General features: G+C 37.1%; 5 protein-coding genes and 1 non-coding gene across 11 annotated transcripts in view; 4 read left to right on the forward strand and 2 right to left on the reverse strand.

The window, feature by feature from the left end:
* Positions 1 to 5134: 5134 nt before the first annotated feature.
* On the forward strand, positions 5135 to 39703 carry emilin1b (elastin microfibril interfacer 1b). Its single transcript, XM_048190887.1, has 8 exons — positions 5135 to 5739; positions 28100 to 28222; positions 33568 to 33782; positions 34050 to 36200; positions 36912 to 37028; positions 37323 to 37340; positions 37705 to 37839; positions 37927 to 39703. The coding sequence occupies exons 1-8, from the start codon at positions 5588 to 5590 to the stop codon at positions 38247 to 38249; spliced, it is 3234 nt and encodes a 1077-aa protein (XP_048046844.1). The 5' UTR covers positions 5135 to 5587; the 3' UTR covers positions 38250 to 39703.
* A 4121-nt stretch (positions 39704 to 43824) lies between these two features.
* khk (ketohexokinase) lies at positions 43825 to 48782 on the reverse strand. 3 transcript variants are annotated; one of them, XM_048190891.1, is made up of 8 exons: positions 48549 to 48782; positions 48262 to 48378; positions 47853 to 47987; positions 45808 to 45880; positions 45523 to 45669; positions 44546 to 44634; positions 44246 to 44403; positions 43825 to 44150 (listed from the first exon to the last, which is right to left on the reverse strand). In XM_048190891.1, the coding sequence occupies exons 1-8, from the start codon at positions 48638 to 48640 to the stop codon at positions 44062 to 44064; spliced, it is 900 nt and encodes a 299-aa protein (XP_048046848.1). In that variant the 5' UTR covers positions 48641 to 48782; the 3' UTR covers positions 43825 to 44061. The 3 variants fall into 3 exon arrangements, with proteins under 3 accessions (XP_048046848.1, XP_048046847.1, XP_048046849.1); XM_048190890.1 differs by lacking the exon at positions 47853 to 47987 and adding an exon at positions 47479 to 47613 and having other exon boundaries at positions 48549 to 48777; XM_048190892.1 differs by lacking the exon at positions 47853 to 47987 and having other exon boundaries at positions 48549 to 48779.
* A 128-nt stretch (positions 48783 to 48910) lies between these two features.
* Positions 48911 to 68399, forward strand: ankef1b (ankyrin repeat and EF-hand domain containing 1b). Of its 3 annotated transcripts, none has more exons than XR_007184931.1 (11): positions 48911 to 49060; positions 49444 to 49837; positions 50558 to 50757; positions 51621 to 51770; positions 51857 to 51980; positions 53108 to 53942; positions 54052 to 54278; positions 60562 to 60722; positions 60801 to 60926; positions 61096 to 61619; positions 67720 to 68399. XR_007184931.1 is itself a non-coding variant. In XM_048190888.1 (10 exons), the coding sequence occupies exons 2-10, from the start codon at positions 49474 to 49476 to the stop codon at positions 61156 to 61158; spliced, it is 2250 nt and encodes a 749-aa protein (XP_048046845.1). In that variant the 5' UTR covers positions 48911 to 49060; positions 49444 to 49473; the 3' UTR covers positions 61159 to 62831. The 3 variants fall into 3 exon arrangements, 1 of the variants encoding a protein (XP_048046845.1); XR_007184932.1 differs by having other exon boundaries at positions 49054 to 49130; XM_048190888.1 differs by lacking the exon at positions 67720 to 68399 and having other exon boundaries at positions 61096 to 62831.
* A 6109-nt stretch (positions 68400 to 74508) lies between these two features.
* On the forward strand, positions 74509 to 133866 carry snap25b (synaptosome associated protein 25b). Of its 2 annotated transcripts, none has more exons than XM_048190894.1 (8): positions 74509 to 74655; positions 102499 to 102629; positions 105574 to 105615; positions 109188 to 109236; positions 122272 to 122386; positions 128658 to 128774; positions 130918 to 131062; positions 132989 to 133866. In XM_048190894.1, the coding sequence occupies exons 2-8, from the start codon at positions 102558 to 102560 to the stop codon at positions 133055 to 133057; spliced, it is 609 nt and encodes a 202-aa protein (XP_048046851.1). In that variant the 5' UTR covers positions 74509 to 74655; positions 102499 to 102557; the 3' UTR covers positions 133058 to 133866. The 2 variants fall into 2 exon arrangements, with proteins under 2 accessions (XP_048046851.1, XP_048046850.1); XM_048190893.1 differs by lacking the exon at positions 122272 to 122386 and adding an exon at positions 122585 to 122702.
* trnal-uaa lies at positions 112054 to 112136 on the reverse strand. Its single transcript has one exon. It is a non-coding gene; the product is annotated as a tRNA-Leu (tRNA).
* A 5383-nt stretch (positions 133867 to 139249) lies between the features above and the next one.
* The window catches only part of ahctf1 (AT hook containing transcription factor 1), a 20503-nt gene continuing 15573 nt past the window's right edge, over positions 139250 to 144179 (forward strand). The window contains exon 1 of the mRNA XM_048190895.1: positions 139250 to 139512. The gene's annotated coding sequence lies outside the window, so the exon portion shown is untranslated. The remainder of the gene's footprint in view (positions 139513 to 144179) is intronic.

The following is a 144179-nucleotide window of genomic DNA, read 5'->3' on the forward strand; positions in this document are numbered from 1 at the left end:
AAATAAAACCTCAGATGATATATCATGCCGTATCATTATTTATTTAACAAAAATAAAGCCAAGATGGAAAAGCCATGGGTGACAAACTAAGCACAACCTATGATTCAGTTGCTTATAGATCTACTTTTAGCAGCAATAACTTGAAGTAATAATTTTCTGTATGACTTTATCAGTCTCTCACATCGCTCTGGAGGAATTTTGGCCCGCTCTTCTTTACAGCATTTCTCCAGTTTATTGAGGTTTGTGAGCATTTGTCTATGCACAGGTCTCGCCACAGCTTTTCAGTCAGGGTGAGGTCTGGACTTGACTGGGCCATTGCAACACCATTATTCTTTTCTTTTTGAGCCAGTCTGTTGTAGATTTGCTGGTGATCTTCAGATCATTCTCCAGTTGCATTTCCCAATTTTGGCCACATTTAACTCTAGAATACTTTGGTATACAGAGGAGTTGATGGTTGACTTAATGACTGTGAGATGCCCAGAGCCCGTGGCTACAAAACAAGCCCAAAATCATTACGCCTCCACCAGCATGCTTGACTTTTAGTATGAGGTGTTTGTGCTGATATGCTGTGTTTAGTTTTTACCAAACCTGGTGCTGTGCATCATGGCCAAACATCTTTGGTCTTGTCTGTTCAAAGGACTTTGCTCCAGAAGGTTCGTTTAGATGCAACTTTGCAAACCTAAGCCATGCTGCCATGTTCGTTTTAGCGAGAAGAGGCTTTCTCCTGGAAACCCTTCCAAACACGCCTCATTTGTCCTGTCTTTTTCTAATTGTACTGTCATGAACTTTATCATCTAACATGTTAACTGAGGCCTGTAGAGTCTGAGGTGTAGTTCTTGGGTTGTCTGCAATTTCTCTGAGCATTACATGGTCCGACCTTGGGGTGAATTTGCTGGGACGTCCACTCCTGGGAAGATTGGCAGCTGTCTTGAATGTCTTCCACTTGTAAATAATCTTCCTCCCTGTAGAATTATGGACTTCAAATTGTTTGGAAATGGCTGTAAATATAGGTCGTAATAAGGTGCTTGAAAAACGTCCTATAGGGTCGTTTTTTTTTTTTTTGGAGGACAGTCTGAAATTCTACCATGTAAATAGCGAATCCGCAATGGCACAAGTGCAACTGGCTTTTAAAGGGAATGGAAGATGAGACTCTGATTGGTTTATTGCACATTATGCCCAAAACACACCCATTATTCATTAAGAGAACAGGGACAACACTTTTAGAACATGCGGACACGTCCTAAGTGCATCTGCACCATGTGCTTTAGACCATGTGCTTAGATCGTTGAAATAAGGCCCTAAGGGTGTCCTTAGTTTGTCACACATGGATTTTTCCCTTTTAATGATACGGTGTTGTTGATACGGTTTTATTTTCCAAATTTTAGGACCTGCCAAGGACCAGATGATTTTTTTATGATGTCCTGATATGGAAAAACATGGAATTCAATAGGGTGTCCTAACTATATAACTATATATATTTATGTATGTATGTATGTATGTATATATATATATATACAGTACAGTCCAAAAGTTTGGAACCACTAAGATTTTTAATGTTTTTAAAAGAAGTTTCGTCTGCTCACCAAGGCTACATTTATTTAATTAAAAATACAGTAAAAAACAGTAATATTGTGAAATATTATTACAATTTAAAATAACTGTGTACTATTTAAATATATTTGACAAAGTAATTTATTCCTGTGATGCAAAGCTGAATTTTCAGCATCGTTACTCCAGTCTTCAGTGTCACATGATCCTTCAGAAATCATTCTAATATGCTGATTTGCTGCTCAATAAACATTTATGATTATTTTCAATGTTGAAAACAGTTGTGTACTTTTTTTTTTCAGGATTCCTTGATGAATAGAAAGTTCAAAAGAACAGCATTTATCTGAAATACAAAGCTTCTGTAGCATTATACACTACCGTTCAAAAGTTTGGGGTCAGTAAGAATTTTTATTTTTATTTTTTTGAAAAGAAATTAAAGAAATGAATACTTTTATTCAGCAAGGATGCATTAAATCAATCAAAAGTGGCAGTAAAGACATTTATAATGTTACAAAAGGTTAGATTTCAGATAAACACTGTTCTTTTGAACTTTCTATTCATCAAATAATCCTGAAAAAAAATATTGTACACAAATATTTTGTACAATTGTACACATTAAATGTTTCTTGAGCAGCAGATCAGCATATTAGAATGATTTCTGAAGGATCATGTGACACTGAAGACTGGAGTAATGATGCTGAAAATTCAGCTTTGCCATCACAGGAATAAATTACTTTGTGAAATATATTCAAATAGAAAACAGTTATTTTAAATTGTAATAATATTTCACAATATTACTGTTTTTACTGTATTTTTAATTAAATAAATGTAGCCTTGGTGAGCAGACGAAACTTCTTTTAAAAACATTAAAAATCTTAGTGGTTCCAAACTTTTGGACTGTACTGTATATATATATATAGTGGGAAATATTAATATTTACCATTATTATTAGTAGCATTATTAGTATTATTACGCATTTTTGCATATAAATTTAATAATTATGTATAATATAATTTTATTTAGATTACATTTTTATTTAAATTGACTATATTTGTACTTGCATTTTAAAGTTATATACTATTATATATTTATTTATTTATTACATGTTATACATGTCATTTTATTTTATTTGCATAAGAATATTTTTATTGTCATTATAAATTTCAGTAGTGCTACTGGATCAAGGTATTTATTTTTTAATTGAAAAGCCACACAATTGTATACTTTTATTGGGAAAATAAAAGAGCTCAGCAAGTATAATTTTGCTCTTTAAGAAACATGTGTTTCTGCTTAATGATTACAGTGTTTAACTGTGAGCTGCCACCACACAGCATCTCTCGCTCACCAGAGCTCCCTGACTAAGTTTAACCGGCTGTATCATCAGCTGAGCCTTTCCTCACTGACACTTCAATGACCCTCTGCCACGCTGCTGCTACCCGGCCTGAGGCAGGGCTTCTTTCTTTTTTTTTTATTATTGGTGAAAAGCCTGTCGAATTATTCTGACAGATGAGCACAAAAGACTGACTGTGGATTCACGCTGAAGTGGATGTAACGCTGGTACAAAGACAGTCAGGGTTTCCTAAATGCATTTTAAACTTCATTTATTTATCTAATAAGTCTAGATCTATTAGCACTGCATGCATGAACATGCATGACTGAACTGGGAGGTGGTAAATTAGACGAGTCGGGGGTCTGTTTGGTGCCTGAGGTCAAACCAGGGCACCGTTACAGGTGGTTGTGGCGGAACAGAGAGCATTACTGAAATGCTTCACATCTCCGCCTTATACTGTCTGCACAATCTCTGTGAGTGACAGCAGAAAAGCTCTGCTTACAGCCTGCTGCGCTGCCCCTCTCCTCTGTCTGTATGTCTTTTTCTTTCACACATACGTTTACAGACGTTATAGTTCACTCCTCTGTGTGGGTATATTCAGTTTCATCCTTTTTAATGCAGTTTACCATTGTCTACAAAACCACAGATGTTTGGTTTACATTCCTCTATTGAAGAACAGCAGGCTTTTTTCGCCCCAAAGCCATCCCACTTTTGGAAAGTGTAACAAATAGTTTTTCACAGCTGTAGGGCTTCAAAGGAATGGAAAAGATAGATCTTTCAGAGATAAACCAGTGAGAAACATTCTTTAAACATTCATCTGAGATCTGTTTTAAAATAGAGGCCATTAACATTTTTTAAAATAGCACACGGTTGGCTGACATTTACGGCAAATGAGAACTATTTTTGATTTGTCTATGCAAATCCTCTAATCTGCATAAACATTACAGATAAGACAAAAAAGGGGGGTAAAATAGGTTTAAAAAAATAAATAAATAAAAACGCCACTTTTCCACATAGTCTTTCTTAAAACTTAGAGAGCAAATGGAAGAATCTAATTTCACGCTACAAAAAAAACCCATAATATTTTAGTTTAAGAAAATAGTGTTTTTTGTTTTTCGTAGCAATATTGTAATATATATTTTCATGACTATTTTTTTCAACAAATTCTCATTGTTTAATGTTAAGTTGTTTTTTGTAATACCCATGATTCTCAGTAGCATTCCTTATTGGTGTAATTCAATATTTTACTAATTTTTAATCAGCATAAATTACAGTATAATAGTTTACCATTTAAATGTTTTACAGTAATGAGAAAGGGTTATTTTCCTTCAATTCAGTCCTATGTTCATAATAAAAAATCTGTTTAAATGTCCGATGTATTATCTTGTCCTTTTAACAGTTAAGGGGTTTTCCCGTGACTGACAGCACTAGTCAAAGCATTTGTCAGTTGTGTCTTGTTCCGTGTTCAAAACAATTCAGTCTTTTCAATATAAAAGTCTTCGCTACAGTCAGTAGACTCACACTCACACTCATAAAGACAGTCTTTGCTGTCATCTAATTGCGTAATAATGTAACTTCTGTTGCTGTTCACGGTCAGGGACTATTTTTTTCTGGCGTAAGGAAGGCTTTTAGTCAAAGTTTACTTCATGAAAGTTGCTTTGATACATATTTTTGGCTTTAATATTTGTATTGTGTGTTAACTGTTTTATAAAAGCAATAAGGTACTCGAGGTTAGTGCTGTATCGTGAATAAGTCACGGCTGAAGGGCGTTGTTAGGCACGACGCAAAGCGGACTCTCGTACCTTATTGCTTACTTAAAAACATAAATAAAATACACAAAATAACTGAATGAAAATATAATTTCTTATTTTTATTTCTTTTAACTTTTGGGTGAAATATCACATGGTAATGATCCTGACAGATTTTGTGAGATTCACTCATGTAATCTAACCGAACTTCAATAAAACTAAGAATTATCACTAGAACAAACTACACAAAGAAGTTAAACTTTCTGAAGTGGGCTCTCAAAAGCACAAAAGCTGCTCTCTTCACCTAAAGTAACCACAATAAAGATCAGATGTGGGACATCAGCCATTCTATCAAGAGGCCATATGGTTTCAATCACTGCTGTTCACCAGTGTATGTGAGATTTCATAATCATCCAGTATTCACACACGTGGTCCTGTTGGTTTTTTAAGCATACTTTGCTGTGATTCTGTCATCAGTGCACTGGAGGGAGGGTTTCAAGAAGGGAGGGAGATGAAGAGAGAGAGAGAGAGAGAGAGAGAGAGTGTGTGTATTGGGGACGTTGGAGTGCGTCAGAGCGCACTGGCTCCCCTCAATCCAAACTCACTGCATCTCCTTTCCAAGAAAACTCCTCCAGATTTCAGGAAGCCTCCGGATTGCTTTGTTTGGATGTACCGACAAATATTACAAACCATTCAAAAGAAGGATAGAGGGAGTTTAGGTTGTTTTATCAGCGCGAAAGGAGGGAAAGCGCCGTTACGCGTCGATTTGAGAGATTTATCCGACACTACTGGAAGCAGCGCTCAAGACGCGCGTAATGGATCGATAGTACGAACTTCTGGGAGTGTAAAGAAGCTCCTCTAGACACCGCGAAAGCGCTGTTTTTGGTGGAATAAAAGTTAATTTGAGAGAATTCGTTAGTTATATAGTGTTAGACATTGTTACAGACCGACGTGCGCTGTGATGGATGGAGCAGTTCTTTTGATATCGATGCTGGTGTTGTTTTTTTCTGGAGATGTTTGGAGCGCGTCGTATCCTCAGCGGTATAACCTGTACGCAGGGACCCAGACTCAGACTCAGCCTTTAAACGGGGCGAGGGCAGCAAGCAGACACAGGTAATGACACTTTCATTTCATACACTAATATGATGAAAGAATTGAAAGAAACAAATAGTGAAAAAGTGTCTCTCTCTGTGTGTGTGTGATATATTTATGTATTTATATATATATATATATATATATATATATATATATATATATATATATATATATATATACAAATGCTGTATATAGCCATAGTATTACCTTATGATGATTCTATCATACCATTAAGATCATCAACATTTAGAAAGATGGATCAAATCTAACAAAATCATTTTTTTGTAAAATTAGACATGACATTTTCAGACTAATCAAACTTTGCGGGACCTTACTCTGAGGGAATGACAGTTGATAGACAGACAAAAAGACAGACTAAAGTTTTATAAGTCCCGTCAGGACAGTTACAGATGTTATGCATTTTTCTGTAATCCATTTATTGAGGGAAACATAACCTGAGGGGACTTTAAAAAGCAAATGTGCTTTTAAATGTGTGGCACAGATGACTACATGAAAGGAAAAGCCTCCCTTTATCCTACAGTGAAACGACAGGAGGTGCATTGCTCTCCATCCAAACAGCTAATTATCACTTACCTAATGCAAGGCTCTGCTTAAAAAAGAACTGTTGTGGGACCCCTGTGATTTCCAAAGCTTTTCAGAATATGGTTATACTTGTCGCCACCTTAATAATTACGCTAAAAGCACCTTCCTTTATCTGTCAATCAGGTGGTTTTACAAGGCATTGCTCACTCTCAGCCACACACACCCACTCTGACATTGTTGTTTTGTCTGTGATTGTTGGGGTGTGAACGGGAGAGGTTGTCCCAGCACTGACGTGCAGACCGGGGCTTCCCCCTTCATCTGACGCAATGCTTTCTTAAGGGTGGACGGACACGCAGGCCAGATGGTGATGGTCAGAGCCTGGAGTCATGAATTGTGGCCTTATATCTGTGTAATAAAGTAGTAAATAAAGATCAGTCATAGAAATGATTAGCTATTTTAGCCCGTCTGGACTTATGAATAGCTCTCAAATATAATGCATTCCCCTTCACGGTCAGTGTAGTGAGGTAGTGAAGGGTGATGTCTAGATGTGAGAACCCCTCAGTGCCAGCGGTATGAAGTATGTAGTGAAGTATGTACTGCCTGCTTGAGAAATCTGAGGCGAGTTACTGGGGATTAGCAGTCTGTTTGAACTTTTAGTTACAACAGATGTAAAAAGTATTCCTTTTGTATATTTATTTTATGGAAAAGTGAAAAAGTGACTGAAATCAAGGGAAGAAGTTGTTCTTTTTCTCTCAATGTGGAGAACTCATCTTCTCTCTTGTGGCTTTTTCTCCTTTAAGTCTTCTAAATTAACTGATTGATAGATTTTGACTCGTGTTGCTTGCATCAAATGTGTATTTCCAGGGAAAACCGCAACCCCTAATCAAATTTATTAAGGAATGTGTGCCTCAAATTTAGCAGCAATTTTATGCTAAAAGATTCTGAAAGATGAACTTTGCAAGAATTGGATATGCAGCTGCCAAATATGCGAACACCTAAATCACCTCTTTACTCTAAATTGAAGGCATTTGGTAAGGAACGCTGCCAGGATTTTGCGTGTTGGAATACATGTCCTAATATAAGAGGATACAGCGTCCATGAAAATCTAGCAAAATATGTGGAATTAGTGATTGTCATATGAAAAGGAAATTCTGGTTCATGTTCAGAAAATAGGGTACTGATATGCTCCAGTAAGTTTAATGTGTCAAATTTAATTGGAACTATGGATTAGCTCACCTTTTCAGTAAAGTTTTGGTCTGGATCTGGGCCTTGAGGGATCTAGTTTTGTTCTGGATCTTGGAGGGTGCGGTCTTGACTCTAACTATGGTCTTCAGGTGATCTTGTATAGTTATTTTTATCCAATGTGGATTTTATCATGCCTGATTTATGTGTACATCATTCTTTTGGGCGTACCATTAGCTGTTTAGCCTGCTAGCTTAGCTAAAACGGCCACTGGATACTTACAATTATCTTATAATGTGTTAAATTTTCTGCTTATTTCTGAAGTTGTAGTTTCACAGAAATCAGTTTCAAAAACGTGTCATATTTTGAAATTAAACTCACTCACAGAATCCAGCTTTGTTCAGACTTGAACTTTGCACTGCATCTAAAACGGGAAAGGTAGAAGCTAATCAGCTTTGAAAGTAATCTCATTTTCGACTCATATTTTGCATACTAACATTTAAGTGGCATATACTTTGTATTATCTTTCATCAAATCTCACATTTTACGTCCAGGTCTCTTTTTTAAGTGTGAGAATGTCGCCTTGCAGTGCTGAATGTACTCTATAGTGTACAGTATTGTGAGACATGAACTTGAACCAACCTGTGAGCTTATTGAATTATTACACCTTTTTATTATATACACAAGTATTACTTGTGTAAGAAGATGCAATGTGTCTGTAGTAGAGATATAAAATGGTTTGGGTTGTGCTGTGTTGTCACAGTGTTTTAGAAATGAACTATGCTGATTTGCACATATACAGCCATAAAATTGGGCCCTTTGCTGCCAAACCAGAAGTCAAAAGTCCAAGCCTGAATGTTGTGTCCACTGCTATTCAGGAAATCATGCTGGACAAGCTTTGATGAATGCCCTGAAGACTGTACGCCCATGTTCATGTTTGCCATCTTTCATTTATTTCTTGAAAACATTTATGCTGACAGACAAACAGCCAGTGCTGGCATGCAGCTCTTCAGAGGGTGACTATTAAACTGCATGGTGTCTGAATAATAAAACATGGCACAGTCTTGGATTGGCTCCATTATATGTGACTTATTAGGAATAGTTTAACTCTACTGAGGGTAAGGTCCAGTGAATGGTAATTCCTCAATAGAAGGCCCTCACGCAAACTGTGCCCACAGAACTTGGCAGAAAAGTCTGCAAATTTTCGCAAAATTGGACCAGCCATCATTCATAAATTTCTACACCCTCGGCAGGTTCATTTAGAGTATTCTACTTATAAAAGGGTGAATCTTACGATAGTCACCCCAAAATCAAAAAGGGAAAAAAGGGCTATGAAAAATGAAGATTAAATACATTTTATTTTATTTTATTTTATTTTATTTTATTTTATTTTTTTTTATTTTATTTTATTTTATTTTATTTTATTTTATTTTATTTTATTTTATTTTATTTTATTTTATTTTATTTTATTTTATTTTTTTATTTTATTTATTTTATTTTATTTTATTTTATTTTATTTTATTTTATTTTATTTTATTTTATTTTATTTTATTTTATTTTATTTTATTTTATTTTATTTTATTTTATTTTATAGCTTTGCATTAAAGGGTTAGTTTACCCAAAAATGAAAATTTTGTCATTAATTACTCACCCTCATGTTGTTCCACAGCCGTAAGACCTTCATTCATCTTCGGAACACAAATTAAGATATTTTTGATGAAATCCTAGAGGTATATGACTCATAGACAGCAATATAATTAACACTTCCAAGGTCCATAAAGATACTAAAGACATCGTTAAAACAGTCGACAGTGGTTCAACCTTAATGTTATGAAGCTACGAGAATACTTTTTCTGCGCAAAAACAAAACAATAGTGAGTCGGCGTTCTGAACTACAACCTGAAAGCACTGGATGTAAAAAACGTATGATAATGACACAGAAGAGAAGATATTGTAGAAAAATGTCGTTATTTTTGTTTTGTTTTTGCGCACAAAAAGTTTTCTCGTCACTTCATAAAATTAAGGAATAGTCCACTTTCAAATAAAAAATTCCTGTTAATTTACTCACCCCCATGTCATTCAAGATGTCCATGTCCTTCTTTCTTCAGTCGAAAAGAAATTAAGGTTTTTGATGAAAACATTCCAGGATTATTCTCCTTATAGTGGACTTCAATTGGCCCCAAACGGTTGAAGGTCAAAATTACAGTTTCAGTGCAGCTTCAAAGGGCTTTAAACGATACCAGACGAGGAATAAGGGTCTTATCTAGCAAAACAATCGGTCCTTTTCTTAAAAAAACACCTTCCCTATTCAACTTACGGAAACAACGGAACTGGCGGCGCTTTCATTCCATAAGTTGAATAGGGAAGGCGTAGGACATACAGCGTAAGCTTTTTGAAGAATACGGAATCGCGGTCTGGTGGAAGCACATGTGATGCGATCATTTGTGTCTATAAAGCATATACATTTTCATTTTTTTTTAAGAAAATGACCGATCGTTTCATTAGATAAGGCCTTTGGCTTGCTTAGTCGGGGACACTTGACATTTGACTTGACATATGATATTCAACAGTATTCTTGACATTTATTCAACAGTGCTTTGATCTGCCTGCATTGACATTATTCTCTAAGAGCTGCTGTGCAGCCAAAATTATGTACCAGTTATCAATGTAAAGTTGCTTTGACACAATCTGCATTGTAAAAAGCGCTATATAAATAAAGGTGACTTGACTTGACTTGACCTTTGAAGCTACACTGAAACTGTAATTTTGACCTTCAACCATTTGGGGCCAATTGAAGTCCACTATAAGGAGAATAATCCTGGAATGTTTTCATCAAATTAATTTATTTTCGATTGAAGAAAGAAAGACATAAACATCTTGGATGACATGGGGGTGAGTAAATTATCAGAAAATTTTTATTTGAAAGTGGACTATTCCTTTAAGGTTGAACCACTGCAGTCACGTTGAATGTTTTAACGATGTCTTTAGTACCTTTCTGGACCTTGAAAGTGTTGATTATATTGCTGTCTATTGATAAGTCATGTACCTCTCAGATTTCATCAAAAATATCTTAATTTGTGTTCTGATGATGAACGAAGGTCTACGGTTGTGGAACAATATGACGGTGAGTACTTAATGACAGAATTTTAATTTTTGGGTGAACTAACCCTTTAATAAGAATTTGGAGGAGGAAATGTGCTTTATTAACTATAATAAAAATGTCAATGCAAAAAGATGTAATCGTTTTAAAAATAAGTTTTGTTTTCTTTATACAAAATGTAATTTCTTAACCTGGACATTTCTCATATTTCTCACCCAAAAGCCTGTGCACACTATCTACAGGAAGATGCAAGAATCCAGCCAATTAGATAGCGATTAGCACTGCTGATATTTTTTACCATGCAGTCTACATCAGACAGTCTGTGGGCGTCCAGTCTAAAGATTGTATTGCGGTCGGTCAGTCAGGTCCAGGTTTGCAGTTATCAGTTTGCCCTCTGTAAGGAGACAGTGTTCAAAGCTCTGTTTGTTTCATATGCCCCAAAGGCTGATTAGATACAGACAGAAGTAAAGAGCCCTCTTAACAGGATAATGGAAAAGAGGTTTTTGTTTGATCTATTTTTGCAATATAGCAGACTAATGGGGTCTTTAAATAAAATACTGTTCATTAGCCATTTTATGAGTTTTAACATTTGGGCTTAATTTGTAAGATCTAATTTAACTTTGCCACCAATCTTCATTTCAGAAGCATTTCTCCTGTAACCCAATTGCCTTTGAATGTGTTCATAGTCAAAATTCAGACCCATCTAATGTCTTTGTCATCTGTAAATCTCACTCATGCATCCATGCTCAAGTGCCCATCGTTTTTCTCTTTTTATTCTGTCAGGTCTTATTTGATGCTGTTTCATCATTTGTATTTTGTAGCCATTTCTTTTTGCCTTTTGTCCTGGTTTGTCAAGAGGATTTAAGCAAAGCCCTCTGTGAAAGGAAAGCTCTTGGCCCTTGACCTGGGCTTTTTGAAGATGTGGCAGTGGTTGTGAAGCCAAGAGCTGCTTGTGATGGTGCCTGTCAGTCTCGGGCCTCATCCAGACCACCCCACGCCATCACACACTGACAGGAAGCCCTCGGTCATACAGCGGCCCCTTCACACCAAGAGGAACTTCCTGTAGTGGATGATCAGGACTCTGGCCTCGTTCTGAAAAACACCTCTCATATGCAAAGTGCTTCCTGTGAACAAGTTTGTGTTCGACAAGGGAAGCAGTTAGTGAATATTAATGGATGTTCAGACATGCCAAAATGTCTGTCATGAATGATTGTTTCTGGAAGATAAGCTTGAATGGGATTGTATCATATCCTTTAGCTTTGCTTGCTGTGAGTGGTTAGGTTTAAAGCAGTGATTCAGCAGTGATTCAGTTATCTTTATTACCATCTTGCTTCTTATTAATATGTCATCTAACACAAAAATGTTCTAAGAATGTTTTGCTAAACATTATTACCAGAAAACTTTGAACAAACATTCTATTATTGTTACTGTAGGAACATTTATTCATAACTATGAGAGAACCTTCTCAGAACGTTAGCCAATATTCTGAGAACAGTCCCTGTTAGGTGGAATGATAGAGAAGTACTTGTATAAATACATAGGTTATCTAAACACTATTTAATAGCTTATTATAGCTGGAATTGTGATTACAGCAGCTTAAGACAAGCAATATCAGACATACACTCTTTTGTATGGGTGTTATGGGTAGTTACCAGGCCGTTGCTGTGCAGTTTCGATCGGTTATTAGCATGTTACACTGCAGTGTTTGTGCCATGGACATGCTTGGTGGTTGCTTACTTACCCAAGTCAAAAGAGCCCACCTACATCTATGGCCTGGTTTCACAGACAGGGCTTAGATTAAGCCAGGAGAAGGCTTTAGTAAAAGGTGCAGTTGGTGATCTGGAAAATGCTAACGCTAGCCTGCTAGCATTGAAAGCATATGATCCCACCCTCTCTGCAAATCAGCATCCAAAGCCACGCTTCCTCCAAAACACACGAAGGAGACACACTCACAGCTGCTCTCGGCAAAGCATCATGGCGTCAAACTACCTCATATCTCAAAACACATAACATTACAATAAAAACGAACATAAACAACTTAGAGAGCTTGTACCGTACTGCTGCAGATTAATTTCGTTGTTGATACTGTTGACATGGAAATGCATAATTGACCCTTCTCCAGGAGTTTGATTGACAGGCGATCTAACCAATCATAACGCCGAATCCGCCATTTTGTCCGACAGAGCAGTCAGAGGAGTTAGCAAATTAACGTAGGTGGACTTGAACTTGAAAAATGGCGTGTACGGACATCTTTCCGCGATTGAAACAACATTCCTTATGATGTTCATTCATGTTTATTTGATGCTATAAATGAACTATTCACGAGCCGCTTGAACTGAGGTGCTACAGCGATCTGTCACAACACATTAAAGAGCCACAATACGGTATTTATTGTTTACATTTCTTTAAAAATGATAAAAATTGAAATTTGAGACTTTGTTTCATATCAAAAGTAACCTGCTCTGTCTTGTCTGTCGACACTTTGTCAGTGTCCTCTTTGCTCCACAATGTATTTTTCACTGTGTAAGAACATGATGTGTGGCGAGAGATCAGCATGGCTTGTCGGACATAGCAACAGTAGCTAAAGGGGGCGGGTATTTGCGAACGGTCGATTCCGAGTCTGACTGAACAGAACTTCACAGGTTGCCATCTCTTAATTACGGTAGTTATGGGGTGAACACATCAGCTTGTTGTTTTGATTCGGTAGGAACTGTAAAAGGTGGCTGCTGTTTGTTTGTGGTGCTCCGTGACTGAGGTCTGTCTACATAAACTCTTCATAGCATGAAACACACTGATAACGTATGGTGTCTGCGTGAAAAGGGTGCATGTAAAAACATATGTTGACAGGCAGGTAGGACATCGTATTATTTATAAAAATACATTTAGACCGTTTAACATAGTGATTGCTATCAAGATATGAGGAGACTTTCAACCAGTATAACAAAAAATGTTTCTATAGAGAATTGCCTATTGCACCTTTAAATTAGGACATTTTAGTAGCTTTTATAAATGTGCTTAGAAAAAAAAAAAACATTACTAGTGTGCATCTTGAGACAAAACAATGGCATTAACTTATTTTAAGATATGTCAGTGAAAGTTGCTTTCAGTTAAAACAGCTTAAACATGCTTTAAGTGTTAGTTCACCCAAAAATGAAATTTCTGTCATTAATTACTCACCCTCATTTTGTTCAAAACCTGTAGCACCTTCGCTCATCTTCAGAACACAAATTAAGATACTTTTGATGAAATCCAAAAGGCTTTGCCATCACAGGAATAAATTACATTTTAAAATATAAAGTAAAATAGAAAACTATTATTTTAAATTATTTCAAAATATTACTGTTTTTAGTGTATTTTTGATTAAATAAATTCAGCCTTGGTGAGCAGAAGAGAATTCCAACAAAAACATTTTAAAAATCTTACGGACCCCAAACCAATCAATGTATATTCTCTGAAAAGTCTTAACATTTTCTGCAGTTCTGCTTCTCGAGCAAATTTACATTTTGTTTAAAGGACTAGTCAACAACAAGTCAAAAAATACTAATTAAAACCTCAAAAAGTCTCAAGAAATTTCTGCAGTATAGAGGTAAAATGTATCTAAAATGGGAGTAAATTCCATGCTGATTTTTAGCAGATTTGGTTAATCTGATATCATGTATATTCCCAAGAAATCACACAGATAAGTGTTTTTATGGTGATAATGTGAAGATTGATGTTAAATTCATTCATATCCTCAGTGGAGCATTCTAACTGAAAAGACAATTATGACAAAGAAGAATGAAAGGTGAAACTTGCTGTTTGAAAACATTGAGTACAATAAGATCTTAAATGTGAAGTGTGTCAATAATGATGGAGTTAGTTTAGCTAGCCCTGAAATGTGAATGTATCTCATAGGGATGAGTGTCCAGAGGATAGATTCAATCCAAGAATGGCATGAATGTCTAAATGTCTTTAGAGAAGACTTCTCTCCTGGCTTGTGTAAGCCACATCTGTGGTACGTCTGCTCATAAGGCATGTTCCTTCTCCTTTTGCTTTAGTGGAGTTCCAAGCTGAGACGCCACAGATGTGCCGCTGCGGTCAAACCCCTGCAGAAACCGCTTTCCTGTAACAGGAGCAAGTTACAGTATAACCACAAGGAAACATTTTTCCCACGAGCTTGCCCTTCCAGCATCAAATATGTGGCTCGTTCGGTAAAAGAGTGCCCTGACATTTACTAGTGCATTACTTATAAGGGTAATCATAACAGTGCGGCTTATCTGGAAATCAGAATGAGAAATAAAATTGGATGTGAACACCAAGAATATCTAAATATTGTCCTGAGCAGATAAGAGTGGGGTTAATAGGACATCTGTTAGTGGTGGTGTTGGATGTTGTGGAGGCTGAAGTCTCGTTGCTTATTCTGGCACAGTGTGTGATTTTTCCTACCTCTGCTTTATTTAAGGAGGTCATGAAAAAAGCGTTTAGCTCCAGATATTTAATATATTCTGGAAGATTTGAGTCGCAAAGGGGTCTTGTAGACATCAGTCTTCTTTGTGTACTCCGGATCAAATAAAGCCTGACTTTTGCTTTCCTTCCTATAGCACACGATTATGGCTATTATAGCTGTTTCATAAAGATAAAGTGCTTTTTGTTGCTTCTCATGCTTTCGTTTATCCCAGTTTAATGTGTAGAGACAATTAAGCTCTTTCAAGGTTGATTTCCCTCAAAAGTGGCACTGTCATGTGACCTACTGTACAAGCCGCCTCAGTGTTATGCGCTATAGTATATTTAAATCTTATCTTGGGACTTAGCTTTTATTATTTTGATGTGTACACTATTATTCATAAGTTTGGGGTCAGTAAGATTTTTTTTTTTTTAAAGAAATTAATACTTTTATTCAGCATGGACATTAAAAGTTATAGTAAAGCAAAAATTTATAGTAAAATTTATACACTCTAAAAAATGCTGTGTTGAAAACAACCCAAGCAACAAATTTGGTTGTTTTAACCAAGCAAATGGGTTATTTTAACCCAGCAGATGGGTTAAATGTTTGCCCAACCTGCTGGGAATTTTTATTTAACTCAACTATTGTTTAAAAATTACTGTATTGCTTGCTTAAAATGAACCCAAAATATGTTGGAAATTAACATTTATTAATATGTTTAATAAATGAACATTTACTAATATGTTTAATGAATAATAATTAAACCATAAACATTGCTTATTAATAAATGTTCACCTTTTGATTATTATTGTTGCCTCTAGTAATTATGTGTCTGATTTTTAATTTCCAACCTATTTTGGGTTCATTTTAAACCAGTCATATAGTCATTTTTAAACAATAGTTGGGTTAAATTAAATCTGCTCAGCATGTTGGCCAAACATTTAACCCAGTCGCTGGGTTTTTCCATTTTTAACCCAACTTGTACAATATTACAATATTGTATAATGTACAATATTAAGCAGCACAACCAGTTTAAACATTGGTAAAAGTTTAAAATGTTTCTTGAGCAGCAAATCAGCATATTAGAATGATTCCTGAAGGATCATGTGACACTGAAGACTGGAGTAATGATGCTGAAAAAAAAAAAAAAAAAAAAAAAAAAAAAAATATATATATATATATATATATATATATATATATATATATATACTTCCAAGAAAGTATATTATAGTATAAGAAACATATTTTTTAGTTTTTAATGTTGCATAAGTGTAGTGTTTGCTAACAGATGAGTGTTTGCGTGCAGGCAGCAGTCTAATCTTAAATGGCTGTGTTGGAAAGAAATGCCTCACCATTTGCAAAAACAGCCATAATGAGGGCTGTTTCCACATGATACGGCATGATTGCATTTTGGTAATGTTTGTAAACGGAGATGGAAACCATTGGCAACAACTACATGGTGCAAATTCATGCCATGCCTAACAATATCCGTATTGTGCTTGCGGGTCAGTTTTGATATTGTATCTCTGTATCAGGGTTTTAGTGTGGACACAGTTGGGGTGGAACTGGGAGTGGACATGCGTTTCAGCCCGGTGCCCTCTTGGACAGTCAGACAAGCATGTGTCCCCTCCTAGGGAGATACAAATAAGCAAGGCTGTAAAAACAAGCTGCCCGTGCAGCCACAGCTGCTTTGACCACTTCCTGTTGCATAGGTCAAAGGTCACGGTGTGCGGTGCACTGCCCGGGCAGCATGCAGGGTCGCTCGGAGGGGAAGATGTGTGGGTAGAGACAGAAAAGAAAGAAGAACTGAAGAAAAGCAAAGCGCATGATGATTGAGCCTTTGTGTGAAGCGCTGAAGCACAGGAAGTGAAAATGGCCAGGCTATTAAGTAAAACAAGAGGGAGTTTTATGTCATTGTGTGTTTTTATGGAGTTCAATATCAAAAGAATTTCTTCACTGAGAATCGTATTTTCTCGTTCATCTGTGTTCACTCTGTCGCACATACACTGTCTCTTTCTTTATTTGTGTAACTTGATAGTGTGTTTCATTATGCATTCAATCTCAAGTATGCAGAGGTAGGTTACTGATGGATGTGTAATTGCATTGTATAATCTCCAAAACCACAATTATCATTTCTTAAAGGAGTAGTTCACCCACAGATAAAAATTCTGTAATCCTTTACTCACACTCATGTCATTTTAACTCATATGACAGTTCATAGTGTCTGGTGAGCTCCAAAAATACACTATAAATATAGTTTATATGACTTGTGTGCTATATACTGTATCATCTTCTGAAGTCATATCATAGCTTTGTTTGAAAAACAGATGGAAATTTAAGTTGTTTTTTACTGAAAATCTCCCATCTGCTTTTTATTCTGAATACAGACACAAATGATTTCTATGGAAGCTTGTTTCCACCACTGAATAAAAAATAAAAAAGGTAATTGCAACTTTTTATCTCACAATTCCGACTTTTTTTCTCGCAATTACAGCTTTTTTTTGCTCATGATATAAACTTGCAGTTGCGTGTTTTAAAGGGGTGGTTCACTGTTTTTTTCTAGGCTTGATTGTGTTTATGGGGCGCAGTCTTAATGCTTGGTTTTTGAAAAAACGCTGTATTTTTCATATATTTTACCTTTATTCTACACCGCTGTTTCCATTGTCATTTGAACGGCTGGTTTGACTTCCTGATTCTATGATACCACTCCCTCCGAAATTCGCAATGGGCTCAGATTGATTAGCTGGCCCAGTGTATTGTGATTCGCTGAAGCGTCCGGAAAGGCCACGCCCCTTACCATTAGTTGTTACATGTGCTTCAGTGGAAATGTAAATAATGGCATCTATATTTCCTTATCAAATTGAGCCCGAATCAGACCCAGATAGCAGTAATGATGAAGAGGGTCAAGCAGAACCTGTGCAAGCATGGTTTTTAAAGGACGTTTCTGAATAGCAAGTATTTCCTTTTGTAATTGTGTGTCAAAGTGTTTAGATATGTCGTCACTTGTAAATGTTACTGCTGTTTGTTAGCATTAGCTGTAGCTGAATACATGACTGAGTAGCATTTTTGTAAAGGTATCGTTTAATTTATAGCATGAACAACTGTCTGTCTATGAACATAGAAGTTTGTTGGTGTTTGTTGCCGTTTGTTGGAGAAGTATGCAATAGAATTTAGCTAACTGGTTAGTAAAGCAAAAACACGTTGTTCTTTGTTTACTTCCTTGATGCAACCAAAAAATAGCAACATAATACATTTAAAAGACATGTACAAACAATAAAACGTGCTTACAGTTAAGGGCCCATAAACAGCAGCTTCTGCTTCTAAAGCGGGAACAATATCTCCATTTGCATTGAACTTTCAGCGCTGTAACTTTGCAGATACTGTTTATGCTCAAGCAGCAGCATTACACACTAACTAAAGTTAAAAAAGTGAAATCGCAATGAACCACCCCTTTAAAGTCAGAATTGCGAGTCAGTTCTGACTTTTTTTCTCAGAGTTGTGAGTTTATATCTCACAATTTCGACTTTATATCACGCAATTCTGACTTTATAATTATAGATATAAACTTGCAATTTCGAGAAAAAATCAGAATTGCAAGAAAATATGTCAGAATCACGAGAAAAAAGTCAGAATTAAGAAAAAAGTTTGAATTGCGAGACATAAACTCACAACTGCGAGAAAAAAGTCATAATTGCGATCTATTTAGTTTATATCACACAATTCTAATATTATAACTCACAATTCTGACTTTATAACTCACAATTGCGAGTTTAGTTCATGCAATTTTGACTATATAACTCGCATTTGCAAATTTATATCTCACAATTCTGACTTTATAACTCGCAATTGCGAGTTTATATCGCAATTCTGAGAAAAAAAAAGTCAGAATTGTGACATAAAAAGCAATTACCTTTTTTATTTTTTATTCAGTGGTGAAAACAAGCTTCCATAGATTTCAAAACCCAACCCCGGTTCACTGAAAAAATGTGCCTTTGGCAACATTTTTGCAAAATTGCATTGCTTCTTGTACACGTATGAAAATAATGTACCACCAACCCTTAACCACAAACATGCCATTTTTGCTTGCTTTGAGCTCTTTTATTGTGACTCATATTTCACGGGACACCACGTCAAAAATGTAATGCTGTACCAGGTGAGTTACTGAGCAAGTTTACTGCATCAGGAAAGCCACACATATGAAGCTGATTATGTAATCAAATGTATTAGTTTACAAATCTTGCACTTGTAAAAGTGTTTGAGATCATAATATAGAATTGTGCAAGGAACCTCATGAAAATAAGTCTTTATTATTCAAAAATCTATCCTCGTATTTATCATTTGTGTGAAAGGAATAAAAGCTGTTGGTGTTTTACTGCCACTAGTATTCATTTCAGCTACAGTCAAGCCAAAAATTATTCAGACATTTTTGATATTTTTGATATATTTTTACTAGTGGGTGCAGGACACTATAGCAAAATAAAGTAAACTGTGACGTATTATACCCAAAAATTCTTCATACAGTGGACTACCAGTAAAATTGATCAAAATTTGTAACCAAAAATTATTCAGCCACTTTGACCTGACCATGTTTTGCTTAAGTGTTATCTGACATAATTAGATTATTTTTTTCTGACACAGTTTAACTCTGAGATCTTGTCATTTTATTACCATTTTTTTAAACTATAGTGAATAAACTGCATTAATGAATGAAATGTTAAAGGTGTGTGAATAAATTTTGGTTTGACTGTATAAACCGCAGTGGATTAAGATGTACAGTTTTTTGGAGTTTTGCAAAAAATATAGGTAGAGACACATTTTTCCAGTGAGCCTATGTTGAAAAAACTGCTTCTGTGAGGTCTGGTCCTCACACAAAGCTAGCATGCAGCATAAGAAGACATTAAATATTGCACATAAGCTGTATGGGCTGCTTTTAGGTTTTTTTTTTTGTTGTTTGTTTGTTTGTTTTGTCCCTTTTTTGGACCTTAACATAAGCAGTCACTAAACTGTTTGTGTATTAAAAAGAGCTATTTTAAGATTCTTCAGCATTTTTCACCTTGTGTTTTCCTCACACTAGAAATCAAACAGGTTTGGATCAACATGAGAGTGAGTAAATTACAATATTTTAATTTTGGGGTAAACTACATCTTTAAACTTGGAGTCTCATGAAAAGACTGTTACTATAGGCCATTGTTGTTGTTCTTGTGACTTTTCCATTACTTTTCCATACATATTCCAAGCATGTGAGGACAATCAGAAGCTGAAGTCATTCCTAAAAGCATGAGGCAGCTAATTTTGCATGATGTCACCTACTGCATCTCAAACACCATGGGAATAAGAACCGTCCAGCCTCTGCTAGTAGCCACTAGCCTCTACATGTGTTAATCATTGGCACTTTGCTCTATGACTCTGTGTAAACATATCAGTATCAATCAGTAGGCCGGGTGGGAGAGGAGGCCTCATGGTTACTAAATGAGTGGGGGACATCGTCTTGGCGCTAGATCCAGGATTACAGTTCATATAAGAACCGCTAAGATCCCGAATTGAGAAATATCTAAGGTGACATGAATATATAAGACTTTCCAAGAAACAGGCCAAAGCTGAAGGTGATCATATAGAGAAGCACTCATAGAGAGTTTGAAAAGTTATAGCATACTAGTATACACTACTGTTCAAAAGTTTGGGATCAGTAAGATTTGTTAAATAAATTATTTATTCTACAAGGATGAGTTACATTGATCACAAGTGAGAATAAACCTTCTATTTAAAATAAATGCTGTACTTTCGAACTTTCTATTCATCAAAGAATCCTGAAAAAATGTATCTCTGTTTCTAGAAAAATATTAGGCAGAACTGTTTTAATAATAAAAAATGTTTCTTGATCACCAAATTAGCATATTAGAATTATTTCTGAAGGATCATGTGACACTGAAGACTGGAGTAATGATGCTGACAATTCAACTTTACTGTCACAGGAATAAATTATGTTTTAACATATATTCAAATAGAAAAGTACGGAAGAGGATTAGGGCCAAGCAATAATAAAAAAATAAAACCATCTCGAGATTAAAGTTGTTAAATTTCGAGAAAAAAACTTGTTAAATTTCGAGAAAAAAGTCGAGATAAAATGTTGAGAATAAACTTGTTAAATTACGAGAAAAAACTTGTTAAATTTTTTTTCTTTTTTCTCGTAATTTAACGACTTTTTTCACGTAATTTAATGACTTTATTCTCATAATTTAATGAGTTTATTCTCAACATTTTATCTCGACTTTTTTTCTCGAAATTTAACGACATTTTTCTCATAATTTAACGAATTTGTTCTCGTAATTTAACAACTTTTTTCACGTAATTTAATGACTTTATTCTCATAATTTAATGACTTTATTCTCAACATTTTATCTCGACTTTTTTCTCGAAATTTAATGACTTTATTCTCAACATTTTATCTCGACTTTTTTCTCGAAATTTAACGAGTTTTTTTCTCGTAATTTAACGAGTTTATTCTCAACATTTTATCTCGACTTTTTTTCTCGTAATTTTAACAACATTTTTCTCATAATTTAACGAATTTGTTCTCGTAATTTAACGACTTTATTCTCAACATTTTATCTCGACTTTTTTTCTCGTAATTTTAACAACATTTTTCTCATAATTTAACGAATTTGTTCTCGTAATTTAACGACTTTATTCTCAACATTTTATCTCGACTTTTTTCTCGAAATTTAACAAGTTTTTTTCTCGTAATTTAACGAGTTTATTCTCAACATTTTATCTCGACTTTTTTCTCGAAATTTAACAAGTTTTTTTCTCGTAATTTAACGAGTTTATTCTCAACATTTTATCTCGACTTTTTTTCTCGAAATTTAACTACATTTTTCTCATAATTTAACGAATTTGTTCTCGTAATTTAACGACTTTATTCTCAACATTTTATCTCGACTTTTTTCTCGAAATTTAACAAGTTTTTTTCTCGTAATTTAACGAGTTTATTCTCAACATTTTATCTCGACTTTTTTTCTCGAAATTTAACTACATTTTTCTCATAATTTAACGAATTTGTTCTCGTAATTTAACGACTTTTTCCTCATAATTTAATGACTTTATTCTCAACATTTTATCTCGACTTTTTTCTCGTAATTTAATGAGTTTATTCTCAACATTTTATTTCGACTTTTTCTCTCGAAATTTAACGAGTTTTTTCTTGTAATTTAACAAGTTTATTGTCAACATTTTATCTTGACTTTTTTCTTGAAATTTAACGAGTTTTTTCTCGTAATTTAATGAGTTTATTCTCAACATTTCATTTCGACTTTTTTTCTCGAAATTTAACAACTTTAATCTCGAGATGGTTTTATTTTTTTATTATTGCTTGGCCCTAATCCTCTTCCGTAGAAAAGTTATTTTAAATTGTAAAAATATTTCACAATATTACTATTAATAAAGTAAAGAGACTTCTTTCAAAAACATAAAAAAAAAATCTTATAGACCCCAAACTTTTGAACAATATAGTGTAATCATTTAGCTTTGTCACAGTCAGCATAAAGTGTCAGTTTATGAACAAACGTTATTGACAAAGACATGGAAAAGATATCCATCAGTGAACAATGCAAGATCTATATGATCATACATGTATGAAAATACTGCTTGGTTTTGGAACAGTTAAATACATTTTAAATGACTTAAATTAGTTTCTTCCTGGTTAAATTGCTCCCTAGATAATGGAAAATTTCTGCAATCCGTTCTGCTCCATTGTTGTAGGTTTACTGGAGAAGGTCCAGGAAATGATATCATTGGATTGGATTATGGAGCCTGTTGCACATGTATATTCATGTACTCATATATTTAAGTCATATTTTTAACACATAGATGATGTGGCCATGGTTAAACGTGCCAAATGTGCCAAATTTGGTTGAACGTTCCTTCAAAACGTTACATTCGTCTGATGTAATTTCTGTCCTGGGAGAAGCAATTACGGCCTTTATTGAGGGAATGGTCGGAGAGGACTGTTTTCAGCAGTGCTGAGGAACAAAGAGATGACTGTATCTTTATGCCAGACACCCTACATTAGATTATGTCATTTTTATGACAGATAATTAAGAGAATGGTGTGTGTGTGTGTCAGAGAGACAGGGACAGAGAGTTAGTAAATTCAAAATGGCATTTATACCATTGAAGGGCTCTGCAAGAAGAGAGTGATATTCATAAGTTTTTACGTTTACTTTAACGCATTTGGCAGACACAAAGTGACTTGCATTGCATTTAAAACATACACATTTCATCCGTTCCTGTAAACCATGGGAATCAAAGTCATGACCAGGGCATTGCTTAACAGAAAACTGTGGGATTTAAGGGAGTCATTTTGCCATTTGTTATCATGTGATGGGAAGACCTTACATGGTCCTTATTTTTTAATGCTTTTTAACCAAACATCACACAGAGAGACAGTAACCAATGTGAATTAAACAACACAATCAATGCTAACATCATGTGCAACAATGTATTGCAGAATGGGTCCATTATCTTCTTTAAGATTTCTTCACAGTCTTATATTTGACTTTTGAGTCTTTCACTGTGCTGCAATGAGTTTTTAGATCCAAGTAGGTGACATAATCATAACATCAGGATAACATTACTTTCTTACTCTGAAATGTGCTTCTGTTTTAGCATATTTCATTTATTTTGTCACGCTTTTGATCTCAAGCGATTACACAGACAGTTTTTAAGTCATGACGTTTCTACATGACTACATTTTTATTTTACTCTTACTAAACCCATTCATTTGCGTCACTTATGACTGTAAAGTCGTTTATTTTGGAAACCAAAAATGATGTAATGGAAAAATATGAAAACATCCTCATAATATCACTTTTTGGGTACTGGAATAATCTCTCGTCGGTTCAAAGGGAGGCTACACACACTGAGATACATGTAAAGCTGCCAAATGCACTTTATTTTGTCCGCTTTTTTCTGTATTCTCTCATATTTTCCATTCTTTTTGGAGCTGAAACATGTTGAGAGTCTCTGTAAAGTCATGAGATGCATGAGTGTTCGATGAAAGCGAGCCTGAAATGAAAATTCTGCATGACAAATCTGCTAAGAATGTGGATCATTCACGGCTGGCTGTAGAGGACTGGAAACACTGTGGTCGGGTTCACTCCAATCAACAGTTGAAAAACAAATACTAGTGGGCTGAAGCAGCCTGATAACTTTGCAAAATCTTTAAACCTAGAAAGTTCCTCGCAAAAACAGCTAGCATTACATGTGGTATTATTATGCTCCATATTAAGTAATGGATTGCCCAACTTAACGCCATGAATTAGATACGGGTCAGTGAACCTTGTCATGTTACAATTAAGGATGGATTTTTTTTAATAGTTGTGGAGGATATTAACAGTAATGGAGATATAAAAGCTAGCATTTCTGTTGAAACTCCCTGTTGAAACGTTAAAGGGTTAGTTCACCCAAAAATGGAAATTCTGTCATTAATTACTCACCCTAATGTTGTTTTACACCCGTAAGACCTTCGTTCATCTTCGGAACACAAATTAAGATATTTTTGATTAAATCTGATGGCTCATTGAGGCCTCTATAGAGCTTTGGAGGTTGACTTCACACAATCTAAACTCCCCCATTTTGGCGAAAATACGAAATAATTTTATCGTATTCCTAAGGATCCTGATAAACGACTGAAATGGTTCACTGCAATAAAATGTGCCAACCAACAAAAACCCCAAAATAACGACTTTTCAACAATATCTAGTGATAGGCGATTTCAAAACACTGCTTCGAAGCTTTACAAATCTTTTGTTTGTTTCGAATCAGTTGTTCGGAGCACCAAAGTCACATGATTTCAGCAGTTTGATACGCGATCCGAATCACTGATTTGAAACAAAAGATTCGTAAAGCTTTGAAGCACTGTTTCGAAGCAATACCATCACTAGATATTGTTGAAAAGTTGTTATTTTGGGGGGTTTTTTGGCGCACAAAAATATTCTCATCGCTTTATAATATTAAGGTAGAACCATTGAACTCACATGAATCTCTTGAACTGTTTTTAATATATTTTTAGTACCTTTCTGGATCTTGAGAGGTTCAGTGACATTGGCCTCACTGAGCCATCGGATTTCATCAAAAATATTTTAATTTGTGTTCTGAAGATGAACGAAGGTCTTACGGGTGTGGAACGACATGAGGGTGAGTAATTACTGACAGAATTGTCATTTTTGGGTGAACTAACCCTTTAAGTGTGGCTGGGACATATTAAAGGGATCTTTCCTTTTAAAAAAGCCAATAGGCTTTTAGTATTAGTTACTTCCTTGTTATTTGCACATGCTATTAGGGGAGGAGCTTTCTTATTCTAGAAAGCATTTGATTGGACAAAAATCTGTGTAGTTCATCATGAGTCATGAATATTTTTGATCAGTTTTCCTTGTGTATATCTATTAAAAGTTCATTTTGTCAAGTTTCGGAGCACACTATCATATATAGATGACCTCAAAGCTAACAGATATGGACTAAAGGCTACAAAACTCTCATTTTGTTCTTTAAAATGTGATTCTGATTTGTCAAAACACTGCATTTTCTCTTATAATTCATTATAAACCTCCTTTCATTTAGCCAGCATGGATTATATTGTGATGTCATTACTCTGATCTAGCAACATCTGTGTTTAATATCGAAGGTCAAAACATGAAATTGTGCTGGCAATATGTGCGAGTGTCCCGAGCAGCTGTGGAGGCAGGAAATCCACCATAGGTCACCGATGAACCATGCGCAATCAAAGCAGGAGTCAGGTGGTAATGGTCAAATGTGTCCACGTGTCTTGGGAAAATTAAGCGTTTTTTCCATGACAAGCCATTTATTGGGTAACTTCCTTTTATTATTACGAAATGCATTTGCAAACAGAATGGGTCATCTGTTGATTACTGCTTTGAAAAGACCTGTTAGGAACAACTGACAAACTGCTAAAGAATAGGATATATATATATATATATATATATATATATATATATATATATATATATATATATATATATATATATATATATAAATATATAAAAATATAAAATGGTTTGTTCCTGTCCTTGATTCTGATTGGTCAATAGCTGTGTTTTATTCATGATAAAACACGGCTATGACCGCTTCACCCAATGGTTCTGTGTATCACTACACAACACCCTTAGCAACCACTCTTAGCAATGTAAACTGTATGTTCTCAATTGATATTGTTCACTGAAGTGTATTATGTAGAAGAGTATTATGAGAAAGAGATCAAGTGAACGAGTTTATTACCTGCATTCAGATTTAGCATTTTCCTTCAGGTCAGTCCTATGTTCATAATAAAAAAATCTGTTTAAATGTCCAATGTATTATCTTGTCCTTTTAACAGTTAAGGGGTTTTCCCGTGACTGACAGCACTAGTCAAAGCATTTGTCAGTTGCATCTTGTTCCGTGTTCACAACAATTCAGTCTTTTCAATATAAAAGTCTTCGCTACTGACTGACACACTCATAAAGACAGTCTTTGCCGCCATCTAATGGTGTAATAATGTAACTTCTGTTGCTGTTCACGGTCAGGGACTATTTTTTATGGCAGAAGGAAGCCTTTTAGTGACAGTTTACTTCATGAAAGTTGCATTGATACATATTTTTGGCTTTAATATTTGTATTATGTGGTAACCATTTTATAAAAGCAATATATACAGTGGTGTGAATAAGTGTTTACCCCCTTCCTGATTTTTTATTTTTTTGCATGTTTGTCACACTTTAATGTTTCAGATCATCAAACAAATTTAAATATTAATCAAAGACAACACAAGTAAACACAGCATGCAGTTTTTAAATGAAGGTTTTTATTATGAAGGGAATGCAAAATCTAAACCCACATGGCCCTGTGTGAGAAACTTTTATTAGGGGGCAAACACTTTTTCACACCACTATATATATATATATATATATATATATATATATATATAGATGCAGTGTCCTCACCAGACACATTTGTATCTGTAGTTGTTTGTCCACATAAAACACAAAACTTCTGTGTGACGTGAAACAGCCATTAAAAAAGATAGTTGATATTTGATGCATGTATTTTTGACGTTGAAGATATTCAATGCATTATTATATTGATATTATTTAAGGACTAATTAATTTATATTTTTTGAAAGTTTTTTCTTTCTTTTTATTAATTTCCATCTATTTTTTAAATTACTCTTATTATTATTTAAAAGAATATATTTGTGAACTAATGAGATTTGGGTAACTCCTTTGAAATAGAAACCAAGTGATAGACACAATATCACAACATTAATGAACATTATGAAAATGAAATGAAACTTTTGCATGGGGCCATTTGTGGGAATCCATGCTGAGTTTAATCCTAATGAGAAGAAATGATATTCATTGACTTTTTTGCAGCTGCACTCATGGTTGTCTGGTTTAACACGATTGTGTCGATGCATTAGAAATCATGTTTAGTTGGCCTCTGAAAAGAAAATCTTTTTTTTTTTTCTTTCTGAAGAGACACAGCATGAGTCCGATGTGCACTGATAGCAATATTTATTGCAACAGTCTGAGGTGTAACCTAAACTTAATTCATGAGGGCTTAGCGAATAACCACAAAAGACAAACTGCTTCTGCATTACACACAGCAGACAATCACGTAGTTTGTTGCCCTTACTAGTAGACTAAAACAAAACTGGGATGAAACCAAAGATAAGTGATGCAACCAACATGCTTTTACTGCAGTCAGCGTGGAGCCCAACAGATGTTTGAATTCCCATTGCATGCAGCAGAGAGATTGTATCAGCTTGATTCCTGAGCTTGTTGACATTGGTGTGAGGGACAGTGTCCACTAAGAGTAGCGAGAGACTATTTATTTGCAGATTTCTACAAATTTATGAGGCCAGAGGACATAAAGATCACTCAGACTGGGGGGAATCACTGTAAATCTAACACAGGCGCTAGCTTGAGGCCACATAAGGGGAGATGCGCTTTAAATTCGCTACTTTGGAGACCTCCATTAGTTCATGTTTTAAATGGAGTACGGCTGTGAGTCGCAGTTGTGGAATTTTTCATATTTCATTTTTAAAGATCCATTCCTACAAGAACTATATTTTTTTTCTTACAGAAACTGGTGTGCATATGTGGTGACCAAGACAGTGAGCTGTGTGGTGGAAGATGGAGTGGAGACTTATGTGAAGCCTGACTATCAGCCATGTTCATGGGGCATTCAGTGCGCCCGTGTTGTAGTGTAAGTACATGTCCTTTTCTCAAGTATAGCTTGTTTTGGTTTCATTTTGTCTGTGTTCTGTTTCTGTTTGTCTGCCTGATTTGGGAGTTAGGCAACATCCACACGAAGACAGAGCTTTCCCTAACCGTTTTTTTTTCCTCGTTCTAAATAAAAAATGTCTCAAGAAATATCCGTGTACACATGAAACCACTGAAACCGACTCAAAACGATGTAGTATACATGCCAGACCAGTATGTGGCGCTGTATTTCTTCCACAGAGATACACTAAAAACTGAGAAGAAGACTAAACCTTGCGCGCTGTATACAAACTTTAGTAAAGCTTAGTAATAAAGCTTTACTTCAGTAAAGCTAATAGGCTCAGTACCTTCTGCAGCATGAACACAAGCATGTAGTCCGCGATTGTTGTTGTTGTTGCTGTTATATGACGTAGCGGTGTCTGACTAGGGATCGAGACGTGGGATGATGACGTTTCATAAAATACACAAAAATGCAAGGGTGTCATTTTCAGATTTATCCACTCCGCTTCACTTGGTTTAAAAAAATAACGGTTTCAGGCTCCCAAAAATCCAGATCCGTCTGGAACAAACGCCGATATGATACAAAAATTTTACATATATGGCTAAATGCGTCTCCGTGTGTACGGGCTCTTAGTTTCCATGGTTGTTAATTATTTAAAACCCATTTTAGCCCACCGGCAGTGTATGGTTGTCATTTTTCTTTTGTAAGTATTTTTCTAGATGTTTTCCATGTTTTATGTCTCAATGACATGCAAAAAAACATCCAAATAAAGGATTTCAAGAACAAAAAAAAGGTATTCACTTCCTTCCTGTGACATGAGGCTGTCAGTTTCCAACCCCTACTTCCAGGAAGCATATTGAAGGCAAACCCTCCCAAAGAAAAGTCATTTTCATGTTAATATTAAGATTTTTTTGTTGACATATATATATCTATGTAATCATGAGGGACTCTAGAATCATCCAAACAGGGTCAATTTTATTAAATTAAGATTTATACATCATCTGAAAGCTGAATATATATAAGCTTTTCATTGATGTATGGTTTGTTAAGATAGGACATTTGGCCGAGATACAACTATTTGAAAATCTGGAATCTGAAGGTACAAAAAAATTTAAATATTGAGAAAATCACCTTAAATTTGACCAAATGAAGTCCATAACAATGTATATCCACTCACAAAAAGAATTTGTTATATATTTATGGTAGAACATTTACAAAATATCTTCATGGAACATGATCTTTACTTAATATCCTAATGATTTTTGGCATTAAAGAAAAAATTTTGACCCAAACAATGTATTGTTGCTAATAGCTACAAATATACCCGTGTGAATTATGACTGGGTTTGTGGTCCAGGGTCACATATAGATGTAATTTTTTCTAATGAACAATGTAATTTAACATTTTGATTCACAACGCTCTGTTGGAGCAACTAAACAGCTGCACTTTGTTCTTCACGATGTTCCACCACTTTAAGACTAATGGATTTGTTGTTTGTTTTGTTTTCATATTCAAGAGATTATAAGCTAGATGCAGCTTTTTTGTGTTCGCTTCGAATGTTCTTCAACTTTGATTGGTCTGTTGATCTGTTGAAAGCAGTTATTTTGAGTTAGATGCATAAATGTTATCCTCCTATTCAAATTTTACATTGAGAGGAGCATACAACATATTTGCCCACCGGCAACTATAGTTGCCGCACATTCAAACACGTTTTTTAAGAAAAAAAAAAGAAGGAAAAAACCTGGGGAAAATAAATGCAGAACATTTTCACATAGGACACTATTAACTATATGCATGAAACCATTCAGAAAAATTTGGGCACAAATGGGTTAACACCTGTTCTGTTTCAGATAATCATCCCCAGTGTATTTAAGCCCTCAGTTCCTTGTGTTCCATTGTCTGATCTCGTTGATATTAAGTAGTTGTTTTAAATTATTTCTCCTGTGAAGTCCTGCGTTTTCTGTTGTTGGATTAAAAAACACTGTTTTATCTGTATTGGACCTTTTTCGTCTCGTCCAAAATTATAATTAGTTAGTAAAAGCTGGTACACCATGTGAAAATGTTGTCTCTATGCTTCATGCTTCACCTCTGGCTCGTTTCACCAGCTGTGCATAAGTTACAACTACTTAGTAAAGTAACTCTATGTATAAACTATATATTTACAGAAGCCTTTTACCAGGAGTAACGAATGAAATTAAACAGAAGATTGACTGAATTGCATCAATATACTTTCTTCACTGTCTTCTCTAGTGCAGCTTTTTTGTGTATTCCCATGGGCGGGGATTATTTAAATGAGTAACACTGTGACTTCACAAAACCCGGAAAAAACACATCGTAGTCCAAACGAGTCATTCATTGTAGTTCTTGGAATGTGGATTCTGTTAAATAAAATATATCCCTTTGGAGTGGACTTTGAGCTTTGTAACCTTGCAGATGTTTTTCAAGTTAAAACAGCAAAATTACACACTAACTAAACTTGAAAAAATGAAAAAGCATAATAGGACCCCTTTAATAATGCACCTCCATAAGCATGTAATAAATAAAATCAATCATAATGAATAAATGTCATTCCTTATGTTGTTGTTTTTTGTATCAGTATTTATGTATTGTTTCTTATTAATTTCAAATACAGTTTCAGAATGTTATTCATCTATAAAAATACTTGTGTTATTTCATGATTAAGTATCGTATTTCAGTGGAAACTTATTTTTTAGTTATGTGAGGCAAAATAAGTTAGAATCAACCTTAAATTGAATGATTGATTATGATGTAATGTTGCTGTTTGAGCATAAACAACATCTGCAAAGTTCAATGAAAAGGGAGATATTTTCTTTTAAAGAATTCTCTGTTTAAGGACTACAACAAACGGCTTGTAGGGACTACAACGAGCTTCTTCCCAGGTTAGTGACATCACTAACCCTAAAATGTACATAAACCCTGCCCCCGAGAACATGCAACAAAGGGGGTGAGGCCATGTTGAGCTGCTTTAGAGAAGAGGAAGAGTTGTTGTAGAAGAGTGTTGTTACCATGCCGTCATTTTACGCCGGACTGCTTCACAAATGAGGGTCAATTTAATGCTGGATTTGCACAAAAGATTAACATAACTGCACATGCTAGTCGATTAGTTGATTCAACTCCACATCAACTACATAAATTTATCCACTAAGCGTTCAGAAACGTCCATTTGCATTCTAAAAGTTGTAACTTCTTCCTGAGCTCCTCCATCAGTGTCCGGTTTGAATAAATGTAAGGTTGAACACCGTTACTGATAATCATCATTTTGGCTGTGTGAGATTCTCCAGTGTTGTTGTTGTTGAGTATCTGAGGCACGAGCTGTTAAAGCTCCGCTCTCTTTTAGAAAGCGGGCTGGGAACAGCAGCTCATTTGCATCTAAAGGGACACACAAAAATGACGGCATGGTAACAACACTCTTCTACAACTAGCTAGTAGTTACTAAGGCTCTAGTGTGGACTCTATGTTCTAATTTAAGTAAGAATTTACGAACAGCAGTTGCAACCCTATTTAAGGATTAATCACACAGTATGAATGATGTAACTTGCTAATGTAGACGGCAATAAATAGTCTGCTTTTGCGTGTGCCATGAAACAGACCCAAAACTACTACTACTTCTACTGTTTTTTGAATGTCATTTAGCTTAATGCTAGTCGTATATTACTTTACCATGTCACTATAGCACATCCGTGTTATGAATCAATTTGATTATATAAACATGCACCTATCGGACTTCAAATCAGTCAGAGCATTTAAAGTGAAAGCAAGCCTGTTTTTCTGGCCTTTATTTGGTACACTTTAAGTAAGTGGAACCATTATATACTACATCAGCTAACTTCAGACAGGAAACAGATGTTGAAAGTTATCACATCATCATAACATTCATAGACACCAGCATATATACCACATCACATTTTACTGGAAATCTGACTCATTAAAACATAAGAAACACTAAAAACATTGTGTTTACATAGTAAAGCTAATGTAAACAAATGGAGAGATAAACAGAATGTGGTTTGAGGACACCAGCATTAGAAAGTTTGTGCAGTTGCGAGGTGGTTTCCAGTTGTTGGCAACATACTGAACTCCAGCTGGAAAAGCTTAATCCTACCCCTTTAGATTCAACACACACACACAGACACACACTATGTATGGAATGAGGTGGCATGTCATTCCAAACTCTACAACCAGTGCACCACAGGAATTAGGCTTAAAACCTACTAGAATACCACCACTTATTTTTGCACTCACACTGTAGAGTAGGGTGACCCCTTTTTCTCCTCTTTTTCTTCTCATGGGGGTCATGGAACAAACAGAGCGTGGAGACAAGAATTCAGCGGCTTAAGAACTATAACCAAAAGTCCTGGGAAAAAAAGAAATGCTGAAATTGTTTCCTATTTCACCTTTTTATGGTGCTGATGTACGTGTTTAAGGCTAACCATAATGTTTTCCTCGATATTTTAGTTTGAATGACACAGTGAACTTCAGACCTAGACAACTGGTCAGAATCATGATGTAAATAAAATGGCTATGATGAAATGGTCTTATACCACAATTCTCTATTAGAAATGTTTTTAAAAAACCCTAACCATAAGTATTACACTTCCACAAGTAGATTTATGTTTTCTGGATGATAAAACATACAAAAAGATCACATAGCTTAAAGGAGTGGTCCATGCCATATCTAAAGATGCACACTGGTTCTCCCATTGCTACTCACCCAGCCCTTTATTGAACAAGACGTTTGTACAGCTGGCCAGCATATGTCTGTGCATAAACTAGCTGAAGTCATATGAATGTGCGGAGATGTAATTTTGAAACATATATGGTATGTCTTCCTCCATTCTTAGGCCAAAAATTGTATGCAATTCGATTTTTGCATATTGCAATGCAATATGTAATTTTTCAAGTGTTTCTATGTGTGGGTCTCGCTGAAACAGCAATGGGCAGAAACTAATTTGTTGAGTAGAAAGTGTTGCAATATAACATCCCAGAAGGGATCGGTTTGTTTAAAGTGAGAGGTCTGTTTATGTGGAATATATTAAACAATATACAGAATGGTGACTGGTAAGGTAATGTGTGTACTAGGCCTGGATAGTTTTTGTTGTTTTAGATTGTATTGATTGTATTCTTTCTTTGTAGTTCATATTAGCATATAATTTGTCTTGTTTGTTTCTTTCTCAGTCCCATGTATTTCACAATTCAAACTAAACATTGCAAGTTGAAATACTGAGACATGGCTAAATTGTTTTAAAACAGTGTCCAAACTAGAAAATTTCAAGGTTTTATTTATATGTTTTTTATGTGTCTTACAGGTACAGGACATACATGAGGCCCAGATACAAGGTGGCTTACAAAATGGTAACAGAAATGGAGTGGAAGTGTTGCCATGGATACAGTGGAGAAGACTGTAATGATGGACCAAACGGAGGATCTGATACTCAGATCTCTACAAGCAGACCTTGGCCTAGACCTTCACAGCCAGGACAAACTGGAACTGGCACTGGTCATGGACAAAGTGGAGGGAATGGTAAGTCAATGTTTACTCTTTGATATTCTCATTACTTTTGTATCTGCATCTTCTGCATCTTTCAAACACTTGATAATATTCAAATATAACTGAGGCTTTATAGAAATCATCTGACACATTAAAACTGGCCACTAGAGCAGAGGAAAACTTTATTAGAGCAATGTTTTCATTGTCGGAGTTGACAGAACTGTGAATTCTAGGTCTGACAAACTATCTGATTAACTACTTACTGTCCAAAAAAAATAATTGTGTTTGATCTTTGCCTAGGGAGAGGTGACAATGACAAGATGAAACAACTCGAAGACAAAATCCAGAGGTTGACCAAAGACCTAAATGACCTGCAGTCAACTCTGCGTGGAATGAATGAGAAATTCCAGGAGGAAATGCGCAAACCCGGTTTTAATAGCGGCAAAACACCAGCTGATGCAGCCCCGCCTGAAATGAAGGAGACCATCTATAATATTCAGGCCAAGCTTGATCAGTTGGACAACCGTACTCAAGCTCATGACAAGACTCTAGTCAGCATCAATAACCACCTTGTGAACGGGAAAGGAGGAAGCAATGATCTAGACATTGGGGGAGTAGGAGGAAACAAGTTCAACACCATGAAGGAGGAAATCCTCAGAGAGCTTGAACGTCGAGTGACGCTTTCTTGTTCTGCCTGTCAGTCTGGAGTGGAAGACCTGAGACGGCAACAGCAACAAGATCGGGAGAGGATCTTGGCTCTGGAAAAGCAAATTAATGCCATGGATCAGCGTCACCGCCAGACTCTTGATGGTTTGCGTCGAGACCTCAGCCGGTCTCAAGGCTGCTGTGACATCGTAACGGACCTCAGAGGACGACTTAATGACATGGACAGGAAGACAAGCTCCACATTGGAAGCCTTTGACAAGCTTCTGAACAGGAAACTAGGAGGAACTGGAGGTGGTGGAACTGGAGGAGGAACTGGAGGAGGAACAGGTGGACCGGGACAAGTTCCTATAATGCCAGAAGATCTTTTCACTGATAATCTAAAAGACCTGGAGAGAAGGCTCAACAACACTGTCCAGAGGGCAGAAGAAAACTGTGCTTATATGGAGACTAACATACAGGACTCGTTCCAGCAGGAACTCAGAAATCTTCGCAATGAATTCAATAACCGTATTCTTGACCAGGACTACAGAATTAATGACATGGACCTCGATATTGGAATTGTTAAAGAAACTGTATTTGATCTTGATAAGCGTCTGTCTCGACTCGAGAATACAACATTGTTTATAGACAGGAGGTTAAGCGAATGCTCTGGGTGCTCAGGCTCAAGTTCTGGTTCAAGTCCAGGCAGTGGTAGTTCAAGCCCTGGTGACACGGTGAAGTCTTTGGAGTGGAGAGTCGTTGCAAATGAAGATGAGATCAAGAGGTTTGACACACGACTCAAGGATATCTCTGTGTCTGGTGACTCGCTTGAGGATAAGGTCATCAACCTCAGCCATGATGTTCGCAAGATCAAAGCTCTAACTGGAGACAATGGGGAACACTTCAACAGGATTGTTATGGAGATTGAGAACTGTGATGTGTGCAGCACAGTGGAAGATGATCTGAAGAAACTCAAGAATATCACAAGCCATGCCATGGACAGATGGCAGAAGGAAATGAACTACATTAAAGGGAAATTTGACTCTGGTCAGACGGGTTGTGTGGATGTGTGTTCCGGTTTACAGGATGAGATGGATCAGTTGAGAGAAGAGGTACAGAAATGCAGTGGTCAATGCAAGATCACCCTGAATACTCCTACAGGAACGGAATCAGGAACAGGTCCTCTAGATGACCCACAAAAACCACTGGATGGACACAGTGTCATCAGCAGTAATACCGGTGACCTCAGGTCAATCCAAGGAGAGCTGTCTGAGGTCATCTTAACCTTCAGCTCCATCAATGACACACTAAAAGGTCTGGAGCATGTGGTCCAGAAACATGACAGCGTTATCACCGACCTTGGAAACACCAAAGACAAAATCATCTCTGAAATAGACAAGATCCAGCAGGAAATGACCGAACATATAGAAGATAGTAGGGTGCGCATTGATAACATTGATCAGGATGTACGCCGCTTTGGGAACAACTTTGTGGTTGAGATGGGTGACTGCAAGAGGACTGGTGATGGTCTGGATAAGAGGCTCTCTAAACTTGAAGTGGTTTGTAGCCGGTTTGACTCGGTCTCAGACAATATCCAGAAGATCAAAGAAGGCCTGAACAAACACGTGTCTAGCCTGTGGAACTGTGTCAGTGGGCTAAACAACACAGTCATTTCACATAGCGAGTTCATTGAGATCTTCCAGAACACACATCTGGATGATATCCACGGCAAGATCAAGAGACTCAATTCCTCAATGGTCCATGTCCTCAATGAGTTCCAGAGCTTAACTGAGAATGACTTAACAGGTCTGACTTTAAGTGCTTTTATTTTATTTTTATTTTCTAACATCTTAAAAGTCAATTTGACAGCATCTAAGAACATATTCTAAATTTCCAGCACCAGTAACTGACACAGCTCCTGTATTTTAATGGATATTAGGGTTGTGCATTTATTTGAGCTTGCATTTATTTTCAATAAGAATGAAAATAATTTTCTAAACGTGGAAATAAACTGCTAACGCGTGTTTAATAATATTAAATGTGTTTATTGGGTAGGGTTAGGGAAAGGTGTAGGGAGGGTTTTTATTCTCCCAATAAGGCAGCATCCATTTTATAATTTTAATAAATATAATCATTTACACAATATTATTGCATCCTGTTAATGTACAAAAATACTGAGGTGCAAATAGTATCTGCCAATATAAAGTATAGATAGAATCTAAGTACTATTTACTCTTATTGCAAAGAACTATACTTTTACATGGTGCAAATAGAATCTATCGCTATTTTCACATAGTGTAAATAACATATCGCTAAGAAAATGATGCTATTGTCACTAATTGTAAATAGATTATATTGCTATTTTCACTTAGTGTAAATAGCATCTACAGCTATTTTCATTTAGTGTAAATAGCATCTAATTGCTATTTACAGTTAGTAAATAGCCATTATTGAATTCTGCACAACCCTGATTCATATGGAAAGTGGAATAAATCTGTAAATTACTTCTGATTGTAGGTTTACCTGGACCACCAGGTTCCCAGGGAGAAAGAGGGCTCCCTGGTCCACAGGGCCCTCCAGGTAATGATGGACCACCAGGTATTCAAGGATTACCAGGGCCAAAAGGACCACCTGGTGAGAAATCTTTATTTTTTGTCCATTCATTTGTGTCATGTTGGTAATAACACACACAAAAAAATTATCATCATTTATTTACTTATGTGGAAGTCAGTTGTATACTGTATTTTTCTTATATGGAAAGCAGAACATCAGATTTTATGCATGGTATCTTTTGTTTATAAGATTGGAATGACATGAGGATGAGTACATTTCAAAATGCCATTTTTTTTATATTTCTGGGTGAACTACACACATTTCATATTATGTGACAATTGCATGTGACTCACATTTTACTTTCTCCTATTTTAGGTCTCAGAGGAGAGCGAGGTATGTATTCATTATTTTTGTAGTAGCCATATCTTAATCAAACACTGAGGTTATTTTGATGCATGTCTGGAATGAAGGCAAGAATTTACTGAGATGTGTGTAAAGTGTCTGTTTCTATGAGAGTCAGTGATTTTTTTTCCTGTCTTGAGTGTTGCAGCATGTGTTCAGTTGTTATTGTCAGTACTGGGTCAGTAGTTGAGCCAAAGGTCAGCAGCTGATCACTAAAACTGGTTGTGTAAAGCATGTCTATATTAAACTAAAAATATAGGGATACGTTTAGGGTTAGAAATCATTGATGTCAACAATTTGAAAATGCAGTTTATGGCTTCCTTTTAAAAATATACTGTTGTTATCTTCATTTCAGGTATGGCCGGTGCTGATGCCAACATACCACGTCTTTCTTTCTCAGCAGCTCTCACAAATCCCATGGTTACATCTGGAACGATCATTTTTGATAAGATCTTTGTAAATAAAGGAGACTTTTATAGTCCACGAACAGGTAATCTCGGCACTGCCTATAAACATTTACAATTTTGCATGCATCAAAAACAATGTATAATATATCTCTTTCTTCTCTTAAAAACAGGTATCTTTACTGCACCACTGGATGGACACTACTTCTTTAGTGCTATCCTGACGGGCCACAAAAATGAGAAGATCGAAGCTGTGCTGTCCAAGTCTAACTATGGCATGGCTCGGGTAGACTCGGCGGGTTACCAACCAGAAGGGTTGGAAAACAAACCAATGGCTGAAGCCAAACCAACACCAGGTTCTCTGGCTGTCTTTAACATAATCCTGCCCCTTCAGGTGGGCGACACAGTCTGCATAGACCTGGTCATGGGCAAACTGGCCCATTCAGTGGAGCCTCTAACTATCTTCAGTGGTATGCTTCTATATGAAGATGTGTAGAGGTCTTTTAGCACTGAGATTAATCAGACTCAAAGAACCAGCAAAACGACGGGGCTAGAAAAAGACACTCTAAATGACTTTATCCGCCTGGGATGGATGATTTTCCTTCGGTATTGTTTCCAATATTGTTAGACCTCTTATGAACTCCTTGAACAGAGAATATAGTTTTAAATGGAGGAACTGTTGCCCTTGATATGTAATCTTAACCCGAAGTGTTGTAACAAATACTACTGCAGGTTTGTGCGACCGCTGTTGACAATGTTCTTATTGAGATATTTCCATGTTATATGAATCACAGACATGAGTTATGAATAATTTCTCATGCACCGAAGATGACCGTGAGGTCTGTTCGACTTCCCATGTATGCAAGTGCACAGTAAGTACTCTTCTGCCAAAGAGCTTGACTCACAGTCAGGGTTAAAGGTTAGGCTGATGGGTGTGGAATTTGGGAGATTTGATGAAAGGAATTCATATTTTTGCTGTGAATGTTTAAATCCTGTGCTCCTTTTTTCTGCGTAGAGTCAAGGGATGATTTTTAAATCTACAGAACGTGACTCAATTTTAATTCTTTCTGTTTTGCTATATTGCAAGTGCCAAGTTTTCCAGGAATAACATCCTGCTTTTACCAAAGATGCTTTTAATTAATTAAATATGTGGTTTGTAGTTAATGATTTCAGGAATCATGCAATGTTATCCAACCTGACAATCAGTGATGTATATCATTGCTTTCCATGCAAACTCTCCAAATGCCTCTGGAAAACTGCAGAAGAGATGAATGCAATGAACTCTTCGATCCTCAGGCACACGGTTTCTTCAGTGGTTTCTAATCAACAAGAAACAGGCTTTTTGAACATGCATTGTTACGCATTTTGTGATCCTGTTGAAGCGTTTACAAAAACATCAGTTCTACTGGAGTGGTGGACCGTTGCATTTCGCTCCATATTCATATTTCCATCTCACAGCCTGAGCTTTCAATGGAGATTATTATCAAACAGAGTCTGTCCTTAATGTGGTTCAACAAAGTGCCTTTGAAGAATAACAACGCTGAGGATTCATCAACCAATTCTGTCTGTGTGGTCTCGCTTGTTTACTGTAAAACAGCCCAAAGAATTTTGCTTTTTCTTGTTTGACACATGCTTGTGCAATTTCACAGATCATTGGGAGCAAAGATCTCTGTGTAACACTATGAATTTTCAGACTTCGTATGGTCAAGAATGTCGAAAATTAAGGCTGCTATCTTTTATGTGCTATGTTTCATTTATTATTTTTAGTTCTAAAAAGAATCCCCAGCTCATAAAATGGACGTTACGGCAGCAACATAAGCATTAAAACATCTATTTACATATAAAAGAGACCAGATCTAAGATTTTATAGTTCCCTCTCATGGTTTAACCTGTTACCTTGAATGTGTACATTGGCAACACGTGTGTTTCAAATAAAGATATTTAATTTTACACATTTTAATCTCTGCTGAGCTTAGTATTACAAGGGTCTGTCAGGTATATTGAATTACTAGAAGACGTTCCATTTAATTTAGCACCAGCATTGTGTAAAGCTCTAAGCAAACTACTGTTCATTGTCTCAAACACAATGGAGAGCGTTCTGGTACTCAAGAACTGTGATTCTGTTGAATAGAATTCCAGTCAGAGATTGATGGTGCAGGTTTTGTCACTGTCTGTGACTTTTTCTATTCAACATGGAAAATACCTATATTTGGCTCATTTGTCAAAGCAAAATGTGATTGAAAACATGTTCTCAAATAGAAAAGACCCACTGTTTCTGTTTCTAAAAATTATTTTTAGAGTCATGTGCAAAGAAACAGTGAGAATAAGGAAAGGAGTGCACAATGCATTTAATTTTCCACGTTGCAAGCCAGAGAAGTCGTTTGGACTGTGATTTAATGGAAAGAAAAACATTTCTAGGTGTCCATCCGTAGACATACTGGGATGTAGTTTACGATGAATAATACCTTGCGTTTGTCAAGTCACTGGTGTCTAGACAAAGTGCTGGTAAGTGAACCTCATGCCCTCTCTCTGATATGTGCCACTATGGGGAGTTTCCATGTTTTTCCATTTCTTCATAATATTGTATTTCTGTATTGTTTTTAATACTTTAACAACTCTAAATCCAGGCTGTACTGAAGGCCAAACATGTCTTTTTTTCCCTTTCTCTGTCAAAGTCAACATAAAACGGCATTCACAACCCATATTACTTATGTAATGTAACATATTTCCGAATGAAACAGAATATTCAAATGTAGGATAAAACATGAGGAATTGCATCATCCAAAGTACAGAATGGAGATAAAGCTGAATGTGAATTGTGAATGTGGATGAAACATTAATAGAAGCTTTTTGACCAGGACATGCACTGTAAAAAAGAATAGTTGGTTTAACTTAAAGTAAGTTACCTGGTTGCATTGAGTTCATTGAAATTAAAAAATTGAGTTAATACAATGAAGGTGATTGATTTAATCAACAGAAACTCATAATATTATGTTATCTGAACTACATTAATTATCTAAGTTGAATTGACAAAAGAAAAAACGTTGTGATAAATCATGAAAATAATTTTTTACAGTGTGAAGACTAAAGCTTAACTTCACCATTGAGAGCATCTTGACATATCCAAATGGCAATACTTTTTTTTTTTTTTTTTTTTTAATCTATAGTATTTTACTGGACTAACAACTGTCAACATAAATAGATGCATTACTTTCAACAACTATATAGCCTTTTGCTATTTAGCTATTGGTTATTTTTGTCTACTCAGCTCATATTTATGTTTGCGGTGAAGTCAAAACGGAAAGTTGGTTCAAAGGCAGAGTAAGTTATTACATTCTGATGAAATATTATAAAGACATTTTTTTTTCTTTGGAATACTGTGCATGTGCACTGATGAATCTTTGCTAATGGGGTCAATGTTGAGGCTGGATAAGTAAGAACTATTATACAACAATCAAATTATTTACACATGACTATGTCAGTGATTGCTAGTTTTCTAGGCATATGATACAGTAAATATTTCCACAGAGCCCCTAAAGGGACATGGTGGTGGAAAAAATGAGGGATAGGAGGAAAAAATATATTTTTTTAAAGCTTTTGCATTCTCCCGCAAAACTTTTGTGTTCCCCCAAGAAACTTTTAAAGGTGCCGTAGAACGTCTTTTCAAAAGATGTAATGTAAGTCTAAGGTGTCCCCTGAATGTGTCTGTGAAGTTTCAGCTCAAAATACCCCATAGATTTTTTTTTATTAATTTTTTTAACTGCCTATTTTGGGGCATCATTAAATATGCACTGATTCAGACTGCGCGGCCCCTTTAAATCTCTCGCTCCCTGCCCTCCCGAGCTCTCGACTATACGTGCAGTTATAGACCTTATTTTCCAGAGAAACATGCGCGCCGCCATCTTTAGAATACTGTCTTTGAACGTTTTCGCGGTAGCCCTGTATATTTCTATGGCATCGCTGTTGAAGAATAATTAGCTGGTGAAGTGGATTTACGTGTTGTAGAGTTAACAAAAGTTATCATGAACATTGTAATGTTTAAAGCGGGTGTCTTACCAAATGTCAGTAGAACGGCAAGATTTAAAAATGAGCAGTTCATTCATAAATACATAAGATCGCTGTGGAAATACAAGCCGGAAGTCAAAAGACAACGAGCGCAGCGCTGAAAAGGGGCGGGGCTACATAAGGTCTATACAGTGCATAAACAAAGTTCACACAGCTAATATAACCCTCAAAATGGATCTTTACAAAGTGTTCGTCATGCATACTGCATGCATGCGTCGGATTATGTGAGTATTGCATTTATTTGGATGTTTACATTTGATTCTGAATGAGTTTGAGGCTGTGCTCCGTGGCTAACAGGCTAATGCTACACTGTTGGAGAGATTTACAAAGAATGAAGTTGTGTTTATGAATTATACAGACTGCAAGTGTTTAAAAATGAAAATAGCAACGGCTCTTGTCTCCGCGAATACAGTAATAAACGATGGTAACTTTAACCACATTTAACAGTACATTAGCATGGCTGACATATGCAAATATTGGGGTCATACATATTAATGATCCCGACTGTTACGTAACAGTCGGTGTTATGTTGAGATTCGCCTGTTCTTCGGAGGTCTTTTAAACAAATGAGATTTATATAAGAAGGAGGAAACAATGGAGTTTGAAACTTAACGTATGTCTTTTCCATGTACTGAACTCTTGTTATTCAACTAAGCCGAGGTAAATTCAATTTTTGATTCTAGGGCACCTTTAAAATTTTATGAATACATTAAATACATTTTATATGCAAAGAATTTAAAGAAGTATTTTTATGCAGGAATGAAAAAAAGTTTTGTTTGTGTAATTTTTTCCTATAACTTTCAGACAGATAGTGTCTGACAGACAGGGTGTCATTATTGCATATTGGGTGTGGTAAAAGAATCTGTGTAGTGCTGGCCAGCTGTGTCTAAATGGGATTGGGTGGGAAAATGTCACGTATCCTGTTTGTCTTTCATCTTTGTGCACTTATATTCAGCTGTCTTCCTCCTCCTCTTGTTCTCTGCATACAGTGCAAACACACAGGCCTGTGCTCCCTACTGCTGCAGAGATGCTTGCCAACTCTTCAATATCAATCAGGGGAACAATATCCCTGAATTCCTCATAACTTAAGCATTATCAAAGCATTGCTGGATAGTATACTCACTCTTCAATACAGAACATTTGTAGTGATTTGATCGTTCTAAATCGCCTGCATAAATTGCTTATTTGGTTCAAAGTATTTGAAATTAAGTTCAACTGGTTCAAATTATACCAGTCAAAAGTTCGGAATAATTAAATAATAATAATAATAATAATAATATAGTAGTCTCTTAAGGCTGCCTTTATTTGATCAAAAATAAAGTAAAAACGGTAATAAATATTGTAAAACAGTAAATATTATTGATTTGGCTTTGATATTGATTTAGTACTCCATTATCAATTATTATTGGTGCTAAATTATTAATAATGGTTTTTATTATCAATGTTACTTATTTAAAAGTTACATAATTATCAAATAAATTTTTTCAGAATTCTTTAATTAATAGAAAGTTTTGTAGCATTATAAATATTTGCTGTTACTTTTGATACATTTTATGCATCCTTTCTGAATATAAGTATTAAAAATAATTCTTAACTTACCCTAAACTTTTGAATGCTAGCATATCAAAGTTTCAACAAAAATATTAAGCAACAAAAACGGTTTTCAAAATCGATAATAATACGAAATGTTTCTTGAGCAGCAAATTTGCATACTAGAAAGATCATGTGACACTGAAGACTGGAGTAATGATGCTGAAAATTCAGCTTTGACATCACAGGAATAAATTACTATTTAAAATATATTAAAATAGAACAGTTATTTTAAATTGTAATAATATTTCACAATATTACTGTATTTACTGTATTTTTATCTTGGTCTTGGTGAGCATAAGAGACTCCTTTCAAAAATATAAAAAAAAAAAAAATCATACTTATTATTTTCTTTCTGATATCACATTATTATTTTCTGTTTGTTTGTTTGAAAGCATCAGTGAAAAGTTGTAAAACAAGTTTAAAACTCCTTCAATTTATTTAATCATGCTAATACAGAGGAATCAGTACACTATAGCAACATTATTAGTCTTATCCTTTGCATTTACATTAGTCTTTTCTATGTGAAGCAACACTATTCAGTACTATCATCATGCCTTGACAAGGACTAGTGGCTTACAACACTAGGTAAGTTTCAGCAGAGCACGCTTCACGTCTGTACTACATTCCAGCTGTGCACCTTTCCGCCATGTTCAGTGTAAAATTCCATCATATCCATGGACACCGCATTTTTTGCCTGCAATCTGGCAGCCAAATGTGAGAGCATCCTGTAGGCTGCCCCCTGCAGAAAAGAGAATCAAACCGACTTGAACTGATTTACACAACTTACAATAACCCATTAAGCCTTTGTGTTTCACAGTTAGACCTCATCCTTACCGTTCGAAAGGGAATAGATCACAGAAGCATTGAACGTGTCCCCTGCTCCAAGTGTGTCCACAAGCTTCTCAGGTGGGAATGCATCTGAATGGATGACTACGCCGTCGGGACCCATGGCATCCGCTCCCTTTTCCGCCCAGGCACAAATTAGGGTAGCTCTAGACACACAACCAAACTCACCTAAACACATGAAATGGCTAATATTTGAAAAGAACATACCCTTAGGCAGTTGTTATGAATATATATGGTCAGTCAGCAGTTTTTGGGAGACTAGTGACATCTAGTGGTTGTTTTACTCACCCCTTCCTCAGACGACTGCTGAAACCCTTTAATGCAGCAGAGGCTGAGTCAAACCCAAAGTGCTGTGCCACATCCTTACTTACAAAGACCTGAGTGAAAGCGGTAACAAATAAACAGGTTGTGTAGTATTCAAACATGTCTCAAAGCTTACAATTAGTCGATACACTCAGATTTCCACTGAATTTAAATGCAATGCTTCTTTAACTCTTATGCTCCTTGCATGTTCATTAAATAAATATTTTGTCTATATATGTATATATATATATATATATATATATATATATATATATATATATATATATATATATATATATATATATATATATATATATATATATATATATATATATATATATTATACATTTTGACTTCAGCTCCCAGTAACAGTGCAGTATTTTCAGCTCTGTTTAACTGAAGATTTTTCACAATCACTGCCTAAAATATGTAGTAACCTATTTGTACAAGAGAGAAAAAAAAAGACATATATTTTTACATTTTAAAATACACTAAATAGTTTATCCTATATATAATTTAAAATTTCATTATAAACTCTAACGTTCAAAAATTGGTGTTGGTAAGATTTTATATGATTAAAAATACATTAAAAACAGTAATACTGTGAAATATTATTACAATTTAAAAGAACAGTTTTCTATTTTAATATATTTTATAATTTAATTTATTCCTGTGACAGTGAAGCTGAATTTTCAGCATCATTACTCCAGTCTTCAGTGTCACATGATCCTTCAGAAATCATTCTTATTTTGGTGATTTGATGCTCAAGATACATTTCTTATTATTATCAATATTGAAAACAGTTGTGCTGATTAATATTTTTTTGGAGACTGTGATACATTATTTTTACATAATTTTTTTATATTTTAAGTTATCTGAAAACAATTCTACAATGAGCACTTGACTGTAGTTTAACCAAGATCATATAATGCATTTTATTTAGTCCAGTTGTGAAATCATACCAAATCACCAAGAGGGAAAAGCTGGTAGAGTGGTTCCCTGGTCTTCTCGATTTCCACAGAGATGGTTATTCTGTTCTTCCCTTCCTGTTTGCTGTTATACTCTCTCACCCTCTCGATCATCTTCACTTGTTCGTCAGCATTACGGCCCTGACAATGCATTCATAAAACAATCAGCTCTCTACTTGTGGAATAACACAGATCAGAAGGAACTAAATAGGGTGTCTAGTCTGAACTTGGGACTGTTACTATGAAGAAATTCAAAGATATTTTGGCAGACACTCTCACCTCCCAGTGGACCCACTTGTACTGGCTCAGGTCCACCTTTGAAAAGTCTTCTACAGAAACATCTGGCAAGTTTCTGATTAAACAAAGAAAATTGCTGATGAAAGTTCTCTTGTATGTTGGACTACAACAATCAGTGTTCAAAGAAAGATCAGTAAATAATAAGTAATGACTGTACTTTGTGTACATGATAAGTCACTATTACTATCAATTATTGTGACATGATCTGCTGTAATCATATAATACAAAACTGTTTACAGTCACAAACTGAATCATTGAAGGTCTTTATAATGGAAAAACCTTAGATTATTCCCTTAGACCGGATGTCTGTCAGTTTGTATAGAGTAAAACATTTGATAACAGTCATCAGCACAGAGAAATAGTCAGCTTTGGGCTGTTATTATAAGATTATTATGATTATAAACCAAAGTCTGTTTCTCAGCATAGAAGGAAAAGATTTTGAAAGTTCTCAAAACAAGTTTTAGAGACAAGAAATATCATTCAAGGCCAAGATGAAAATACATTTTTTATATATTAGTTTGCTACAAACAAAGCAAATACAAGTAAATGATAATGTACAGTCAACCAGTCTTAACCACAAATATAAACCAATCAGGACCTTGAAGTGAAGTGGAGAGGTTTTGTATCATTCTGCAGGGGTTTATTTTGTGATAATGAATAGATGATTGAACATTATCTCACTTATTACACGGCTACTTGGCAAATAAATACATGAATAGATATGTACAAAATACATAAATAGATACAAATACATATTGATTTGAGCTGAAATTATTTTTATTTTGTGTAGTATATAGTATGTTATGCTATGCTATGCTATGTAGTAAAATCAGTTGCCAGGGACAATGGCCAGATCATTTAGAGGTCATTATACACAAATATTTGGCCATACAATGTGGAAACTGATCAATCAGAATCAAGTATTTCAGAGAGCCGTGGAATAAGTTAGCTAGTTACCTAGTAAGCTTTGACATTGTGTGCTGTTGTGTGTTGTTTAAAACAATTGATGAAAATAATCTTGGCCAAAACAGACATCTAATAGGAAAATAAATTAATGACAATAACAAATCCCCGAAAAAATAATCACTCAAATTAATGCATGCAATGTCGAATTGTCATGATTTGTTAATAGAATCTACTTTAAGACTAAGGGTACGTTTACACGACAACAATGTACTAAAAACGGAAACGTTTTTCCATTGGGTTTTTCAAGTGCAAACGACAACGTTGTCAATTCGATCGCCATTCACACAGATCTGCGAAACAAACTAAAAACACTGTATTATTCATGCCAGGCCTGTAGTTGGCGATGTCACTTTGTCAAGAAAAATTCAGACTGAACATGTAATAGGCTTATGCATGCGCATGGCGTCACCGTTTTCACAATTTTTGTAGCTTACATGGGGACAATATCGGTATCGTTTTAAAAAAAATGCATTTTCAGGCCCCCAAAATGCCATTATCGGGTAAATGAATGGCCAAAACGCATAAAAAGTTTTCAGTTTTTAGTTGAAAATGCTGTTGTGTAAACGGCCCCTAAATTACTGTTAATTACGGCAGTGCCACTGCAGAAAGACTTTATCAGATTATGTTTGAGAATAGGAAGAACTTTGACTATGTTATGATTACTGTGACTTTGGATGCTACTCTTACGTGTCCGAGAGCACGACAGTGCGAGAGCCATTGGTAGGACACACCACACAACAGGCACACGGGGTCTCACCCCACTGCTGCCAAGCCACACCAGATATGTCCACCCCACGCCGTGCAAAATCCCCCGCGATGAAACTAGTACAGCAAACAGAGAGGTATTGCAGTGACCCTTATGCACTACAGACTAATTTGAGCAGGAAACATTTAGCCGGCTCACAATGCTTGCCAGCCTCACACCATGCACCTTCAGTGCACCCCTTAAAACAGAAAAAGCAGTAGTGTATTTTCACTTGTTGTTTTGCGTCAGGAATATGTCAGCTGTCCTGTGAGGAAAGAGCTTCGTAATACTTACACATATACTCTCACACACAAACCTGTTCATATGCAGAATTGTACGGCTTCCTGTCGTCACACTGCTGATTACTACAGAGGCTGGAAAAGAGCATTCGGCATGCTCGAGAAGAAGAGAGATGTCAATCTTGTACATTTGAAAATCATTTAAGATGAAGCTAGAAAAACAAATTAGCAAGGAAAAGTATGCATATAGAACTTAAGTGTGCTGCTAATGTAAACTAAGACAAGATGTGACTTTGGGAAGATGTGTAAGGGATAGGGTATATAAAAACTTGCAGGAGTACATCCAGCGTACAAATATCAGTATATCTTGGCATGTTTTATACGTTATAAATGTATTACACACACACACTGTCATTCTTTATATATTCTGATTTGTATCAGATAACTAAAAATGTTGTTGCATAATAGTAGGTAGAAAACACTTACTCAGCTACTGGTCCAGGAGCCAAAGATCCCATAAATGCACAAGGGGCCCCAAGTAGAGACAAAACAGTGCACGTGTTTGATGCGTTTCCTCCCCTCTGCCATCTCTGAGACAAACACCTACGAACCACTTATTTTATGACTTATTTTATGACACCTGTGATGTAACATTAACTGCAGGGTATAGCAGCAGGATACTCTATATGTTATGCTTTTGAAATGCTAACACAAACGTGCATCGTGTGCATCAATACAGTTGTAATTTGTAGAATGTTATCAGAATTTCCTACCTGGTATCAGTATCTTCTTCCGGGTATTTATCCACAACATTTATGATATCCAGACACACCAAACCAATGCTGAGTATCTTTTTGTCTCCCATATTTTTCCTGCAGAAAGAAATCCTGGACTATGGACTTTGGATGAAAGGTCATAACGTCACAATATTCCGAAGAGGAGCGGGAGAGCGTTTATCTTTCAAATTGAATGGGACGCGGTAAACATGAACACGAAGTCTTACGGCTTTTGCCGAGTGTGGCCGAATGTGAGCGAGCGGACACGACGATTCCCGACTTTTATCGAGAGCAGCCGAACGCTTTCCGTTATGTTTTTGTTCTAAAATGCATTTTGCTATTTAAAAAACACAGAAATTACATATCCTTTGGTTAATAATCATTTTAATCTTTATTAATATATTAATATATAACTGCATTTTAGTAGCTAATTGTTCCAAAAGTAAGATAAAACTGCTCATAATCTCAGTAGGCCATTACCTCAGAGCGGTTGCTAAGTGACAAGAAAGGTTCGTTTATTTACTAACGTTACCTGTTGACTTTCTTCCAGTTATATTTCAGTGCAGCTATTTGTGTAATGTATGAATATTTCTTTTAATACATATATACGGTCATGAAACAGATACTTAATACTTTTCTTTGAAAGAGAATTTGATTGTTTGGCCTATTAGCCATACTCTACGTGTGTTTGTATGCGCAATATTGTACTCCAAAATACTTCTCTTTTAATTATAAAGGCTATTAACATTATTACATTTATAGACTATTACGTTTATAATGCTCATAAGGCTATATTCAAATATTAATGAAAGTTTCATGACATTTCTTAATATTTGAATGTACACATGATCTTTCAGTTGTCTTATTGCATGTTTTTAATGTTATTTATAAGTCCTAAGACCAGGAAAACACAGATGAGAGAATGGAGATAACTTCAAAAAGTGTGGTGGCAAAAGGCAACGTGGAGGTCCTCCAGATCTATAAACTCCTGCAATATGTGCTGGAAAAGAACAAACCACAGATAAAAAAGATGGTCCAAATGGGTGTGTCCGACCTGATAAATATGACTGAGCCCAAACAGGGACTGGGTGCCTTGTATCAGGTGACTGTGGACCATGATGAAGACCTCGTACAGTTCCTTCTGTCCCTGAAAGCCCATCCTGACATACAGGACAAGAAGGGCTGCACACCAGTGATGCTGGCTGCACAGCTGGGCTACTACAAGATTCTGTACCTTCTGATCAAACATCATGCAGATGTGACTCTCACAGATGAAGAGGGAAAAGGTAAGAACATTGTTTTAGAAATGTATATAGCTTACTTTACAATTTTAATAGATCTTACACTTAATTTTGTCTTTATGCACCATTGAAGTGCCAAAATATCACTTGTAAAAAAGAAATGCTCTTAATTGTATTAAATGCGCACTTGATTCAAATCTTAAAAGTATGTTTAAACTTGCAAATAAAATAATATTAATGAAATATGGCCACTTAAGTGTACATGTAAATTATGTATAACACATGTAAAAAATGGACTTTGTCATGTCAAATTAAACATTTTACTTTAGAGTACATTTTAAATCATGTTTTAATAATGAGCTTTTGTCATGCTTTAAAGTACACTTAATTTGATGTGCTGACTAACAAAAGGACTAACAAAAGTTAAAATTTGATTATAATTTTAACTATAGTGTGTTATTTTACATTACAATTAAAGGTAAAATATTTTAAATGTACTAAATTGCACATTCAAAATTACAAAAACGTAATTGCAAACGTATTTAAATGCATGACTTCAGTAAATTAAAGTCTATAATTAAAGTGAATTTTAAACAGTTGAAGTAATTCTGAAATTGCATATACAGATGTGCTTCAAACAATACATTTAAAATAATCATAATACATTTAATATACATTTAAACAATATATTTAAAGTATTACATTCAGTTAGATACAACATATGTTTCATAGAAACTCCAGTGACTTCTGTTGTTTCATTTGTAGGGGTGCTGTTCTACTGTATCTCTCCATCTAAAGAACATGCTCTCTGCCTGCAGATGGTGCTCAGCAGCAATGCAAATGTCAACAATGTTTCTAACTCAGGGAAGCCACTGCTTGTGTTCGCATGTGAAAATGCAAAGGACTGTGAAGACTTATGCATAAACATATTGGAGAAAGGAGCTGATCCAAATGCAGCAGATCAGGTCTCAGATCTGTCCTCAGATCACAGTTCAAATGAATGTTCCCTGCCAACCCCCCACCCCCAGCTCTCTCGTTGAGCTCTCTCGGCACACCGTACACTTTTAAAATGGAACAGTTTATTGAAACTTTAGACAAAATAATTGATACATCAGACATTTATGCCTCATATAGTGTATGATACATTTTATTCAAAGGCCCAAACTGAGCAAAATGTGCAATTTGGAGCAGTTGCTGATATTTATATGGCCCAAAAGTAAAATGACATTCTGAAGCTATTAATGTAAATCAATGAGATCTTAATAACAGTATAGCAGACTACTTACATAAAAGGCATATCAGTTGTCTCTCGATATCTCCCAATAATGTCTTAGTAAGATGATGTTTAAATGCTTATATATGATCAAAGCTCTATTATTTATTGTGGGGGTTAAAACGTATAATGCAATGCATTATGCATTATTATAAAATAATTGAGAAATGATTGAGAGCTTGTTTTATATTTGATACTCACATGATTTTAAAATATTTCTAACAATACAAAAGTACTTTACTTTAAAAAATCAGTAAAGATTTCACAACAAAAAGGCATGTGTGCCACAACCTAAAGAGGGACATATTTAGAATTATACTAAAAGGCTTTTTACATGCTAAAAACATATAAACTATCAATCAGATGACAGAAGGCATGTCATAGATTGTGTACTGTACAACAGGTTTTTCCGCAAATTTTTGATCATATTGATAATTTAGAGGCCTTCGAAATTTGTGTATTCAGTATGCTTTATAGGATAAATAGGTCAGCAAGAAAATGTGGATTTTGATGGAGTTGAATCAGTATAATTTGTCATGTTTTGGCTCCCCAAAGGTGACACAATGCTCTGCGCTCATGGAGGCCTCTAAGGCTGGTGCTGTGAAGCTTGTCAGAGCCATTTTACAAAAAGGGGGGAATCCTAACTTGCTTGATAAAGAAGGACTGTGTGCTGCCCACTTTGCTGCAGAAGGAGGTTTCCTTGAGGTGATGCCATGGCATTCTGAATAGCGCAAAATTTGCCATTGTTTAACTATCTTGTATCTTGTTTTTACTATCTCGGCTTTATACAGGTTTTACAGGTGCTGTCTGCATACTCCGCTGACATGGGTATCAGCACAACAAAGGGTAACACACCATTGCACTTTGCTGCTGCTGGCGGCTTCAATGAGTGCTGTAGATTCCTGGCCCAAAGAGGTAAGCTGGATCTAATGTCTTTCTATTATTCACAAGAACAAGTACTGCCTTCATTAAAGGGGTCATGAAATTTAACTCCCCAGTTTAAAATATAAATATTTGTTTTCCAAACTTCTGAAGTGCCAGGATTTGAAATTGCATGTTAACATACCCTTCAAAAGAAAATCTATTAGAATTGAGCGATTAAAAAATGTTTTTGCATATAGTTTTGCAAAATGTCATTTCACACTGGACAGTTTTCTTAATTATTCTGTTGTTGAAATCTACAGCACTGGCAAATATTAAATAATAATAACTTAATAAAACTATTAAGTTTGCATTATATATTAAAGGTCCCGTTCTTCGTGATCCCATGTTTCAAACTTTAGTTAGTGTGTAATGTTGTTGTTAGAGTATAAATAAAATCTGTAAAATTTTAAAGCTCAAAGTTCAATGCCAAGCGAGATATTTTATTTAACAGAAGTCGCCTACATCGAACGGCCAGTTTGGACTACATCCCTCTACTTCCTTCTTTAATGACGTCACTAAAACAGTTTTTTGACTAACCTCCGCCCACAGGAATACGCAAGAGTTGCGTTTGTAGAGTGTGTTTGTCGCCATGTCGTCGAAACGCTGTTATTTTCATCCCGCAGTCCAATCACCGGGTCTGATTCCGGCTCAAATTGATAGGGTAAAATTAAAGACATGTTTACAATAACACTGAGCGCATGCATCTCCACGTTATGGTAAGAGGCGTGACCTTTCCGGGCAAGGTTCGCTCAGAGCCATAGAGAGACGCTAAGCTGCTGTCGAATCACAACACAGGAACCGCTGGCACAGTCAGAACTCGTTACGTATTTCTGAAGGAGGGACTTCATAGAACAAGGAAGTCATCAGCCCGTTTTTATGACAGTGGAAACAGCGGTATACAGATAAGTAAATTATGTGAAAAATACTGTGTTTTTTTACACGCGAAACATGAACACATGTTATATTGCACACTATAAACACAATCAAAGCTTCAAAAAAACACGAAAAACGGGACCTTTAAATTAAACATCAGTTCAAATTAAACTGCTCCTTTATTCAGAATACTAAAAATACTTTGCTGCCTTATTCATAGAAGTACTCTTTCTTATCTGTAACAGGATGCAATCCCAAACTGAAGAATCTGGAAGGTCTTCTTCCAAGCCAGGTCGCCAAAAACAGTGGCCAGAAAGCTGCACTGAAGGAGCTCAAGAAAGCAGAGAAAATGCATGTGAAGCTTTCTGCGCCTGATGCCGTAAACCCCAATGAACTCTGTGCCGTCACCCTTCACGACTGGTCCTGTGAACATGAGGCAACCTTGCGCAGAGCCTTTGAAATCGCTGAAGGACAGGATAAACCTGTTGAAAAAGTTTCTCTGGAAACATTTGTGTCTTTACTGCAGGTGCATCGAGCTCCTGTTAGTAAAGAGAACCTGCAAAGGATCATCAAGGAACATGACAAAAACCATGAAAGTGTCATCAATGTAAATGAGTTTTTCAAAGGCCTCAAGTACCTCCAGAAGGCATTTGTCATCTCATCCTACGCTCCTAAGCCAGCTAAGAAGGAAAAGGGTGGCAAGGGAAAAAAGAGTGGCAAATTTGCCACGCCATTGCCCATATGCACAATGCCACCTGAGCTGATTTGCAGAAGAGAGGACAGTGGACTGCCTTACTACATGATCGAGAGCTACCAGCCGTTCGCTGACACCAAACGTTTCAACCGAGACCGGCCACCAGTTCACCCCATTGAGAATGACTCTGCTTGGTATATTGATGATCCTGAAAAGATCTATACCAACATCAATTACTGTGTGAAAACTGGAGATTTAGATTCTCTTAGCCTGGCATTTACCCAACAAGTGCCTGTTGATATCAAAGATCAGTTCTTTAAGACACCACTCATGACAGCATGCAGCTGTGGCAACTACCAAGTAGCTAAATTCCTCATTTCACTGAGGTAATGCTACTAAGAAAAAATAAAGAAATATCTTCTTTTGTTCACACATTTAATGTAACTAGATGATAGACTGTCATTTTAGGAACATTTTGTTTCTGTGACTCTATAGGGCTGATGTCAATGCAGTTGACCAGTTTAACTGGACGCCCCTCCACCATGCTTGCCATGCAGGTCATGTAGACATTATCAAGATGCTGGTGCAATCTGGAGCCATGGTGGATGCAGTGGCAATGAATGGAGCAACTCCACTCATGAGAGCTATTGAAAGCTGTCGTTTCAGCTGTGTAGAGTATCTCATCAAAGCTGGAGCCAAAGTCATGGCAGAAAACAAGAGAGGTACTGGTTCTGATATTAAAATATGTCTGTCTCTACACTACAGTTTAGTGAAAAGTTTTTTTAAAATGTTTTGTCACTTTCAAATGAAAATTACCCCAAGCTTTACTCACCCTCAAGCCATCCTAGGTGTATATGACTTTCTTTTTTCTGATGAATACAATCAGAGATATATTAATAAATATTCTGATGTATCCAAGCTTTATTAATGCAGTGAGCAATATCAACGAGTATGAGCTGAAGAAAGTGCCTCCATCCACATCGATCAATCATAAACATACTTCACACGGCTCCGGGGGGTTAATGAAGTCCTTCTGAAGCGAAGCGATGTGTTTGTGCTTTCCCTATTCAACTTACGGAAAAAGTGTAACTGACGTGACTCCAGTTTACACTTTTTCCATGAGTTGAATATGGAAGGCGGTCTGACGGAAGCTAGATATTTTACTTCATAACTTGTTAAATATGGATTTTTTTTTTTCAACAAATGCATCGCCTCACTTTATTAGGGCCCAAGCGAAAATTCGCGCAGGGCCCTCTTGTTCTTCTAAGGATTATTATTATTTTTTTTTTTTTTTTTTTTTTTTTTTTTTTCCGTCTTCCGGGGCTTTTTGGGGGCCTTAACATGCTCAAAAACTCTTGAAAATTGGCACACACATTGGAATCCGCGGCCATTAGGACGCCGGAGAGGCTGGTACCCGGGCGTGGCAGGGGGGCTCGACAGCGCCCCCTTGAAAAAAGTCTGAAAATTTGGTCCATATATTAAACACGCTTGCACGTATTAGTATGAAACTCAGTACACATATAGACCTCATCGGGCCGAACAACTTTCGTGCTCTAAGTTAAACACCACGCCAACAGGAAGTCAGCTATTAAGGGTTGTTTGAAAAACGCATGCTCTGGAATTTGATATACTCCTCCTAGACGATTAATCCGATCGCCACCAAACTCGGTCAGCATGAAGTCAAGACACTGATGATTAAAAATTGCCAGGGGATTTTTGATATCTCGAACGGTTTGGCCGTGGCGAGGCAACGAATTTATGGCGAGAAAAAGGAAACAGGAAATGTGTTATAACGTCTGCATACATATATTGATCTTTATGAAACTTCACGAGTGTGTTCGTTATAGGAGTCTGATCACATGGATGTGACTATTGTGAGTCAAAGTTATAGCGCCACCAACTGGCAGCAGGAAGTGTATCACTTTTTGAAATGTTTTGAGATCACCCTCTTATTTTTACCTGATTTGCTTCAAACTTCATCAGTGTAATGTCAATACACAGCAGATGTAGACCTATGACAGGATTTTTGATATTTGAAATATTGTTGCCATGGCAACAGGTCAAACTGTAATAATATTCTTGAGTGTTTTTGAGGCTCTTAACATGCTTCAAATTGCATGAAACTCGACACACACATCAATATTGTCAACCAGTAGACATGGACAAAGCCATAGAAATGGGCGTGGTGGAGGGGCTCAGTAGCGCCACCTTTTGACAAAAGTGGGGGGGTTAGTTTTTCCTACAATCACCAAACTCGGTACACATATTGTTCTCATCAAGCCGGACAATTTTCTAATTTACATTCATTAGCTCCGACCAACAGGAAGTCAGCTATTTTGGTTTGAATGTTAATTTTTTGAAAAAACAGGCTATGAATTTTATACTACTGCTCCTACAGGGTTTATCCAATTTACACCAAACTTTTTTAACTTGTTGCTAACACATTGAAGTTGTTTAATTGCAAACGGATTTTGGATATCTCAAACGGTTTGGCCGTGGCGAGGCAACGAATTTATGGCAAGAAAAGGGAAACAAAGTGTTATAACTTCTGCATACATTAATTGATTTTGATGAAACTTCGGCTTAGTCTTCGTTGTACAAGGCTGATCACATGGATGTGACTATTGTGATTCAAAGTAATAGCGCCACCAACTGGAAGCAGAAAATGTGTCACTTTCAGCATACATTGAGATCACCCTCTTATTTTTACCTGATTTGCTTCAAAATTCATCAGAATAATGTTAAAACTTGGCACATGTAATCCTTTGAAAATGGGCAGGGAGGAGGGGCTCTATAGTGGCACCTTGTAGTGCAGTAAATGTGGAGTGAATTTGACATAGTCCTTTGATGTTTAACCGTTTTAAGTGCCTATTGCCCGCTGTGCACAGTTGCCCTGAAGCCACCGGGGTGGCGGTGCCACCGGGCTTGGGCCCGCCATCGCTGCTCGCAGCTATATTTAGGGCCCAAGCGAAAATTCGCGCAGGGCCCTCTTGTTCTTCTAAGGATTATTATTATTTTTTTTTTTTTTTTTTTTTTTTTTTTTTCCGTCTTCCGGGGCTTTTTGGGGGCCTTAACATGCTCAAAAACTCTTGAAAATTGGCACACACATTGGAATCCGCGGCCATTAGGACGCCGGAGAGGCTGGTACCCGGGCGTGGCAGGGGGCTCGACAGCGCCCCCTTGAAAAAAGTCTGAAAATTTGGTCCATATATTAAACACGCTTGCACGTATTAGTATGAAACTCAGTACACATATAGACCTCATCGGGCCGAACAACTTTCGTGCTCTAAGTTAAACACCACGCCAACAGGAAGTCAGCTATTAAGGGTTGTTTGAAAAACGCATGCTCTGGAATTTGATATACTCCTCCTAGACGATTAATCCGATCGCCACCAAACTCGGTCAGCATGAAGTCAAGACACTGATGATTAAAAATTGCCAGGGGATTTTTGATATCTCGAACGGTTTGGCCGTGGCGAGGCAACGAATTTATGGCGAGAAAAAGGAAACAGGAAATGTGTTATAACGTCTGCATACATATATTGATCTTTATGAAACTTCACGAGTGTGTTCGTTATAGGAGTCTGATCACATGGATGTGACTATTGTGAGTCAAAGTTATAGCGCCACCAACTGGCAGCAGGAAGTGTATCACTTTTTGAAATGTTTTGAGATCACCCTCTTATTTTTACCTGATTTGCTTCAAACTTCATCAGTGTAATGTCAATACACAGCAGATGTAGACCTATGACAGGATTTTTGATATTTGAAATATTGTTGCCATGGCAACAGGTCAAACTGTAATAATATTCTTGAGTGTTTTTGAGGCTCTTAACATGCTTCAAATTGCATGAAACTCGACACACACATCAATATTGTCAACCAGTAGACATGGACAAAGCCATAGAAATGGGCGTGGTGGAGGGGCTCAGTAGCGCCACCTTTTGACAAAAGTGGGGGGGTTAGTTTTTCCTACAATCACCAAACTCGGTACACATATTGTTCTCATCAAGCCGGACAATTTTCTAATTTACATTCATTAGCTCCGACCAACAGGAAGTCAGCTATTTGGTTTGAATGTTAATTTTTTGAAAAAACAGGCTATGAATTTTATACTACTGCTCCTACAGGGTTTATCCAATTTACACCAAACTTTTTTTAACTTGTTGCTAACACATTGAAGTTGTTTAATTGCAAACGGATTTTGGATATCTCAAACGGTTTGGCCGTGGCGAGGCAACGAATTTATGGCAAGAAAAGGGAAACAAAGTGTTATAACTTCTGCATACATTAATTGATTTTGATGAAACTTCGGCTTAGTCTTCGTTGTACAAGGCTGATCACATGGATGTGACTATTGTGATTCAAAGTAATAGCGCCACCAACTGGAAGCAGAAAATGTGTCACTTTCAGCATACATTGAGATCACCCTCTTATTTTTACCTGATTTGCTTCAAAATTCATCAGAATAATGTTAAAACTTGGCACATGTAATCCTTTGAAAATGGGCAGGGAGGAGGGGCTCTATAGTGGCACCTTGTAGTGCAGTAAATGTGGAGTGAATTTGACATAGTCCTTTGATGTTTAACCGTTTTAAGTGCCTATTGCCCGCTGTGCACAGTTGCCCTGAAGCCACCGGGGTGGCGGTGCCACCGGGCTTGGGCCCGCCATCGCTGCTCGCAGCTATATTTAACTTTATTAACCCCTGGAGCCGTGTGGAGTACGTTTATGATGGATGGATGTGGATGGAAGCATTTTCTTCAGCTCATACTCATTGCCCCTGTTCACTGCCATTATAAAGCTTGGATGCGTCAGGATATTTAGGGCCCGAGCACCGATGGTGTGAGGACCCTATTGTAATTGCTCAGCCAATTATTCTTCTTCTCCAAAATGAATCGCATTTTTGAGGGCCTAAACATTCTCAAAAACTCATGAAACTTTGCACACGCGTCAGAAGTGGTGATATTTACATCTGATATGGGTTTCAGAATTAGGTGTGGCAAAATGGCTCGATAGCGCCACCTACAAAATTTCAATTAAGCGCCCTTCGTGCTACGTTTCACGTACAGTTATGAAATTCGGTAGACAGATGTAACAGCCTAATACCTACAAAAAAGCCCTGGGTGCAAAGTTTGTAAACCCAACAGGAAGTGAGATATTTTGAATTTTCTCTACAAAATTTTGGCAGTTTTTGCCATTTCCAGATGTTATACTTTAACGAACTCCTCCTAGAGCTTTAATCAGATCAACATCATATTTGGTCTATCTAATCTAAAGGCCTTTGAGACGTTAAATTGCGAAGATCTAGAGTTTTTGCTGAAGGGCGTGTCCGTGGCGGCCTGGCAAAGTTCGATGTTTCGCCATGAAACAGGAAGTTGTTGTAACTCGGGCATACAATGTCTGATCTGCCACAAACTTCACATGTTTTATTGGAGTCCTGACCTGAACACATCTATATGACAATATTCAGTTACAGTCATAGCGCCACCTGGGGGCAACAGGAAATGACATGTTTTACACTGTGATTAACTCCTCAAAGACATTTAATAATAACAACATCATATGTGGTCAGTCTAATCTTAAGGCCTTAGCGACATTTAATTGCAAAGATCTTGAGTTTTCGTTGAAGGGCGTGTCTGTGGCAGCCTGACAAATTCTGATGTTTCGCCATGAATGATGAAGCTGTTGTAACTCAAGCATACAATGTCTGATCTGCCCCAAACTTCACATGTTTTATTAGAGTCCTGACCTGAACACATCTATATGACAATATTCAGTTACAGTCATAGCGCCACCTGTGGCCAACAGGAAATTACATGTTTTACACTGTGATTAACTCCTCATAGAGATTAAACCAGAAGCACATCATATATGGCCAGTCTAATCTTAAGGCCTTTGAGATGTTAAATATCAAAGATCTTGAGTTTACGTTGAAGGGCATTTCCGTGGTGGCCTGACAAATTCTGATGTTTTGCCATGAATGATGAAGCTGTTGTAACTCAGGCATACTATGTCTGATCTGCTCCAAACTTCACATGTGTGATAAGCGTCCTGGCCTAAAGACATCTATATTCCAATATTCAGTTAGTCATAGCGCCACCTGCTGCCAACAGGTAATGGTATGCTTTACACTTTAGTTCACTCTCAGAAAAACATTTTAATATGCCATGATGTACCAAACATACTAGAAATATGTTAAATCATGAAACACTTGACTAAGTGCTAATGTTTGCGATTAAAGCCAAGAAACAGGAATTTCTAGTAACTCAGGCATGCAATGTCCGATCTGCTCCAAACTTCACATGTTTGATAATAGTCCTGGCCTGAGGACATCTACATGGCAATATTCGGTTACGGTCAAAGCGCCACCTGTTGGCAGCAGGAAGTGTGGCACTTTGAAATGACTTGGCTATATTTCTCCTGTATTTTCTCGCTTACATCCATGTCACCCACTGTTCACTGTTTTCCTGATGCCAACGGGTGGCGGTTAGCCTGGGTGCGAGGGCCCTTTCATCGCTGCTTGCAGCTTTAATTATTAATATATCTCAGATTGTGTTCATCAGAAGAAAATCATATACACCTAGGATGGCTTGAGGGTGAGTAAAGCTTGGGGTAATTTTCATTTGAAAGTGAACTAATCCTTTAATGTTGCGTTTATTTGCTCAAAAATACATTAAAAACAATATTGTGAAATATAGTTTTTTACAATCGTTATAGGAATATTTTTTCAATACTTGGGTCACCTTTTTTCAAAACTCTTCACACAGTGTGCATAACAGTGCGCTATGTAACAGAACCTGATTTCACCAAGTGCAACATGTTCCTGGATCAACATCTTTGTTTTTATCTTAATACATCCTTGCTGAATAAAAAATATTATTATTATTTTTTTAAATAAAATCTTATTTACCCCAAACTTTTGAACAGTACTGTATATGTACATTTACTTTATTGTACAAAATTTCCATTTATATGGACAGCAATGCATTATTTTTGTGCTCACAGGGCAAAATTGCTTGGACGTTGCTATATATTATGGTGATGCTAGAATCATTGCATTGGTCCTTGCCAAATCCAACATTCTTCCAAAAAATAAAGACAGTGGTAAAGGAAATGAAAAGAAACCACAACCAGCTTCAAAACCAGCTTCTTCGGTACAAGAAAAGGTGAAAGAAAAAAAATGCATTTCTTCCTATATTTAGGTATAGTTGAAATGTTTAATGAGTTGTCTTTGTCTTATGTAGAAGGATGTTCGATCAGTTTCAGCAGCTGTGAAAACAGAGCTGAGAGACAATATCATAGTTAAGAATCCAAAGTTCACCATACAAAGTGGCACCAACAAGACTGACATCAGCTTTGTCCCCAAAACCGTAAGACAATAAAACTCTTTGATAGATAGATAGATAGATAGATAGATAGATAGATAGATAGATAGATAGATAGATAGATAGATAGATAGATAGATAGATAGATAGATAGATAGATAGATAGATGGTTTTCTATGTGGGTTTTTCATTTCTGATGTTTTCTGCATTATAGCTTTGGGGAAAACAGATCACCAACAGTCCACAGCACAATGAGAAAGAGAAGGGAACACTTTGAGGAAATTATGACTCTCAAGGACTTTAACAAGAGCATCCCAGACCTGAAAGGGATGGGGCAGTCGGAAGAGAAGGGAATAAACTAAATGTCTCGGCGCAATAGCTGATTTCCATTCAGAGCTATTGTCTGTCTTTCGTTTCTGACAAATTAGTCTTTCCCAGACTTGTTTGACTTTTGTCATTTGAGCAAAAATGAAAGATAGCTACAGAAGGACCACAGAAAAACCCTATAAATCCCCCTTTTTTTGACACTGGATAAAAATAACCTTTCATAGTCAGTCATTGAGATGCACAGTGGTCACCTTACTGTGCTGCCATTTGGATTATTGCTATACAAACCCCTGACCGAGAGCACCACCTGCTCTATAAGCCATTTTCCTTTACGCTTCTCCTGTGACTTTGGCTTTAATCACCAACCCCCACTGAACACAGGAAAAGGAGATGACAGTCATACATTTTAAGGTAACACATTAATCAGTGTAGGTGATTGTGTAATTTGAATATACACATGCATGTTTTAAATATCAAACTGGCCAGTAGGGGGTGGTCAGACACAATAATATAATTATATAATACAGTTTTTCACAATTGCTAAGACACTAAACCTTATTCTCTGAAACAAAAGGCCTAAACCTATTTGTCGAAAAACAAAAATCACTCACTAAAACACATTTTGGTTCTATTTTCACAAGTAAGGTGTATATTTTCAAAGCTCTTGGTACAAAAATACAAACTGATCACACACAGCTAGTCATTCTTTCAAAACCTGATCCTATGCTTTCATTACAGTTATACACAGTTTTTAGTCCACATAATTATTATAATATGTAAAGAGAACATTTGGTTTAATCACCGAAACACAAGAGTATGATCTTCTTTCTGAAAGTTCATTTAAAAGCAAACATTGTAATATACATGTTTCAAATCACCCTTGTTGCTGAAATAATTACAGTAACACAGGCTACAGATGTCACATTAGCAAATACACTTACCTAACTTACATAACATAAAATCCATAATGTTTGTAATAATATCTATTCAGAAACTGCAAAGTATCTATAGAATCTGTATCTATATAAATCTATGTACTGTACCAAATGATTAATTGATTAACCATTAAAATCATTTGGATTAAATACAAATGTATTAAACTGAATGATAAGTGATGCAAATCAAAAGTTTGATATTGATAACATTATGAAAGGCAGTTATGTGAATGAAAAGTTTATATAGATGAAAAACATTGTGTTGTGATAAGGATACTTTGTGATTTTGTATATTGCACTAACACAATGAAAAACATGCTGAAATGTTTGAAAAAAGTGAATTTTTGATTATCTATTTTGAGAGTAGTTCTGAAAATGTACCACTTGCTTGTGAAAACTGCACCAAACCAATTAAAAAAAAAAAAAAAAAAGCAAACTACTGGAAGAATCCATTTTATTTTTATTTATTTTTTGTATTTATTTATTTTTTTGTTTTGTGCTCAGTGGGAATTTAGCCAAGCATGCTAAAATGTAAATGGAGAAATTAAAAGACTGTCTGGGCCTAGTGTAATGAGGATGTGATCCTGTTAGTGGTGCTTGAATTGCTTGCTATTGCCTAAAAGACCCTAGAAAACAAACAGGACACACTCTCTCTTTCTCTCTCTCTCTCTCTCTTTCTCTCTCTCGCTCTCTCTCTCTATATATATATACAACCCAAATTCCAGAAATGTTGGAACGTTTTTTAAATTTGAATAAAATGAAAACTAAAAGACACATGACATGAGCCAATATTTTATTCACAATAGAATATAGATAACAACAAATGTTTAAACTGAGAAATTTTACAATTTTATGCACAAGATGAGCTCATTTCAAATTTGATGTCTGCTGCAGGTCTCAAAATAGTTGGGACAGGGGCATGTTTACCATGGTGTAGCCTCTCCTCTTCTTTTCAAAACAGTTTGAAGACATCTGGGCATCGAGGTTATGAGTTTCTGGAGTTTTGGTGTTGAAATTTAGTCCCATTCATGATGCCTGATATATGTTTCCAGCTGATGAAGAGTTTGTGGTCGTCTTTGATGTATTTTTCTCTATAGCTGAAAGATCTGGACTGCAGGCAGGCCAATTCAGCACCCGGACTCATCTACGACAAAGCCATGCTGTTGAAATAGCTGCAGTATGTGGTTTTGCATTGTCCTGCTGAAATACACAAGGCCTTCCCTGTGTCAGCATTCATAGTGCCTTCCAAAACATGCAAGCTACCCATACCGAATGCACTTATGCACCCCCATACCATCAGAGATGCTGGTTTGAACTGAGCACTGATGACACGCTGGAAGGTCTCCCTCCTCTCCAGCCCGGAGGACATGGTATCCGTGATTTCCAAAAATAATGTCAAATTTGGACTCGTCTGACCATTGAACACTTTTCCACTTTGAAACTGTCCATTTTAATTGAGCCTTGGCCCACAGGACACAACGGCACTTCTAGACCATGTTCACATATGGCTTCCTTTTTGCATGATAGAGCTTTAGTTGGCATCTGCAGATGGCACGGTGGATTGTGTTTACCGACTGTTTCTGGAAGTATTCCTGGGCCCATTTAGTAATGTAATTGACACAATCATGCCGATGAGTGATGCAGTGTCGTCTGAGGGCCCGAAGACCACGGGCATCAAATAAAGGTCTTCGGCCTTGTCCCTTACGCACAGAGATTTCTCCAGTTTCTCTGAATCTTTTGATGATGTTATGCACTGTAGATGATGAGATTTGCAAAGCCTTTGCAATTTGACATTGAGGAACATTGTTTTTAAAGTATTCCACAATCTTTTCACACACTCTTTCACAGATTGGAGAGCCTCTGGCCATCTTTACTTCTGAGATACTCTGCCTCTCTAAGACATCCTTTTTATAGCTAATCATTTTACAGACCTGATATCAATTTACTTAATCACTTGCTAAATGTTCTCCCAGCTGAATCTTTTCAAAATTTCTTGCCCCCGTGACAACTTTTTTGAGACCTGTAGCAGGCATGAAATTTGAAATGAGCTCATTTAGTGGATAAAAGTGTAAAATTTCTCCGTTTAAACATTTGTTATGTTATCTGTGTTCTATTGTGAATAAAATATTGGCTCATGTGATTTGAAAGTCTTTTAGTTTTCATTTTATTCAAATTAAAAAAATGTCCCAACATTACTGGAATTCGGGTTGTATATATTTCTGTCATGACAACTCTCAGAGTGTTTGGCATGGTAATGGATATGACAATGTAGATATTTGGAGGAATAGATCTGCTACACTGCTGCTGCTTTATTGCTGCTGCTGCTGTTGATTATTGCTGCTAGTACGGGACTTGCTACTGCCAATACATACACGACACGCTGCTGTGAGCAAGTAAGACATGCTGCTGCTGCACAATATAGTGTACATGAATAACCGTAGCAGATCTATACAGGTGGAGCTGGGGAAGGTGGAGGGTTTCTGAAGCACGCTGCACTGCCAAGCAGGGCTTAAAAACGGAAAAAAAATTCAATCGTTCCACTCCGAGCAGAATCGGTATTTTAACGTTTCTGTTCCAGCGTTCCTTCCTATTATAAACGTTCCGAAACCGGTTTGATAAGAAAAAATAACGGTTAATAACGTTATTTTTATTTATTTTATTTTTTTCTGCGTGTAGCCTACTTAATAATAATAATAATACGTAGGCTACTGCATTTTATTTATTAAAAAACAAAGATAGTGTAGGCTATTTGCCGTCGTAGGCCTACAATTATCTTTTATAACAAGATTCTGTCCAAATGTAAACCTATTAAACGAAAGGAAAAACAATGGTTTATAAATTAAAGTATTTTTTCAAGATGTTTTAATGTTTAAAATGTTGCTGGTTTAATGTTTAATGTTGCTGGTTATAAATACCGACGCTATTCCTGAGAGGAAAAAAGTTGCATAGGCCGCATTTTATTATATTACATTAGCCTACACCTTTGTTTATAATGTTTGTAAACATAAATTATGAACAAAACTGCCCTATATTATTTATGTACTCCACAACAAAACCTCTAAAATTAACAGTTGGACTATTCAGGCTAGGCTATATAAAAGTCAAGCAAAAACAAATTAACAACAAAAAAATTATATTTACTTTTTTAACGCCATTCCAGCTTCTATTGCTATATTCAAGGCGAGAAACAGGTTTATTTATTGGAAATAAAACTAAATATGATGCAAAACGAATTAATTTAAAGTGAATGTAGCCTACCTTTCTCATTCGGCATGAATCCAACTGTTTTCATTTTCGAGACGAATGCTAAACTATTATTTATTAGATGAGCTTTGTACTTCACTCACATTATCGATGTAAAATATCATTCTTCACATATAACAGCACAGTCAGGCGGTGGTCACGGGTGCTAAACGGCAGATTATATTACAGAATTGAATTGAGCAGTGTAACGTTTGGTTGATTATTTTATTTTAATATTCAACAGCTGCGATATCAAGTAAGCAATGCAAAAATTAGTTTGCGCGCGCGTGAGGCGCCGGCGCGAGCACTGGATTTGTTTTCCTTTTGGTTGACTGCCAAATCAAAATATTAAACGGAACGATAAAATAACGTTATTAACCGGTTAATGGGCATTTCAAATTACCGTTTCTGTTCAGAACGATTAAATTTGATTTCGTTTCCGTTTCTGGTTACGTTCCGGTCAAAATTTCGTTCGTTTCCGGTTTTCGTTTTCGTTCCTTAAACCGGTTCAGAGCCATGCTGCCAAGCAATGCTAACTCATGTATTAAAAGATTAAGCATGTAAGCTCACTGGCTACTAATACAACAGGAACCAATCATCTGTGACCTATAGATAATGATGTGATAATTAGCAGGTTGTGTTAAAGGACCTATTAGCCTGCCCATTAGAGTTTCATGCCAGAACTTTGTATATATATATATATATACACTCACCTAAAGGATTATTAGGAACACCATACTAATACTGTGTTTGACCCCATTTTGCCTTCAGAACTGCCTTAATTCTACGTGGCATTGATTCAACAAGGTGCTGAAAGCATTCTTCAGAAATGTTGGCCCATATTGATAGGATAGCATCTTGCAGTTGATGGAGATGCAGGGCACGAAGCTCCCGTTCCACCACATCCCAAAGATGCTCTATTGGGTTGAGATCTGGTGACTGTGGGGGCCATTTTAGTACAGTGAACTCATTGTCACGTTCAAGAAACCAATTTGAAATGATTCGAGCTTTGTGACATGGTGCATTATCCTGCTGGAAGTAGCCATCAGAGGATGGGTACATGGTGGTCATAAAGGGATGGACATGGTCAGAAACAATGCTCAGGTAGGCCGTGGCATTTAAACGATGCCCAATTGGCACTAAGGGGCCTAAAGTGTGCCAAGAAAACATCCCCCACACCATTACACCACCACCAGCAGCCTGCACAGTGGTAACAAGGCATGATGGATCCATGTTCTCACTCTGTTTACGCCAAATTCTGACTCTACCATCTGAATGTCTCAACAGAAATCGAGACTCATCAGACCAGGCAACATTTTTCCAGTCTTCAACTGTCCAATTTTGGTGAGCTCGTGCAAATTGTAGCCTCTTTTTCCTATTTGTAGTGGAGATGAGTGGTACCCGGTGGGGTCTTCTGCTGTTGTAGCCCATCCGCCTCAAGGTTGTGCGTGTTGTGGCTTCACAAATGCTTTGCTGCATACCTCGGTTGTAACGAGTGGTTATTTCAGTCAAAGTTGCTCTTCTATCAGCTTGAATCAGTCGGGCCATTCTCCTCTGACCTCTAGCATCAACAAGGCATTTTCGCCCACAGGACTGCCGCATACTGGATGTTTTTCCCTTTTCACACCATTCTTTGTAAACCCTAGAAATGGTTGTGCGTGAAAATCCCAGTAACTGAGCAGATTGTGAAATACTCAGACCGGCCCGTCTGGCACCAACAACCATGCCACGCTCAAAATTGCTTAAATCACCTTTCTTTCCCATTCTTTGGAGTTCAGGAGATTGTCTTGACCAGGACCACACCCCTAAATGCATTGAAGCAACTGCCATGTGATTGGTTGATTAGATAATTGCATTAATGAGAAATTGAACAGGTGTTCCTAATAATCCTTTAGGTGAGTGTATATATATATATATATATATATATATATATATATATATATATATATATAAATAACTATTTGTTGATGTCTTGATCTGGATGCAGTCATATTCAAATGTATTTGCCCGTGTGACATCACAGGTCACCCAATATCAAAACAAGCTATTTTTAGTGCTTGATTAAATAAATGCTTTGTTTATAATGAGGAGGATGTTTTTAGCTATGAAACTTGCATGTTTTCATGGTACAAAGATCTCGTATATGTCAAAAGATCAAGGCCAATTTTGATTTCTAATGTCTTGACTTCTTTAAAAAACACACCGACAACTGCATAGCAAGTTGGTCATACGCTTTGCATAAGAAATAGTTTTAAATGTTGTTCATCTCACATGAATGTAAGTTCTGCAAACCTCAATAGAAATTCAGAACACCTGCTCATTGTTATTCCCAGGCTCTGACTCGGCACATTCACATGAAAGGAGACACAGCGGAGTCAGCTGGAACTCTATCTGTCATTCCATACCGTGCAACCGGGTGTGATGATAATTCAAGTGGCTGTTGAAGAAAGGACAAGACATTGAAAATATCAATTCTTCTGAGCTACAGACAGAAGCACGACAATCAATGAACAGGTTGATTTTCATATGAAATAGACTCAGTCATACACTGGGACTGCTTGATGAAAACAATGCCTTAAAAGGATGAGGAAATGATAATCGGCTCCAGTACAAGAGGTAATTGCCTTGATGATGTGGCAGTCACAGACACACTGACCTCATCTCCTAATCTTTAGCTCCAAAGGAAAAAGGAAGAGGAGGGGATTTGGAGAAAGGTGTGCCACAAATGAGGGATGAATATGTAGAGAAGCAGAAGAAGGTTAATCAAGAAAAGAAGGTGAAACAAGTATCATTAAATTCAGAAAATAAATGTGATTTCTCATCTTATAAATCAACTGTTTCTTATTTTCACTGGAATGTCCCTTAGCTGTTGAGGACTAGTGCATCTTTAAGCCTGCATTCAGTACGAGTAAAATACTTAGGTACTGTTAAAATCAGATACTCTAAGACTTGTAATGGAGTAATTTTCACTGTAAGGTGTCTGTACTTTTACTCAAGTATGGTTTTCAGGTACTCTTTACACCTCTGACTAACACTCTAATGACTTGTACTTGACATGCAGATGCAAAGTTACTTACTGTAAAGCTGAACAGTGAAATTCATTCAATGAAATGAGTTCGTTTCACTCAAATAATAATGAAAGTTCATTGTACTTAATAGAAAAAAGTTGCATGAACTAAAATTTGATTGTAGTAAGCTGAACTTAATACGATTGAGTTGCAACAGATTTCTAATTCCCATCATGCTTTGTGTCAGACTGTTTAAGGAAAATAAATGCTGAAATTTTGTGTGTTTTTGCACAAGATTAACATAGGGAGACAAGTTAGTGTTTAATGTTGTGTTATGTTGGTATTTACAGGGGGTTCTGTTATGTTAGTTTTGAGGGTTACCATTGGAGTGAAGAGTAGAGCCTGTAGTTAGGTTGAGGATGGGCTGCAAAATGTTTAAGACCATATACAGGTGCTGGTCATATACTTAGAATATTGTGAAAAAGTTCATTTTTTTATTGTAAATTATTTTTAAAAATGAAACTTTCATATATTCTAGATTCCCTACATGTAAAGTAAAACATTTCAAAAGTTTTTTTTTTTTTTTTTTTATTTTGATGATTAGAGCGTACAGCTCATGAAAGTACAAAATCCAGTATCTCAAAATATTAGAATATTTACATTTGAGTTTCATTAAATGACCATCCCTACAGTATAAATTCTGGGTATCTCTTGTTCTTTGAAACCACACTAATGGGGAAGACTGCTGACTTGGCAATGGTCCAGGAGACAATCATTGACACCCTCCACAAAGAGAGTAAGTCACAGATGGTCATTACTGAATGTGGTGGCTGTTTACAGAGTGATGTATCAAAGCATATTAAATGCAAAGTTGACTAGAAGGAAGAAATTGGGTAGGCAAAGGTGCACAAGCAACAGGGATGACCACAAGCTTGAGAATACTGTCAAGTAAAGCCGATTCAAACACTTGGGAGAGCTTCACAATGAGTAGAATGAAGCCGGAGTCAGCGCATCAAGAGTCACCATACTCTGACATCTTCAGGAAAAGGACTATCAAGCCACTTCTGAAACAGAAACATCGTCAGAAGCATCTTACCTGGGCTAAGGAGAAAAAGAACTGGACAGTGAACAATGGTCAAAAGTCCTCTTTTCAGACAAAAGTAAATTTTGCATTTCATGTTGAAATCATGGTCCCAGAGTCTGAAGAGGCACAGAATCCAAGCTGCTTGAAGTCTAGTGGGAAGTTTCTGAAGTTAGTAATGATTTGGGGGGCTGTGACGTCTGCTGGTGTTGGTCCATTGTGTTTTATCAAGTGCAAAGTCAATGCAGCCATCTTCCAGGAGATTTTGGAGCACTTTATGCTTCCATCTGCTGACAAGCTTTATGGAGATGCTGATTTCCTTTTCCAGCAGGACTTTAGCACCTGCCCACAGTGCAAAAACCACTTCCAAGTGGTTTGCTGACCATGATATTACTGTGCTTTATTGGCCAGTCAACATGCCTGACCCCTGAATCTATGGGATATTTTCAAGAGAAAGATGAGAAACAGTCGATCCAACAATAAACAGATGATCTGAAGGCTCAATAGTGCCTCAGCAGTGCCACAGGCTGATCACTTCCATGCCACACTTCACTGATGCTGTAATTTGTGCTAGAGCAAGTCATTTGCTGTAATATGTGCTACCGACCAAGTATTGAGTGTACAAATGAACATACTTTAAAGAATTTGAACTTTTCTGTTTTGAAAATCCATTTTTTGATTGATCTTAGGAAATATTCTAATATTTTGAGATACTGGATTTTGGACTTTCATGAGCTGTACGCTCTAATCATCAAAATTTAAAAAAAAAAAAAACACTTTTGAAATTTTTTACTTTACATGTAGGGAATCTAGAATATATGAAAGATGAAATAATTTACAATAAAAAAAATGAACTTTTTCACGATATTCTAATTATATAACCAGCACCTGTACAGTATAATGTATACTGTTTGATTATATACATGCAAGTATATGATAAAAGTATCTTTAATAGTTACATAGCATGTGTTATTTGCTATCTAACATTTATATCTGAATGTGATATTTATGTAAATGAACTTTATGTAATTAACATTATGATGAGTTGGGTGAGGCTGAGAACTGTGGAAGCAAAGGGATGCTGGTGTTATGATTGTTAATGAGAGACACTTGTGCACCACTCTGGCCTTGCTCCACCCCACTTGTCCCAAAAATTTTAAGTTCTACTAACTTAAAACAATTGAGTTACTTAAATGTTTTGAAGTAATAAGTATTCTGAACTTATTGAGTTTTACAGAATATCTAAAGGTGACTATCGAAATAAAGTGTTACAAATTTATTATGAAATAATGCATATCAAATCACTTAGTAGTAGTAAAAATAGCAATTGGATGCCATAGTAGATGCCGATTTCTGAGTAAAAAAAAAAAATAATAATAATTGCACTCTATTTCTCACAGTTTACAAAAAAGTTTAACTTTCTATCTCACAATTTGATTTTCTTTTATTGTATTTTACAACTTACCTTCTTTTATTTTTACTCTTGTACCTTTTTGGTTAGCCATATTTTGGTCAAAAATACAAAATAAATAATGCTTAACCAATCATTTACCATTGTTACCTTAATTTGCATATTAAAATGAGCTGATCCTATTTGACATCTTCAGGTACCTTCCTGCTTTAAAACAATCTGTATTGTCAAAAGCACTATATAAATAAAGGTGACTTGACTTGACCTGACTTGATAGTGAGTCTTTAAATCCTTTAAAAGCTCTGATATTCCAAGCTGCAGTAATGTGCTGGATGTCATATCTACATGAATTATTAAGATGCACACATGATATTTAGGGAGGTGGCTCTTAAGCCTACACAAAGATGGAGATATTGTTTCCGCTGCTTATTCACAGTTCACCATGCAATCATCGATGGTAAGCAAATGATGAGGTTAATGACAGATTTCCCACCTTTTTTACCATGAACCACATAGGATAAGGGCTCTTTTTGACGTGCTATGGGGGTGGGTTCTGGCAGTGCTAATTGACGAGAAAGACTGAAAGGAATCTGGCTCAAATAAATGAGCTTTAATTGGTAACAGTGTGGGTCCTGTAAATGTGCGCTTGTATCAAAGAATTCAGGATTAATCAGCACTTGCACTGCTGGTGCAAACAGAAAGAGCTGCAATGCTATGTAATTCACATCTCATAATAAAAATTAAATTCACAACCTAATCTGAATTTAAATGTCATCAAGACATCACTATCCCAAACAAAATGAGCAAATAACTTCATTATGGATGACAGCAGCATCTTCAGACGGTATAAACGAGACTTGGGTGCTAAAGACATGGATTTTTTTAGCCATAATAATCTTGTAAGTGGAAATCAATACATTTAGCAGGGTTTCCTGTGTGTTGGTTGTTGCACTAACTAGAATTACTGTCTCATTTGTATGTGCTGAGTCAATATCGGCACCCTCTAGCAGTTCTTTTCTCCTCTGCTGTCTTACAGGGTGTGTGTGATTTGTTGTATTTGTTGTAAGCAAGTTAGTTGAACTGCTGTTTGGACAGTATTTTATCTCTGAAGAATCCTGACCTTCATCTGTCCTGCTGAATTAAGTATCCAGATTTTATGTCTTGATGTTTCTTAATGTATTGAAGCACTTTTTGCCAGATTGTTTTCTACTACTAGTGTAGTCTTTCAGGTCCTCCTTCGCCAAAGTCAAACACAGTAACCTTGTCGAACACATTCTCCTCTATACAGAAAGAACAGTAAGCAACAAACCTTTATGAGTCAAAAGCCATTAAATAATCAAATAAGTGCTATTGATTCTTGTCCCTTATCTGAATCTCCAAGTCTCTATATGGCTAAAGCGCTTTTATCTGATCTTGCTCCTATTAGGAGATCAGGGAGGCTTGATGCTTGGGGCAAGAAACAAACAAGTGATTTTTTTCTATCTCTTTTAAAGATATTGGAAATACAAACAAGGCATTCATTTCAGAACCCACTGATGTCACTGTTTGTAAATGTAATTCGCCTTTACAAACAGTAACATGAAGATACAGGGACTTCGGCAAACTACTGATCCACTACATATGTTATTCTGAGAGCATTTTGTATAGATTAACAATAAAATAGGCTAACATTTCTTAATTTTCTCTACAAATAAAGGCTCTTCATTGGCATCAGTGGTTCCATGGAGATCCTTTAAAGGGTACATAACACACACAGTTTCTGCCAATCTCATGTTAATCTTGAGTACCCATAGAGAAGTAAAGCATCCTTCATATCTCCGAACAGTCTTTGGTTTTATCATATTTATAAAAGACACAGATACGCTGTACCAAGTCTTTCCGAAAACAGCCAAGCGCGTGGAGGCGTGCCGTGTGAGAGGAGCTAAAGAGTCACGAGCATGCGCAGCTTTTGTGTAGCGATCGTCTGCAAGCTATCGATGGTCAGCTAAACAAATGTATCGCATTATCCCTTGATAACTTTTGAATCACAATAATGATGAATAATGAATTCACTACGTTCGTGTTGTTTGCATTATATGCACTTACGCGCCTATTGCCAACAAAACAGACATTTGAAGCAGTTTTACTCACCACCTGTGGTTTCGACTTATGACCAGGATCATTACAGCTGTGACTGCTCCATCTTTCAGTTTCAAACGGTCTGTAAATCCAGCGTAGAATTGGGCCTTGTTTATGAAACCATAAGTACCAATCATGAGGGCTCGAGCAGCCACGGAAAACGAGATATTCTCCATTCATTTTAACCAATAAAAAATTGATTGCAACTTTCAGACACGACTTTATCCGTATTTTTAAGTTAGTTTAAGGCAGTTTCTATGGTTATTTTAATGACCAGTGTAGTGCGTGAGCACACATCTCTCAGCTCCACTTAACGCTGGGTTCTTTGGGAAGCAAGGTTATCTTTCCCTCACAACCAAAAACACACTACTTTGGTAACATTGTTGATTTCGTAGTCTAAAAACAAAGTGACCAATTTTTCTCGAGCAAGTCCTGTGCAGTGATGCCGATGACTTCCGTAACCCGATTGAAGCACGTTGATGGGCGTGCTCTTGCTCTCTCGCTCTGGTTGATGTGTGTGTGCGTTCTTCCCGGAGAAGTGCCCATACAAGGAATTCCACCCTTTATGACGTCATACAGGGTCATGCTTGAAAAAAAACTCTCAGAAACTTGTAGGAAATCTGAAGGAGTATATTTGGCACAGAAATACTCCATCATTCATCCAACTCGTTTTTTGAAACTGGCCATGTTTAGCAAGAGAATCCAACTCTTTAGCAGTGTAAATAAGTTAATATCAGTGGAACCTTCCCATTATGGTTCTTTATAATGTAAAAGGTTATTTAGATTATTAAAATGTTCTTCACACTAAGAAAAAAATGGTTCTTTTCAGAACTATTCACAGAAATGTTCTTTATACGGAACCCAAAATGGTTCTTCTATTGCATCGCTATGAAAACCCCTTTTGGAACCTGTGTTTTTCAGATTGTATGCATACTTATAGTATGCAAAATGCAGTTGTTAGCAAAGCCATGGGAACTGACAAACTTGTCAAATACAAACAAAATGGACACATTTGTAATCCGCCTTCTCAACAATTGTCATTCTTATTAAAGAACAAACAGTTCCTGAAATATCTGGAATGACGAAATAACTCGCAATTATTTATTTTAATCTATCGATGCTCTTATGTTTCAGGTTTCCTTTGAATATTGTCTTGAACAGTGGGTGACTTTGGAGTCAAAAGTGTTGATAACCACTGCTCTGAGGACACAATCTATTAGGTGATCCCAAAGGTCATTTACTAGAATGTTAAATGAAAAGGAAAATGCTTAATTTCACAATCCCAATAAATTATATGGAGCTAAAGAATCAAGCCCAAGCACTCCAATTGAACATACAGCAGGGATCAATGAGTGCTAAATCCCTAGCAGCCTCGCCCTAGTGCTAAGGGTTATTATGACGATAGAGAGGCTCGTCATCCTGGATGAGGGCGGGGTTATTAACACTTACTCCGGGGCTGTATGGGCACGCCCTAGTGTTGAGGGTCATTATGACGTCAGGGGGGGCACGCCATCTTTGATGAGGGATGAGGTTTTTTCACTCACTCACTCACTCACTCCAGAGCTGTGTGCACACGCATTAGGTGACCCAAATCAGTGCTGAAGGAGGCAAGGCGATAGTAACATCCCCAACGTGGTTCATCGAGTGCGAGGTAGGTGTTTTCCTTTTTTTTTCTTTTTTGCACGAGCTTTTGCTGTAGACGCTTAACTCCCACAGGTTTACTTTGTTAATTTTTGTTATAGTGTAATTTGCGTTTTTATGTTCGAAGAAGTTTCGGGGATATATATATCAGAGCTGGGATTGAGCGGTTGAAAGCGTCGGGTCGTGCTCATGCCTGTTTTTCAGAATTTCAGAACCATGGAGAGCGCGCGTTAAGAGACGCGCGCCAAAACAGTAAAATAGGCTGAACAAGCACTAAACTAGTTATTTTAACACCGAATTAATTATTTTGTGGAAGTCAAGCCTCCATAGTACAAAGAAACTGTCTTCTTTCGAATTAATCATAGATGTGTCCTAGTTTTTGAGCAGATTGAAATCATGAGAATGTCCGTTTGCGTTATGAAATGAATGTTTACTCAAACAACAAGTACGGCTATTCTGAACTGTATTTGCAACTGTAGGGGGAAAAAAAGAAAAGATTTTTCCAAATAATGCTAGAGTGTGCCTTGAAGTCATGCTATAGTAAAAACCTCTTAATTGGTTAAATATAGTTTAACAAACAAACAAATAAATAAATGAGAAAAACGTACAAATCACCATTTAATTTATGGCAAAAGGTAATTTCCTGTGTGAAGCATCACATTATATGAATTTTATTTAAAATGTTAATTTAATCTCTTTTTTATACTTTATTTGTTTTTCAGTTTATGTGAATTGTATTGTTTTGTATTGCATTTATTTTATGTATATATTATTTATAGCATTATTCTGTGATTTTAATGAAGGTGCTTATTATTTGTGTTGTTAACACTGTGCTCTGTTATAATTGTCCACAACTGATGGAGAGGCCAGTTTTGATTAACCTTTAAGTCATTAAGTTGCATTTTACAGTAAAAACTGATTTTAGTGGCTCATATATATTAGCATTACACTATTTAATGACATACAGTCAGAAAAATGCCATACCATAATGCCTGTAACATCGTCGCTGTCAATCAAGATTATTATTTTTTTTATATATATACATTTTTAAATAAGCTTACCCTCCATGCTGTTGTTTTCGAGGCTGTAACCTCATAAAGCAATACTACAATTATTGGTATAATATATGATTTTATAAGTTTGCTGATAGATGATAAACATGATTGAAGTCACAAATCATGCAATAAAATACAAACATGTAACCAAATACATCTTTTTGGGGGGGATTTACAGGTTTAGCTGTTCTCTATATCAATCAACGCTGCCAAAAGTTTATCACACCTCTCCGTGTGCAGTGAGCCAACAGACATCAATTGTTCAAGCAGAGCCTTGGGACTTGTAATGTTGGCACTGTTCTTCTGTTTTGGGGGGAAGTAGCCAGTACAGATTGCATAACTGTTTATCTAGGCCAGGGTGTGTTTTCTTCGTCATCAGGTCTGTTTACAGCTTTATATCTTCCAACAGGATGTTGGCACCGAATTGTTCCCTCAGAGAGGCTGGTGACACTGAACAGAAAGACACTTTGTTTTAGGGTTCATGTGTGGATGTTTGAAGAAATGTGTCAGATTGTTGCTTTATTTTTAGTTTAGTGACAGTATGATCCAGTTTTAGAAAATAACTGAAGCAGGTGCAAGTGAAATTTTGATGGCACACTCTACCTGTATGCATTCTCTTCCAAGGGACAACACAGCATGAAGTCTAGCACTGCTTTCCTAACACAAGGTGTTTCAAAAGATGTGATGTATTTCTCTAGAAATGATTTGGAGCGTTATATACAACCTTGAAAGGGAAAATTAACTGCTGTTTACCTAATGTTTCAAGATGAAATTTCTCTAAATCACTTTATATTGTGTGGTTGAGCACCGATGTTACATTGTGACTTGTACAGACACATCACATCAGTCAGAGATTATGATATAACACGTTCCTTAGGCTGCATATGACTTTATTGGCCGCGTGGAAGGCGCCGTATGTCAAACAGTCAGCATACAAATTGTCTGTTCGCTGTAATGTTCTCTTCCCTTGATGACTTTCATGATGACTAATGCCATCCATGCTGTGCATACGGGCTGTGCACATGACAGGCTCATGTTCTGCTCTAGGCGTGCAATGCTAACATGTTCAGACTCCTCTGTAGGGTCAGAGAGATAGTTAGCAGTCCACATAAATGACTGTGGCTGGTGGCTTTAATGGATGGCTTCATACAAGCTACCTCCGCTCCATCAGATTAGTACACTGGGCTTTATCCCTTCCTGAATGGGACACTCACTTTGGTTTTAAAGCTGTAATCCCCTCTGGTAAAGATGATTGCTTTGAACCTCACGAACGCTGCTGCACTACACAGCCAACGCTCTGACACAAATATGACAATTATATAATCGTGAAGTTTTCGAATAATCATTCCATACTTTAATTTTTATTTTTTTTGGTAGCATCTTTCAGCAGGTTTTGTAGCGTGCTTTTGGGTCGCGTCACTTGTCTGTGTGCAATCTTTGGCATTTACCCAGAATAGCAACATTTTCTAAGGGCAGACTTTCATCTTTTTTTCTTCTTTTCAAAAAAAGGATGTGGTCTTTGATAACATAGGACATTTCACGGTTTGTTCTTTGTAACCGTATCATATCTGCTGTGCCTCTTATGCTCGTCACGGGGCAAAACATGGGTTGCATCCTTTAAACATATGTTCAACCTGCTTTTAATGTTTTTGCTCCTTCTGCATGTCACGTTGTGTTGTCATTGCAGGCTGGCCTTAAAGGGATAGTTCACCCACAAATTACAATTTTGTCATTACTTACTCACCCTCAAGTTGTTCCAAACCTGTATGAATTTCTTTCTTCCGTTGAACACAAAAGAAGATATTTTAAAGAATGCTGGTAACCAAACAGTTTATTAGGGGCTTTTGCACTGGAGGAATCTTTTCATAGTTCCTAGAACTATTGGCTGAAGTATCCAGAGTTTGCTGTGTTCGAACCACAGGAACTAGGAACGATTTTAGTTCTAGGAACTCCTTTTGGGGGAACTATATCAGCTCCTGCTTCAGAGTAGGGTCTAAACCAGCACTATAGGAACTATCAGTGACGTGAGTGTACTAGTGTTGTCACGATACCAAAATTTTGACTTCGATACGGTACCTAACTTAAATATCACGATACCGATACTTAAACGATACTACGGCAAAAAACTAAAACAGCAGGAAAAGTAAATAAATAACACATATGACAGAACTTCTTTCTTGATACTTCTGGATTTGAGCTTCATTGCTGTGAAGTTAGTGTTAGATTTAATATCATTTTTAATGTTTATTATTTTCATGCTCAAAATTGTAAATTATTTGCTGTTAGGCTATGCTTTTTTGCTGTTTTTTTATACATGTAGGTGTTTTTGACAGTAAGATTATTGTAAAAATTAGATTACTGTAAATACTTAGAGCAATGTTATTAAAGCATAAATTGGTTTAAAATAACCGTATATACCCTTCACATATTTATGTATTTTTAAATTAATTTTATTTTTGCAACCAGATATCACTTATTAAAGTTAGACTCAATAATACACCTCAGGTCTGCTTGCACGAGTAAAATAAATAAAAAACACTCATTTAATGTTTGAGAGCATAAAAACATAATGCTGGTAATCACATTCACTAACCTGTCGCTCTTTAAATTCTTTGTACAAATCGGGATGTTTGATGGCAAGATGCTTTTGACTCCCTTCGCTTGCGTTATTTTGTAACATCTTTTGCAGACGGGCTTTGTGGTGTCCGTGGGCTTGCCCTGACTGTCGGCAATGTAAGCAAAATAATGCCATATTTCGCTTTGTGCATCTGCTTTCTCAACAATTTGTGGATGGTCTGCAAGAGCACCTGTATTTGCAACCATACCTCTCGTTGAGAGGAATAAACGCGCTCAATTTGCCTTAGAAGCAGCGCGCTGCACGCACACTGCCCCCTGCTGTCGCACATTAGGAAATACAGCAGGCACTCAAAGTACCGGTACTAATAAAATGAAGAACCGGACCGTTTTTAAAAGCAGGGTATCGCGATACCTTTCTAGTACCGGTATATCGTGCAACACTAGAGTGTACGTTGATTGGTCAAACGCATGTCAAACACCGGCAACCGGCATTTTTAAAAAGCCGTGTAAACATATTTACTTCACGAACATGGGAAACAGCTATAACGGTATTTACCTGTTGTCTGCAGGGTTGTGTTCTTTTCTCTGACTCGATGATATGTAATACTTAAAGTTGGTATAGGAGATTTCATCTCTTAACCCCACTTTTTGCTCTTTTAGTTGTGTAAATTGTGTGTTTACATTATCACGAAACCCACGACACACAACAAACACAGCGTCTTCCGTTCACCGGTTTTTAGCGTTTGTAAATGCCGTGTCTAAAGACGCTGCTGTCAGAGTTCAGAGTTCCTATTCCTGGTGTGAATGCAACCAGGAACATGGCCCAAATTAGTTCCTATAACTGAGTTCCTAGAAATATTCGGTGCGAAAGCCCCTATTGACTTCCAGAGTATTTTTTTTCTTACTATGGAAGTCAATTGGTGCCGATAACTGTCTGGTTACCAACTTTCTTTAAAATATCTTCTATTGTGTTCAGTGGAAGAAAGAAGCTCATACAGGTTTGGAACAAGCTGAGGGTGAGTAAGTAATGACAAAATTTAAATTTTTGGTTAAACTATCACTTTAAAGTCGAGAACAAGTCTTAGGAGGTCATTGTTTGTCAAATTTTCTCAATTTCTTTTAGTGCCTTTCACAATTACTTTGCACATTTTTATGCTTTTAATGTCATCCGCAACCCGTTTTATTTCAGTATTTTTGAATGAAATATGACTTCTCATTTATATGAGAAGAAATGTAGATTGAGACTTTATTTCGTCCCTTGGGAATTGTTGAATTTGGCTTGTGAAAAATATACTATTTGGAGCTGAGCAGTTGGAGGGGAGAGGTTTCAAAAGTAAGACAGATTCATGATAATAGGTGAAAAGGAATATAGTTGCAGAGGCAGAACAGGATATTAGTTTTTGATTAAAGATTACAAAGACAAGCATTTTATTTTATTTCAAATAACATGTACTGATGCTTTGTGCATACCAAGACTAGGAATGTGCACTGAGAAAGTAAATAGAGTTGTTCTACATTACAATTTTACTATTTCATAGTTTTAATAGTGATCTACATATGTTGTTTATAATGGCATATGGTCTGTGGCTTCTTATGGTACAGTGTTTTTTGGCCTAGTTTTTTTGCTGCTGCATGTTTTATTCACCCTTTCTTCAGCTTTAAAATTCCTGCCATGGATTGTACACGGTCTCACGGACTCTAACAGATTTTGCATTGATATTGCTGTAGAGTTTTATATATTGAGCCCCAGTCACACTCTGGATATTGTTAAGTATGTGTTGTCGCTCCTCTTAAAAGCTTAAAAGGTGAGAAGTTCATATCTTAGAGGAAATATAATGCATTGGTATACAGTTTATCAAAACGGTGTGCGTTTGAATGGTTATACAGATCCTTTGTTGCAATTTGAGCTTTATTCATGACTTCCATGCACAAAGCCTTTAAGAAAATTAATTGTTCTTCTCCTGAGAATACCTCCTCTGGCACACTAAAAGTGTTCCCTCCTTTTATTAAAGCTATTTGATACATAGTCAAGAAAGCAGATAACATAATGTGTAATAAAAAACAGGAATTACCGAACACAAATAACTCTGCCTGTGTCAGAAATGAATTCCACCTTTCTGCATCACCTTTGGTTGCCGTCCCCATACTTGCCTTTGGCAAGGAGAGAGAAAATAGACTCATAGCACAAATATGTCCCTAGGTTAAACTCTCCATTTTTCCACTGATTTAGGACCAATTCCCCTCCCACGGATTCTGTCTGCAAACATAACGAGAAAAATGCAAATCCAATGTCAGATTTTGTTTACAGACACAATATCTCCAAAGCAACACGTAGGAGCATGCTGGTTTGGAGCTCTCTGATGAAGAAAGTTTCTCAGTGGAGGGCCAGCCACTGCTTCAGGGACTCTCCTTGATCCTGGGATCAGGGTTTTAATGGAGATAAGCCTGTGGTGTGTTAGAGGCATTGCCCGGGGTTTTAAGGGTCATATGTGACCAGATGGTCCCTTGCGAACTGAGCAGAATGAAGCCATGCATCTGAGCATGGGAAATCGTGGGATGGTATTGGAGGGTGGGACCGGGTCAGGTTAAATATGTTTGACATGGACATTTTGGTCACAGGGGTCACCGTAGAGCTTTAGAATTACATTCCGTTTGCTTTCTCTGGTGTTTGTTTTGTATATGTAGCTGTGTATTTTAATAGATTTAATTTTGCATGCAACATATCGTCGCTGTCCGATGAAAACCACGTATGTCCATTTTGCCGATTTTGAGATTTTTCGACGGATTGAATGTCCAGGTTCATTTCCGTATACAGTATGCTTCACATATCTAAATGGCCAATGAAAAGTTGTGAAATCATGTCATCTGATTTTCACGTATATCCATTTGGTGTCAAAGCTGTCAATCCACGCAGCGTATCTCCCGCCCTGTGGAAGCATCTCGCCGGTCTCGTGAAGTTTCATCGAAGCTCAGCACTGGATAGCCGAATAACACTGTGAAGTAAAGTATCAGCAAACGTTTGTTTTTGACAACTGTTCTCAAGTAAACGTTTCCCCCCTGACGCCAGACGTACGTCTAGGAGTGACAAAATTACGGTAGGACTGTGCAAACAAAGTATCTGTCTAGCATTACCATGTCAGTGTATTGATTCATTGTCCCTTCATAGTTTGCAAGAGACATTTAATAAATTTATAATTAATATTAAATAAACTAAGCGTATTTAATAAACTACGACGTAGGCTATTTAATAAACTGAGCGTATTCATCTGTCAATATGAAACGCGACTTGGCCATTCTAATTAATGATCGGAAGAACGCGTATCGACCACCGTTACTGTAAAATATGCACGTATGTCCATTTAAACTAAATTTTGGTCAATTGTGGATTATATCACTACACTGGCAAGAATATGGTTACATGTAAAGATGCCGTACCAAGTATGACAACGCTACATTCAACTGCTTTTGAAATACGGTGTTTTTTTCACTTCCTGAAAAGTAACCGTTTTGGACATACGTGAGTTTCATCGGGCAGCGACGATATACTTTGTAAAGAGTTACTTATATTATAGGAGATGTTTTTTCCCGTGCTGATATTCTTGAAGGGCTCTTAAAAGCATGAAATGGGGCTTATATTTTTTCCCCTATCTGCTGCCTTTGATGTCACAGCTCAGGATAGTCACTTGTGAAGGGTTTGAGACTGTCTTTGAATGAATAGACTAACGGATAGCTCTCTCGAGGTATTATCAGTGTCCTTGGTTGAAACATATTAATGAAATGTGAAAAACATCCCTGTCAACAAAATGACGGTCACCTCATCATCTTTAAAAGATAAAGTCATAAAATATGATATATAAGTATTCAGACACCTTGAACATTTCATTCATTAATTCAGTTTATTCACTATAGTTTAAAAAAATGGTAATAAAATATGACAAGATCTCAGAGGTAAACTGTGTCAGAAAAAAAATTATCTTAATTATGTCAGATAACACTTAAGCAAAACATGGTCAGGTCAAATGTTTCTGAATAATTTTTGGTTTAATTTTTTTTAATCAATTTTACTGGTAGTCCACTGTATGAAGAATTTGTGGGTATAATATGTCACAGTTTACTTTATTTTGCTATCCTCACTTTCATAAATGAACTATAGTGTCCTGCAACCACTAGTAAAAAATATATAAAAAATATCAAAAATGTCTGAATAATTTTTGGTTTGACTATATATATATATATATATATATATATATATATATATATATATATATATATATATATATATATATATATATATATATATATAATGTATTATATTATGTATTACATAGTTGATTGTAATATAATATTATTATATTAAATATAATTTTTTTAAGAATATCTTGGCCACTATTTTTACTATTTACAATATACTGAAAGTGAAGGAATACTGGGACTGTCAAACTCCAAAATTACAAAAAATACAGACTTTTGAAGCAATAAAAGCTTTTGTTTGAGAAAATTAAGCCATTATTCAATGAAAAATCAAACTTATTCATTCAAGCTTGAAATCCCCAGCTGTCATTCATTTTAATTGCATGGAAAAAAAGTATGTGTGTGTTCCAGAGAGAAAGCCATGTTAAAATAGCTTTGAATGTATAAACAGAATTTAGAGTCTAAACTAATTGTGTGATTAATATTTAGATATAAAATCATGTATAATATTACATACCACTACATAATCTGGTGCTGTTTATTCCTAGTGCACTATAAGAGCCATGTTCATGTTCAGCCCAGTGTCTCCACACAAAAACAGTGTTACATTAATAATCTTGACCTCATAGTTCTCAGTGAATAATGTATGTCTGTAGTGCACTGTGAAGGCAGAGACAGATGTGACAGTGTATAGCACTGACATTTCCACTGTCCTTGACATAGAAACAGCTGCATCTGAAGACCCACAATGCACTTCCGAAGACTTCACCACCCTTTTAATGCTACAAGCTATTTGTCTTTAAAGAATTTAAAGTATAATTTTAAATTCAGCGAAATTAGAAACTGGAGGCCATTGTGATGTTAATGATGGAAAACATCAAAATAATGGGAAATGTTATAATATCCAAGCTTTCTTTTATTGCAAATCTTTTTTATAAGAGCGTGGGGAATATCATATGGGAAAACGTATTGTTGGAATAACGGTTTTAATGCATTTTACTGAAACAAAGAGGAGCAGCTATACGTGACATCCTCTCCATCACAGGGCTGAGATCATGATCGTGCCCTACTTTCAGAGTCGACTACGCCTCTCAACGCCGAGCGTGATTAATGTGTTTCTCTGTGTTTTCCAAATGGAGGTATTATATCAGCCTTAACTGAAATTCTGTTGACATTAGGAAATTAACACTGCCAATTCACTTCCTGCTAACATACCTCCTCTGGAGTTACAGGATTCAATTCTCCTGACATTTTCGTAATTTTAGACGTGTACGTTTGGGGACTGGTTATAGCCGATCGGCGTAAACGCCAAAACAGCGGTCTGAGGAATGGAAACTATCGACTTCGTGACAGCTACATTCAAATATTTAATCACACACTTCGCAGACGGCTGACTCATGCTAACTACCCTACTTCTCAGGTTTTTTATCACACCTTGGAGAACTGTTGTCTTCTGGAAGGTGTCGGAACGGCTGATTAGGTTTGATGAGCTGTGTTTTTGTAATGAGCAGGATTTAATAGTTGATTATTAGAGAGAACAGAGCTCTCAGGGGGTTCAATGGTGTTGATTTTTGCTTCTTCTGACCATTTTCCATGGTGCAATTGAGGCAATCTATTTTTAAAGGGATAGTTCACCCAAAAAAAAAAGAAAATTATGGCATCATTTACTAACCCTCCTGTCATTCCAAATGAGCATGACATATTTTTTCCATGGGATACAAAGGCAGATGTTTTAATGGAGTTTTTGATTATGATTTCACTTTTTTAACTTTAGTTAGTGTGTAATGTTGCTGTTAGAGCATATACAACATCTGCAAAGTTACAATACTCAAAGTTCAATGCAGAGGGAGATATTTTCTTTTAAAGAATTCTCTGTTTAAGGACTACAACAAATGGCTGGTAGGGACTACACCGAGCTTCTTCCCGGGTCCAGATGCATTGTAACTTCTTCCTGAGTCTCTCCATCAGTGTCCGACTCCGGTTTGAACAATGTAAGGCTGAACACCGTTACTGACAATCGTCATTTTGGCTGTGTGAGATTCCCCAGCTTTGTTGTTGTTGAGCAACTGAAGCACGAGCTGTTAAAGCTCCGCCCTCTTCTGGAAAGGGGGCTGGGAGCAGCAGCTCATTTGCATTTAAAGGGACTTGGGAAAAGCGGCGTGTTTTTTCTCACACCCAAATACGGGGAAATTCGACAAGCTATAGTAAATGATCTGTGGGGTATTTTGAGCTGAAACTTCACAGACACATTCTGGGGACACCAGAGACTTATATTACATCTTGTAAAAGGGGCATTATAGGTCCCCTTTAAAGAACATTCACACTGTTAGTTTCTATACTGTATAAAATAAAGGTTCTTGATTGGCATTTATGGTTCCATGAAGAACCTTTAACATCCATGGAAACGTTCAATTGCACAAAAGGTTCTTTATAGCAGAAAAATAGATAAAATGTTCTTTACACACACACACAAAATGGTTCTTTTAAGAACTGTTCACTGAAAGCTTCTTTGGGAAACCAAAAATGGTTCTTCAATGGCATCTCTGTGGAAACCCCCCTTTAGGACCTTTATATCTCTTATCTCGATGTGAAACAAGATGGATAGATTGGAATGGAGAGAAATCTGTTTTCTAGGGTTGGATGGTTCTTCAGGTTGCTTGGTAACTTGCAAATTACCCTATACTTGTCTGTGCTGTTTGGATGTCCCACAATTTTCTCTTTCTCTCCCTATATATTTTTTGCCCTTCACTGTGCCTTATTGTTATTTTGAGTTGGTTTGCGAATTCAACATTTAGATATGTCTTATTTGAAACCTTGTTTGTAAAAGTTTGGTTTTGATTTCCATTGTTTCTCCTCTCGTTCCCCCCCTCTCTTTCCTGGTTGTCATGGTTATCAATCTTCAAACTGAATGGGATTTGCAATCTAATGGCTGTCTAGGGAATGTGAGATCAGGTAATGGGAGAAGAGTGGAAAAACCTTTGCTTTTACTGACATACAGGGAAGTATCAGCTTCAGGATGGGAGGTCACAGCTGGAATATCCTGTGATGCGGTTTTGCGTGGAATTTGATCTGATTATGCTGCATATTAAGGGAACATTTGGTGTGGCATGAGACTAAATCATGCATAAAGGCACTTCTGCAAGAGTAAACATCACATACGACTATAATTAGTCCCGTGTCTGTGCCAGATAACACGGTGCTGGATGTGTGGAGCAAAATCTTTAAAAGTTTCGCCTTGGGTCACAGCCAGTTCCTGTAATGCCAAGCGAGATGATCTCAAATGTTTTTACAGAGCATATATACATTAACGGCTGTATTATATAAAATATTTATGTAGAAATACACTAAATTATTATGTATTATACACAATCTTTATTCTTTATACAAATTTTTTATCTGGTCTAACCATAAATATATATATGTGAAGACTTCAGATGCAAAAACCTCTAAGTCTGCCTGACATTTTTCTTTTAAATGAGCATTTTTATCAGGCAAGTTCAGTAATTTCCCTTTAATGGCAATGAAAATGTTATTAGTCAGTTATTTAAATGCCATATTTTAAAAAATGCCACTGATAAGAGTAAAATTAAAATCATAAGAATACTCATTTAAAGGAAAAAATGTCAGACGGACTTAGAGGTTTTTGCATCTTAAGTCTTCACACACATGTATGTATGTATATATATATATATATATATATATATATATATATATATACACAAACACACACACACACACATAAATACACACACTGTTATATATATTCAGTAACATTAAAATCAAACCTACACAAAAAACATGAAAGATAGTACTTGAATGTACAGATCAGAAGGCACAATATTGTAAATTGTCATGATTTTTATTTTTATTTAATTTATTAAATTCATTTTATTTAAAAATGAATAATAGTTACAATAAATAGTTATAAAAAAGAATCACAATTGATTGAGAACCACGCTAGTGTTAGCACCAACACATTTATTCATTTACATTTACATTTATTCATTTTGCAGACGCTTTTATCCAAAGCGACTCACAAGTGAGGAATACAACTATGACACAACTATAATACTTGAATGTGGGTAAGTTTGATTTAAAAAAAAAAAAAAAAAGCAAAACGCTGAAAAAATCATGTTACAGCATGCATAAGCAATGCTTTTATCATTTGCTTCTGCTTCTTTTTTGCCTGTGTTTTGATCCTGAGATTCTCTACTTTTTCAATAGATGCATAATAGCGCCCCCTACCATATAAGAGCGAAAACATGGAAAGCCTGAAAATTCCAAGTAGGGCTCGCTTTCATTGAAAGAAATCTCTCATTCATATACATGCACTTGGACTGTCAATTAAACACATTAATTCTTTCCCCAACATTGACGGAATTTACAAGAAGCTTCTTGCTGCAAACTGCGGTGGACATCCAACCCGGCCCACATGCAAGTGTGACGTCAGAAGCCACGCTCATGCCCAATACGTCACCTCGTGACTCCCCACTAAACCACCTCACCAGAAATCCTGCCCTGCGGGTAATTTCATTGGTTACAGTGATGGGTAGGTTTAGGGATCAGTGTTTGGTGTAGGCAATCAGTACTGTGATTGACATGCAGGGTTGCAGGGTGTCATTGGCCTAGCTTCTGAAGTCACACCTGGATGTGGGGTTTGGGGTTGGATGTCCACCGCAGGCTGCAGCGAGACGCTTCTCGAAAATTCTGTAAATGGCGGGAAAAGAGTTAAAGGTGCCCAAGAATGCTTTTTCACAAGATGTAATATAAGTCTAAGGTGTCTCCTGAATTTGTCTGTGAAGTTTCAGCTCAAAATACCCCATAGATTTTTTTAAATTAATTTTTTTAACTGCCTATTTTGGGGCATCATTAACTATACACTGATTTTTTCAGCGCGCCGCCCCTTTAAATCGCGTGCTCCCTGCCACACGAGCTCTCGACTATATTACAGCGCATTTACAAAGTTCACACAGCTAATATAACCCTCAAATGGATCTTTACAAGATGTTCGTCATGCATGCTGCATGCATGCTTCGAGTTATGTGAGTAAAGTATTTATTTTGATGTTTACATTTGATTCTCTATGAGTTTGTGGCTATGCTCTGTGGCTAACGGCTAATGCTACACTGTTGGAGAGATTTATAAAGAATGAAGTTGTGTTTATGAATTATACAGACTGCAAGTGTTTAAAAATGAAAATAGCGACGGCTCTTGTCTCTGTGAATACAGTAAGAAACGATGGTAACTTTAACCTCATTTAACAGTACATTAGCAACATGCTAACGAAACATTTAGAAAGACAATTTACAAATATCACTAAAAATATCATGCTATCATGGATCATGTCAGTTATTATTGCTCCATCTGCCATTTTTCGCTATTGTTCTTGCTTGCTTACCTTGTCTGTGCACAGATCCAGACGTTAATACAGCCTTTCCTTGTCTAATGCTCAAACATGGGCTGGCATATATGCAAATATTGGGATCGTACATATTAATGATCCCGACTGTTACGTAACAGTCGGTGTTATGTTGAGATCCGCGTGTTTTCTGGAGGTCTTTTAAACAAATGAGATTTACATAAGAAAGAGGAAGCAATGGGGTTTGAAACTCAATGTATGTCATTTCTATGTACTGAACTCTTGTTATTCAACTATGCCAAGATAAATTCAATTTTTCATTCGAGGGCACCTTTAATGTGTTTAATTGACAGTCCATGTATATGAATGAGAGGTTTCTTTCAATGAATCTCATAAGGTGTTCTAAGTGAATTCAACAGAAGGGGCGGGAGTCAGGATGACACAGTACACTTGGAGTAAAGAGAGCCAATAGACCATAAATCCTCTTTGAGTGGTGGGTTTAATCTGTGGCCCTCTGTCATCTGGCATGGCCGATGTGACGCAGCCTGACGGGTTTAATACACATCAGGCAGCAGGTCTCTGGAGGGGACGGCAGTTCGATCTTCTTTGGAGGATACACTGAGATGTTGAGTGACAGGCTCTGTTTAACTCACTGATCTCTAACATCCATTTCTTTTTGTGGACTCTCATTACCTCACATCGTGTTGAATGCTCAATGAACAATTTGCCCTTCATCAAGCCGTCTTTTTTTATTGTATATTTCATCATTGCAAGCTATTCTTAACTGTGCAGGGTGACACATCCTGCCGAGCAATGTGCCTTTGGGATTTGTACTGGGATGTGTTAAAAAGAAGCACCTGGTCTTTTCTTTGTCAGCACTTACCTTATAATGCTTGCAACAAGATTTAAGATTTACTTAAAAATGTGCTCATTTGAGGTTAATCTGTCATCACAACGAGCTCCAAAAAATACATGAATCTTACATTAATTTCATTAGTATTCTCAATACTTATACACTGTACTCTCTCTCTCTCTGTATATATATATATATATATATATATATATATATATATATATATATATATACAGTATATCAGATTCTGTTGCTTTATTTTTGGGTATGATTTTTTTTTCTATTTTATAGATGCATTAATATCTCAAAGTCAGACTCAGTTGGATGCTGTTTATCACATGTTGTAAATGTTCTGTGAAAATGTCAGATCACTCTGAGTACTCAGTGTTAATTATTCTGCTTATTTTATATTCATAATAGCAGATGAGTCATTAATGTGGTTTTGGTCTGCCGTTAACATTAAGCATCACATTTCGAGGGTCGTTTTTGCATCAGCTCTTATCAAAGGTGTCTGTGAAAAATCTGCTAAAACGTTGAACTGACTGTTGTTTGATGCAGAAATGAAATTATGTGTCCTTTTCAGTCGAGATGGATTTGATGCCTGCATCAATATATTTCAAAACCAAGCCTTTTGAACCATGTTTTTGTTCAGTGCTAGTTCAGGTCTTTATTTATAATAATCATCAAGATTCATCACCATCACAGTGAATACAAATGGAGAAGGCAAATGTTGTTTAGAGACAACAGCATGACAACAGCCATATGCAGAGACACTAAAGGTTTTTTTTCTCTCTCAATGAAATGGATGTATAGTTTTTGTAATTTGTGCAACATAATGGTATGCTTTCATTAATGAATATAAAAATGCAATTTCCTCCAAAATAATAATAATAAGACACATGGTATATAATAGAGTGGTGTTGCTGATTTCTATGTGGCCAAAGTTCAACAAACCTATTTCTCAATGTCAAGGTTGCAGTATATATCAACCTTGTACTTGCCCTTCACGTCAGAGGTGGTTTGCACAACACAACACAACACAACACTTGCCAAAGGGCTAAATGAAGTGACCTTTTGCATGCAATGTGCAGGCCCTTAAATTGGTATATTTGTGTGGTTTGGTTAATACAAATGTTTTCATTAAACCTTCATTCTTGGTTTTCACTCAGAAATCGAAAAAGATTAAGATTCATGCCCATGAAGGTTTGCAAAGTCTCAAATGGGAAAGTATCACTATGTTTAACATTTTAACTGCTATAAAATGCACTGTAGTTGAGTAAAAATTGGCCAAAATTGATTCTGAAACAACAGTCCACGTCTGTTTTCCTGTCTGGATTACAGGAAAAGCAAAGTACGCAGTTGCCAAGTTTGGGTGGCGATGTAGTTTTTCTCTCGGGGTGTGGATTAGCTGGTTTGGCGGATAAGCCACGTCCTTGAAGAACAATGATTTACAAGATGGCCTGTGCATCCATGGCATTGTAGAGACAAGGCTGGAAGAAAATGCTCGCCAATGAGAAAGCCATTGCTCTTGTTCGCTATCAGACACATCATCCATTATTAATGGAATACTGAATTAGGATGGCTCAGGAGAGATAGTAATGGAGTGAGAGATGGAGAGAAAGCACATTGATGCGACTGACACTGTATACAGTGTAACAGGACCTCTAATTTCTTGTTTATCACCTGGAGAAGATGCAGTTTCCATTGCACCCTTTGAGAAAAATGTTCCTTCTCAAAGACCATACAAGCTCACTTCTGTTGGATGTTGCTTTAAGAATTAATATTTTAGGTGCACGTATGCTTATATTTGCACTTTCAACCTTGTTTTTGCATAACTGTAAGTTGTGTATTTAAAGGAATATGTCTTTTGTGATGCTTGTAAAGATTTAAAGCAATATGAATCCAAATAAAATAAATGCTTTGGGGTCGGTACGCTCTATTACACTCATCAAGGCGTTATTTATTTGCTCAAAAATACAGTAAAAACTAGGGATGCACCAATACCATTCTTTAAAGACAGAGTATGAGTACCGATATTTTTTTTCTGGTACTCGCCGATACCGATGCCTATACATTTATATATATATATATATATATATATATATATATATATATATATATATATATATATATATATGCTAATGAATGTAGGACAGCTTCTTATTATTACTCCAATGAAAAAAGTTCTAATTTTTATGTGCTTGTCACAAACTTAAAGCACAAATTTCACAGTGTCCAATAACCTTCAAAGGGCATAATTACCAAAGTCATAATAAAAAACAAAAACAAACATCAAGTCTTTTTTAACCTTTAATATACTGACACATATCCTTTTTTCACCCACCTGTTTACATCCACTAAAGCCAAAGGACTGTTTTTACGTGAGATACTCCACACAATGTACATTTTGACAACTATTTGTGCATTTGACCATTCAGGCACAAGGAGAACTGATCGCACGCTGTCCGAGAGAACTGGGATCGCGCGCAAGAATGAGAGAGGGAGTGTGTGCGAGAGAGAGAGCGCTTCTGGTCTGTGTCATTCAGCGCGATTTGCATGCAGTTCGCAATGTGTGGGTTGTCATCATTAATTTTGAAGTATTTCCACACCCCTGAGGCTGACATTGTTTCTGCTGCTGCCGCCGGTGTCTCTGTGTATGGAAAATTCTGTCAGTTACGTCACGTGAGGTATCGGTCTTTGGTATCGGGGGTATTTTTACGAGTACGAGTACAAGTACATGAGCTTGGTATTGGGCCCGAAACAATGGCCCGTGTATCCCTAGTAAAAACTATTGTGAAATATTATTGCACTTTAAAAATAAGTTGTTTTCTATTTTAATATATTTTAAAAGATCATTTATTTCTGCGATGGCAAAGCTTCCTTCAGAAATCATTCTAATGTGCTGATTTTGGTGCTTAAAGGGAGGTTTCACACAGTTTCTGCCAATCTCATGTTAATCTTAAGTACCTATAGAGTAGTATAGCATCCTTCATATCACCGAAAAGTCTTTAGTTTTATCATATTTATAAAAGATACATATGCTGTACCGAGTCTTTCCAAAGCAGAGCTTTTGTATAGAGATTGTCTGCAAGCTATCAATGGTCAGCTAAACAAATATATTTAAACACACGCAATACACCATCGCATTATCCATGGATAACTTTTGAATCACTATAATAAATATATAGCATATAGTGAATGATGAATAATGAATTTATGAATTCACTACGTTCGTATTGTTTAAATTATATGCGCTTAGGCACCTATTACCAGCAAAACAGACATTTGAAGCAGTTTTACTCACGACCTGCAGTTCCGACTCATGACCCCCTTTAAGAAACATTTCTTCTTATTATCTGTTGAACACAGCTGTGCTGCTTAATATTTTTGTGGAAACCATGATACAATTTTTCCGAATTCTTCAATGGATAGAATTTTCAAAAAGATATACAAATTCTGTCATGAATCTCTAGATGGCACAGACTGATAGGTCCTTAAGTCACCTGCTTGCAATCACATTATTCTCTATAGGGCACAGCTGATTGGTTCCTGCTGTGTCATAAGCTAATGAGCTTGTGTGCTCAACCTTCAAATAATTGGTCAGCATTTGCTGTAGCAGTTGCAGTGCACTTTCAGAAACCCTCCACCTTCCCCAGCTCCACCTGTATAGATCTGCTACAGGTAATTAATGTATGCTATATTGTACAGCAGCAGCATGTTTTAGCACATGTAGTTTAAAATATTCTGACTGACCCCCCCCAGCGTGAGTTTTTCAAGGCGACTGTTATTTAGAACACATCGCTTTATTGTTTCCCTGGTGAGGCGTCATTGCTTGTCATGTGACATGCCGCAGCCACAATAGCGCTGTATGACTGATGATCTGCTTTTATTTAATTTTTCCTTTTTTATTCAAATATTCTCAAATTTGTTAACTATAGCATGAAATATTCCAATATTCTGATTGTCAAATATGTGGAAGTGGATGTGCTTTGTTGTTTAAACACCTTTATAATGATCGCATTAGATCGCAAATGCGCGATGGGCGCCGCCATGTTAGTTTGCGCAGCGGCTCCGAGAATCGGATCTGTAGAATAGAATAGAGCAAAGAATAGATCAAACTTTAAAGATGCTTAAAACGAGTCGGGACTGTTATTGCTGCTTCCATAGACATCAGAGTGTATTTTACAAACTCTAAATGTATTGTTTTGTTAGTACTTATGTGTATTTAAATGTCTGAACCCCAAAATAAACATTATGTGGTTGAAAACACTGCATATTTGTGAAATATGAAAGGCACTGAGCGCGTCCGTCTCTGGCTCAGCGACAGCCACCGTGCGAAAAGCACATTTGAATTTAGCAGTCGATCACGTGATGCACTGATGTTTTAATCATGATCGTAAGCTCTATTAACCAGCCTAGACTGATTACACCAATGTGATTGTACATATCACAGGGTTTATATATAAAGTGACATCAAATAAAAATGGTCATGCTGCATTATTCACCCAGTTTTGTCAGTACAGTCATATTTCTGAGTGCATTATAAGTCAAGAAAGAGATGCATAACGTGATCCATGTATTCTGTGCATACAGAAAATGTGCATATTGTGTGCAGTATAATCCAGAAACAGCAAGAGATTCTGTACACAGCCCATGTCAATGATGTGTTTGGACAAGGTCATCTGTGACCTTCAAATTGAACCGTTACTAGTCGTAAATGTCAAGTTCAACAAGAGTGCTTTAAATAACCATCAAGTACTGTTGTTCTCTCCAGGGAGTACAGGGATGGACAACAAATCATCTGATATAGGTCACAGATGACTATAAAATTTCATTGGTTCATCAACTTTTTAAAAATTTGGTTTTACTAAGCTAAGGCGTTCGACAGAAAGAACAGCACACACCATGGCACACTCTCTAGGGAGTGTGTAATTATTTTTGCCTCAGTTTCTGAAAAATATTTCATTATTTTGTGTTAGATGGTGATGGATCCATCTACACCCCAGCAATTATTTTCAGACACCATTTACTACACTCACAAAAGAACAAAATAAAAGCATAATTCATTTTTCATGCGCTGCACTCTATGCTGTTTTATGGCCATGAAACATTAAATATCTGGCGAGTCATGAAGCAAAAATAGTTCTGATCCCACTGCTCGTACCCGATGGTAGATTTCAGCCTCTGCCACATAGAAATCAGTCTGCGTAGCACAGCATGGGCTTGACCTTAGCATCCTCACACATTATGAAATCACAATGACAAACTTTGCTGTAGGCTCCTGGGGTGCTTTTAGATTCATTTCTGAGCCATCAATTTCATCATGAATATCTGTCAGTACATCTTTATTTACTGTTGTAAGCTCATTTTAAGTTAAGATTTGCTTAGAAATTTCTTTACCCCCTTAAGATGAGGCTCTTTCTGAATGCAATTGGCACTTGAGGAGTCTTGATGATTACTTTTGAGGCGTTACATTTCCAGTGTGATAGTGAAAGTGTGAGACATGGCAGTTTGAGGTTTCCTCACAAATGATTCTTTTATAACAGCTTCTATAGAAAGAACTGGAATGAAAAAAGAGCTATTGAGGATGGCACAGGGAGTGGGAATCTTAATACCATATGTGCTCCATATAGACTGACCTATTTCCACTTTAATAGATTTGTATGTTTTCTTGCAATGCTGCATATATGCATATATTAACATGCTTTTGAGTTCATCCAGTCTCAAGAAAGATAAATATATACTCTGATCTATTAAAAATGATCTATTCCCTATAGATAACTTTGTATAGTAACTTTGAATAGTTTGATTCTGTTCACCAAAAACATTCATTCAGATTTGTTTGCTGATTAATTCTGTGATCATTACAACATAAGGTGGCGACAAGTGAGCGTCTGAGTGTTCTGAATGAGTCACTCTACAGATTCATAGCAGCACTAATATAAAATACATATTTTAAAAGGACAGCAGCTTAACGAAAAGTTTATTCAATTCCACTAGTGCTCCATCAGAGGAGACAGCTGAGAAAAGAGTCAGGCGGCAATTGGTAAAGTCACCGCATCACTACAGAAGCTCCGGTTGATATAGAAACAGTCAGTGTTCTGACATTCGCATTGGCTGATTCAGCCTGAAAAATGCATTTTTTTTTTTTTTTGGTCATGATTTGAGCATTTAGAAACAAAATTTATGAGACAGTTGTTGTGAAATTTCATTGGTGATTTCAAATAAGAAATTTAATCATATGCTTGGTGAACAGCTTTGGAGAATTTGATGTTTCCCCATTCAAAGATATAGGAGCTGCACTTGCATGTCTGAAATAGCTGTCTGAGAGGTATTTCAAAAATGGCCGCTGAGTGAAATAACTTGCCTTACAGGGACTTTGGTTTTAATCGTTGCACAAATCTTAGAAAGCTAAAGGTTGACAGCTTAAAAACTGCTTATATGATTAACTGACCAATCAGAGCAGATATTCAAATGAATCAAACTAAACTTGCATAATCAGTAATTGTCAGAGGTTACCATTCAAGCCAATCAGCTTTCAGTATCACATTAGTGTGTCATTTAACTCATGTGTGTTCAGTTAAAGGTGCCCTAGATTCAAAAATTGAATTTACCTCGGCATAGTTGAATAACAAGAGTTCAGTACATGGAAAAGACATACATTGAGTCTCACACTCCATTGTTTCCTCCTTCTTATATAAATCTCATTTGTTTAAACGACCTCTGAAGAACAGGCGAATCTCAACATAACACTGACTGTTACGTAACAGTCGGGGTGTACGCCCCCAATATTTGCATATGCCAGCCCATGATTGAGTCATTACACAAGGGCAGCCAGTATTAACGTCTGGATGAAAGGCATTAGACAAGGGCAGAACGTCTGGATGTGCACAGCTGAATCAACAGACTAGGTAAGCAAGCAAGAACAATAGCCAAAAATGGCAGATGGAGCAATAATAACTGACATGATTCATGATAACATGATATTTTTAGTGATATTTGTAAATTGTCTTTCTAAATGTTTTGTTAGCATGTTGCTAATGTACTGTTAAATGTGGTTAAAGTTACCATCGTTTCTTACTGTATTCACGGAGACAAGAGCCGTCGCTATTTTCATTATTAAACACTTGCAGTCTGTATAATGCATAAACACAACTTCATTCTTTATAAATCTCTCCAACAGTGTAGCATTAGCCGTTAGCCACGGAGCATAGCCTCAAACTCATTCAGAATCAATGTAAACATCAAAATAAAGACTGTACTTACGCGATTAGACATGCTGCATGACGAACACTTTGTAATGATCCATTTTGAGGGTTATATTAGCTGTTTGAACTTTTTTTATGTTGTTTAAGGCAAGCGCGAGCTTATGGGGAGTTGAGCACGGGCTCATTCCTAATTATGCCCCAAAATAGGCAGTTAAAAAAATGAATAAAAAAAAATCTATGGGGTATTTTGAGCTGAAACTTCACAGACACATTCAGGGGACACCTTAGACTTATATTACATCTTTTAAAAAAAGTTCTAGGGCACCTTTAAGACAACGGGTGAAGAGAAATTTTGAAATTAAGTCAAGATATTGATGAAGTCCAAATTAATAAATATAAATCTGCCCTAATGAAGGATGTGTTACGGTATGGTGGTGTAGAGATGAGGCAGATACGGATTTCCACAGTTATAGACAATACTTTAATCAACACGGGCAAGGAGTAACCAAACATACACTTAACATAAACAGAGAACGGACAAGGAGTGCAGGGAGTGAGTGCATTATAAAGGGAGTGCAGATGATTAAGTCCAGGTGCAGGTGATGAGTGCTGATGAGGAGCTGACGAGGGAAGTGAGTGCAGGTGTAGAAACAGGAGGATTATGGGAAATAGAGTCCAGGGGAACAAGGGATCTGTGACATTACCCCCCCCTCCCGGTAGGCGCGTCCTCGCGCCGTAGATGAAACAACCGGGAGGGGGGGCGGGCGCCCTGGAGACCTCAAGCTGGTGCAGGGGGAGGAGCAGACTGGAGTGGAGGTCTCCAGGGCAGGTTCAAAAGCCATGGCGGGTCAGGGGCTGAAGGCAGCCATGGCAGGTCAGGGGCCGAAGGCAGCCATGGCGGGTCAGGTGCAGCGGGCAGCCATGGCGGGTCAGGATCCGAAGCCTTCGAGACGTTGAGCCCAGTCGGCGCAGAAGGACCGGCGGGAGATGGCGGAACCAAAGGCTCTGCCGACCGAAGCGCAGCCGGGACTCCAGAAGGCCGCAGTGGAAGCAGTAGGACAGCCAACAAAAAGAACACCGGGGGGAGTGAGGAAGCCAACTGAAACTGAGGGACGGAGTGACGGAGCGGAGACGGAGGAGTGTAGTCCAGAGGGAAGGGCAGGCTGACGAGTGCACAAGGTGTGAGTGGAGGCAGGATGGATACTGGTGACGCTGGTGGACTGATGGGTAACGGTGGAGCAGAGGGAGGTTGGAGCCGGGGAGTAGGTAATCGCCCAGAGGTCCGAGGTGGAGATCTGGGCGAGGGGGCTTGAGGTGGAGGTTCAGTGTAAACATAAATGGATGGAGGTGGGAGAGGGAGGCAGGGAGGGAAAACAGTCTTAGAGCTGGCGGGTTCAGAAACACAGTTCATAGGGCAGTAAGCTCGGCGGCGGCTGGAGCGGCTGGCTCGTAGGCGGCGGCTGGAGCGGCTGGCTCGTAGGCGGCGGCTGGAGCGGCTGGCTCGGCGGCGGCGGCTGGAGCGGCTGGCTCGGCGGCGGCGGCTGGAGCTGCTGGCTCGGCGGCGGCGGCTGGAGCTGCTGGCTCGGCGGCGGCGGCTGGAGCTGCTGGCTCGGCGGCGGCGGCTGGAGCTGCTGGCTCGGCGGCGGCGGCTGGAGCTGAGGGCTCGGCGGCGGCGGCTGGAGCTGAGGGCTCGGCGGCGGCGGCTGGAGCAGAGGGCTCGTAGGCGGCGGCTGGAGCAGAGGGCTCGTAGGCGGCGGCTGGAGCAGAGGGCTCGTAGGCGGCGGCTGGAGCTGAGGGCTCGTTCATCCCCTCAAATCCAATTAAAATCCCCACAGGCACTGGAGCTGGCTCTGTGGGGACTGGAGCGGGCTCTGGAGAGACTGGAGCGGGCTCTGGAGAGACTGGAGAGGGCTCGTTCATCCCCTCAAATACAATTAAAATCCCCACAGGCACTGGAGCTGGCTCTGTGGGGACTGGAGAGGGCTCTGGAGAGACTGGAGCGGGCTCTGGAGAGAATGGAGCGGGCTCTGGAGAGAATGGAGCGGGCTCTGGAGACACTGGAGAGGGCTCTGGAGAGAATGGAGCGGGCTCTGGAGAGATTGGAGCGGGCTCTGGAGAGACTGGAGAGGGCTCTGGAGAGACTGGAGAGGGCTCTGGAGAGACTGGAGAGGGCTCGTTCATCCCCTCAAATACAATTAAAATCCCCACAGGCACTGGAGCTGGCTCTGTGGGGACTGGAGAGGGCTCTGGAGAGACTGGAGCGGGCTCTGGAGACACTGGAGCGGGCTCTGGAGACACTGGAGCGGGCTCTGGAGACACTGGAGCGGGCTCTGGAGACACTGGAGCGGGCTCTGGAGATACTGGAGCGGGCTCTGGAGATACTGGAGCGGGCTCTGGAGATACTGGAGCCGCTTTCTTCCTCCTTCTCCGCTTACTGGGCCCAGTAGAGGCATGTGGGTCCAGCATGGGGCAGGCAGGGAGTTTGCTGGAGGGGTATGCGGAGGAAGACGGAGGTTGACTGACTGGCCCGGCCAACCGTGTTTCTGGATGGACTAGAGACAGACACCCATCCAGAACCCAATCGACAAAAAATTTGGAGTCATTTAACCAAAAAATGGAATTTATAGTTTCGCTTAGGGAGAAACGATAATCGGGTTCACCAAAACGGATGGTGTCATCATCTAGTCCATCCAGAAACAGAGAGATCAAACATGCTTCAGGCCAGTCAGACAAAGAAGCAAGCTCAACGAACTCCTCCACATACCTCTCCAGCGAACGACCTACCTGCAGGAGCCCGATTAGGCGATCGCCAGATGACAGGGTGAGAGGCGTTGGAGGAGCTGGAGCCAGGGAGCCGGGGAAAGTCTCCATATTGTTCCTTTCTTTTTTTTTTTCCTGTGGAAATCCAGTCGTTATTGGTCCGTTCTTCTGTTACGGTATGGTGGTGTAGAGATGAGGCAGATACGGATTTCCACAGTTATAGACAATACTTTAATCAACACGGGCAAGGAGTAACCAAACATACACTTAACATAAACAGAGAACGGACAAGGAGTGCAGGGAGTGAGTGCATTATAAAGGGAGTGCAGATGATTAAGTCCAGGTGCAGGTGATGAGTGCTGATGAGGAGCTGACGAGGGAAGTGAGTGCAGGTGTAGAAACAGGAGGATTATGGGAAATAGAGTCCAGGGGAACAAGGGATCTGTGACAGGATGAAGTTCCTCTACTATGCTTATGTGAGTAGATGTTGGAAGAAATGGGGCTCACCATTCATTTATATATAAATGTTTTTATACAGATCATAGACTGTATATGACACTGCAATATTTTTTGGAGAGATTATAATATGTTATTTATTATCAAGACTATTTTAAAATGTCATGGGGTTATAATCCGTTTACGGGAGAATAATTATCATAACATATATAAAACCTGCTGCAATCATTTTCAGCCTGCCCAAAAATTCCCTTACAGGCCACATTTTTTGTTGGTTTATGTATTTGATAATATTTATCTTGATAATAACAATCATAATAGTATAAATTATACTTTATAGAACACTGGTCTTTAAAAACCCTTATTTCACTTATCAAGAAAATTAGCCTGTTATCGAAGAATCACATCCATCAATTCCGAATCAGAATTGGAATCAGTTCCAGAAAGTCTGGAATTGAACAGGATAACACTTTATTTTGATGGTCCCCTTTAGACATTCTGTTGACTATAAGTAACATTGCAACTAGATGTCAACTCTCATTAGAGTATTAGTAGACTGTCTGCTTAACATCTGCTAACACTTTATTTTGATGGTTCCCAACAGAGATTCTACTGACTATAAGGGTGCTTTCACACCTGCCTCATTTAGTTTGGTTGAATCGCACAAGAGTTCGTTGTCTCCCTTGGTGTGGTTCGTTTGGGCAGGTGTGAATGCAGCATTTGCACTCGGGTGCACACCAAAAGTGGACCAAACAAGCTTACCGAGACCTCCTTGAAGAGGTGCCTCTGTACGTTTTCAAACGAACTCTGGAGCGGTTTGGTTGAGGTGTGAAATCAATCCAACCCAGCGGACGAACGAACCAAACAATATCATAATTCATAACGGGAAATGTGTTATATAAAAAGCAGTAGTGTCTGATTCTGTGAGTGAGCACATTAATTACCGTAGTTGAAAACCAAGGAGCACCTCTTAATCTTAAAATGTTGCATAATTGTGCTTCTCTGTGCAAGAATGCTGTTCCAACGAAGCCTCGATTCCCGCTCTATCCGCATTATAACATTCATATCGACACAGTTAGCCTACTAGACAATGCTGGGAGATCCAGAGAGAGCATGTTTGAATTTGCTGCAGTGTTATGTGTTATGTAGTATATAATTTAACAGCGGGAATGATGGCTACATTCATATAGTGTTTGTGTGTGGTGACAGTTACAAATAAAGCCACAATAAGCTCATGGAGCTAACTTGTCAGTCATTTTGATGGATGATGCTGAGAAAAATCTGACTAATAAGGGACAGTTGTACTCACTTGTGACTTGCATAAACACATTTTGGTACGCTTTAAAATGTTACCTTGAGAAAGCGAACCGAACCAAGAAGAAAATGCAACATTGTAACATATTTAGTCCCTGTTTTGGAACAAAACAAATGACCCATAGGTGTGAAAATGCCCTTACTTTCAAACTACATGTCATGTTAATTTACTAACCCTATCCCCAACGGTCTACTAATACTCTACTAATATTCTACTGAGAGTTTACAAGGCTGTTAATAGTTCAGCTAGTTCATTTGTAAAACTAAAGAGGGACATTACAACAGAATAATAAAAAGCAAGAAGCCACAAGCGCCAGCCTAATGCTACAGATCAGCAGGCTTTCGGCTTGACACTCTGTATAAATGCGATTCTTTAGTTAATCTAATTGTCTTATAATACAGAAGAGAGTAAGTTAATTACTCATTTTTCTCTGGACCTCTCACCACTGAAGCGGAGAGAGAAATATATAGAGCAGCCAGGGAGAAGATGGAGTATCAGAGGTCTGCTGCCTTTTCCAGTTGGCACAGGACGAATGCCTAATGACAGAGAGCACCGGCAGCAGTTCCAGCAGATTTCTGGTGATATATTTACATGACTTGATGCCAACTTGCACTTCATTAAAGTAACATTGCATGGACTGGTGGTCATGAATTCTTGGCACCAACCAAGCAGACAAAAAAAGTGTTGACTGTTGTTACTGTAGCTCAACTGGCATGATGCTAACAATGCAAAGGTCATGAAATTACTCATTTTAAAGCATTGTAAGTGGTTTTGGATAGATATGTGTGTTGAATGCATAAATAAAATGTAATCTATTGGCTGTTTAAAGCATGAAACCAAAGTTGTGTTTTCCTTATTGTAATCTATTGGCTGTTTAAGGCATGAAACCAAAGTTGTGTTTTCCTTATTGGGATGAAACGGCTTCTCGAACAAGAAAGAATATTTAGGGTGGGACTTGATTTTGTCCATTGTGAATTGATTAGATAGTTGGATAGTTGTGGTTTGCCATTGGTCAATCTCATGTGAGTGACAGGTTATCGTTAGTCATCCATTTTGATTTCATGGTGACTTTAATGAGACACATTGTATATTACTTAAGTGGTAGATCTTGACAAAATCTTTGAATGATAATGAACAGTAGGCAGATCAAGCATCTTCTGTGCCAGGAGATGAGGAATATCAGGGAAACATGCCAGTGCCAGGATGCCAAGATGATGCTGTAGCCAACATTACACACTTGTATCCAATGCTTTTCTACATTTAAACTAGATAATAAAGCATATTATATGTTTGTGCAAGCCTGAGTTTCAGTGAAAAGAATAAATTATCTCAAGGTACATGAGACACACTGTGGCATTTATGAAAGCATTCAAGACCCTTAACACAGACGGTTGTGACATATGTATAATTTCAGTGAACACTCTTTAAAATGACCCTGTGGTCATTCTAGATAGAGCATTTGTCTTTCAAGTCAACATTAAAAGGTATTAATGACCCATTTTATCTGTTTTATCTGTTGTCAGATGTATTTTTGACTATGTAGGGTGCTTAATTTTATCCATCATAATTTGACATCAGCCAAAGAGAAAGTTGTTTCATATGCGTCTTTTTTCTTCTTTAAAATAATAAATTGTGCACAATAAGATCAGGAATGTGTATTTAGAAAATTAATATGGTCAGTTTTGATTTTATGTCGACTGGACTGCAGTATTTTCTGTAGTAGCAATGATTCATAATGTAATTCTCAGAATATCTCTATCTTTCTCTCTCTCTTTTGTAAGCTTTGAGAAACCTGAGTCCTTGAATTGATGAGTCAGTTTCTGAGAACGAGTCTGAATATATTGACTGCCACACAATACTTGCCCGATCATTGTCTTCAGTGAAAAATTAAATAAAATGTGATGCACATTCATGTGATGCACAGCTCTTTGTGAGTCACTTATAAATTCTGATTGTTCATTCAACAATAGGTTATTGAACTTTTCAGCACACTGCTGTACCAGATCTCTCTGGAGTACTCGTTTCGGTGTGTCTTTGTTGACATAGCCTAACACGAAGCATTTTTCATCTCTTTTCCAGCCTTTAAGTAAGAGCTACACTTCCCGTTTAGAGGCGAGTACCTCATCCCTCCAACAGCCATGGCAGATGATTCGGACATGCGCAATGAGCTGACGGACATGCAGGCCAAAGCTGATCAGCTGGCTGATGAGGTAAGTACACCTTCAACCTCCATGGGCGGCACAAGTCTAAAAATAAAACCTAAATACGACAGCATCTGTATATAAATAGACCCGTCCCAGCATGAAGGAGAATGAACACACCGTGACTTCCAGACGTGCAGTAGAAGACAGAACCACTCTAAAGAGCATCTCTGAATTAATAAAATCCGTTTTATGCAAAAAGAAGCAGCTCTATATTAAGGCTGCTCATCCATTTGTCATGGTGCAGGGGAGGCTGCTTAGTTACCAGGCAGAAGCAGTGGCGATCAGTGAGAGGTTCTCCACACGCACTCGTTTCAGACAGAAACAGCCCTTCCTCACAGCACCTGCCCAGTGGGGGTTCTGCACTAGCTTTGATAGACCTGTAATCACACTGGTCCCCTGCTGAACAATCAGAACTTTGACACACAACTCCATGTGGGAGGGTTAACACAGGTGATTGACCATGTCATCAAAATTTTAGTGCACATGGGATTATTATTAACATGGCCAGTGCACATAGGTCCTTGATTATTTTACTATGTTATATTGACACAAAAAGACTTTAGAGTCTACCCAGAAATAAAACTCACACCCTCATATCATTCCAAACCTGCATGCAACAAATGAAGATATTTTCAAGAATATATTGTCCATAAAATGAAAGTAAATGAAGCACAAAACAACACTGGACCCCATTACCTTTCATTGTATGAACGTTTTTCTTCAAAATATCTTTTTCTGTGTTCACAGAGGAAATAAAGTGATATGGGTTTGGGACAAACTTGAGGTTGAATGAGTTTTTTTTGGGGTGAACTATCCTTATAAGAAAAGCACTTTTTATCTCAATCAGTCCAAAATTAATATAATTTTTGTTTTACCACTAAGTCCATCATGTTCTTGGATCAACATCTTTGTTGATCCTGGAACAACATTCCAATCAACCAATCAATTTTGAGGAACAAGTTTACAGTTTATGTTGAGTTTAGGCTTACAACAAAGGTTAAGGGGTTCTGCACCATTCTTATTCACCTATCTTTGCCCTCTGATTAAACGTAGGGTTCGGTTTAAGGGTTAGAACTAAATATTCAGAAAGGAATGTTGTTCCAGGATCAACAAAATATGTTGATTCAGGAACATGTCTTACTTGGCAAAATCACAGTGACTTAAAAAGTTGCTAACTACAAGTAGCGACACTACTAACTTAACTATAATTTTCAGTAGCTTGACAGTAGCTCAGTTGATTTTAAAAAAGTGTAGCTTTTCCAGTAGCTAATATATTGTTATATCATGGCTCTTGCGGCTTTACGGTTCACTGAGAAGAAATCGTGTGATGATTACGTAAAGGACCAGTGGGTTGATATTTCACCTGAATTGACTGGTAAAGGTTACACTTTTGTATGTAATCTATGCAAACCAAAGATAAAACACTATCTGCATCGAAGTCTTCAAGCACTAATTTTAGGACACACATACAGGAGAGTAATAGAATAATTGTCATGCTTTATTGCACTCTATATCCAATGTGTATTTCTGTTTTAATTACATTAATGAATCAGTATTTCTTATAGACTAAACTGTCTCTCCGCAATTTTGTAATGAACCTAAAAGATCACTTACGTTGTGTTTTGCCGCATGCATTGCTTTGGCAAAGCATCTGTCAATAGAACAAAAAACGAATTTGTGATATGGCTTAGTATGCATTTATCATACGACAAAGGCTATGATTTATTTAAATATGTAGATAGTTTAGTATGTTGTGCGTCTCAGAGCAGCTCTGTTTATGTTGCATGCATTTTGTTATTGCAATGATCTTACATTTGTTGCAGTTTTGCTCTTTGACTTTGACAGTCAGTTTAAGATATATATTTTTGTGTATTGTGTATGTCTTTGGATAGTTTACAAGATAAAACAATACAAGTGTATTGCATTACATTGTTTTAACCCCAAATCTTTAACTTAAAACATTCTTCATTAACAATTATTCAGTTATTTGTAATATACAATCTTGTATCTTGTAGGGTAGCTAACTACTTTTTCGTAGAAGGGTAGCTTGACTGTATCTTGACTACTTTGACTTATGAGTTGCTTGTAGCTTGTCATACTACAGTTTCAGAGTAGCTTCCCCAACTGCTGCTTGAAGGTTAAGTATGCAATGTATGCACCACTAGAGGCACTAAAACGAATTATAAAATATAATTGTTTCCAGACATGTGTCCAAAACACTCAGCTAATACATTTGAAATTAAGTGAATGTGATTTTGCATACACAATAAGCATGAGTTCTGAAATGGTCTGGGAGTGGGTTAATTTGAAGCCAAAATGTAAGAGAGACGCCCCCACAGTGAAGGAGATATGCATGTGACGAGTTATTACTTGCTAGTCGACTATTTTTCTGGAGGACCTGATGATGAGTTAGAATGACTTCTAGTTGTAAAAATAGCATAGGAAACGGTATTAACATTGAAAAAATTACACACTTCACCTTCAAGGCCTCACAATGTCTAGGTGGTGTATGGTTCCATATGATATATGGTATGGCGTTTGATGATAGCTTTCTAAAAAGAAAATCAAGATCACAATAATGATCTTTAATCCCAGCCTGCTATTGAGCGTCCTGTGGCGCTGCACAGTCATATTTCTTCAGCTCAGATATATACACTAGACTGGAATGGGAGAGCTTTAAATATTCATGAGTGGATAATACTATCTTGAGCTTTCTTTGAAGGAACAGGAAGGAAGGGAGGGGAAAGAGAAATGGCTGTACATTCAGCTCAGTCTGAACTTGGCAGCCATTAGTAACATGCTGTCAGAACTGATATTATGAACATTATGGCCTTGTACCAACTGTAGTGCTGAACACATAGCATTCAAATAACAATATGAAAAACAAGCAGGATCACATTAGCTGTTGTGGTTATTGTGAGTAATAATAAGTATATTTTTCTTTCTACAGTCTTTGGAGAGTACTCGCCGCATGCTGCAGCTGGTTGAAGAGGTAAGATATTAACTTAACTGAGTAATAGTGGAAAACTGGAAATTATACACTAGGACATATTCGAACTCAGTTTGGCTGTATATGAAAGTTGTATGTGGAGGTCGTTTTTACAAAGAGGTTGTTTCACTGCTTGTTTTCATGGCCTCTGAAGGTCAGAAATCGAGACAGTGAAATAGCACCAAATTTCCGCTCTGTGATAAAAATCAATAATGATTTCAGAGAAACTCCATATATGTGTTACTGATAGGGCAGTGGTGAGACGCAGGAGAGAAAACGAGTCTTTCTAGTGTCTAATAGGGATCAAAAACTCCTGACCCCACATGTGGAGATACTGTTCAGAAAAGATTGTGGTTGGTTTGGCATTATAAAGACCAGAAAACTGACCTAGACCTGAAATTTTAGTTTCAGTGTGATAGAAAATATTTAAATTATATGGTTTCTTTTTTTATTATTTTAAAGTTCAACAAGAAGAGGAGCTTGCACACATAATAGTAGAAGATACTTTATTTAGAGGCCAAATGCAAAGACAAAATGTTTTCGATCCACATCGTCATCAGTGTTGTAAGTAAGGGATAATGTACATCCAGCCGGTTGTTATGTGGAGATAACAACCGGCTGAATTATCCCGCTTATTATATGGCTCCTTGCCACATAAATAAATAATTAGACACGAAATATTGATCTGAGTCAAAATATTTTATTAGCTCTTTAAACGCAAAGCTTCCGCAGAGAGAGCAGTTGCTAGCAAGCGGCAAGTTCAAACTAGAAGCGCATTTAAGAGATACGGTACACTCATACCACATATTACACGGCATTTCACCACATAAATAAGTATGGGGATAAGACATATTGATCTGAGATTAAACTGATTTAAAATCGTACCTGTTTGTTATCTTACAGTGAACAAAACAATAGTCACAAAATGGCAGCAGCTGCATTTGTATGAAAAGAGAGCGAGTCTGCAATGCTATTAAATTAAATAACTGTACACAAAATATTGATTTGAAATATATATATAGCTAAAATATAGCTCAATAGCTAAAAACGTGTATACACTAACATTCATAAGACTGTGCAAAAAAAAAAACAATTACACACAATTATAAAACAATGTACAAAAATTATGCAGAAATTATACACAAATAGCTTTTTTTACATTTATACAAGTTGCATTTGGCCTCTGAATAAAGTATTTTTGTAAGAAATCTATTGTGCAAGCTGCTTTTTGAACATGCATCTAAGTATTTGCATCTAAGTATTTTTTATTTGCTAACTTTTTAAGTATTTGGTGTGGAGGTTATACAGCTTTTCAGCTGTTTTTGGTCTTTTTTTCAAGGTTTTCTGAGGGATGTTAAATTATATCAGAATATATTCTGATAATATTTGTTCAAATGATGTAACTGATGTTCAAAATCAATAAGATTTTGTAATGATTTTGAAAGAAGTCTCTTATGCTCAACAAGGCTGCATTTATTTGATCAGAAATACAGTAAAAACAGTAATATTGTGAAATATTATTATAATAACTTTAAAAACACTTTAAACATTAACATAAATTTAAAATAACTGTTCTGTATTTTAATATATTTTTAAAAAATAAAGTATTCCTATGATGGCAAAGCTGAATTTTCAGTATCATTACTCCAGTCTTCGGTGTCACATGATCCTTCAGAAATGAGTCTAATAGACCAATTTGGTGTTTGCAAACAGCGATGACGTTTTTTGTGGGCGGAGCCTAGCTGGTTGCAGAAAATGACAGTTGAGCAGTAGAAGTCTATGGAAGCCACGAAATAAAAGAATAAAAAAAGTTAATTTCGAGTTTATATCTCACAATTCTGACTTTTATTTCTCGCAAATCTGAGTTTACATCTCACATTTCTTACAAAGAAAAACAGAATTGTCAGATATACTCGTTATTCTGTCTTTTCTGAATTGCAAATCCCGCAATTCTGACTTTTTCCCCCTCAGAATTGTGAAATAAACTCACAATTGCGAGTTATAAAGTCCGAACTGGGAGTAATAAACACGCAAATGCAAGAAAAAAAAGTCAGAATTGTGAAATAAAAATTATTATGTTTAAAAGTTATCTATGTAAAATACTATAGGTTTAAATTATTTTAATTATAATTATTTCATGATGTAACTGCTATGTATGTATGTCCTCTGAACTGCATATGTGAATATTATGTACACTTACTGTTTACATCAAATTCCTGCTTTAATAGTAGACTAATCCTTGCAGGTGTCATCAGTCCAGTCTGTGAAACGTCTCTGTTTATCTTCAAAGGACGTTTTTAACGATGGTTTTCTTTAAAAATGAAGACTATATTTTTTGCATTCCGATTCCAACATCCAGAGGCACAACAAAACATTTTTCTCTTTTTCTGTGGATTTTGCACATTTTCCTTCAATTGCTACCGCTATTATTCTGCAACCAGTATGCGCGCGCAGCTGCAAGTGACGTAATTGTGACGTCTGCTCCAAAGTGGTCTATATGCTGATTTGGTGAAACATTTATTAGTATTATGAATGTTGAAAACAGTTGTGCAGCTTAATTTTTTTTCTGTTCTTTTGTTGAATAGAAATAACAAATATTATTTGAAATATTTTTTGCGAAGTGTTTACAAAGACTTTATTGTATTTTTTGATCAATTTAATGCATTCTTGCTGAATAAAAGTATTCATTTCTTTTAAACAAACAAAACAAATTACTGACTATATATCTGGTGATGGTTACTGAAAACAGTACCAGATGAAATAATTTACATCTTGAAATTGGTTATTCAAAGTTGTGAACAAATCATTCCCCCGCTCCATTTTAGCCGTTGTTGGAAGAAAATTGCACACTTGGGTTGCTAATGAACTTCAAAGTTGTTCTGCTGAACAAATATAATGTTCCCATCTGGTACTTGCATCTGATTTCATATAAGGCACTTCCAGTTTCCATTATGCCATGTCAATTTAAATGCTGAGTAAATGCATATACCTGTTATTATTAGTATAAAATGAGTTGATACACCTGATAATTGGGGATGTTTGACTAAATTAAGTCAATTTTTGTTTCATTTCATAAAAGGAGATTCCTATACGTACTTGGTGCTATGATAACATACCACAGCAGCGCTTGATCATCTAGTTAAAATAATGAGGTGTTGTGGGATTCGGAGTAAGATAATCAGCTGTTTTATTTAGGTCAATAGAAGCTACATGTGCCTCAGAGAACAGCTCACCATATTGCACACACATCCTCTAGTACCTTCAGAGTTCAATCCAATGCTCTGTTTACAATCCTGAACTAATTTTAGCTCCATACTGTCTGCCACCTCGTAGCCTTCTTTTAATTACCTGCCAAATGAGAAAAGAAAAAAAAAACGCTTATGAAGATTCAAATAGTTGTGATAATACTGCGTGCTACAGTCTGTCCTCTACCGAGATACTCTTTTATTCCCTGCTGTTCTTTTCTCTTCTTATATGTGACCTGAATATGTGTGAATGTCATCTTCACCTGTAGGCTTCTCTCATTTGTTTGTTATTTCCTCTTTTTTCTTGCTTTGCCATTCTTGATGGATTAGAGTAAAGATGCTGGTATCAGAACTTTGGTTATGCTGGATGAACAGGGAGGTAAGTTACGGCGAAAAACAAACTGTGGAATCATTTAATAAGGTTGTGCAGTAAGTCATTTTTATTTGCTTATTTTAACTTAAAGGTTACGCATAATGCTTTTCCAGATTATCTATTTTGCAGATTAAAGAAATTATGCATAAGGACGATTTAGACATAATTTAAGATCATAAACATCAGGCCGTCTTGTCAAAAGTGAAGCTTTGAGAGTCATGTAAGAGGTAAACTGAACGATCGATGTTGCTGGTAATGACAAACAGCTCTCCTCTTCACCAGATGAAATATATCTGTGTACAATCCCTGGGGTGAAAGACTTTTCAGTTAACACTCATTGCTATTTTAGGATAATTATGCAAACATACTCAATTCCACAAACGGCATAGGCATTTTAATGAAAAATAAAACAATAATTGATTTATCAATTATGTGACTCGGTTTAATAGAAGCAGTCACATTTCTATGATAAATTAAGCCCTTAAAATGCTTGAGGCTTTATTCAGTTTTATGTGGATAATAAGAAGTGTATAGCTCCTTTCCACATGGAAGAGAAATTTTAATTAGTCTGTCAAAACAACATACAGCCCTTCCTCTTATTGTGTTAAATTATAAATGTTGTGTTCCTCAGACTGCCTCAGGACAATCCATTTCCTACCTTAAATGATCCCGCCACCTTTCAGCCTCCAGTTTTAGAGCAGAACAACAGCACGTCCCATATGTAAAGTTGTGCTCTGATTGCTGAATGCAATAGTCTCCTAGAGCTCAGGAGGCTTCCAGTTAGCAGTTCACTAGACATATAAAGGGAGCAATCAAAACTGTCTTTAAAAAACAACAACAACAAAAACAAAAACAAAAAAGTAAATGCCCATTTCTGCTGTAACAACCTGAAGTCAGTCTAACTCAAGGCCACAGTAGTAGTGGCTCATTAATCACATTTTCAGCCTACAACCTCTGGGTACCAGCCTACGTTTTTAACCATCCCAAAGGAGCACTATTCCTTCTGTTTTATTTACAGGTAGCTGTTTGTTACCAGGAGTGGGGTTTGAAGCCACGAGGGCATTCGTCCATTGGATCTTAAGTCCAACGCCTTAACCACTCGGCCATCCTCGTCGCTTTTGATAGGTTGTAGATGTCGAAATTGGTCCTGTAATATACATTCAAAATTCTGTTTTCTTTATAATGCAAAGCAGATTTCCCAAACTAAATCATGCCAGAATAGATGTTTGTTACCAGGAGTGGGGTTTGAACCCACGAGGACATTCGTCCATTGGATCTTAAGTCCAACGCCTTAACCACTCGGCCATCCTGGTCGCGTTTGATAGGTTGTAGACGTCGAAATTGCTCCTGTAATATACATTCAAAATTCTGTTTTCTTTATAATGCAAAGCAGAATTCCTGAACTAATTAACATTAGAACAGATATTTGCTACCAGGAGTGGGGTTTGAACCCACGTGGACATTCGTCCATTGGATCTTAAGACCAACGCCTTAACCACTCGGCCATCCTGGTCACGTTTGAAAGGTTGTAGATGTCGAAATTGCTCCTTTGATATACATTCAAAATTCTGTTTTCTTTATAATGCAAAATTCCTGAACTAATGAAAATTAGAAGAGATTTGTTACCAGGAGTGGGGTTTGAAGCCACGAGGACATTCGTCCATTGGATCTTAAGTCCAACGCCATAAGTACTCAGCCATCCTGGTCGCCTTTGATAGGTTGTAGATGTCGAAATTGCTCCTTTCATATATATTCAAAATTCTGTTTTCTTTATAATGCAAAGCAGAATTCCTGCACTAATTAATATTAGATCAGACATTTGTTACCAGGAGTGGGGTTTGAACCCACGAGGACATTCGTCCATTGGACCTTAAGTCCAACGCCTTAACCACTCGGCCATCCTGGTCGCTTTAGGTAGGTTGTAGATGTCGAAATTGCTCCTTTGATATACATTCAAAATTCTGTTTTCTTTATAATGCAAAGCAGAATTCCTGAACTAATTAACATTAGAATAGACATTTGCTACCAGGAGTGGGGTTTGAACCCACGAGGACATTCGTCCATTGGATCTTAAGTCCAACGCCTTAACCACTCGGCCATCCTGGTCGCGTTTGATAGGTTGTAGACGTCGAAATTGCTCCTGTAATATACATTCAAAATTCTGTTTTCTTTATAATGCAAAGCAGAATTCCTGAACTAATTAACATTAGAACAGATATTTGCTACCAGGAGTGGGGTTTGAACCCACGAGGACATTCGTCCACTGGAACTTAAGTCCAACGCCTTAACCACTTGGCCATCCTGGTCACATTTGTGAGGTTGTAGATGTCGAAATTGCTCCTTTCATATATATTCAAAATTCTGTTTTCTTTATAATGCAAAGCAGAATTCCTGCACTAATTAATATTAGAATAGACATTTGCTACCAGGAGTGGGGTTTGAACCCACGAGGACATTCGTCCATTGGATCTTAAGTCCAACGCCTTAACCACTCGGCCATCCTGGTCACATTTGTTAGGTTGTAGATGTCTAAATTGCTCCTTTCATATATATTCAAAATTCTGTTTTCTTTATAATGCAAAGCAGATTTCCCAAACTAAATCATGCCAGAATAGATGTTTGTTACCAGGAGCGGGGTTTGAACCCACGAGAACATTCGTCCATTGGATCTTAAGTCCAACTCCTTAACCACTCGGCCATCCTGGTCACATTTGTCAGGTTGTAGATGTCGAAATTGCTCCTTTCATATATATTCAAAATTCTGTTTTCTTTATAATGCAAAGCAGAATTCCTGAACTAATTAACATTAGAACAGATATTTGCTACCAGGAGTGGGGTTTGAACCCACGAGGACATTTGTCCATTGGATCTTAAGTCCAACGCCTTAACCACTCGGCCATCCTGGTCACATTTGTGAGGTTGTAGATGTCGAAATTGCTCCTTTCATATATATTCAAAATTCTGTTTTCTTTATAATGCAAAGCAGATTTCCCAAACTAAATCATGCCAGAATAGATGTTTGTTACCAGGAGCGGGGTTTGAACCCACGAGGACATTCGTCCATTGGATCTTAAGTCCAACTCCTTAACCACTCGGCCATCCTGGTCACATTTGTCAGGTTGTAGATGTCGAAATTGCTCCTTTCATATATATTCAAAATTCTGTTTTCTTTATAATGCAAAGCAGAATTCCTGAACTAATTAACATTAGAACAGATATTTGCTACCAGGAGTGGGGTTTGAACCCACGTGGACATTCATCCATTGGATCTTAAGACCAACGCCTTAACCACTCGGCCATCCTGGTCACGTTTGAAAGGTTGTAGATGTCGAAATTGCTCCTTTGATATACATTCAAAATTCTGTTTTCTTTATAATGCAAAATTCCTGAACTAATGAAAATTAGAAGAGATGTTTGTTACCAGGAGTGGGGTTTGAAGCCACGAGGACATTCGTCCATTGGATCTTAAGTCCAACGCCATAAGTACTCAGCCATCCTGGTCGCCTTTGATAGGTTGTAGATGTCGAAATTGCTCCTTTCATATATATTCAAAATTCTGTTTTCTTTATAATGCAAAGCAGAATTCCTGCACTAATTAATATTAGATCAGACATTTGTTACCAGGAGTGGGGTTTGAACCCACGAGGACATTCGTCCATTGGACCTTAAGTCCAACGCCTTAACCACTCGGCCATCCTGGTCGCTTTAGGTAGGTTGTAGATGTCGAAATTGCTCCTTTGATATACATTCAAAATTCTGTTTTCTTTATAATGCAAAGCAGAATTCCTGAACTAATTAACATTAGAATAGACATTTGCTACCAGGAGTGGGGTTTGAACCCACGAGGACATTCGTCCATTAGGATCTTAAGTCCAACGCCTTAACCACTCGGCCATCCTGGTCGCGTTTGATAGGTTGTAGACGTCGAAATTGCTCCTGTAATATACATTCAAAATTCTGTTTTCTTTATAATGCAAAGCAGAATTCCTGAACTAATTAACATTAGAACAGATATTTGCTACCAGGAGTGGGGTTTGAACCCACGAGGACATTCGTCCACTGGAACTTAAGTCCAACGCCTTAACCACTTGGCCATCCTGGTCACATTTGTGAGGTTGTAGATGTCGAAATTGCTCCTTTCATATATATTCAAAATTCTGTTTTCTTTATAATGCAAAGCAGAATTCCTGCACTAATTAATATTAGAATAGACATTTGCTACCAGGAGTGGGGTTTGAACCCACGAGGACATTCGTCCATTGGATCTTAAGTCCAACGCCTTAACCACTCGGCCATCCTGGTCACATTTGTTAGGTTGTAGATGTCTAAATTGCTCCTTTCATATATATTCAAAATTCTGTTTTCTTTATAATGCAAAGCAGATTCCCAAACTAAATCATGCCAGAATAGATGTTTGTTACCAGGAGCGGGGTTTGAACCCACGAGGACATTCGTCCATTGGATCTTAAGTCCAACTCCTTAATCACTCGGCCATCCTGGTCACATTTGTCAGGTTGTAGATGTCGAAATTGCTCCTTTCATATATATTCAAAATTCTGTTTTCTTTATAATGCAAAGCAGAATTCCTGAACTAATTAACATTAGAACAGATATTTGCTACCAGGAGTGGGGTTTGAACCCACGAGGACATTCGTCCATTGGATCTTAAGTCCAACGCCTTAACCACTCGGCCATCCTGGTCACATTTGTGAGGTTGTAGATGTCGAAATTGCTCCTTTCATATATATTCAAAATTCTGTTTTCTTTATAATGCAAAGCAGATTTCCCAAACTAAATCATGCCAGAATAGATGTTTGTTACCAGGAGTGGGGTTTGAACCCACGAGGACATTCGTCCATTGGATCTTAAGTCCAACTCCTTAACCACTCGGCCATCCTGGTCACATTTGTCAGTTTGTAGATGTCGAAATTGCTCCTTTCATATATATTCAAAATTCTGTTTTCTTTATAATGCAAAGCAGAATTCCTGAACTAATTAACATTAGAACAGATATTTGCTACCAGGAGTGGGGTTTGAACCCATGAGGACATTCGTCCATTGGATCTTAAGTCCAACGCCATAAGTACTCAGCCATCCTGGTCGCCTTTGATAGGTTGTAGATGTCGAAATTGCTCCTTTCATATATATTCAAAATTCTGTTTTCTTTATAATGCAAAGCAGAATTCCTGCACTAATTAATATTAGATCAGACATTTGTTACCAGGAGTGGGGTTTGAACCCACGAGGACGTTCGTCCATTGGATCTTAAGTCCAACGCCTAAACCACTCTGCCATCCTGGTCGCGTTTGATAGGTTGTAGACGTCGAAATTGCTCCTGTAATATACATTCAAAATTCTGTTTTCTTTATAATGCAAAGCAGAATTCCTGAACTAATTAACATTAGAACAGATATTTGCTACCAGGAGTGGGGTTTGAACCCACGAGGACATTCGTCCATTGGATCTTAAGTCCAACGCCTTAACCACTCGGCCATCCTGGTCACATTTGTTAGGTTGTAGATGTCGAAATTGCTCCTTTCATATATATTCAAAATTCTGTTTTCTTTATAATGCAAAATTCCTGAACTAATGAATATTAGAAGAGATGTTTGTTACCAGGAGTGGGGTTTGAACCAACGAGGACATTCGTCCATTAGGATCTTAAGTCCAACGCCTTAACCACTCGGCCATCCTGGTCGCGTTTGATAGGTTGTAGACGTCGAAATTGCTCCTCTAATATACATTCAAAATTCTGTTTTCTTTATAATGCAAAGCAGAATTCCTGCACTAATTAATATTAGATCAGACATTTGTTACCAGGAGTGGGGTTTGAACCCACGAGGACATTCGTCCATTGGACCTTAAGTCCAACGCCTTAACCACTCGGCCATCCTGGTCGCTTTGTAGGTTGTAGATGTCGAAATTGCTCCTTTGATATACATTCAAAATTCTGTTTTCTTTATAATGCAAAGCAGAATTCCTGAACTAATTAATATTAGAATAGACATTTGCTACCAGGAGTGGGGTTTGAACCCACGAGGACATTCGTCCATTGGATCTTAAGTCCAACGCCTTAACCACTCGGCCATCCTGGTCGCATTTGATAGGTTGTAGACGTCGAAATTGCCCCTTTAATATACATTCAAAATTCTGTTTTCTTTATAATGCAAAGCAGATTCCCAAACTAAATCATGCCAGAAGAGATGTTTGTTACCAGGAGTGGGGTTTGAACCCACGAGGACATTCGTCCATTGGATCTTAAGTCCAACGCCTTAACCACTCGGCCATCCTGGTGGCTTTCGATAGGTTGTAGATGTCGAAATTGCTCCTGTAATATATATTAAAAATTCTGTTTTCTTTATAATGCAAAGCAGAATTCCTGAACTAATTAACATTAGAATAGACATTTGCTACCAGGAGTGGGGTTTGAACCCACGAGGACATTCGTCCATTGGACCTTAAGTCCAACGCCTTAACCACTCGGCCATCCTGGTCACGTTTGAAAGGTTGCATATGTCGAAATTGCTCCTTTGATATACATTCAAAATTCTGTTTTCTTTATAATGCAAAATTCCTGAACTAATGAATATTAGAAGAGATGTTTGTTACCAGGAGTGGGGTTTGAAGCCACGAGGACATTCGTCCATTGGACCTTAAGTCCAACGCCGTAACCACTCGGCCATCCTGGTCGCTTTAGGTAGGTTGTAGATGTCGAAATTGCTCCTTTGATATACATTCAAAATTCTGTTTTCTTTATAATGCAAAGCAGAATTCCTGAACTAATAAACATTAGAATAGACATTTGCTACCAGGAGTGGGGTTTGAATCCATGAGGACATTTGTCCATTGGATCTTAAGTCCAACGCCTTAACCACTCGGCCATCCTGGTCATGTTTGAAAGGTTGTAGATGTCGAAATTGCTCCTGTAATATATATTCAAAATTCTGTTTTCTTTATAATGCAAAGCAGAATTCCTGAACTAATTAACATTAGAATAGACATTTGCTACCAGGAGTGGGGTTTGAACCCACGAGGACATTCGTCCATTGGATCTTAAGTCCAACGCCTTAACCACTCGGCCATCCTGGTCACGTTTGTTAGGTTGTAGATGTCGAAATTGCTCCTTTCATATATATTCAAAATTCTGTTTTCTTTATAATGCAAAGCAGAATTCCTGAACTAATTAACGTTAGAATAGACATTTGCTACCAGGAGTGGGGTTTGAACCCACGAGGACATTCGTCCATTGGATCTTAAGTCCAACGCCTTAACCACTCGGCCATCCTGGTCACGTTTGAAAGGTTGTAGATGTCGAAATTGCTCCTTTGATATACATTCAAAATTCTGTTTTCTTTATAATGCAAAATTCCTGAACTAATGAATATTAGAAGAGATGTTTGTTACCAGGAGTGGGGTTTGAAGCCACGAGGACATTCGTCCATTGGATCTTAAGTCCAACGCCTTAAGCACTCAGCCATCCTGGTCGCGTTTGATAGGTTGTAGATGTCGAAATTGCTCCTGTAATACATTCAAAATTCTGTTTTCTTTATAATGCAAAGCTGAATTCCTGAACTAAATCATGCCAGAATAGATGTTTGTTACCAGGAGGGGGGTCTGAACCCACGAGGACATTCGTCCATTGGATCTTAAGTCCAACGCCTTAACCACTCGGCCATCCTGGTCGCATTTGATAGGTTGTAGACGTCGAAATTGCTCCTGTAATATACATTCAAAATTCTGTTTTCTTTATAATGCAAAGCAGATTTCCCAAACTAAATCATGCCAGAATAGATGTTTGTTACCAGGAGTGGGGTTTGAACCCATGAGGACATTCGTCCATTGGATCTTAAGTCCAACGCCTTAACCACTCGGCCATCCTGGTCGCGTTCGATAGGTTGTAGATGTCGAAATTGCTCCTGTAATATATATTCAAAATTCTGTTTTCTTTATAATGCAAAGCAGAATTCCTGAACTAATTAACATTAGAATAGACATTTGCTACCAGGAGTGGGGTTTGAACCCACGAGGACATTCGTCCATTGGATCTTAAGTCCAACGCCTTAACCACTCGGCCATCCTGGTCACGTTTGTTAGGTTGTAGATGTCGAAATTGCTCCTTTCATATATATTCAAAATTCTGTTTTCTTTATAATGCAAAATTCCTGAACTAATGAATATTAGAAGAGATGTTTGTTACCAGGAGTGGGGTTTGAAGCCACGAGGACATTCGTCCATTGGATCTTAAGTCCAACGCCTCAAGCACTCAGCCATCCTGGTCGCGTTTGATAGGTTGTAGATGTCGAAATTGCTCCTGTAATACATTCAAAATTCTGTTTTCTTTATAATGCAAAGCAGAATTCCTGAACTAATTAACATTAGAACAGACATTTGCTACCAGGAGTGGGGTTTGAACCCACGAGGACATTCGTCCATTGGACCTTAAGTCCAACGCCTTAAGCACTCAGCCATCCTGGTCGCGTTTGATAGGTTGTAGACGTCGAAATTGCTCCTGTAATATACATTCAAAATTCTGTTTTCTTTATAATGCAAAGCAGATTTCCCAAACTAAATCATGCCAGAATAGATGTTTGTTACCAGGAGTGGGGTTTGAACCCACGAGGACATTCGTCCATTGGATCTTAAGTCCAACGCCTTAACCACTCGGCCATCCTGGTCGCGTTTGATAGGTTGTAGACGTCGAAATTGCTCCTGTAATATACATTCAAAATTCTGTTTTCTTTATAATGCAAAGCAGAATTCCTGAACTAATTAACATTAGAACAGACATTTGCTACCAGGAGTGGGGTTTGAACCCATAAGGACATTCGTCCATTGGACCTTAAGTCCAACGCCTTAACCACTCGGCCATCCTGGTCGCTTTCGGCAGGTTGTAGATGTCGAAATTGGTCCTGTAATATACATTCAAAATTCTGTTTTCTTTATAATGCAAAGCAGAATTCCTGAACTAATTAACATTAGAACAGACATTTGCTACCAGGAGTGGGGTTTGAACCCACGAGGACATTCGTCCATTGGATCTTAAGTCCAACGCCTTAACCACTCGGCCATCCTGGTCACATTTGATAGGTTGTAGATGTCGAAATTGCTCCTTTCATATATATTCAAAATTCTGTTTTCTTTATAATGCAAAGCAGAATTCCTGCACTAATTAATATTAGATCAGACATTTGCTACCAGGAGTGGGGTTTGAACCCACGAGGACATTCGTCCATTGGATCTTAAGTCGAACGCCTTAACCACTCGGCCATCCTGGTCACTTTCAGTAGTTTGTAGATGTTGAAATTGTTCATTTGATATCCATTCAAAATTCTGTTTTCTTTATAATGCAAAGCAGAATTCCTGAACTAATTCATGCTAGAATAGATGTTTGTTACCAGAAGTGGGGTTTGAACCCACAAGGACATTGGTCTATTGGAGATCAAAGCTCACTGTATTGTAAGCTAATATGTTTCAATTAATTGTCCTTGTCATGGCAGCCACATTTGCCAGCCTATTCTCGTCCATTTGAAAGGGTACTGTTGATTTTATCAGTACCATTTTCTGACATTATTAAACAGAAATTATAATTCTTTTACCAGGAATGGCAATCGAACCCACAAGATCATCAGTTTATTGGATCTTAAGTCCAATGCCTTAACCATTCGGCCATCCTAGTTAATTTCTTAGTTGTTTGGAAATGCACTAAAGCAGCAAGATGCAGGTAGATGCGCCACAGTCTGTGTGCCATCACACTATTGGCTCTGGTGTTCTTCCACTTACATGCAAAAAAGTGAATACATCACTATCAGCCAATGAAGAGACCAGTCCCTCACAGTCTCTTTCTCATCCCCTTCCCCCTCTTTCTTCAGTCACGCTGCTGCTCATGGGATTAGCAGCAAAGCCCAATTAGCCATTTTTCTTTTTGTCGCTATAAGGTAGTAACCTCACACCATGTCAGTTGTTTTTAAACTAGCTAAGAGGAATACAATTAAGGGCAGATGAACAGACATTTAAAAGTGAATCTTATAATTGTCATTCATTTTCATAAAATTGCAACATCTGTTTTGCTCCCCCAGGGATTTTACAGTTTTCTAAAGCCCTAAAGGAATGTTTATCCCTTCAGTCAGTTGTTCATTTCAGTTCATGAATGATCAACCATTACATTCTTCAGACTACTTCCCCTTACCACACAATAACTAATACTTATGCTTCATATTTCATTCTCTTTTGCTCTTTATTTTGGTTCTGTTTCTGATCATCTTCTCTCTTTCTCAGCATTTGCTCATGATGCCATGTTCACAAACATCCTGACTGTTGTTTTTTTTTTCTTTTTCCAGTTTAGCTCAGACAGGGTGGCTCAATTACTCAAGGGGTGGAAAGATATACTCAGTAAAATATACTCAAGTAAAATTACAATTACTTTTCAAAAAATAGACAAACAAAATATGTAATTGTCCAAAAAAAAACTACTTGAGTAAGAGCAGCTTATTTAAAAACTATACAAACATGAAATTCATTGTGGCGATCTCGGCAAATAAGCTGCTCTATAGGCAGTGTCCACAACTGAATGGAACAAAAAATGTTGAGTTTAAAAAATGTTTTTGTGAAAGTGCACTTGTTAAATGAAGGCAAATTTGTATGAAATGAATAAAACATAAAACATTGTTTGTAGTTTGATCGCATCACACGCTGACAGAGATAATACCATGGGGCATCAATAGGGTTCTGAATTTGGTCCTCCAATTTCAGTATATTAAGCCATGGTTTTCCACATTAATCATTTTAGAATGTCCCCAACACACTTTTTGTCATACTAAACTCATTACGAGACAATGAGCTGCCGACTGCTTCAGGACGCACGTGATGGAGAGATGCAGATCACGCGTCTCTCTATATGCTGAAGTAAATAAATGGGAGTGGGAATTCCACACATTATGAACGTGGCACTTGAGAGAGTTAACATTGTACGCAATACCTGCAAGTTCTCACCAAATTGAGACCCTGTAGATAGGCTAACCTATAAGGCACCCATAAACTACAAGATAATTTGGCCGATTTTAGGCCTACACTGTAAAAAAAATCCCAGTAAAATTTACGGTAAAAAAACGGCAGCTGTGGTTTCCAGAACTTTACCGTAAAAAATACAGTAGCAACTTAAAAAAAAAAATCTGTTAAATTTACGGTAAAATAACGTATTTCATTAACTGATATAATGTTAATTTACCAACCTAATGAAGTACTAATATCTGTTTGGTACCTTTATAATACACTGACAGTCACCAAACACAGTGGTGATAAGAGTCACATGATGAATCAAAGTTCATCACAAGCAGCTTTTCCACAAGCTGAGGAGGACAATACTAATATATAGAAGGTGCACACAGTGTCATTCACACAAACACTAAACACCATCATGGTAACATGCATGAAATTTAAAAAATGCAATAAACATTAATTTAACAACATTAGATGTAACATAAAACCCTAATGTACATAACTGATTAGAAAAAAATGAGAAAAACTAGGAAGAAACAGAGTTATTTCAACGAAAATATATCAAATGTGAAGTGTCACGCAGGGAATTGTGGGAATGTCAATTTAAGGTTTTTCACTGTAAATTTTACAATGAATTGTTATTTTTCACTTCCAAAAACTGTGAATTTAATGGTATTTTACCGTAAAATTACATTAAATGTACCGTTAGATCTATTACAGTTATTCACCGTATATAGTACGGAAACTTTCTGTAAACCAATTGACAGTTTTTCACCGCAGCATTTTTACAGTCTTTTACTGTTAAAATCACGGTCATTTTTTACAGTATACATCCAAGGTAAAGTCCCGATTATCTTGATGGTTCTACAGATTATCATATCAGATTTTCCTGGTGTGATGTGTGTTAAGAGTCATTGAATCTGCTCGGAAGAACGTCGGGGCGATCTCAAATTGTAAATATTCAACATGTTTAACATATTAAACTAATTTACAATCAGAAATCCTGTTGACTGAAGGGAACCCTTAGCACTCTGTAGATTATCACATGAATCGAAACGATACTCAATCAGAAAGCAAGCTGACGGAAGCACTATTATCATTATTTCTTCTTGCCCGTCGTCCGCCATGTTTGTTTACTCTAAAGTCACATTTGACTGCGAGAGATTTTGCAAGATTTCCCATGTTCACAGTCCAGGTTATTTGTGAATGTATAACAATAAAAAATTAAAACAAGCATGTAACAGCCACAAACGAAAGGAAAATAGCAGAGTAAAAGTACAGATACATCACCTAAAATGTACTCAAGTAAAAGTAAAAGTAGACAAGATTTTAAACTACTTATAAATGTACAGTTTTTGATAAAAACTACTGTAACATGCGTTTTTGTAATTCATCACTTCACACTCCTGCAATTACTGCCTAGTCATGCCAAGCCTGTATGCCAACAACCACTGGATTCCCTAAAGCCATAAACTTATTGCTTTTTAAAAACAAATATTTCACCCAAAAATGTTGTTTTGAATCTGTATGTCTTTTTTTCTTCCATGGAATATGATAATACTTTTACAGTGCTTTTTTTTTTATGATTTTGGAGCTTGACAGCCCAAGTCATTCCCCTTTTGCTTTTATTATGTGGAAAAAGCGATATTTTAAAATCCTCTTTTTGTGTACTATGGAGGAAAATATGTCATATGGGTTTGGAACAGCACGAGGGTGAATAAATGATGACAGAATTTTCATTTTGGGATGAACTATTTCTTTAATTACTGCTGTAATTTAATTGAGGCAAATTGTCAAGTCGAGCATGAATTAAACAGGTAAATGCATTTGGGATGAAAAGACACTTGTTATTTGCATATGCACTCTACGCCTCATAGACCATCTTCTCTGCACGACCTAACCGAACCACCCACCGCCATCATTCAAATGTCTCACACGTTTTGAGTAGATGTGTTTCTGGACAACTTAGATGTCATTTGTCATCATCGTTTGTCTGCCAGGATGCAAAGTCTCATTTCATTGCTGTCACCCCTTTGTCCTGACCAGAACAACTCGAGCGTGTTGAAGATGGCATGAACCATATCAACAAAGACATGATGGAAGCTGAGAAAAGTTTAAAAGATGTAGGCAAATGCTGTGGACTTGTATGTCCCTGCGACAAGTAGGTACTGGTGAAGCGTCCAAGGCTTTCACCTGTCTGCTGCTGTCTGACTGTCTCTTGTCATTGTGAATGTTTAAGCCTCTCTCTTTCTTTTTGTCCCTCTTTTCCTCCTTGCCTTTCCTTTCTCTTTCTCTCCTTGTTCCTTTTCCGCACTCTTTAATTTCTTTTGGGGGCATAATTGACTAATGTATAAATCAGAACAACTGGAGCGCATCGAAGAGGGAATGGATCAAATCAATAAGGACATGAAAGAAGCAGAAAAGAATTTGACGGATCTAGGAAATCTCTGTGGTCTATGTCCGTGTCCATGTAACAAGTAGGTGATGCCTGTCGCCCGCCTGCCTGCTTGCCTGCCTGAACCCGACAAATAGGAAATAAAAGCACGTGGCCAGTTTGCACGCTCGCTCTTGCTCGCTCCGTAGCTGCGACTTCCCCCCACTGCGCTCTGCCTGGACTACTTCTCTGTGCATGGGGATGGTGGTAGAGCTAAGTCCATCTGCGGCGCCACTGGTTAACCCATAGTTGTAGCTGTAGGCTCTGCTCTCTGCCGGCTGAATGCGCAAATATGCTGGGCTCTATGCTTCACTGATCCGTTGGTCAAGGACTGTTGTACTTAAATGTTAAGTGCCTGCTTAATATGCATGTGCTACTTTTCGAAATGCAAGCATTACACACTCCTTGAATGAACTTTGTGGACCGCAGATTAGAAATTCACGCTTTATTTACTCAAGGCTGGCAGAGCTGGCTTCTTATAGGGGTTCCCTAAAAGGCAAAGTATGTCACTGCATGTGGGTAAAATGGTGAAAAATGTTATCTTGGCAATATAAATGGCCAATGTAATTGATTATAGTACAGCTGATTTCTAATTATGTGCTATTCGTTTCTTATTGAAGGTGCACTTTAAGTCATTTTTTCTTTTATTTAAAAAAGTTAGGTCTGGTCCTCAAATCTGATCGGTTGAGTGGCATTCTAAAATTGCTCATATACAGTCTAACAGACTTTTTATTGTTTTTATCATTAACGTCAGTCTGGATTTTTTAGTTATTCCTTCTGCAGGTTTCCAAGACAAGTGACTGCCTTCATTTATTCACCGAATGTTCAAAAACACTGATTTGTTCAGGAACAAAACAACAAAGTGACTAACTATGAGTCTTTGAATCATTTTCAACACTGATGCATTCAGTAACAAAACAATTGACTCTTTAAGTGAGTCATTGAATCATTTTTTCAACTGATTTGTATAAAAACAGTGATTCATCCAGGAACTAAACAAGTGACTGTCTTTATGAGAAAGCCATTAAATCGTTTTTTAAAGGCACAATATGTAAAATTTTTGCAGTAAAATATCCAAAAACCACTAGGCCAGCGTTATATATTTTGTTCGGTTGAGTACTTACAATATTCCAAATGTTTCCAACTATTTGTAAATTGTGAGAAAATCACAATTTTAACTAAGGATATGGGACGTGTGAGGAGTTGACTGTCAATAGCGTCATAGCCGCGTAACACTCGGTTTCCGGGTTTTTTTTTTTTTGTAGAAACCATGAAAACACCAAAAGACGCTTTAGTAGACAAGGGAACAACTGTTTGGTTACATTTATAGACAGAAAACGAATTATTGTTACATAGCTCAACACGTTTAGTCTTATTGTTTAAATCTAGTTTCCTTGATTTTCTGAGAGTACCATGTTTTTACCATGCTTCAGAGAAAAACACTATTTTGTCAAGTAGCTATCACAGCATTTTCTCCATCATACAATATGTTTTAAAATTAATTGCATGCCATTTTTCAACACAAGCCACCCAGCATTTATTATTATGATATTCTAAAATCGATCTAGCCTACTGCAGTGTGCAACAAGAGTCTCACAGCAGCCACAATGCACCGAGTAAAGTTATAACATAATTTTCCACACACTCAAATGTATCTAATATGATAAACAGCGCTGTATTACCTCATAATCATGACTGGAAGAAGCGGAAGCGGCAACTGCGGCATAATAAAAGTTCCACTGCTTGCGAGGCGTGTGTTCTGTTCATCTTTCATTAGCAACCGCTCCGCTGTCGCTGCTTCATACTATAGTAATGTTAATAATCTCATCCATGAACATGATTTCTGCTCGAGTCCCATCCCGATTCTCTTCCAATGGCTGGGAGGTATAGAAGTCATCAAGCTACGTCTTTGTTTTGAATAGGCGACCTCCAGTGATGAAAAAACTACCTATTATAGCTTTAAACTGATCCATTTAAAAACACTGATTAATTCACAAAAGAAACAAGTCACTGTCATTACCAGAGAGCCATTGCTGATATTGGAAACAACACTGTGATATTGCCTAAATTTATGACATTGGCTTATCCAATCAGAATTTAGAGTAGAAACACCATCGCTGTGTCCGAAATTGAATACTTCTCTACTATGTGATAGTTTATTAACAAAGTAACGTACTCTGGGTTCGGGCCAAAATTCTGAGCTCGGAGCCCTCCCCCTGGACAGCACGCCAAATATGCATAATTTTTATCCTATTTAATTATATGTATGTAACACAGTTCGTATATATACGGGAAGGAGGCGGGAACCGGCGAACGTTCAAACAATAATCTTTAATAAAATAAACAAAGAACAAAACGAAAGTAATGCCGGCAGACCCTCGCGGACGTCTGCCGGCCACACAAACATAATAAAACATAAAATAAACTCCAGGCCTGGTCCTCTCTCGTCCTTCACGGTCGTCGCTCCTCCTTTTATTCTCCCGGAGCTCCTCCGTGAGAGACTCAAGGCCGGTGCGCCTCCCAGGTGATGCTCGTTATCACTTGCGTCACCGGACTCGCGCCGTTCCCTCACGGCTCTCGCCCGCCCTGCTCGTCACAATGTACATGTGAACTCGTGAAATAGTACACAAAAAAACAGTATGCGAACAGAGTCTGGATTCATAGGTTGCGTCCGAAAACTGGAAAATGCTGCCTTCCGAGGACACATTTCAAAGTAGAAAGGCATCAAGGCACGTCCGAATCCAATGTTAGCTTCACTTCCTCTCTCATGAGATACCTTCCTCAGATCGATTTTTGAAGGAAGCATAGATGTATTCTTAGCTGCCTTTGATATCCCACAATCCTGTGCTTTAAATTCTGTGACAGTTGAGCTAGACAAATAAAGATGGCGTCCGAAAGTTGCGTTTGCTGCTCAGTTTGTGTATAAATGTACGATTTTGACCAACATATTTCAATTTTGATATAATTTCTATCGAGAAATTACTACTGTAATAATTAAATATTTGTTTAGTTCTCACCAAAGCTCGCGCTATATTGCTGTAGATCATTAAACTGTTACGCTGCCTCAGAAGTCTGTCCGAAATCAATTCGTGAGGTGCCTTCATGCACAAATGCTGCCGTACAAGTCATTCTCTTATAAGATAGCGAGGCAGCAAGACAGCTACCTAGGTTTTCGGACGCAGCCAATGTATTTGAAAAACAATAGGCGAAAAGGACTCGGATGACTTACTACTTCCAGTGAGATTCTGAAGTGCGCATACGATGGATACTTTACTATCCCATGAGGCCACTGGAGCGGATTTGTGAGTGGAGTTGAAGGGATGTAGCTGTTGCTGGTAGGTCCGGATTTCATTCATACTACTAGCATTCGTACTATATAGACCATACTTTTTCAATGGTCGTGAAATAAATTCAAATGTAGTATGCGATTTCTGACGCAGATCATGTTTTATAAAATGCCATATATGCAAACAAATTATTAAATATTTACACTGTTATATACATTGTATAGGGAATCAGTTGAATCAGTTAGGTTATTCATAATGCTGTAACAGTTTTTCTTTTGCTTATTACAGATATTCTGATTGATGGATATTGCTTGAGGGCTGTGTGGGTAGTTTAATTCTTTACTGGGAATTTTTTTTAAATTGAAGTTGGGTGGAAAAAATGACTTAGTGCACCTTTAAACCATGTGAACGCACAGCACATTCAGTCACATTTTCAGTAATATCCAAGTGGACACAGACGTTGGTTCTCATTATTCTGTATTTCATGAGTTGCAAATATTATGTTAATGATATTCTGTGTTACCAACTCTTGCATAATGATGCAGGCACTGCATAAATACTCATGTGAGCAACTGTCACTGGCTAAAAAATGTTGAACGATCATCGGTAGTGATGCAGGCCATTGCCAAACGCCAGTTGTTTGATGAAGTATTTATGAATTTTAACTGTTGGGTAGTTTGTTATTCCTTTTATGTATTTGGGGTTGAAATAATCAAAGTGTAACAGAACAGAACATTACATGTATTTTATTTTTTACTTTTAAAGTCAACATGAAAGGGAATTCACATTTTTACTTCGGTGATTCAAAGTTTTTATAATGAATATCCAATGGGGAAAAATATGTTAGGTCGGTGCTTGATTTTTATGCTTCGGTAATTATTCGGATTGGTAAAAGTGGTCTTTATATGACAGGTAGTTTGATGGGAGGACTTGTCAACCGAAAAGAAAATTCATTTCAAGGGTGATGCAAGTTATTACATTTTGATGAAAGATAAAGAAATAATCAAAACAATGAATCATGCACAGGCCAGAACATGTATTAAGAAAGTAAACATGGTCCATTTTGATTTCATGTTGGACTTTAAAGTATGGGCAGATTAATGTAAAGAAGATTTTGGCTTACCTCAGAACTTTTATTCATGTTTCTTTTTAAAGACACGCACCTGTGTCTGTGTCAGTAAGGATTAAGGTCATGGTTGAGTTTAACTGCCTCTGGTCAGAGCATTTCATGTCAGCTCCTATAATCACAATGGCAGTGGCATAAGGCAATGTATACCATAAAATCTTCACAAAACAGCCCTATCTTACATAAAAGGTTGAAATAAAAGGTAATAGCTTATAGCAAATCACCTGCATTGCTTAGAGAGTTGCTGTGAGCTTTGTTCAGACAGACAGAAAAAAACTTAAACCTGTATAGCAGGTGAAATCCAGTTTCTACAAACTTGACTCAAATCACACTCATATATTGTTTGAAATTCAATTTCTTTCAGAATTTTGAAAAAAGTTCAATCCTTATTTGGCTTCTCAAAGAGCCTGAGGGAGGGTGGACCCATCAATATAAAAAATATATATTTGCCCTTGTGAATTTTAACAACATCTCTCAGGAGTTGTGGAAGAAATTTTCTTGTGATCATGTGAAACTTAAAGGGAAAGTTCATGTATGACTTTTTCATTTATGGAACACAAAAGAAGATATTTTGATGCATGCTTAAACTGTTTTGTCCATACTAATAAATCAGTGGAAGTGCTATTTTTACATAGCCTACTATTACAGCATTTATAAATATTTTGATTTTATTTTTACATTTTTAGTTTAATTTTATGTTTCAGTAATTTTTTTGTGTTTTTGTCATTTTTATTTGTTTTGTTTTTTTTATATTTCTATTTAGATTTAATTTTTTTCTAGTTTTTTTTTTTTGTAATTTTAGTATTACCTTATATGGACAAAAAAAAACACTGAGGCTTATTTCAAAGTATTTTCTTGTGTGTTTCACAGAAGAAAGAAAGTCTGTAAAGTCACACAGGTATAATGACATGGGGATGAGTAAATGGTGACAATTTTCATATTTGGTTGAACTGTCCCTTTAAGTGATATTGACTGTCTGTACAAACAGATCCCATTTTATCTCTTGCTAAAGATCGCATTTGAAAATTGGGTGCAGTGTGAACAAAGCCTACTGTATGCATACTGTTACTAAACAGCCTAATTCCCCTTCCCTGCCTGAACGCAATGCATGTTACTTGTTATTATAAAAGCTTTTTATTGGTCTATTGATTTCATTTTAGATCTAACAAACTGTATCTAAATGTTTAATGAATGCACATTATACATGGGGAATAGGCCTATTCTGTACCCTCACTGAGAACATGTTACTTCTGAATGCTTCTCTTTGTCTCTTCACCTTGATAATTGATGTGAACCCCCTCCAGTTAACTTGTCACATCTCCATCAGTGTCTGTGTAATCGTCTGTCATGCCCCACTGTACGTGACGTGTGTACGTTAGCTCCAGGAAAGCGATACGCTATGTGTCGTTCATTTATTCATGAACACCTTTAGTGCATGTAATTCCATGACATGCAGATAATCCTGACCACCATTTCCTGTTTTAAGTCTTATATATCTGCATGTAGTTCCTGTCAGTGCATGTCTAGTAGTCACTTAACATCATTCTGCTTCTAACACTCTCTCTCACTTCCTGTGGTTGTTCAGGCTGAAAGGTGGTGGCCAGTCCTGGGGTAATAACCAGGATGGGGTGGTGTCCAGCCAGCCGGCCCGTGTGGTTGATGAACGTGAGCAGATGGCCATCAGTGGAGGATTCATCCGCAGGTCAGTTACCGCTATGAAAATGACTGCAAATATATACAGTTATTCTATATATTCTTTATAAAAGCTCACAATGCTGTTGCAGATGAAATATAATGTGGATAACAATGAATAATTTTTTTTTGCCAGGTTAGACATTGATTATTAATCACTCAAACCTTTTTATCTAAACCTCTTTACTTAACCATCACAAATCCATCATGTTTGCCATTGTGTTTGTAATCGAATCCTCATCCAACGCACAATAGGCTGAGGGCAATATTAGCCATTTAGAGCGTGCATAGATCTGCACTTCGGATTCTAACTGGAAATAGTAGACCATCTGGGTATCTTTGGAACACTAATTTCAACATACTACAAATTGGGACACATTCATTCTAATTTCATATACTATTTAGGAAGGATTGTATGCGAATTGGGACACACCGTTGGTATTTACTCGCCAATTAGAGAAGGGGACTGACTTAGACAGTTACCTGTTCTTTCAGACAATATTTGATCATTAGCTCTTGTCCGTTGTTATGTGGATAGAACCATTTGAGAGACATGTTAGTAAATACAGCTGTCAGTCCCAAAAGCTGACTGTGTGAGCATCGCCTAATTGTACTGTTGTTGTTTTCATCTATCTAGTGTATCAGCAGTAAGTACAGTACACTTCAGTTGTCAGTGAGTCACAAGGATCTCTATAATTGTCTGTTGAAGACGGATGTCCGCTTTGTGCCAGACTGTAGCTTCAGGCACATCAGAGATGGTCATGAAACCACTGAGCTGTTGTTGGTCCGCTGTCTCAAAATATCCCATGTCAGTCTGCAAACAAAATGGGATGTTCAGCTAGAATCCTTATACAACTTAATGGTTTTAGACAGTTGTTCTAGTCAGTGTATACAGAACCCACAGGAGAGATAATGTGAGTAAACAGAATCGCCCACTGTATCGTTGTGTTTATTGTCCTTTTTCTGTCCTGTACAACCCATCAGACAAAATATCAAAATTGACAATATTTAAAGGTGCCATCGAACGTTTTTTTACAAGATGTAATGTAAGTCTAAGGTGTCCCCTGAATGTGTCTGTGAAGTTTCAGCTCAAAATACCCCGTAGATTTTTTTTTTATAAATTTTTTTAACTGCCTATTTTGGGGCATAATTAGAAATGCGCCAGTTCAGGCTGCGGCCCCTTTAAATTCTCGTGCTCCACGCCCCCGGAGCTCGCGCTTGCCTTAAACAGCATAAACAAAGTTTACGCAGCTAATATAACCCTCAAAATGGATCTTTACAAAGTGTTTGTCATGCATGTGGCATGCATGCGTCGGATTATGTGAGTATTGTATTTATTTGGATGTTTACATTTGATTCTGAATGAATTTGAGGCTATGCTCCGTGGCTAACGGCTAATGCTACACTGTTGGAGAGATTTATAAAGAATGAAGTTGTGTTTATGCATTATACAGACTGATGGTATATAAGAAAAGATGGTAACTTTAACCACATTTAAACAGTACATTAGCAACATGCTGATGAAACATTTAGAAAGACAGTTTACAAATATCACTAAAAATATAATCATGGATCATGTCAGTTATTATTGCTCCATCTGCCATTTTTGGCTGTTGTTCTTGCTTACCTAGTCTGATGATTCAGCTGTGCACAGATCCAGACGTTAATACTGGCTTGTGTAATGCCATGAACATGGACTGGCATATGCAAATATTGTGGGCGTACATATTAATGATCCCGACTGTTACATAACATCGCCTGTTCTTCGAAGGTCTTTTAAACAAATGAGATTTATACAAGAAGGAGGAAACAATGGAGTTTGAGACTCACTGTATGTCTTTTCCATGTACTGAACTCTTGTTATTCAACTATGCCTAGATAAATTCAATTTTTAATTCTAGGACACCTTTAATTATATAATACCATTAGTTGTTTAGTTGTTTCCTGTTATTTCACGGGAAAAAAGGTTTTTCTTTGAAATCAGAATATAATAACTAAATGTTTTCCAGTCTAAATATGCCACATTATGGACGTAAAATGGGTTGCGAATGGATTTTCATGTTGACTTTAATGTAGAAATCATCCTGAGGATATTGTGCCCATCTCAGTCAGCGCTCTCAATAAACCCAGATTGTTTTTTTGTGTATCTTAAGGGTAACAAATGATGCACGAGAGAACGAAATGGATGAGAATTTGGAACAAGTGGGAGGTATCATCGGTAACCTACGCCACATGGCTCTCGACATGGGCAACGAGATCGACACCCAGAACCGTCAAATCGACAGGATTATGGACATGGTAAGATCAAGATATTGCAATATTGGAGAAATTATTGCTTAACACAAGAGCCTCAATACTGAAAGCAAACTCTCTCATGAGATAAGACTTTCTAATAATAACAAAAGATGCTTGTTGGTGCTTGTAAAGTCACATCCCACTGTAAAAATAACTTTTGAGATGAATGCTTGCTCAGAGTCATGCATTAATGAATTCAGGATCATAAATGTGTATAAGTTCAATATAAGTTGAAATTATATGCAAATTATATGCAATATCCAGGAAATTGAGCAAGCAAAAGATGCCCTTCCATCTGGTATTAAAGGGATAGCTCACCCAAAAATCTGTCACCCTCAAGTTGTTCTAAACCTGTTAGCATTGTCAAAAGTACAGAGCGCGATACCAAGTCGGTACTGAAATTTTAAAAATGTGACGCTTTGAGCGCTGTTGAGCGGATTCGTAAACACCTCTGATTGGCTATTGTGTTCACGTGCTCATCAGATATGTCTGTGATTGGCTACAATGATCAATGCTTCAAAAACATGTTGTAAATAGACATCAGTGACACTCTTCACCAAGCGCTTACACAGATACACATGCTTTCACGCTTCACAGATAACGCTTTCAAACTCAAACACTTCTGTATGCTTTCAAACGCTCCCGTGCGTTGATCAATGTAGCCAATCACAGACATATCTGATGAGCTTGTGAACACAATGGTCAATCAGAGGTGTTTACGAATCCGCTCAACAGCGCTCAAAGCGTCACATTTTTTAAAGGAACACTCCACTTTTTTTGAAAATAAGCTCATTTTCCAACTCCCCTAGAGTTAAACAGTTGAGTTTTACCGTTTTTGAATCCATTCAGCTGATCTCTGGGTCTGGCAGTACCACTTTTAGCATAGCTTAGCATAGTTCATTGAATCTGATTAGACCGTTAGCATCTCGCTCAAAAATGACCAAAGAGTTTCGATATTTTTCCTATTGCAAACTTGACTCTTCTGTAGTTACATCGTGTACTAAGATCGACGGAAAATGAAAAGTTGCGATTTTCTAGTCTGATATGGCTAGGAACTATACTCTCATTCCGGCGTAATAATCAAGGAACTTTGCTGCTGTACCATGGGTATTACACAGCGTCTCTCACAAATGTCTCCATGGTTGCAAGGCACACTCCCCGTGCAAGCAGGGGGTCACAGCCGCTGCACCCATGGTACGGCAGCAAAGTTCCTTGATTATTACGCCAGAATGAGAGTATAGTTCCTAGCCATATCGGCCTAGAAAATCACAACTTTTCATTTTTCATCGGTCTTAGTACACGATGTAACTACATAAGAGTCAAGTTTTAAATAGGAAAAATTTTTGAGCGAGATGCTAACGGTCTAATCAGATTCAATGGACTATGCTAAGCTATGCTAAAAGTGGTACCGCCAGACCCGGAGATCAGCTGAATGGATTCGAAAACGGTAAAACTCAACTGTTTAACTCTAGAGGAGTTGGAAAATGAGCCTATTTTCAAAAAAAGTGGAGTGTTCCTTTAAATTTCAGTACCAATTTGGTATCACAGTCGGCACTTTTGACAACACTAAAACCTGTATGAATTTTTTCTTCTGCTGAACACAGAAGATATTTTGAACAATGTCGGTAATCAGACACTTGATGAGCCCCATTGACTTCCATAGTATTTTTTTTTTTTCATATTATGGAAGTCAATGGGGCCCATCAACTGTTTGGTTACCCATATTCTTCAAAATATCTTCTTTTGTGTTCATAATAAATTCATACAGGTTTGGAACAACTTGAGGGTGAGTAAATGACGGCAGAATTGAAATTTTTGGGTCAACTATCCCTTTAAGATGCGTTTTCAGTCATCTGATCACAAGTGGTCATCAGCTGTGTCATAATACTAGAAGAAATACTAACTGTATCTATTATCTTTGACTTCCAGGCTGATTCCAACAAAACCAGGATTGACGAAGCCAACCAGCGCGCCACAAAGATGTTGGGAAGTGGCTAAATCCGTACAAGAAGTGCTTTGTCTCCCTTTTCCCCTCCCTGCTGTACCTGCAACAGTGCACATGTGCTTTTACCATGGTACTCACCCGACCGGTTTGCACATATGCACTCATCACCCCCTCAACGCTCTATCTAGAAAGTGTCGTCGTGTGTCTGTCTTAACTGATAGTCTAGTAAATGGTCACATTTACTCTGTATCTTTCTTTCCAAAGGTTAAATGTACATAGTGCATATTTGATGGCTAGAGCTCACATGTGAAGTTTCTTCTTCTTCTTCTTCTTCTTCTTCTTCTTCTTCTTCTTTTGTTGGTTTCTTTGTTTTTTTTTTAAAGTGTTTATTTATTAAATATATATATACACACATTTTTTGGATAAAATTTCTTAAAGAATTTCAGTCATCTGTGTGTCCATGCTCTGTGTTTTATTCGATATAAGCCATGCTTCATATTCACATGTAGCGAGACAGGAGACGAATTAGACTGTGAGGTGCAGGAGATCACATGACTGATTGCTTATCTTAGCCTGCTATTTTGTAATCGCCTTTAGACAAGTGTCCAGTAACGATTATTCCACCTGAAGTGGTCATATATGTATTCAGCGTGTCACTTTATTATTATTACCCAAGTCGTTCCCGATGTGTAGACATTACTGTACAGCATGGGCATGGTCAGTACATGCATTCGGTTTGAAGTACCACAGTTCTGCAACATCACGATAGTGCCACACTTTTTATTTCTGTGCATCTGCAAAAATGTGTCAGTTGTTGTAAAATAAGTATAAGAAATGCAAATAAAAACTAAACAAACCTGAATCTATTGTTTGCTGGCTCTGATTTAATATCTTCCTAACACAAGTGGAACAGAGACAATAGCAAGCGTTTGGATACAAGAGTGTTAGAGTGTCTGTACGCTGTGCTAACCGAGATCCTCTTTGAACCAGAGGCTTTACATGGATTATGCCTGGCAACGTCACTAAGTACATCCAAATGATGAAATACACAAGTACACACACACTGGTTCAACACACACAGCATGGATAAACACAAACATGTGTAAACTAGGTGTTAAGGGACTGCTGTTCAATCGTGATTATTGAAGTCAGCTGCCAGTAATGTACTGTACAGCAACATTATTAAAGGCTGGAAAAATTTAAATCATTTGAGAAGATTACCCACTATAATGAACAGATCATATACATAACCATTATATATATATATATATATATATATATATATATATATATATATATATATATATATATATATATTTAAATAGTTTAATATCTTTGATAAAATATTAAACTCAATTAAAAAAACAGAAATAATTTATATTTATATTTTATAACAGTTAAATAAATTAATATTAATTAAAATTATATTCATTTTTATGTGCACATGGGGTGAGTTTTAAATTATCGTACTCCTTTGATTTGATGTTGTTCGTGTGGAACACTAATTTCTAAAATGAAAAACAGGAAGTTTATTAAGAAATATACCAAGTATTAAGCCATTTTTAATGACATCAACCTTCAGGAAATTACGTCATTTTGGTGGGACTTGTGGACTTACTGCCACATGTCCATTAAAAAATATCTGAAGGCACCTTGTTTATTTACTGTAACTTCAGCAGCTCCAGGCACGTGACCAAAATCGCCAATCTCATTGGTCGGCCAATTTTTAACGCGGCGCGTCAAACCAAAAAAAAAAAAACGAACCCGAGGCGTTTTTTAAAAAATGACGCTTTTACGCCTCGCGTTTTTCGCGTCGGTGTGCACACTCACACTGGCGCCCGTTGTTTAGTCACGAGGCGTTAAACGTCGGCGAAAATCGCGTGCGATATTCGTCCCGGTGTGAACAGGCCTTGACATTTACGTTTTACGTGGCGTGAGAAAGTCACATAAACCACGCGAAATCCGATCAGAGCTGATTTCCATGATTTGAATACGATTTCAAACCATATTATGAATGTAGTTCGAAACAGATTTGTAAAAATCACATTTCATGTGATTTTGTGCCATTCATACTTGCTAAATCTGATCGGATTTCAATCAGATATGCACAAAAATCTGATCTGGACTGTCAGTCTGATGCTTGCCTAATTAAGTTCACCTGTTGATCATTGTGTTTCCTCATTTACCTCTCTGTATTTCAGTCCTGAGTTTCCCTTGTTCATCTGTCCATTCATGTATACTGTTGTTTTGCTCCTTAGTGTTCCTTGTGTTTTCAGTGCTGTTAGATACTATACTGCTGCAAAAATATCCTTATTTTTCCTTTGTTGCAACTAAAATGTGACAATTACCGGTTGTTGGTTTGTCTCACTCTAAAACATTATTTAATTGTGTTTGATCACATTTATATAATCTGGTATGAGATTCTTACAATTAAAAAAAAAATTACCTTGACATCCTATGCAAATTCTCAACGACAAGGAAGAACAACAACAAAAAACATATAGTACATGAGTATATACGTAAGAGTTCATTGTTAGTCGCCAGCAGCGCACACTCAAAACCAGTGTTACTCAGTGGAGCAGAAACAATGCAACTGTTTTCGTGTCCATTTTCAGGCCTTCCCACTTAGGTCTCTAAAGCTTTTCTAATATAAACGCAGGTCCTAAAGCTCTTGCCTGATCATAACCTTTCTTTTTTCAGTGATATTCCTCTGATCTTTTCATCTTTTCTCACTCTCTCTCTCTTACCCCATCATGAGTGTATACACCCTTCTACTGCTGATTGGCTACAAGTTTATTGTGGAGCTCAGTCTGATCCACTTTCAACAGTGTTTTTCAAAAATCGCCTGCACCTTTAAACAACCTGAGCAGTACAACATCATCTAGAACATAATTTTTTGCTGGTGACCAGTTATGCAGCAATATAATTTCTGCTTTTTTGTTTTTCTCTTTGTTGTGGAGAAGGAAACACAAGGCTGTTATCATCAGATGGAGATAATGTCCTCTGCTGTCCAAGCTGAAAGGGATGTTCTCAACCGTAGCCTGACTTTCATATGGCGCACTTATCGCACAACCTGAAAAGCAAAATACACATAAAAGCACTGTCAGCCAAGACGGCAATATCTTTCTGCTCTTATCAGAGCCGTGCTTCTCTACTGCTCTACATTCTCTTGATGATTTTCTTCTGCCAAACCACATTTGTGGAAATGCATTTGGCAGATATGCATCAATGACTTCTAGATGTACAATGATACAGTATTATACACTACTCTTGAGGATGCTGACATCAGACTGCAAAATGAATTCATGCAAGTAGATTAATCAGGTGGTTCAGTTTTCATTTCTGGAGACTGATTGGACATAATAAAAAGGGCCTGACAAGCACAGCTTCTGTGTTGTTCCTATTGAAAAAGGTTATTTCTTTAAATAAGCCAAAAGGGTTCATTTACGTCACAGCCACTCTGCAAAAACATCTTATTCTTAATAAATATGTCTTCCATTTTCCTTTTAAAATATTATATTTTATCTCATCCTTTGTAGGAGTGTATAACATGTTGCGCTGGTTCTGTTCGATTTTCCGGAATAAATCCATTATTTAATTAAGATGCAATAATGCAAAATTAAAACTTGGTGAATCTTAAGTGTGTTGTGTCAGATTGCTTTCACTTGTTTTGAGAATAAAATGTGCTTATTAAAGATACAACTGATAAATGAAAATGAATTATAACAACTTTTAATTAAAATAATATTATTTTTTTAATAATATTAACATTTTAATATTTATATATTGTAATTTAGTATATATGAAGACTTCAGATGCAAAAGCCTCTAAGTGCCATCTGAAATTTTCTTATAAAATGAGCATTTTTATCAAGCTTGTATGTGTATGTTTAGTTATTTCACTTTAATGGCAATGAAAAGGACCTATTAATTGCCATTAAAGTGAAATTACTGAACCGAAACATACAAGCTCATTTTAGAAGAAGATTTTAGACAGCAATTAGAGGCTTTTGCATCTGAAGTCTTCATTCATTTTGCTGATTTTTACATATTTTTTTCAGGAAAACAAGTTCAAAATGCTTATAGTATTTATTTAAGTAAATATTCATATGAGTGCAAGATTAATAAATATTTTGTTTATCATTTTTAAATGTGTATATCTGGTCAACTTTTAGAGTCTGAATGCATATAGGCACCCTCAAAGATTACACACAAAAGGACTAAAAGCCTTAAAAATTCTTAAATTAATTTCTGCCAGAGATTTCTATTTTAATGCTCGTGCTCTCTCAGGCTGAAATGTCACCTGTGATCGGTAACCTTATTTCGTGTGAGAGGCAGATGGGATGTGACAATTCTTTGATACATAATTTGCTCTTCTGCGTGCAGGTGCTGATTGAACAGGATCATTATTCAACGATTGACACCCACTCTCACCACCCTCTCTTCTGAGTCACAGCCCTCCGCTGGCCTGTTCTTCATCTCAAAGTGCAGTCTCTCCCAGCCCACCTCCTCATCGCCCCCTTTACATTTCGCATCCCCTGTTCACGCTTCTACACACATATACCGTCTCCAGCGTCCTTTTGCCAGCTCATTAACAAATGCTGACAGCAACTCCAAAGGCTCTCCAACTCTGACTCACTGGGTTTTTGTAATAGTCTGAATGCATTTGTACATCACATATCATTTGAATAATCATTTAAATACAAAAATACTTGCATATACCATTAACACTGTGCATATAGAAATATTAATGCATCCTTCCAGGGATTCGTATTTATTCACTCTGACAAACCGGTGATGGGGAAGGCGAGGATGTGTGGGGGAAGGGAAATGGGAATTGCATAACCTTGGAGCTCCATCATAGCATGAAGTGGCTATAAGAAAATGAAAAGGAGAGAACACAGAGGAGAAAAGAAATAAAGAAAAGCAAGAGAGAGAGAGTATGAAAGAGAAAGAGAGAGTCTCCATTTGCCCTTTATCCTTGCAGTGAAAGGTGCAAAAATTAAAGTATAGGCTACAATCAGAGGTGTGAAATATGACTGTCTGGGACAATAATGTATAGTCTATCTAGCTCCTCCCACCAAGGATTATTAGAAAGGAACAGAGAAAACACATTGAAGAGCAGAAAAATATATTCATTAATTATGAGAATAATGTTTCCACACTGTAAAAAATTATTTTCATGATTTGTTATCACAACATTTTTTCTTTTGTCAAATCAACTTAGATAATTATAGATAATTAGATAACATAATATTTTGAGTTAATTTTGATTAAATTAATCACCTTCATTGTACTAACTCAAATTTTTAATTTCAATGAACTCAAAATTTTAAGGCAACCAGGTAGCTAACTTTTTTAAGTTAAATCATCTTTTTTCTTTTTTTACAATGAATAAGCAATTCACCAACAATTTACATCACACAAAGGGTTAAAAAATGCATTATTTAAAACAGCATGTTTGGGTATAAAATTGTATTGCTTTATATATATATAGGCTAGATAGATAGATAGATAGATAGATAGATAGATAGATAGATAGATAGATAGATAGATAGATAGATATACAGTGGGGTCCAGATTTGGGATTTAAAATCTAATTTACTCTTTTTAAGCTATTTTTTTTTAATGCTATTTCAATGTAAAGGAACAAGTTCCAACCTTATCATGATGTTTGCAATGAGTGTTACTGACTGACATCTAGTGTTCAAAGGGACGTAATAGTTATACAGGCAACTTCTAACATCTTAATTAATGGTACCATTACAAGCACAAGATATGAATATTTTCACAAAAAACTTAGGAATTGAGAAAAACTTATCATTGAAATCACCAAGTAAAGATTATATGATATAAAACTATTTGATGTAGCCTACTGTTTTATGTCTTTTTGAGGTACATGGATTTGTATTATTATTATTATTATCATTATTATTATTATTATAAGTGTTAGTATTTATTTGTATAAAGATATTTACTCAACAAATTATTGAATTTATGAGTGGAAGCAATGGGTTTAATATTAGGAAAAACAAAGCAAAACAAAACAAAATCACATCGAAAATGTTATTATTTGTACAGCTATGGTTCTGATGATTATGAAAGATGCACTCACGCCTTTTAAAAAGTGACTTCAACAACAAACGTGCAGTCAAGGACAGAATATGAAAACCCCTGTATTTTCCCTGGTCAAGGGCAGCTCCTTAAAATCTCGCGATACTATTTATGGCGCGGGATTTGGCTGAAGCAGATGAATGCGCAGTAGTCGTTCTGCAGCGCTATGGAAATGGCGCCTGCGTTCAAGCAGCAGTAGTCGGCAGTTATAACGTTTTACACTGAAGTCACTGGAATTTAAGTTTTCTCTTTGCTACTGCTTTAAAGTTTAACACAACTAGACTACGAGATTTTATCCGTACGAACTGAGTCCGGATTATGACCGGAAAAGAGTTGCCACGAAAGTCGTGTTTGAAGTATATGCAGTTTTCTTGAGGGCCGTCATCAGCACGCAGGTACAACGCTGTTGTCTGTGATCATTTTCAGCTGTCTGTGTCATATTAGGATATTCTGTAGCATTGTACGTGTTTCTGCGGCTCAATGCGATTTAACCCTCATTTAAGTGGTTTCTTTAGTGTTAAAAGCGGTTCCGAGTTGGTCTCGTGTTGTGACCGTTAGCTGCCGTTAGCCTGTGCGGCTAATCTGAAGGGCTCATGGTAACAGCCTGCGTGGGCTCAACTCACGCATCAACACGGCTATTTACGAGACGTATGTTTCATTACACATTGCATTAAGCTTTTTAAATCAGTTAATGTCCTGTCGTCCTTGTAATTTGAGTCTCTTGTTTGTTTTTATATGTATTATGTGTTGCTATTAACAGAACCGTTTGGTTGCTAGCGGTGCTACTGACGTGCTGTAGTTGACAGAACAGAAACTTTCTAGCAAAGCTATGTTATAGACCATAAAAAATGAATGTTTTATGTAAACTATACAAGGGACAGTACTGAATGGACGCTTGTATTTTGCCTGGGGAAGACAGCGGTATTTGTCAGCTATAATTTGAATGTATTTGAATGCACTTTGATGAGTTGTCTTGCTAAGATTTTAAAGTGACAGTCCACGTAATGACAAAGCATAACGGCAGGTTTTTCATAATATTAAGAAACAGAAATTGCCGCCGACTCCTGTTTTAGTGTATTTGGCCTAGTTTTGACTTTTATTCTGAATAAGTAATGAATAAAACTGGATTTCAGGTTGCGGCTTCGCCATGTGAATCTCACGCATGGGTGGGACATGTAGCCTGCGCGGGCACATGGATGAGTCCTATAGGCTGCGTCTGTTTTCATAAGATGACCATCCTTTTCCAGGGGGCGCATGAGCCAAGGATTTTTAACTTTTACAGACCCAGACTGTAAGCCAACCCATGGACTCCAGCAGAACTTGTTAATACTCCCATTGCAAACGTTATTTCATTTTTTTATATATATAACATCTTCAGTCAGATCACCATCATATGTTCTTTTAATGTTTTGAAATGTTTTTAAGGATCCCCAAGCTATTTCACTACAGTAAAATAGCTGTCCTTGTGGAATATCTTTTCCTAGTCTCTAGTAGACATAGTCATGTAATTCAGACTTTCAGCTAAGCTTATTAGTCATATTATGTGTGTTTTTTCGAGATAGTGTTATCATGGCTGTGCTACATATCTTAAAGCTGGTAAACATAAAGGTTATGTAATCATCCTGGTGGTCTACATGTGGTGGATGATCAAGCACCTGTCCTAATAATTACATGTTTTCAGAGTTTTATTGCAATTAATAGCAGTTTAATTAGAATATCATCTAGCAATTTTACTTTTTAACTGTGTAAAACATGAGCTAAATGACTATAAACACACATTGTTTATTTCAAAATAAGTCTTTAAATCCAAACATGTGTGAGTATTATTACTATAAACTTTAAAAGTATTTACTCTTTATTGTCCAAACGTATCGTGAAAAATTCACTGCACATAATTCATTTTGGTTGGTACAACCATGTTTATCCTTAAGAGCCTCGGGCCTCATTTATAACCGTTGCGTACGCATAAAACAGGCCCTGAAAGTGTGTACGCCAGTTTCTACGCATAAGTTGTGATTTATAAAAACAAACGTGATGGGAAAATTTGCCCACCTCCATTTTGGAGACAGAGCAGTTTGGCGACACCGATGGTGAGCTGAGGGACTGACGGCAGATGAAGGAAAACCACTTTAAATCCTAATTATGAGTCATAATCATAAATACAGTGCATGTTCACAGTAACAGTTGAAATAAATCAATGCTTCCCACAGGTTTGAAATAGGGCTGGGCGATGTATCGAATGCTTTTGTCACGCGCATTTCTTCAGTAAAGCCGGTTCCCTGATTACCGCTAAATCGCCATCACCTGCTTTCAAATGGAGCGGCATTTAATAGACAGAGCCATAGATCACTGATAAGCCACGCAATATCGCGTTCAATATCGATATGTATCGCCGTCGATATTAAAACTGGATAATGTTCTTAGTCTTTTCTTCCTGTGGGGGGGGCACTACAGTAATTTACTATGAATTAAATGGAAATCAAATTAAATACAATTTATTGTGTAACCAAAATACCAATAATGCCCAAAAGAAAAAGAATAAACCTAGCGTGTGACTTTTAATTATAAACAAGCCCGAAATACACAGGTACAGTTATTTTGAAATATCTGTACTATTGCAGGCTGATCCTTGTTATTCTTACAATCGTCTAAAACATTTTATATAAAGGCCATAAAGTATACATTGTAATAATTCAACTTGAGTTCATTAGCAATCGCTTGGCATAAATCTGCGCTTTTCATTGATTGAGAATCACTTTGAAGCAGACTGAAGCGCTGTTGCGCGAGCTTGTAGAACGCGCAACAGCGCCGCCTAGTGACATTGCAAAATGCAGCGTCCGTGGGAATGTCAGCGGGAATAAACAGTTCTGATGCACACGTAACGAGCAGGTATGAAACGACTAGTTTATCGATCGCGGATGGTTTCATTATCTTGCGCGGATATAAAAGTATGAGAGGATAAAAATAATAAAAGCAAAAATGTGTCTCCAAATATACTTGGGCAGCCGTTATTATACGTGGGTGGCCCGCCCAAGTAAAGTCTATGTGTGGGAAGCACTATAAATAAAAGAATGATTTAAACTCGCATGGAAACTCACGTTTTCATTTTGATATTCACTATTGGCGATAAGCACTGAAATTACATTGAAATTACATTACGCAGTCATTACGGAGAAACAAAAATTATATGAATTTAGATAGATGTGCTACTTTCGATCACTTTTCCTGTTACGCGCTGCTTTAATGACAGCGAGGAGCGTTAGGAGCATAATAATTCCTCTTTAAACTACAAAAATTTTAGCAAGAACGATGATCAGTGATGCACACTTAACTTGGATATTATGGAAGACGCGGCTGGATTCGGTGGTAGAATGGTCTGTTGTCCAGTTTGAATAGGTCCAATGATAATATCTTACTGTACAACCACAGCTGCAGGAGGTGCTGATGTCGTGTGAAGGATCTTCAAACAATTACTATTGTATTTGAAGGATATAATTTCAGGAAAACCGTAAGATTTGCACGTTTTCTTTTTAAAATACTTTGTCAGTGACGCGCCGAGATAAACAATTGTATTTACACTGCAATAAATAAGTAGGCCGATCTGTTTCCACTAAAAATAGCCTATACACATCCTAAAAGATATGTTCACCTTATCAGTAAAACTGCATAAATTTGATTTGAATTGTTTAAAACAATTAAAATACTATTTGGCCGGTAGAAATGAATGAATCGACTCTATTCTAAAACCTTTATCTGAAGCATTTTATACAATTTTGTTTTTATGGATATTTTGATATATTTATTCTGAAATATAAAGAGGATATTGGATCATTTTTTTTATCAATGTAGTGTATTGAACAAATGGCATTTATAGTCCGTATCTAATATTTTCCAATGTCTTATACCTTTGACGGTGTTAACCACGGTGTCACGTGGATGGGAACATGCATGGAAATGAGATGCAGATGAGGTTATGCATAGTAACACTAGGCGTCGTATGCTCCATATATGGTGATTTCGGGCAGGAGACAGTGTGGAGATGCACATACTCACAATCTTCCACTGACTGGGATTTATAAATGGATTTGTGCGCAGGTTCTGGCTTACGCATGGTTTTATAAATCTGAATTTTTTTGTGTGTACGCAAAATTTAGGTACGTACACTTTTAGGATGAAATCTACGCAGAGTTTTATGAATGAGGCCCCAGACCTGTAATTATTAATGTAGAGTATTTATGTTCTTTTACCTTGATTATAGTTTTGTTTGTGGAAGAAAATTATATGCAAGTCATTGGGGCCCATCAACTGTTTGCTTACTGAAATTTTTAAAAAATATCTTCTTTTGTATTCAGCAGAAGAAAGAAAGAAATACAAAGCTTCATGCCTTTTTTTTTTTTGCCCACATAAGTTCTATTACTTCTGTGGGGCATATTTGGTGTTTATGCGTGAGGGTGCCCTCCGGCTTCCAGTATGAATGAAACAGAGACGTGTTTAGTGCTCACTATTTTGGTTAAAAAATAGGAAAAATAATACTTCTCTTTTTAAAAAAAAAAAAAAAAAAAAATCCAAATGTTTTTTCTTCAGTGTAGAGTTCTTTTTTTCCCCTCCACAGTGGATGCATAAGAGGCTCATATACTCACCCGTCCTTTTCGGAGATAAACTGAAAGTGAAACCGTCGATTCACTCGTACTCAGGGTCTCTCTCGCGCACATAGTTTTATATATTTAGATATAAATAACAATGTAGCGCAACGTTATTACATTGCTCAACAAGACAGCGACAGCATTTCTCCGCCCACTCTCCCCTGCTCCGTTTGGAGTAATTGAAATTTGGTACCATTTTCGATACTCGATAGTATCGAAGTAATTCGGTCGGTACCTAAAAAAAAAAATAGAATTCGATACCCAGCCCTAATAATAATCATAATAATTGTTAGTCATATTAGTGACAATAGGCACGCTAATACTTTAGCTTCCACACTCCGCACAAACACTTGGATATGTGCCGATTGATAGTGCACATTTATCTAGGCTAACAGAGCAAGCGGCCATGTAAAGATGCT

This window comes from Megalobrama amblycephala, linkage group LG5 (genome assembly GCF_018812025.1).
Source record: "Megalobrama amblycephala isolate DHTTF-2021 linkage group LG5, ASM1881202v1, whole genome shotgun sequence".
NCBI lineage: Eukaryota > Metazoa > Chordata > Actinopteri > Cypriniformes > Xenocyprididae > Megalobrama > Megalobrama amblycephala.

Bases quoted from the DNA above. Each gene is read 5' to 3' on its own strand.
- emilin1b (XM_048190887.1), top strand. From the start codon at position 5,588: ATGGATGGAGCAGTTCTTTTGATATCGATGCTGGTGTTGTTTTTTTCT. The intron at 5,740-28,099 runs GTAATGACACTT...TTTTTCTTACAG, and splicing joins AGGGCAGCAAGCAGACACAG to AAACTGGTGTGCATATGTGG. The intron at 36,201-36,911 runs GTCTGACTTTAA...TTCTGATTGTAG, and splicing joins AACTGAGAATGACTTAACAG to GTTTACCTGGACCACCAGGT.
- khk (XM_048190891.1), bottom strand. From the start codon at position 48,640: ATGGGAGACAAAAAGATACTCAGCATTGGTTTGGTGTGTCTGGATATC. The intron at 48,379-48,548 runs GTAGGAAATTCT...AGTGGTTCGTAG, and splicing joins GAAGAAGATACTGATACCAG to GTGTTTGTCTCAGAGATGGC. The intron at 45,670-45,807 runs GTGAGAGTGTCT...ATGCATTGTCAG, and splicing joins ACAAGTGGGTCCACTGGGAG to GGCCGTAATGCTGACGAACA.
- ankef1b (XM_048190888.1), top strand. From the start codon at position 49,474: ATGGAGATAACTTCAAAAAGTGTGGTGGCAAAAGGCAACGTGGAGGTC. The intron at 50,758-51,620 runs GTCTCAGATCTG...GGCTCCCCAAAG, and splicing joins ATCCAAATGCAGCAGATCAG to GTGACACAATGCTCTGCGCT. The intron at 51,771-51,856 runs GTGATGCCATGG...GGCTTTATACAG, and splicing joins CAGAAGGAGGTTTCCTTGAG to GTTTTACAGGTGCTGTCTGC.
- snap25b (XM_048190893.1), top strand. From the start codon at position 102,558: ATGGCAGATGATTCGGACATGCGCAATGAGCTGACGGACATGCAGGCC. The intron at 105,616-109,187 runs GTAAGATATTAA...TTGATGGATTAG, and splicing joins TGCTGCAGCTGGTTGAAGAG to AGTAAAGATGCTGGTATCAG. The intron at 122,703-128,657 runs GTAGGTGATGCC...GTGGTTGTTCAG, and splicing joins TGTCCGTGTCCATGTAACAA to GCTGAAAGGTGGTGGCCAGT.